At 41.7% G+C, this 134370-nt stretch overlaps 10 protein-coding genes and 4 long non-coding RNA genes across 16 annotated transcripts; 5 read left to right on the forward strand and 9 right to left on the reverse strand.

Annotated features, from left to right (window-relative positions):
* Positions 1 to 46: 46 nt before the first annotated feature.
* Positions 47 to 6313, forward strand: erp27 (endoplasmic reticulum protein 27). The gene is made up of 7 exons (XM_085161624.1): positions 47 to 450; positions 2428 to 2513; positions 3402 to 3539; positions 3624 to 3740; positions 3949 to 4074; positions 5004 to 5201; positions 6206 to 6313. The coding sequence occupies exons 1-7, from the start codon at positions 393 to 395 to the stop codon at positions 6245 to 6247; spliced, it is 765 nt and encodes a 254-aa protein (XP_085017750.1). The 5' UTR covers positions 47 to 392; the 3' UTR covers positions 6248 to 6313.
* Positions 6314 to 16602: 10289 nt separating this feature from the next.
* On the forward strand, positions 16603 to 18201 carry bglapl (bone gamma-carboxyglutamate (gla) protein, like). The gene is made up of 4 exons (XM_085163786.1): positions 16603 to 16765; positions 16879 to 17220; positions 17317 to 17413; positions 17527 to 18201. Exons 1-4 carry the CDS (start codon positions 16705 to 16707, stop codon positions 17627 to 17629), a joined length of 603 nt encoding a protein of 200 aa, XP_085019912.1. The 5' UTR covers positions 16603 to 16704; the 3' UTR covers positions 17630 to 18201.
* A 6415-nt stretch (positions 18202 to 24616) lies between these two features.
* slc34a2a (solute carrier family 34 member 2a) lies at positions 24617 to 43240 on the reverse strand. 2 transcript variants are annotated; one of them, XM_085162684.1, is made up of 14 exons: positions 42587 to 43240; positions 42413 to 42482; positions 40380 to 40443; positions 40179 to 40289; positions 38960 to 39088; positions 38563 to 38706; positions 38343 to 38454; positions 34577 to 34769; positions 34107 to 34202; positions 33898 to 34018; positions 32980 to 33147; positions 32783 to 32899; positions 32308 to 32432; positions 24617 to 30452 (listed from the first exon to the last, which is right to left on the reverse strand). In XM_085162684.1, the coding sequence occupies exons 2-14, from the start codon at positions 42434 to 42436 to the stop codon at positions 29889 to 29891; spliced, it is 1968 nt and encodes a 655-aa protein (XP_085018810.1). In that variant the 5' UTR covers positions 42437 to 42482; positions 42587 to 43240; the 3' UTR covers positions 24617 to 29888. The 2 variants fall into 2 exon arrangements, with proteins under 2 accessions (XP_085018810.1, XP_085018809.1); XM_085162683.1 differs by having other exon boundaries at positions 42413 to 43239.
* Positions 43241 to 45638: 2398 nt separating this feature from the next.
* LOC146516794 (OCIA domain-containing protein 1) lies at positions 45639 to 50031 on the forward strand. Its single transcript, XM_085162686.1, has 8 exons — positions 45639 to 45835; positions 46061 to 46145; positions 46248 to 46301; positions 47265 to 47312; positions 47457 to 47586; positions 47677 to 47843; positions 49087 to 49248; positions 49852 to 50031. The coding sequence occupies exons 1-8, from the start codon at positions 45782 to 45784 to the stop codon at positions 49887 to 49889; spliced, it is 738 nt and encodes a 245-aa protein (XP_085018812.1). The 5' UTR covers positions 45639 to 45781; the 3' UTR covers positions 49890 to 50031.
* rhbdd2 (rhomboid domain containing 2) lies at positions 47404 to 52537 on the reverse strand. Its single transcript, XM_085162685.1, has one exon. It carries the CDS (start codon positions 52235 to 52237, stop codon positions 51239 to 51241), a length of 999 nt encoding a protein of 332 aa, XP_085018811.1. The 5' UTR covers positions 52238 to 52537; the 3' UTR covers positions 47404 to 51238.
* A 1023-nt stretch (positions 52538 to 53560) lies between these two features.
* chic2 (cysteine-rich hydrophobic domain 2) lies at positions 53561 to 57456 on the forward strand. 2 transcript variants are annotated; one of them, XM_085162691.1, is made up of 6 exons: positions 53561 to 53859; positions 55091 to 55145; positions 55351 to 55506; positions 55666 to 55722; positions 55802 to 55861; positions 56272 to 57456. In XM_085162691.1, the coding sequence occupies exons 1-6, from the start codon at positions 53774 to 53776 to the stop codon at positions 56320 to 56322; spliced, it is 465 nt and encodes a 154-aa protein (XP_085018817.1). In that variant the 5' UTR covers positions 53561 to 53773; the 3' UTR covers positions 56323 to 57456. The 2 variants fall into 2 exon arrangements, with proteins under 2 accessions (XP_085018817.1, XP_085018816.1); XM_085162690.1 differs by having other exon boundaries at positions 53563 to 53907.
* Positions 56532 to 64206, reverse strand: LOC146516797 (uncharacterized). Its single transcript, XM_085162688.1, has 6 exons — positions 64047 to 64206; positions 61221 to 61366; positions 61077 to 61132; positions 60807 to 60920; positions 60018 to 60116; positions 56532 to 59845 (listed from the first exon to the last, which is right to left on the reverse strand). The coding sequence occupies exons 1-6, from the start codon at positions 64161 to 64163 to the stop codon at positions 59682 to 59684; spliced, it is 696 nt and encodes a 231-aa protein (XP_085018814.1). The 5' UTR covers positions 64164 to 64206; the 3' UTR covers positions 56532 to 59681.
* Positions 56532 to 92961, reverse strand: LOC146516798 (uncharacterized). Its single transcript, XR_014874535.1, has 2 exons — positions 92822 to 92961; positions 56532 to 59351 (listed from the first exon to the last, which is right to left on the reverse strand). It is a non-coding gene; the product is annotated as an uncharacterized LOC146516798 (long non-coding RNA).
* On the reverse strand, positions 71886 to 75627 carry LOC146516799 (uncharacterized). The gene is made up of 3 exons (XR_014874536.1): positions 74358 to 75627; positions 72394 to 72481; positions 71886 to 72134 (listed from the first exon to the last, which is right to left on the reverse strand). It is a non-coding gene; the product is annotated as an uncharacterized LOC146516799 (long non-coding RNA).
* On the reverse strand, positions 76692 to 86107 carry LOC146516800 (uncharacterized). Its single transcript, XM_085163047.1, has 4 exons — positions 86098 to 86107; positions 84993 to 85025; positions 80137 to 80231; positions 76692 to 79570 (listed from the first exon to the last, which is right to left on the reverse strand). The coding sequence occupies exons 1-4, from the start codon at positions 86105 to 86107 to the stop codon at positions 79133 to 79135; spliced, it is 576 nt and encodes a 191-aa protein (XP_085019173.1). The 3' UTR covers positions 76692 to 79132.
* Positions 81019 to 83681, forward strand: LOC146516801 (uncharacterized). Its single transcript, XR_014874533.1, has 2 exons — positions 81019 to 81796; positions 81996 to 83681. It is a non-coding gene; the product is annotated as an uncharacterized LOC146516801 (long non-coding RNA).
* LOC146516802 (uncharacterized) lies at positions 81707 to 84707 on the reverse strand. Its single transcript, XR_014874534.1, has 2 exons — positions 82892 to 84707; positions 81707 to 82750 (listed from the first exon to the last, which is right to left on the reverse strand). It is a non-coding gene; the product is annotated as an uncharacterized LOC146516802 (long non-coding RNA).
* A 10186-nt stretch (positions 92962 to 103147) lies between the features above and the next one.
* LOC146516803 (uncharacterized) lies at positions 103148 to 109001 on the reverse strand. Its single transcript, XM_085162687.1, has 6 exons — positions 108842 to 109001; positions 105659 to 105804; positions 105515 to 105570; positions 105252 to 105365; positions 104073 to 104171; positions 103148 to 103404 (listed from the first exon to the last, which is right to left on the reverse strand). The coding sequence occupies exons 1-6, from the start codon at positions 108956 to 108958 to the stop codon at positions 103235 to 103237; spliced, it is 702 nt and encodes a 233-aa protein (XP_085018813.1). The 5' UTR covers positions 108959 to 109001; the 3' UTR covers positions 103148 to 103234.
* A 10433-nt stretch (positions 109002 to 119434) lies between these two features.
* On the reverse strand, positions 119435 to 127968 carry LOC146516804 (uncharacterized). The gene is made up of 6 exons (XM_085163785.1): positions 127824 to 127968; positions 124428 to 124573; positions 124278 to 124339; positions 123999 to 124112; positions 123113 to 123211; positions 119435 to 122433 (listed from the first exon to the last, which is right to left on the reverse strand). Exons 1-6 carry the CDS (start codon positions 127938 to 127940, stop codon positions 122270 to 122272), a joined length of 702 nt encoding a protein of 233 aa, XP_085019911.1. The 5' UTR covers positions 127941 to 127968; the 3' UTR covers positions 119435 to 122269.
* Between the last annotated feature and the right edge of the window lie 6402 nt (positions 127969 to 134370).

Below are 134370 nucleotides of genomic sequence, written 5' to 3' on the forward strand. Positions count from 1 at the left end.
TCAAGACACAAGAAAGGGTGATGTGGGTGATGTAGCACAAACGTCTCTCTCTCTCTCTCTCTCTCTCACACACACACACACACACACTCACACACACACACACACACACACACACACACACACACACACACACCTTTCACTGAATGACACGTAACTCAAAAGCCACCCGCCAAACTTATCAGGAGCACCTGGCTGATTCCCATAAAGCTTCCAATCACAACCCAGAGAAGTCACAGTGGCCACACTGGGCTGCCATGTGGCGACCATCAGAGACAGAGCAGAGGTGACAAGGCTCTTTTTAAAGAGTCAAACAGCTACAGGTTCTCCTACACTTTCCTTGGTTTGCTCCTTGATCACCCACCTCACCCGTGTGAGTTGAATCACCCAAAAACATGCCGGGCACTCTGTTTCTCTGCCTCCTAGTGTCTTCTGTAATCTCTGCAGAAAAAGGTAAACTCTTTAAGAATTCTCTTGACTCTCTTTAGTTCTCATCACTGCTGTAAGTGTCAAATATTATAATTTCTTCCTCTAAGTTCATAACAGTGTTGCAGATTTACTGATATCCTGTACACGTTTGAGCTACTCTTTCACAACTGTGCTCCAGACTAGAAGACCTGTATGTTTTATGGATGGTTTACCCATTTAAAGAAAAAAAAAATTCCCGTTTGCTAAAAAAGCTTTCCAGCTCATTTTGGTGATTTCCTGACTTCCCAGTGACAGGTTCTCGCTTGTGAAAGAGAAAGGCTTCTACAGGGTGAAAGTAGTTAAAACTGGGACACTTTTTCACAAAATGTTAAGAAAGAATCATAACAATTACAGATACTCATGTATTTATCCTTGTATGCCAAGTGTATCATATTTTAACAGTTTGGGTTAGTTTTTTGAGACTTTAGCATCATCACTGTGATTTCCCCTGGAAAAAAAAGTAAAACTGGCACGATACATTTTTAAGCATTACACTGAAAAAAAAGTCAGATGCAGCAAATATGAGAAAAATTAAAACTCTTATATACAAAGTACTATTTCATTTCATTTATTTCATCAGAAGGTTCAATAACCTCTACATTTAAAAAAAAACTTGACTTTTCTTGAATTATTTGATGATTTGGGGTTTAAAGGGTTAAAAAATATGCTATGTCACTTCTCTAATTCTTTTGTGTCAGATGCCATCTTCTGGGTTAAACAGACCCTAAAAATAGCCCATCACTGAAAAGATCAGATAAAACTGTACAAAGTGTTGTTTCTTTGCATTTTATTAACACATAAAATTGCATTTCATTGTAAACAAATAGGTCACACTCTATAGCAGTTAATAAATCCACAAAGATTTATTGAATAGGTTAAACTTCAAATGCAAAAATACTTTACAAAGTCTTTAGTAAAAGTAAAAGCATTATGATGAAGACTCAATTTATAATGTTTTTTTTTTTTTTTTTAACTCTCTGAGATTACTTAAATTCCTCATGCCTCCTAAAATCTAGCACAAAGCAAAATCAGTTTCCATCGACAAGACTCCTTTTTGGTGCCTTGTCTTTTTCTTATAATCCTCATGCAGACGCAGATTTATTGTTTCTAATTTGGAATATTGGTGGACTACCAATAAGAAGGAAAGTCCAGGACTTTCATTCTATACATTTTGATATCAGCCATTTATATTATTATGTATTAGCTGTGCTAGCAGCATGCCTTCAAGACTAGCAGTCGTGGTAGTGCAGTCAGCAGGTTAAAGGTCAACCACTATGGCCTTCGACAATCCTACTAGAGATGACACAAGCCTGTAAGGCACATGTGTCGAACTACAGTCCTCGAGGGCCGGTGTCCTGCAGGTTTTAGACGTGTCCTTGATCCAACACAGCTGATTTAAATGGCTAAATGACCTCCTCAACATGTCTTGAAGTTCTGCAGAGGCCTAGTAATGAACTCATCATTTTATTCAGGTGTGTTGACCCAGGGTGAGATCTAAAACCTGCAGGACACCGGCCCTTGAGGCCTGGAGTCTGACACCCCTGCTGTAAGGACATTTTTCTTTATAGTATACACGATAAGCACTGACATCCTATATCGGCGGTCTCCAACTCCAGGCCTTAAGGGCCAGTGTCCTGCAGGTTTTAGATCTAACCGTAGGTCAACACACCTGAGTCACATGATTAGTTCATTACCAGGCCTCTGGAGAACTTCAGGACATGTTGAGGAGGTCATTTAGCTATTTGAATCAGCTGTGTTGGACCAAGGACACATCTAAAACCTGCAGGACACCGGCCCTCGAGACCTGGAATTGGAGACCCCTGTCCTATATACTGCGTGTGTGTGTGTGTCACTAAGCGAGTGCAGACTTTGTTTCCTGGTCTTATTGAGACACTGAAAAAAGGAAGTAAAATCTCTCTGCACAGTTGAGTGTTTAGTGCGTCTCCTGTCTTCCTGCCTCAGACAGCACCCTTCCCAGACTGAACAACACCAAAGATGTTGAAGCCTTCATCGACTCTGCTGAAGTGGTGGTCATCGGATTCCTGGAGGTCAGACAAGAAAATTGCATGTGAATAAAAAAAGGTCTCAATCATAGGCTCAGATAAGTTTGGGAATTTTTTTTTTTAAAAGCAAAGCCCACAGTAGCTGTTTTGCGGCTTAGTTTATTATGTTAACATGCATGTGGAAACCCAGACACGATGAGACAAATTAGCTGAGAGTGAGACTGTAAGGTCTCCAGAAATACAGCCTTTGTTTGCACCCCGGCCTCGGTGATGCTGCTGTCACGAATACGTTTTGAAAAAGGATCTGCTTCCCGTGGCCACACCTTTGGCAGTGCTGGTGCTGTGAGGACACAGGGTGGCTGGCTGTCCCACGGTGGCGAGCTCTTTGGCCAGACTTTGTGTGCGGGGGAAGATGGCAGACTTGACAGGAAATACATAGGCATCTGAAGATCTGTGGGATTGGCTCCATTGCTCCTCTCATAAACAAGTGCAGAGACGAGGGGAAGGTTCAAGAGAGGATAGTGGAGGAGAGAGACAGAGAGCACACAAGGATAGTTCATAGCCGGACCATGATGCTGAAGGCAATAAGAGACAAAAATATTGGTGCTGTGACTCACTAAGAATGAACACATATTACAGGCTGCGAAATGAGAAAACGGACTGCCAGAGCTCATGCAACAGACTCTCAGAAATAGACATGATTCACCTTCCTTTGAGTCAGCCTCATCTGTCTTTTCTTCCTGGCAGCTGCACTTTCCAAATTGTTGAGGGTTTCTAGTGTCCCCCTGGAGACACTGGTGTTCTCGCTCAAATTTTACATAAGATAGGACAAACAGTAACAAACAAATAGTGAGGGGGAGAAAAAGAAGAAAAAAAAGAATTTACATGGTAAGTTATGAGAGGAGGTTGAAACGGTCTCCCTCTTTGTTCCAGGGAGAGGAGAGTTATGGCTATAAAGAACTGGTGGAGGCTGTGAAGCAAGTCAGCTCTCTCCCCGCAGCCATTTGTTCCGTGAAGGAGGTGTGGGCTGAGTACAACCTCTCCTCGGATGCCATCGCTCTCTTCAGAAAAGTACTGCACATATTTTCAGTAATAAACGATGTACGATGTCTGTTTTCATGAATGCGATGGTGATGCTGTGTGTGATGCTTGCAGGCAGATAACCACCAGGAGAACATTGATCTTTCTGAGGCCAAGGACTTAAAAGCTGACGGTCTTGTAAACTTTATTTCTGTGAATGAGATCCGATACATCACAGAGTACAGCCAAGTGGTAGGTCCCACTCATGTCTTCTTCACAGTCCTCTCCTTCTGTCTAATATTATCTGTTAAGTTAACATTTCAAATACTTAATAAAAAGCAAAGATCCATCACACAAAATCCCCGGGAAAAGGTGGATTGTTAGAATTTTATTTCTCACATTTTGAACCCCACTCTTTTCTATGTCCTCATCACTCTCTTTTCTCTTCTGTTCCTCTCAGACAGCAGTGGGTCTGTTCAATTCAGAGGTGAAGACACATCTCCTGCTCCTTGCCAACAGGGGGAGCAAAGATTTTGTTGAGCTCAAGGAGCGACTGGGAGCCCTGGCACCCGAGTACACAGGCAAAGTGAGAATATTCCTTAGTGTAATTCAGGTGTAGAAGAGCATCTTTGAATAAATCTGAGTGTTATATGCATCGATCATCTTCACACTGGAGTGTGGAAATAGAAAGGTCTCATGAGAATACAATAAGGTTTGGCTTTTTTTTTGCTTCAGTACATCATCATAGTGGATTGAAAATCAAACAATCTTGATGTGACTGAAGTGCAGACTTTCAGCTTTAATTAAAGAGGTTTAACAAAAAAAGTATTGACTGTTTAGGAATTACTTTCATTTTTAGACAGTCCTGAATTCTCGCTGTAATTTCAAGGTAACTGGGTAAGCATGAGAGCATAACACGCTATCAAGTCAAACATGGCAATTTTATGTCATTATGGCTACTAATGGAACCGGCTTAGGTGTGCGTTGCTCATGCCAAGTCAGTCACCTGATCTGAATCCAATAGGCATTCATGTTCAGTTACTGAAGACAGTGAGGTGTCTTTAACGTTAACAACTTTAATATAAAATCGTGTTAATTTGTCCAATTACTAAATCCTAAACAGTAAATGAAATACTTTTGTTAAACCTCTTAAACTAAAGCTCAGAGTCTGCACTTCAGTCATATCAAGATTGTTTGATTTAAAATGCGCTGTGGTGGAACACACACAAAACTGTGTGGCCTGTTTCTATACTAGTTGATCATTAGACTGGAAACTACGTGCACCCTTCATACAGCACTTTATTCTACACCCTTTTATCTATCTCACATCTACACTTACAGACCCTTTTTGAATAAGCAATTAAGCTAACATGCAAGACTTTGGACCAAGTAGAACTTATTTAATCTGGCCAACGAAAGCATAGACAGGGATACAAAATTCTTTAATTACATTCTGCCAAAAATCAAATAACTTGATCTAATCTAATTATGTAAAATGAACCGCCTGTGTTCCAGTTCTTGTTCGTGCTGCTTAATGGAGCGCTGAAGTCCAACTTAAAGCCACTCGAGTACTTTGGCCTCAAGCCGAAGGACCTCCCACGAGTTGGCATCTATGATGGTAACTCTGACACGAAGTGGCTTCTACCGGAAGGAGAAATTTCTACAGAACGAGTGCGAGAGTTCTGTGAGTCTTTCTTACGAGGAGAACTGAAGGTGAGCAGCTGTTACTAAAGCTTAGACACTGCTCTTGACCGAACACATCTATGGTTGCGGTGTATACAAATCCAGTTTGAAGATTTTAATTTATTATGGCAAAATGATCATTCTCTTGAACAAACAAAGGTCAGTATCCTCCAGGAAAAATTGCAATTACATTAGGCCGCACTAGTAATGTACCATGAGCCATCATCTATATATGAGCAACACAAAAGACAGGAAACCCCCCCTCTGTGTATACCAGTTTGCTCTGTTACACCCCACAGAGCTCCAGCTGGCTGTGAGTTTCCACATCACTAAACTGTGGCATTAGAAATCTGTATTCAACTGACATCATATTCATTAAATGAATCAGCCCTAAAAAAAGCAAAAATAACAGCAAAACACAAGAAAGCATAATCTGCTTAAAGTTTTAATCATAATAATCTTTTAGAGAGCAGAATTGCTGATGAACCTATCGATGAGTTTAATGCTTCTTTCTCTACTTCAGATTATAGTTGTTATAGTCTAATCCAAAATAACGTGTCATCAAAAGATGTATTAAGACAGAAAGAAAACCTGGTACTGCTATTTGCTTGCTTTTTATTTTGCGTTCAGTTTCTGGTGGGCTTTTTTTTAAGCTCTCAGCTGCAGATATACTTTAAAAGGAGAAGCTTTGACTCTCATCTTCCTTTTATAAATGGTTCAATCACATATTTACTTGAATAAAGGAATCCATTTAGCTTATAAATTTGTTGCTTCCCCCAGACGCTGTCTTCTAAAATGCTAAAAGATGAATACATTTATAATGTTCAGGATTAAATTACTTACTTACTTACTAAAACAAACAGATGTGGCCAGCGTAAATGAAAGTGCTCATAATGCATCTGTGTAGCTGCCATGATTGTAGTTTATTCATGAATTGCAAGACTTTACTTTGAACTTTCCTCTGAATAATGCTGAATTGATAAGCTGTCTTCTGTATTTCACTTATTGCACTTTTATTTATTTATTTTTTTCAGGGGATGAAAGAGGCTGAAGAAAAGCCCAAAACAGAGCTGTAGGGCTCAAGAAGAAAATGAAAATGAGCTTCTTATTTACAAAATAAAATGAGAAAATTTGAATGAAAAAACTAGATTGATGTCTCTTTTCTCATAGGACTTATACCCTTTGAGCAGACAGGGAATTGTTTATATTTATGAGTGTCCATAAGTATATTATATGTCCTTATTTATTTTCCAGTATTTGTTATGTTTTGCCTGTTTACACGAGTGTGAGTCCGTCTGCAGTCTGGTTAGTTGACCACAAGTCACTGGCCGCAAGTCGCAGTGATCTGGCGGAGTTTGTTAGTCTTGTCCACTAATGTTATTGTCAGAGCCACAACACACCAACCTCAGAGAGACTGACAGAAAACATGCTGGGAAGATGTGGATGGAAGCACTGTAGTAAGTGGTAGTTTCTCGAATGATTCATTCTGGGGAACAGTGTTCAAATAAAGTGAAAAACACCATCTGTACAATATAAACTAACATGAAAATCACACACAGCCCTAAAGCAGGGCATCTAATTCAAGATTAATGTAAAGTTTCACTCCAAGACATATCAGGATCTAAAAAACGGAGCATATTTAGCTACAGAGGCTGTAAAAGTTCTATAAAAGAACAACAGATGGGCTGTAGACATCAAGAGTGAAAAAAGTTTGGGCTGGTCCCAAAAATATTCTCTCAAGCAAGAAGGGAATTTCAAGGCCCAGACTGGGATCAGTATAATTAGTGGTGCTGCGCTGCCAAGCGGATACATCCGGCGGAATCGGGAAAGCCTGGCAGGTGAACATTTCTCCAAGACCAGATGGAATATACAGTATGTGTCCCCCGCCATCTGAGTTTGTTTACGGCTACAAGTGAGACGGCTGACAGATGAGGCAGTGTTACATAAAGTGCTGGGGGTGGACAGACATGACAGCGTTTTCATCAAAAGGGCAAATTGTAAGTTAAAGCCTCTGTAGGGTTCACATTTCCTTACGTCTGATATTAAATACTGCTGCCCCTCTTGTGCTCCTCTTAAATAAACAACAAGATGTTGTATCACCAGAAATTAAAGTATGTATTAAAGATTTTATTTGCATTTGTCTTGTTTATTGTGTTTATGTTACTGTCATTTTAATCAATGTTCCTTCTGTCATCACATCAAAATACAAAGAACACATGATTTAATACAGAATCGCATGGCCTCTGCTAAGGCTGTCTTTAAATTGAAACTTTGGAGGATGTTAATTTTAATAATTTGGTAATTTAGTTCTGGATGCAGGTGGGACAAGCTGATGAACATTTGGAGAGTATGGGTATGGGAAGAAAAAAACACATAAAAAATAATTCCATCATTTCCTCTTAAAAACAAGCAAAAACTGTTATTTGCTTTGCTTTCCTGAGAGCTTAGAGTTTAAGTACATGTAGTTTCTGTTGCTCTTTACCTTATACGTCTTCAGTGCAGCAGACAGACTGCAGCCATGCCAACTGCAGATGTTCTGCTCAACAAAACTCACTCCCAACCAGTCGTGGCAGATGGCTGCCTGTCCATGAGCCTGGTTCTGCTTTAGGTTTCTTCCTGTTAAAAGGGAGTTTTTCCTTTCCAATTGGAAAATGTCCAAAGTGCTTGCTCCTAGGAGCTCCTATATGAGGAGCTCTTTTTTCTCGAATTATTGTAACATCTTTACAATATGAAGCACATTGAGGCTACTGTTGTTGTGATAAAACTGAATTAATTTTAATTGAATGTGTCCTTCAGTGTGCACATTAAATATGGAGAAGTGTTTTCTTTCATTTGTGCTGTGTTTATTTGTAAAATTAGAAACAGTATTACTTTATGGATGGACTATTGTTATTCATTTTTATCAGGCTGTTCTTAAAGCTTCCTGAAAATTCAGTTCAATGCAATTTTATTTAAATAACACCAAATAATAACAACAGCCTTACAATAATACAGAGAGAACCCCAACAATTATTCAACCCCCAATGAGCAAGCACTAAGGCTACGTCCACACTCATTGTTAGTCCATTTAAAAATCTCGGTGCTTTTCCTCGACATTTTGCCGCAACGTTTCAACGAACCGGAAAGTAAATAAATGGCAGATTGAAATGAGGGAGGCCAAATCTTCTTGCATTTCACGCATGCGCAGTACTGGAACGTAAGCGTTTTGGGCCTTTTCAATGTCGACGCACAGCTCTGTAAACTGAAAATGCTAGTGTGGACGCGGAGCGTTTTCAGAGGAAAACGCCGTCTTCAAATCTATCCGGGCTAGTGTGGACGTAGCCTAAGGGACTGTGGGAAGGAAAATGTCCCTTTTTGCTGGAAGCAAACTCCAACAGGAAGAAGACAGGACAAAAGACACACTGTGGCAGGGGGGCAGGTATTAATAATTACTAATGATTAAATACAGTGTGGTGTATAAGTGCATACACAAATTAAACATGATGGGGTAAAATCGATGTGACAAATAGCTACAATTTTGTACAAACTTGTAACGCTTGTGTGGTCACATTATGGCCAGAACATCTGCAGTTGGCATGGCTGCAGTCTGTCTGCTGCACTGAAGACCTGTTTACCCACATCAGGTAAAGAGCCATAGAAACAACATGTAAATAAACTCTATGCTCTGAGGGAAACAAAGCAAATTGCTTGTTTTTAAGAGAGAATGATAGAATTAATTATGTGGTTTGTGCTTCTCACATTCCAGATGTTCATCAGCTTCTCCCACCTGCATCCAGAACTAAATTAAGTTGTATTTATTTTTACCCCACTTCTGTATCCCTCTGCTCTCTTCTCTTTCCCCTCACCTTCTCACTCACTGCAGATGGCTGCCCCTCCTGAATCCAGCTCTGCTGGGGGTTGTTTCCTGTTAAAAGGGAGTTTTTCCTTCCCACTGTTGGCAAATTTTGCTTACAACTGATTATATGATTGTGGTTTTCTCTCTAATATTACTGAATTGATGCTTCATAAATATCACTGACCTGAGTTGAATCCACTGGTTATAGAAACTCTTAAAAAAAAAGAATATGACACCACCTATATTACTGTAGCTGGTGATCATGGACAAGATAAGGTCACAGCTTCAGCTGCTTGATTCTGTAGTTTGCACTATTGTAGGTATTAGATTCATGAGAAAGCTCATGAGCTTGTGGGATTGATGGTATAAGCCTCAGGGCCATCTTTCATGACATCTGACATGTGAAGCAACAATCTCTTCCTCCTGCTGCTGAACCCAAACATGATACTCTCTGTTCTCTGGCTCTCACGGTCCTGTTGGGATAAACTAAGCAGTAACTTGGCTCTTACAGCCCAAAGCAAACCTCATAAATCTGCATCTAAAACTGGCCTCTCAGTAAGACAAGTCTCTAATAAGTAAGCAATAAGTATACTGTAGGTAACCGTCTCTAGCCAAGTGTGTAACTGGTGTTCCCCAGTTTTTCAGAAAAATGGCATAAAATGTCACATGATGCTGTTTGTTTATTCTTCCGAAAAGAAGTGGTAATGTATTTGACAGAAAACCAAAATTCTTTACTGCACATCCATTTAGAGGCATTCTCATAGCACTTTCTGAAACAATTAACATCCATTCAGTTTATATTTTTATTGTCAGCATGGCTCTTTACATTTTTGCATTATTTTCTCAAGGCCCTATCCACACTGACATCTAGAAAGAACTATTTTAGGGCAATGCTAGGGAAAGAGAAATATGATGTGAACTGACAAACTCACCTGTGGCTGATCTTATTATCAGGGGTTGGATAAATGCAGAGTGATGTATATGCATACATAAGTGAGTTTTAACAAAAGTGATTTATTTTTAATGGAAAATGTTTAAGATTCTGCTCTTCTTCGTGTCAGGCTGCTCTTACTGGAGTGGCTGTAGTTCATAAGGTAGAGGAAGTCAGTTTAAGTTTGCTTAATATGTTATTAAATAGAAACAGGCAGTTTTGTGTTTTCCTGCTTATTACACAGAAACTCTCAGAGGTAATTGAGTGGTAATAACTTAGAAATGACCATATTGTTAAATTGTTGTTTCTGCCTTGTTACCCAACTATTAACACTTTTTTTACTGAGCTGTAATAGAAAGTGTTACCCAGATTTCCATAACACCTTCCAATCTGAGCCACTATTACAGGTAACATCAGGTATCATATTTTGAGTGTTTTGGTTCACAGATGTCACACTTATCTTAGACTCCCACCTTCTCCATGTACAAATCCTATTAAATAATTCTTCCTTGCATGATGCTGGAACGTCAGTAATCGCTGACCCCTTCCTACAGGCACGTAGAGACATCATGTCAGGCCTGGATGCGGTGCTGTCTCAAAATCTAACGGACCTTTAGTCTGTTTTTTCTCTCTTTGACTCACCTCAAATATTTCGTGCTCTTCTTTTGAATTCTTGGTGTCGCTTTCTATTCTTTAAAGGGCTAACAAGGCAGAAAGAAAAAGACTTTGCACACTATTTATAGTGTGCAATGCTCTGAAACCACATCGATGTACTTTACAGATTTAGATTGCTGTGTGTATGTGTGTTTACTGCATGTATAACAAAACTTTTATTACTCCCTTTGTGCGGCACACAAAAAAGCAAAAGCCACAAGTGTTTTTCATTTTTATTATCAGTATGGAGTTGTAGCTTCATATGCTTATTAAATAGATGGTATGTGTGTGATGTTGTGTAGTAGTAGTAGAGTGTGTGTGTGTGTGTGTGTGGTTGTGTGTGTAGTGGGGTGGTGGGGGGCAGCAGTTTAATATCGATGTTTTTTTTTTAGGAAATATGTTTTGCTGGCTTGATGAAAGATTTTGTGGTAAGTGTGAAGACCCATCCATCCAGTTTACAAAAATAGCCTTTATTTTGAAAGATGCAGATGGCATCTAAACATGCAGGAAAAAAATGTAGATAGCTATAATGTATTATTAGAGCTTCCTGCAGGAGAGCTCAACCTAATACATTTTTTTTGTTCTTCCTCCTGAATGCCACAAAAAACTTTCTGTTTGTCGAAACATGACGTCACACAAGTGTCTTGTGGTGGTTTGATAGAAAGAGCACCGGCTTCAGCACCATACAGACCTCGTGTGTCAAAATGTGCAGTGAGGATGTGCTAGAAGTCCATGAGATGTCCAACACCACTCCCAGGGAGGCTGATGTAGCTGACAGGCACCTTGAGATCAAACAGAGCCCTACTCTGGCAGTTGCTGAAGTTTTGTGATGCCAGGAAATAAAAGCTCCATCCTCTGCACAACTCTTACAAATTGTTAGTCAGTGAAGGGGAAAGCATCTTCCCACCCACTCTGTATGCAGAGGGGACGGACTGCTGCCAACCTAAACTGAGGATACAGTCAGGTGGTGGAAAAAATACTTTGAGGATCTCCGCAATCCCACTGGCACACCTTCCATAGAGGGAGCAGGTTATGGAGACAAGGGGTATGACTGTGGCTGGGGTCACTGAGTTTTATATAAACTCTGGTGACAGGGGCCCTAAGACCTAGAGTCCCTTTGCCCTTGGATTGATGGTGGCCCCTATTTTTAAGAAGGTGTGTTTAATAGTTCAGGGAGATCACACTTCTCACCCTCCCTTGGAAGACTCAGCCTCCCTTTGTAGACATGAGAGAGGAGAGTGTGTGTGCGTTAGTCGACCTTCAGGTTCAGTAGTAATATTGGGGTTTTCCAACAGGCTGTTTTGGGTGCTTTGGAAGTATCAGGCATGTTGTTGCAGGTTATCTGATCCCCGTACAGCTGTAGGGGGAATTTAGTTTTTATTGCTAACAATAAATTAAACTCATTCATGATGGCAGCTGGACTACTACCTAGAAAAGAATTTCTAGGTGTAACTGAGATGGATGTGGTCTCAGGATCTCATTTTGCACTGGGGCACTTTACAGCCAAGTGTGAAACAATCTAAGGCCATAGTTCTCGCACCAAACAAGGTGAAGAATCCACTTTGGGTGGGAAATAAATTGCTGCCCAAAGTGAAAGAGTGCAAGTGTCTCAGGTGGTTGTTCATGAGGGAGGAAACAAGGGATCTGGAGATTGACATTCAGATAGTTGCAGCGTCAGCAGTGATGCAAGTACTGCCATCTGTTATGGTGAAAAGAAAGCTGAGCATGAAAGGAAAGCTGATGACTTAGCAGTTGATCTATGTTCGTACCCTTAGTTATGGAAACAAGCACTGTATGCCAGAAAGAATGAGATCACAGATACAGGTAGCAGAAACAAGCTTCCCTCAAAAGGTTTCAGGTCATCTGTTAGACATAGGGTGAGGTGCTCAGTCAGTAGTGCCTCAGAATAGAGACCATTCTTCTCCACATCAAACGAAGGAAGCTGAGGCATTTTAGCATCTAAGATGCCTGCAGGATTATCTCCTGGGCAGAACTGTTTGAAGGGGCTTGAAACTGGGGGTGCTGAATATATGAGTGTTTGTGCGCGCACGCATAGTGCAACGCATGTGAGGCAGAAACACAGGTGAGCAAATTGATTATGAAAAACTTAAAAAGTATACCAGTCTTTCAACTATGAGGTTTCTTTAGACACAGCAGTCAAGATGTACATACACACACAATAACCTATGTGTGTGCAGCCAACCAAAACCTAAACCTAACCCTAAATAATGACATGAATCATTTTTGAAATTTAAAATACATTTATCTGTTTTTTGCATTTGCAGGGGTTACTGTACTGTACTTTCCACAGCATTGCTCATGTTTAAGGTTTTTCAGCCATGTCCAAGTTGGAAGAGACAGGAAGAGAAACCCAGTAAATGCAGGCGAGATATATCTCTATATCTTTACAGCTAGCTTGGGAATGCCTCACTGTTCTCCCATAAGAGTTTGAGGAGGTGGCTGGGGGGAGAAAGAAGGCCTCTGTTTAGACTGCTGCCCCCCCCCCACCCCCCCTCCAAGCCAAACTCCCATAAGTGGCAGAAAATGATGGATGGATGGATGTAATAACATAGCTGCTTCATTATGTATCCATGTCCAGTATTATAATGTAATTTTAAATTTTGTGTCTAAGCACAACTAAAATTTAACTGCTAAAAATCAAAAAACTTGTTTTGCTTTTATTTAAGCTGGATAATTTTTACTGTTAATTGTTTGTTGTTGTTTGTTTGTTTGTTTAATATACTAAAGGAACAGCTAGAACTGGCTCTTGAGGTAACACTGTTGTATAACAGCACCATGCCCGACAGTTTCTTACTCTTTTCAGATGTTACACTGTAATATTTAAATGTTGGTGAGATTTATTATGGGTATTTTAGGTACCTTACTGCAGACACAACACGAACAAAAGGAAATGTCATGCTTTTCTCCGAGCTTCCACACGCAGCCTGAGGTAATGGTTTTACAAAATGCTGAATACAGTCCTCTAACTGGTCATTTGAAAGTTGTTTGTTGCAAAGATATGAGGCATGTGCATCATGCAACAGGAATAAAGCTGGTATGGATAAGAGTTCCAGTAAGAATGGCTCTGCTTATCCATCACCCATGAGGCCATCTGTCTGATGGATATAGACGTCTTTACTAGATACTGATTCTGTGTAAACTACACAAAGCTCAAAGAGAAGCAAATGATGGTTAGCCAAGAAAAAAAATTCCAGATTTCAACCCCACTGAAGTGTTGTGGGAGTATTTACAAGAACAAAAACTGATTGTCTTGTAGTTAGAGATATTTTCCTTTGAAAGGTGAAAGAAAGTTTCAGCAAGCTGACAATAACGAGAAATTGTCCCTGCTTAAAAAAAGGGAAATGATAACTAATCAGGAATTTCTTTCTCTACATGAGAGCATAACATCTTCAAACCAAATGTGAAGAGGTCATTTTCTGATTGAGATCTTTGTGCTTTTTAAAATTTGTTTTGTTTTTAAATTTATCCCCACAGGCTGAAAATTAATTTACCTTTTTTTTTTACTTAATACTTATTGCTTATTACTATTTACATACTTAATGAATTACTTTGTAATTCAACTATTGTTTCTTTGACTTTTCTTTTAGTTGTTTGTTGATATTGTAATTCACTGCTAACTATTAGCAGTAAAATGTGTTTGCAATAAAGTCTATAAAAGTCCAGGATTGTGTCAATATGCAACAGCATATGCTCTATGTCGTTTTCTCAACACAGTTTCTTTATGAGTTTTTTTTTTTTGTATTTTTACTGGTTATGATATGACTAAATATACTGATAATCATACATGTGCAAATAGACAAAAAATAAAAATAAAATGATGTGAGACTAATGCTCACCAATGCAAAAGTACAATGGAACAGAAAAAAATCATTGGATTTATCAAAAAAGTTCCAACAACAACAACAACGTAATGGATCATTTACTAAATTAAATTTTAGTGATAAGACGATGTAATCAAAAGCCAGGGTGAGGAAGTGCTTCATAGTTCGGCCTCAGATCATTTGATAGATTGTTCCAGTAGCTCAGAGCATGAAAACTGAATGAAAAAACTTAAAATCTTTGGAATGCCGAAATCATTCCCTGAAACATTATGTATCTCAGGGGATGTGATTTAAAAATACATTTGCAGGAAGTTCTTAAATTAAAGAAAAATATGAAAAAAAAGGGAAAAATTATGACATTTGACTTGTGAGGATATTACATCATCTGCTTTAGAAAAAGATGCTCATCACTGATATGACTTGACTGCTGTGATCATACACAGTACAGTCGCTATCACATGCTTTAGTTGTATTTAAATCTGCTAGATGCACAAGAGCTGGTATAAATGAGGGACAACTGTGAAAAACTGAGAGCGTTACTTGATGTCTACATGATATTAATTAAAAGCCAGGATGCGGCAGCAACGAGGAACTGTGTCTGCTGCATTTCCTGCCTCCTCGGGGATGTTATCACAATTGTTTTCTCCAACTGTGTCCCCCGAGCACTAAATCCACAAAAATCCACAAAAATGGACACTGGACGAGACACTGAAATTACATGGCATGAAGTCCAAAACAAATCCTAGACACCAGGAATAACGCTAGACTATGAAGCACAAAGGACAACAAGGTCACTCTGCACCACTGAATCTGGCTCACTACATGACAAATGAAGCCATTCGGGGCTCTTTGAGATAAATATGTATATACACGAGTTAAGTGACATGTGTGTGTGTGTGAAAGTTTGGTTATCTACACAGTATTTAAGATGCAATATGGTTTAGGTCAAAGCTGCAAACTCCAATACCTTTTTTAAAAATATACAAGCCACCAAAGCCGCACTCGAATATATCGCACAAACAGAAAACTGCATCCAAACCCGCGTGCATAACGCTGTGCGTCCAACACATGGGGGTTGTCTAAATTTATCTCTCTATATGCTGAAATACGTTGACTGACACTGTGCATTGGGCCGCTGGTTGGTGTTGGTAAGCCATAGCCGTGCACTGGATCTCTCCAGGACCTGGGCCGAGATGGATCTGTAAATAGCTTTTGACTGCGGTTTCGAGTGGGACTCTGCAACACTCTAATTAAGCTCTGTCGCATAATGAGGCTCACTGCCGTTCCGTGTCACTCGATTAGTAGGTTGTGGTAGGCTCAGACTATAGTTTGGGGTTTGTGTGGGTGGGAGATCACATCTGGGGCAAGGAATATAGAAACATAACAGCAATGGCAGACCTGGCAACCTTGATGTTAAAGAGGCAGCCCTGCAGTGGGTCGTCTGGATTAAAATCCAATTAAATGTTGAAGATATTTTATAGAAATCTTGTAACATCACCAGTTTGGACTTTCAAGGTTTGTTGTATTATTATACTTCAGGGATGACGGGTCAGGACTTAAAGGAATTTGAAGGGGATGTACAAGACTGGTAAACAAGACAAGTATATAAAAAATGATTCGTTTGGCCTTTAAAAAATTGCATTTTTGTTGGAGAAAATATTACTAGAAATATATATATAGTGTGGAGTTTATCCAAAAGCAAGAGAAAGGAAGTATTTTGAGATCTCAATTCAGACATTTAATTCAAAATTGATCTACAGGTCGTTCAAGTTCTTCAAAAGTTATCTTTAACTATTTCTGATGAGTTTTTTCTTTGTATGTGAAAAATGCATATTTGCACACATGCACGTTGTGGAGAAAACAGCACTTCCACAAAGAGTGTAGGGAATAATTCATCCATCATTCTGTCAACATACACACGTACTCACAGGTTTACATGTGTTGCCATGTACTGTATGTAATGTCAAATGCCAGAAATGTTTGTGGCTGTGGCTGTTGGATGAGTTTTTGGACTCTGTGCCAGGAGCTGTTTGGATGTTTATGTGAGTTTTCATGACAAATGGAAGCGGAAACGGTGACATTTGATTCCCCAGCCAATCAGAGGATTATCTCATTGTGTGGGTCTGGTCTGACAAGAGAGGTGGACTACAGTATATATTGACCTCGACTTGGGAGAAAGGAACAGAACAAGCTGTCAGAGGAAAGCGAAGAAGAAGAAGAAGCTGTAAAAGAATCGAGTTGTCTACAAGGAGACACTAACTACAAGACATCATGAAGGCTCTAACTCTCCTCTCCATCTGCGCTCTTCTCTCAGTGTGCTGGTCCATGGGCGGTAAGGACAAACTCTTGTTAATGCTGTGAAGCTGAGAATCGTTCTCGACCTTTTTAGGGGCGATGTGAGCACCTACAGTATGATTAACGTATAGCATTGTTTGTTTTCATCAGCGGTGGAACCCGAGGTTGTCGTGGACCCCGATGCCGACACAGCTGCAGATGCCAACACAGCTGCTGATGTTGCACCTGCTGACCCTGCCGCTTCTGATTCCTCCTCCGCTTCCGACTCCTCTTCCTCCTCTGAGTCCGATTCCGCCTCATCTGACTCTTCCTCAGACTCTTCAGCATCCGATTCATCATCCTCAGAGTCCTCTGAATCCTCTGAGTCCTCACAGTCTTCAGAGTCCTCTGAATCTTCCGAGTCCTCTGAGTCCGACTCCTCTGCATCAGACTCTGGCTCTGACTCTTCTTCATCATCATCCTCATCTTCCTCAGAGTCAGCCAGTTCTGAGGGTAGGTAGCAGATTTTTTTGATAGAAGCTTTGCATAGTTTTAGAATTCAAACGTGAAAAAAGTAAAAGTCTAAAGTTGCAATGTTTGACTCTTCAGCTAATCCAGTGGTGATGAAGAGAGATCTGGCTGCTGTTCTTCTGAGAAGCCGAAGAGCCGCTCCAGCTGGTAACCTCTCCCCTCTGCAGCTGGAAAGGTACAGCTGTTTTCTTTCACTTTGCAGTTTCTTGCTACAAAAGCCAATATTCATAAGTAAAATGCAGTACATACATGCACCATCTAAAACCATTTCTCTCCACCACCCTTCAGCCTCAGAGAGGTGTGCGAGCTGAACGTTGCCTGCGACGAGATGGCCGACACTTCCGGCATTGTGGCCGCGTACACCGCCTACTACGGTCCCGTCCCTTTCTAAGTTAAAAAAGATCTCTGTCATTCATATGTGTACTGTTTTTCTGTCATTTTCTTATGCAACAGTGCAACAACTCCCCTAAATCAGAAGCAGAACACAAAAACCATGGTTCAGAACCGTGCTATGATGCTACACAGAGAATTTCTTTAGGCACAAATTATTGCACAAGTGGCCAGCTATAGTGGTCCTGAAAGAAACTGCCTCTTCCAGGCTTTCAGAGAGAGGCACATGGAAACACAAGCCTGTGAAGTATGTTATAGTAGCCCACACAAGTTTTAAATTATTCTTTTCATCTGTAGTGTAATGCAGTGAATGGTGCTACAAGTGCAAATGTATTGTTTCTTTTTTCTTTTTTTTCTTTTGATGTACTGATGTTTTGATATTATGGATAGTCTTACTTTAAGTGGTAGTTCAAGTGAGTAATGGATGTAGTCGTAGAGGTAGTGTAGTGTTAGCATTGCGTTGATAGTGGTAGTGTACACTATGTGTAAAATGCACATCAGTTATCTGTTATGACTGTAACCACAAATTGCCTCTGGGTTTGAAAATAATAAATTATTTTGGTTTTTGTCAAATTGTTGCATTGTCCTCATGAATTTTTAATTTTAGTTCCTGATCTAAGAAAACAGAATGTTTGGGGGGATACTCAGGGTTTGGCACTAAAGGGCACTGAACACATGCTCCACACTGATATATGTCAGATTGTTTAATATGCTAACTTGTGAGCTAACAGTAGTGGTTCTAGTCAGATAAAGCACTGTGAGATCCCAGCTGCAGCTTGAAGATGAGCAGCCACAGCCGTCAGTTGTCAGAGGTAGTTAGGAAACCTTATGAGACAGAGACATGTCACTAACAATCCTACACAGAAATGTGTTTGCACTGATTGATATTTTTTAATCTAGATAATAAAAGGAGTTTCTTTTTTAAAAAAACAAAAAACAAAACAATAATTGGGTCAAGGTTTAAAATTCAGAATGTTATTTAAACCATTTTTGTTAATTATTAATATCTCAAATAATCTCTTCTTTCAGTTTTCATTAAAAAAAAAGTTTCACAAAAAAAAACAAAAAACAAATGTAAGATGCCATCTTTGTATTGTCTTTAGGAAAGTTCAAATTAGAGAGAGTGTTAACTTACAAAGTATCATGACAACTCTTTGCAATTTGCAAAACTCTGTTGAGATGGAATCGAAACAAATGAGCCAAATATTAATTTGGACCTGAAAAAGGTGCAAACCTGAGCGATACAATGTTCTTCTTCACTGATGGTAACGCCTTCTGCATATTCCAATAAGCTTTTATGTAGGCTTATTAAAGCCACATTGGTCATTCAACATTCAAGATTCTCTATTGTCATTATGAAGTCACATAATGTAATTCTGTATGCTAGTTCTCACCTTAAAACAGACCGCATTACAACATACATACAAATACACAAATAGTACATACAGTAGACAAATAATTGGAACTGAACAAGTGAGGTGATTCAGATGGATTTGCGCTGAACTATTTTTACACATAGACATGCGCAGTGTCTTCAGTATCCTCTTCCTCTTTCCCTCAAATGCCTTGTGCTTCCTTTGATTACCATTAGATGGCAGTGTTGGTCAATCAGTCACCTTAGCCTGCAGAAGTCAGGACTTTTATACTCACCGGCCACTTGTTTAGGTCGACCTGTTCAAAAGCTCATTAGTGCAAATATCTAACCAGCCAGTGCATTTAAGCAGATAGAGTTGGTCAAGACTTGACAGTAACACCTGTAAAGGCTTGCTACAACCAAGGTGTGCAGGGTAGTCTATCTGAATACGGCTGCTGATTGTGTCCTTCCTTTGATGTTGAGATGGTTTCTTGGAAAGGATAGTGCACCATGTCACAAAGCTCAAATCATCTCAAACTTGTTTCTTCAACATGACAGTGAGTTCACTGCACAGAGTCACCAGATAACAGTGGAACACCTCTGGGATTTATTGTAAAGGCTCACATCATGGATGTGCAGCTGACACATCTGCAGCAACTGTGTGATACTATCATGTCAATATGGAATTTCTCTAATAGCTTGTTTTATTATGTACAACAAAGAATAAAGGCAGGTATGAAGGCAAAATGGGGGTCAAAAACAGTACTAGCATGGTGTACCTAATAAAGTGGCTGCTGAGTGTAATTCTGTACTAGCTTTATAAGTGATTTAAGAGTTTCCAAAGATACAAGATATGTTATTCTGAATTTGGGATTAATTATGTTCAAGACATCTAAACTATTTTTCTTTTGATGGACTAAAAATACAACAAACACACGCCATCACACAGATGTCATAATATTAGTATGTCTATCAAAATTAATCTGATCTGCTGGCACCCAATGAAATGGAGATCAAAGTCCACAGTGTGTGTGTGTGGGTGTGTGTGTGAGAGAGGGGGGGGGGAGACATTTCCATGGCATTAATGTCAGCTGACCATGTGGAAACTGTTGTGATTCCCGTGTTGTGCTTTGACACAGTTGCACACCCTCTTTATTGATATATTGATGGTGCATCTCATGTTCCCTACACATGGCTCACTGACACGTGACAGTGAAGGTTTCCCAGATACCGGGTGTGATGGTACAACTCAATTCTAGTCTAATTTTTTTATAAAGCACATTTAGGAGAAAAATTGCTGTTGACCTAAATTCTGTGCAAAACATAGAATGTAAAGAAAATAATCAAGGAAATAGATAAGAAATAACTAAACACATACAATCTTGTAGATGTAGATGATGTCTAGAAAAAAATTAACAAAACATCAATAATTAACTCCTCCGTGAATCGCAACCTTATCGTGGTGGAGGGGTTTGTGTGTCCCAGGGATCCCAGGGGCTATGTTGTCTGGGGGCTTTTGCCCCCTGGTAGGGTCTCCCATGGCAAATTGGTCCTGGGTGAGGGACCAGACAAAGAGCGATTCAGAAGACCCTTATGAAAAGAACACCGAGGGAACAGTTTACCCTGCCCGGGATAGGGTTACCGGGGCCCCGCCCTGGAGCCAGGCCCGGGGAGGGTGCCCGAGGGCGAGCGTCTGGTGGCCGGGCCTTAGTCCATGGGGCCCGGCCGGGCACAGCCCGAAGAGGAGACATGGGCCCATCCTCCCGCAGGCCCACCACCCGCAGGAGGCGCCATAGGGGTCGGGTGCATTGTGTGCCGGGTGGCGGCCAGGAGCGGAGGCCCTGGCGGACTGACCCCCGGCTGCCAAGACTGGCAATAGGGACATGGAATGTCACCTCTCTGGTGGGGAAGGAGCCTGAGTTAGTGCGTGAGGTTGAGAGGTACCGGCTAGATATAGACGGGCTCACCTCTACGCATGGCTTGGGCTCTGGAACCAGTCTCCTGGAGAGGGGCTGGACTCTGTCTCAGTCTGGAGTTGCCCCTGGTGAGAGGCGGCGGGCTGGGGTGGGTATTCTAATATCCCCTCGGCTTGCTGCCGGTACGTTGGGGTTTTTCCCGGTGGACGAGAGGGTTTGTTCCCTGCGCCTTAGGGTCGGGGAACGGGTCCTGACTGTCATCTGCGCTTATGCGCCGAGTGGCAGTTCGGAGTACCCAGCCTTCTTAGAGTCCCTGGGGGGGGGGGGGGGGGGGGGGTGCTGGAAGGTGCTCCACCTGGAGACTCTGTTGTCCTGCTGGGAGACTTCAATGCTCACGTGGGTAACGACAGCGAGACCTGGAGGGGCGTGATTGGGAGGAACGGCCTCCCTGATCGGAACCCGAGCAGTGCTTTGTTATTGGACTTCTGTGCTAATCACAGTTTGGCCATAACGAACACCTTGTTCGAACATAAGAGTGTCCATAAGTGCACGTGGCACCAGGACGCTCTAGGCCGTAGGTCGATGGTCGATTTTGTAATCATATCACCAGACCTGCGACCATATGTTCTGGACACTCGGGTAAAGAGAGGGGCTGAGCTGTCAACTGATCACCACCTGGTGGTGAGTTGGATCAGGTGGCGGGGGAGGACGCTGGACAGACCTGGTGCACCTAAACGCGTAGTGAGGGTGTGCTGGGAACGACTAGCAGAGGCCCCAGTCCGCGAGATCTTCAACGCACACCTCCGGCAGAGCTTCAACAGCATTCCGAGGGAGTTGGGGGACATTGTTCAGCATCGCCATTGCCGAAGCTGCTGCATTGAGCTGCGGCAGCAAGGTGGTTGGTGCCTGCCGTGGTGGTAATCCCCGAACCAAATGGTGGACACCAGAGGTGAAGGGAGCCACCAGGCTGAAGAAGGAGTCCTATCAGGCTTGGTTAGCCTGTGGGACTCTGGAGGCAGCCGACAGGTATCGACAGGCCAAGCAGAATGCGGCTCGGGCAGTGGCTGAAGCAAAAACTCGGGTGTGGGAGGAGTTCGGAGAGGCCATGGAAAAAGACTTTCGGACTGCCTCGAAGAGATTCTGGCAAACCGTCAGGCGTCTCAGGAGGGGAAAGCGGTGCTCTACCTGCACTGTGTATAGTGCTGGCGGAGTGCTGCTGATGTCGACTGAGAAAATTGTCAGGCGGTGGAAGGAATACTTCGAGGACCTCCTTAATCCCACTGACGCGTCTTCCGAGGAGGAAGCAGAGTCTGGGGATGAGGGGAATGACCCGCCAATTTCCGGGGGCGAGGTCACTGAGGCAGTTAAACAACTCCTTGGTGGCAGAGCCCCTGGTGTTGATGAGGTCCGCCCCGAGTTCCTGAAGGCTCTGGACGTTGTAGGGCTGTCTTGGGTGACACGCCTCTGCAATGTTGCGTGGAGATCAGGGGCAGTACCCCTGGACTGGCAGACCGGGGTGGTGGTCCCCATCTTTAAGAAGGGGGACCGGAGGGTGTATTCCAACTACAGGGGGATCACACTCCTCAACCTCCCCGGGAAAGTCTATGCCAGGGTGCTGGAAAGGAGAGTTCGTCCGCTAGTCGAACCTCGGATACAGGAGGAACAACAATCGTCCTGGTCGCGGAACACTGTACCAGCTCTTCATCCTCTCGAGGATACTTGAGGGTGCATGGGAGTTTGCCCAACCAGTCTACATGTGTTTTGTGGACTTGGAGAAGGCATTCGACCGTGTCCCTCGGGGTGTCCTGTGGGAGGTGTTGCGGGAGTATGGGGTGTCTGGCCCATTGCTACGGGCCATTCGATCCCTATACAACCGTTGCAAGAGCTTGGTTCGCATTGCCGGCAATAAGTCGGACTCGTTCCCGGTGGGTGATGGGCTCCGCCAGGGCTGCTGTCACCGGTTCTGTTCATAATTTTTATGGACAGGATTTCTAGGTGCAGCCAAGTGGCGGAGGGCTTTCGCTTTGGTGGCCTCAGAATCTCATCTCTGATTTTTGCAGATGATGTGGTTCTGTTGGCTTCATCGGGTGAGGGCCTCCAGCTCGCACTGGAGCAGTTCGCAGCCGAGTGTGAAGCAGCAGGAATGAGGATCAGCACCTCCAAATCTGAGGCCATGGTTCTCAGCCGGAAAAGGGTGGAGTGCCCACTCCGGGTCGGGGATGAGTTCCTGCCCCAAGTGGAGGAGTTCAAGTATCTCGGGGTCTTGTTCGTGAGTTATGGGAGAAGGGAGCCGGAGATCGACAGACGGATTGGGGCTGCAGCTGCAGTAATGCAGACGCTGCACCGGTCCATCGTGGTGAAGAGGGAGCTGAGTGTAAAAGCGAAGCTCTCAATTTACCGGTCGATCTACGTCCCTACCCTCACCTATGGCCACGAGCTGTGGGTAGTGACCGAAAGAACGAGATCGCGGATACAAGCGGCGGAAATGAGCTTCCTCCGAAGGGTGGCTGGCCTCTCCCTTAGAGATAGGGTGAGAAGTTCGGCCATCCGGGAGGGGCTCAGAGTAGAGCCGCTGCTGCTCCACATCGAAAGGAGCCAGCTGAGGTGGTCAGATGCCCCCTGGGCGCCTCCTGGGTGAGGTGTTCCAGGCATGTCCCACCGGGAGGAGGCCCCGGGGCAGACCCAGGACACACTGGAGAGATTATATCTCTCGGCTGGCCTGGGAACGCCTTGGTGTTCCCCCGGATAAGCTGGAGGAGGTGGCTGGGGAGAGGGAGGTCTGGGCCTCTTTGCTTAGGCTGCTGCCCCCGCGACCCGGCCTCGGATAAAGCGGAGGAAGATGGATGGATGGATGGATGGATGGGATCAATAATTAAAACTTCACAGATCTAACAATACAGTGAACGTACAATGAGAGGACCGTTGGATAGTCATTTAAAAAAAAGTATGAAAGAATAATTTAATAATACTAACAAAGTTTGTGATATTTTTAGACTCTGGGCAGGTTTATCCAGAGCCCTCACGTCAGAGTCATGTCATTTGCATTACTTCCAGTGGACCATCTTATTTTACAGCAAAGTGTATATATATATATATATATATATATATATATATATATACACACACATACATATATATATCTGTGTGTGTGTGTGTGTTTGTGTGTGTGTGTGTAGATAGATAGATGCATTTATTGACTGCTAGTTCTGGAGAAACAGTGCTCTGTCTCTCTGTATTCACTTATTATGCACTTCCTGGAACTAGCTAAAGCCTACATGAACCACGTGACGACCTTGTATTTTGGACCCCTTTTGATGCGACTCTTACCACTGCAGGGCTCTGTCTTTATCTCTTTTAACACTTTAAACACCCTCCTTATACTTTGGTTAGCTCAGAAACAAATAACACAGATAACAGGGCTATATAGAAATAATTAGCATATATATATATATTTATATATATATATATATATATATATATATATATATATATATATATTAGGGGTGCAACGATACACAAAATTCACGGTTCGGTTCGGTTCGATACTTTGGTGTCACGGTTCGATATTTTTTCGATACACAAAAAAATGTTCATGCCTTTTTATTAATTTGTCATTTATTAAATTTTCTCGGCACATTCTGCACCAAATCTCTGTGCATTCATCATTTGTTTGAAGCCAGCTCACCTCCTGCAACCACTTTTCCGAGAATACGCGCTTCTTTTGTGGTTCGGACTCCTGACATTTCTTTGGAGGTGGAGGAACATCACAGTAATTGCTTAAAGGAGCTTCTTCGACATCTTTAAGAGTTCTAAACAAATGTCTGTCCTCCTCCTGAAAATCTTATGTATGCAAACACGCGTTGCAACTTCTTATCTTGTGCGCGTTTTTTATTTTGACAGCGAACCTGCGGACCACTTATGTGCAGCCCTGGTTATTTAGCTCGTCATAATGCAGCTACAGAAATTCTTTTGTCCATGAAACCATAAAGCTGCTCTTTCTTTTTGCCTTATAGTCTGATTTGTCATAATTTTTCCGTTTTGTGGTAAGCTTTTCTTTGGCTGTCACTTCTTCACCCTGACCTGTCTTATTTGGCTCAGCAGAACTAAAATATATATCCTGCTGCTTTTACACACGCACTCACTTACCGCTCAGCGATTCTCTGCGCGATCAACCTCTCACATGTTTAAGCTTGCTGCGGGAGATTTCACTTGTCATGTTTGCATAGTAAGCTAACGATTGATAAGACGATGTCAGAGGAATTGGTGCGCAAATTATCATCACTCACCAATCAGTACTGTCGCTCTCTATACACAGTTCGCACATTGCAAAGTGAAAGCAAAAAACAAGCGCAAATTCAAACGCGATTTCAATATGTCACATATTGACAGTGGCTCACTGATGCCAATGACATAATTACCCAGCTACATTTCCGAAAGAATGCAAAAGCATTGACATATATTTTTCCTTCCTACGATAGGCCGACGAGCAGAGCAGGGCAGTCCGACTGGAAAAATCGCTAGCCCCGGGACGTCGGGCTAGCGATTTTGCGAGCCCTGTATCTGATTGAGGAATCACTCATCTTTGGAAAAGAGAGTTTATCACAGAGAAATGTCTCTTTCCAAAATAAAAGCTATACTATACGCTTCTTCTGGGCTATATTCTCAGCAGCATATTAAACATATCAGGTCCCCATAAGGAGAATCATGTGCTAACGGCTGTCTAAATGACTCGGGTAAAGTTTGTATGCGTGCTTGTTGTTTTTGTCTGCTTCCACTTGTCTTTGCACTAGGATGCTATCGGGTAAATGTGCAGTCATATTCGTTGTGTTCCCACTAGTGCTGTCAGCCTTAATCTGAAATGAGGTTAACGCCACAACACAGCAAATCTCCGTTAACGAGCTACCGCAGATCGCCCTGTGTGTGGGGCTGGACAGCGTCAACACATTAACGAGCTAACTGCGCTAACACACTAGTTCCCACTCATGTAATTGAGCATTGCGTGGCACATCTGACATACTGTTTTACTTTAGTCCATGACACGCTTACCTTCAGGGTCATACGTCACATGAAGACCAAAATAGTTCCAGACGCCAGATCTGAATGAGGGTGGGGGAGGTTCAATTTGCCATGTTGCAAGAGCTTAACTTCTGTCTAGCTAGCTTGCCCTGCGCTCAGTGAATCTGCGTTTGACTACTCCGCCTAGGCTGCATGTCGAGCGCAGATCCACTGAGCGCTCAACACAGACAGCACCGTCAGAAGGAAAGTTGATAAAATAAATTAAAAATGTTGTATTGTTCGATACATATGCGTACCGAACCGAAAGCACTGTATCGAACGGTTCAATATCGATACGAGTATCGTTGCACCCCTAATATATATATATATATATATATATATATATTTTTTTTTTTTTTTTGCCTGTCCCGTTTGGTTCTTTTGCCATCAGAATTATTGTCTAAAGGCGAGGAAAGATGCCCAACGGATTTACTTTACCAAATTGACCATCCCAGCATTGCCGTAATGGTCTATTTGATTCACCTTTTATTGTTTATTTTATTTATTTTTTATTGTCACTTGCTAGATACGGGACAGACTTGAATGAGGAAAAGAAAGGGAGAAAGGAAGAGGAGGAAAAAACAGCAGAGAAGAGGGACGGGGATAAAGGGCAAAAAAAACCAAAAACCAACTAAATAAGCAGACAAAAAAATACATATATCAATCACCTGGATCACCTGTTGAGAAAGAAAAAAGAAAACAAGCAAAAGAAAATGAGAGCAATACAATAAACAACATCACGATGATCTTTGGGAATATAACAGCAAATACTAAATATTAAACATTATTGTACAGCACGTAATATCGACAGCGCACAGTGTGCTTTGAGGTAGGAGCCAAAAAGGGTGTAGTTTGTGTGTGAGCACCCGTGTGTACACCTGTGAGCATGAGCGCGCTTGTTTTTTAAAAGGTTCCTTCATGTAATGATCTGCTAGAGGGTGTGGGGAGCCACAGCCCCGTCCTCCTGGGCATGAAGCAGGTATGGAGGAGATCAAAACTCCAGACATCCAGAGGCCCCCAGAACTCAAGAGACCAAGGAAGACCAACAGAGGGGCAGCTGCACCACTATCCCAGAAAGAGCTGAGGAGAGTCCCAGATGAGGGGTCACTCAGCAGCCGCGGAGCAGAAGCCAGGGGGGTTGTAGTGACGTGCCCGTGTGCTCCGCCGGCAGCCAGCTGTGCCAGAGTGACTGAGCCCCAGGCCGAGAGGCCACGGGCACCCCACCCCCGAAGTGGCCCGAGTGAGCCCCAGGCTCCAGGCCCCGATAAGCAGCCACCAAGGAGTGAGCCGGTGTGTACCCAGACGCCCATCCCCGGACACAAAGAACCACCAACGCACCGATGTCTGAGGGCTTCTGCCACCAGCAGGGGAAGTGGTGGGGGGAGATAGGCCTCCATACCGTAAAGGGCCTGAGATGTCCCCAGAGAGGGGATCAGCATATAAATGGGTCAGGAAACCATACCAATTGATGAATCTAGCATTATTTTATTCTTTTTGCTTTTTAACACAGTTTTTTTGGGGGGACAACTCACAATTAAACAAACAAAAACAAATTGTTAGATGTGCATTCATCTAATTCCGGACTATATATTCCTTGAATACAATTACCTCTTCAATTACAAAGTTATACTACACCTTAAAACGATGTTTTAAAGATCTGAATGTGTCTTTTATACACAGTGATTTTTTTGTCTCTGTATAAAAATACAAAAATGGGAAAATGATAAAACTAGGTAAACATGACAGGTTGGTGTGCCAATGAAACTGCAAAAAACAAACAAACAACAACAAAAAACAAGCACTACATCTCAGACTCCACAGTTAGCATGTTAAATGTTATGTTATGTTAGTTCATGACAATACAGTTACTCAGATGTCAAAAGGATAAGACTGGTATTCTGCATTTTTATATCCACACACAAATTGATTTAAAAGACCAAAGTCAACATGATTGAGTCTAGCTTTGTTTGTGTAGCTAAAATTTGTCACATCATACACCACTTTATAGCGATGCTACCAGTTCTGAGGCTGTACACATGAGCTAAATGTTCATCAGCAAACAATGAGCAGGCAGAAAATCATGATGGCATACTGACACAATGACACAACACAAAATTTAGTTGAAGCCTCTGGGTTTTTCAAGTTTTTACTCATGAACCAGGGAACTATTAAAATTTAAATTCACCAACTCAGCAGGACTCATAAATAAAATAAGCATTTTTATAGCAAAATTTCAAACAGCGAAAATCAACATGTCTGGGTGAAAGTATTTGACTGGCACTGTCACAGTTCCCTGTCTTGTTCCCTGATTTACAGCAGAAAAATAGTCAAATAAAAATTTCCCTTCATTTAAATAATGAAGGTAAAAACAATTAAAGTACCAAGCTGCTTTAAGAAATGATGATGTCCTTTATAAGGTTAATAGAATTGCACTGATGTTTGCTGCATTTATGTCTTCAGCAAGGCCAAACTGATTTGATGTTAAAATCATAAACTTACTAAATTATGAAGTATTAGTACTCCGAGATCTAAGTCATCATAGTTAATAACCCTAACCCCACTCTAATAGTATGCTGTGGAAAAAGTAAAAGAGGATTTTTCAGGAGAAAAAAACAACAACAACAACCCCAAAACAAATATTACATATTCTGTGAAAAAAAACACACATACACACATTCTGATTGGCTAGCCTTAGTGTTAGGGTTAGGTTTTGGGTCGCGATATGATGACTCCGAGAAACTAAAGTGGTTGGTTTTGATCCTTTCATAGGATTTGCTGACATTAATATAATTATAGATTTCCACTCGTATTTCAAGGTCACTTCAGTTAACGATGTAACGTTTTAGTGCATTCGTCTATGCAGTCATTTCCTATGTTACACTACAATATGTCCATTAGTATGTTTCTTTGCATCACACACAGTCACACACATACAGTTGTGGTAGGAACTTTAAATACATCGTGGAGATTTTTGGATTTTTAATGATTTCTTGGAACTGTTTTTTCCATGGTGGAATGACAGTACAGCATACATCTTTAATGACAGTAAAAAATATCAATAGGGTACACATGTTTGAATTTATTTTGGAATTTCTCTCATCCACAAAGCATCAAAATGACATATTTGATTAAATGTCCCTTATCAAGTTGCAGTCCGGCCAGATACTTTTGGCATCCATCAGTCTTGGCAGAGTTTGGTTTAAATTGGCTGGTCTCCTGGCAAAAACCTGGCTTTTAAGCATAATCCATAAATTTGTGTTCTTAGGTTTGAAAGCCTCACCTTTAACCATCCAAACATACCTCTTCTCATTGTGATCAAACAGCTCAATCTTTGTGTCACCTCACCATAAAATTTGGCATGTGGCTTGAAGCTGAAAATTGCAGATCAGTTGTTTACGGTGTTGATTTTGGAGCAAGGACTTCTGTCTTGGTCAGCGCCGTCTCAGTCCATGGCAATGTAAAACATGCTTCAATTGTTCAGTTCCTACTGCTGGTTTTCAGCAGTTTACAGTTCATGGCAGGCTTGAGCCTTTGTGGTTTCTCAACATGTTCCTGAACAATTCCCTGTCATCTAAGGGGTGAGAGTTGGGGTCTTCTTCTAGAAGTTGGCAAAGTGGTGACAAATAACTTGTACTTACAGAGAATTGTTTGAATTGAAGAATTGAAAAAAGGTTTTTTAATAACATTGTACAACTATCAGCACAACCTAAATGAGTTTATGTAGAATTTCGACCCTGTGTGGATTAGAGAAAATCCAAAATACATTCAAACTTGCACCCAGTTCTTGCTTTTTAAAGTCCTGTAAGTTGGCTTAATTCCCACCTGGAAAAACAACAGTTAAAGAAATCACTAGAACTCCAACATCACAGTTACGTTCATGGCCATGACGAGTACATGTAAACTTCTGACCACAACTGCACTTAAAATATCAAATCTCAAAGCGTGGTCATTTTCAGGATATTTAACTCTATTTTCATCCCATCTTCCGCTTCATTCTCTACACTCATTGCAGGATTGTCATATACTGCTGTGTGTGTTGTCTTGTTATTTTCCAATTGTTCTGCTCTGTCTTCTTGGTCGTCTGATGCAGCTTGGCAGCATTTGCAGCAGCAACAACATTTTGCGATTAAAACCCCAACTGCTTTGTCGCAGGGTGCCAGGGAGTGTGCCCATAGTGGGAGGAAGTCCCAGGATCGCAGAACTGCAGGCAGCCACCCAGGTTTCCGCTTTTGTAGTATGTTGATCACAATGATTATGATCAACATGATGAGTAGAGGAACACCCACGCCCACCAGCACCTTCCAGCCAGCCAGCGACAGGCCGAAAATGAGAAGCGGTAAAACGAAGAAGCAGCAGATGATGTAGACTACAGCAAACCAGCGGTACTTGCCCGTGATGCTGCCCAGACCTTTAGCCAACCGGATAGGGACGCGGGTAAATGGAATGGGATACCACAGAATGATGCCAGAGATGTTGAACAGGAAGTGCACGAGGGCAATCTGAATTGTTAACAAACAACAAGCATCAGTGTAAGTGCAAAGAGGAAGCTTGCTACAAATTCAGAGTAAAAAATGTAATCTTTTACAGGTTGATAATTTCCTGATAAGTTTCTTTTTTATTGAAAATAAATGATTTGGCACAAGATGTCAGAGCCACAAAGATACTGGTCATTTTATTAGGTGCACCTTGCTTGGACTTCAATTCTTCCTGACATGGATTCAACAAGATTCAGAGATTTTGGTCTATATTGACGAGAGCATCGTACAACCTCTGCAGATAGGTCAGCTGCACATCCATGATATGAATTTCTCATTCTGCCACATCCTAACGGTGCTCTATTTGATTGATATCGGGTAACTGCAGAGGCTGGGATGAGTACAGTGAACTCATTGTCACGTTCAAGAAACCAGTTTGACATAGTTTGAGCTTTATGACATGGTGTGTTATCCTGCTGGATGCAGCCAGCAGAAGATGCTCAGTTGGTACTAGGGGGTCAAAATGTGCCAAATATCTCCCACCCCATTTCACCACTACGACCAGCCTGAATCTTTGATGCAAAGCACAATGGAGCCATGTATGTTGTTTACAGCAAATTCTGTCCCAACCATCTGAATGTCGCAGAACCTGTGTGAACTGTAATCTCAGGACAGGAGGGGCATCTGGTGTGGTCCTCTGCTGCTGTAGCCCATCTGCTTCAAGGTTTGATGTGGTGTGCATTGAGAGTCGTTAATTAGTGGTTATTTAAATTGCACCTATCAGCATGAAGCAGTATGGCTATTCTCCTCCGACCTATTTTTTTATGTAGTTGTTGGGAAAATCCCAATAGTTTCTCAAATATTCAGACCAGCTCATCTGGCACCAATAAGTCGAGGTTGGGGCGACCGTGGCTCAGGGGGTTGGGAAGCGAATCTGTAACCGCAAGGTTGCTGGTTCGATCCCCGGGCTCTCTGTCCTGGTCGTTGTGTCCTTGGGCAAGACACTTTACCCTACCGCCTACTGGTGTTGGCCCAGAGGGGCCGATGGCGCGATATGGCAGCCTCGCTTCTGTCAGTCTGCCCCAGGGCAGCTGTGGCTACAACCGTAGCTTGCCTCCACCAGTGTGTGAATGTGAGAGTGAATGAATAATGGCATTGTAAAGCGCTTTTGGTGCCTTGAAAAGCGCTATATAAATCCAATCCATTATTATTATTATTATTGTTACTGAAATCACCCATAATTGAAATGAGCTCATTTTGTTAATCAATTATTTGATTTCTCAGTTTTAACATTTGTTATCTTATCTGTGCTTGGAGTTGTGAATTAAATACTGGCTCGTGTGATTTGAAAGTCTTTTAGTTTTCATTTTGTTCAAATTTAAAGAACGGCCCACCTTTTCTGGATAGTATTAACAAGCAGTTGATAAGGTGTACCTAATGAAGTGTCCAGTAAGTTTATATTTCCAACAGCTGATTCCACAACGATTTGTCCCACATTTTCATGGAGGCACCCAATTTCCCCCTCAAACCACAAATTTAAAGTTAAGCTAAATGTCACAGTTGAATAAAAATTAAATTAGTCGGATAAAATATTATTATTAGGGTAAAAATAGTCATTTGGATTTTTGCAGACCTTGTATGTAATATGTAGGTAACCATAGGAAATATGTTAAATAGCAAATATGACATAATTTCTCATGAGAAGATGTACCTGCAATGATATTTAAATTATTATAAATTAAGAAAATGTCTTTTTTTTTTTTAAATAAGAAGAAGTACAGTATAAAACCTTAGAAAGGCTTGTAGAGGTTCTAAATACAACTACTGACACATTTAATGTTAACCAGGACAGGAGAGTGTTTTTGTGGGAATGACTGACCTGTAGAGCGTCAGCCAGAGTTTCTCCGGGACTAGCCATGGCTGCCAGAATGGCTGTGGTGGTTGTGCCGATATTTGAACCAAGACACAGTGGGTACGCTCTCTCTATACTGATGACACCAATGCCTATTGAATTAAAAATGACATGGTTGGAATACATATTTTCACATCCTTACACCATGTGTCTGACGACCATCACTATCTGCTTCACCATGATATTACAGTCATTAGATTTAGGTCCTGGTCATTATGGATAAACAAAAATATCAAGAAAAGAACAATAATTTCACTCCTTTCAGACAGATTCTGTCCTTTACTGCCTAAAAAGTCACACAAAGAAGACAAACAAGATATAGAAATCTTTAGAAAAAATATTCAGAAGGAAACAAATATTCGCAATCGTGCATCAATGCTGTTTTTAATAATAGATACATGGAGGTGATAGAAGTAATGGATGAATGCATAATTAACCTCACCAACTAGTGGCGTAATGGCAGAAGTGAACACTGAGCTGCTCTGCACGATGAAGGTCATTCCAGCACCAACTAAAATGGCGATGTAGCCCGTGACCCAACCGAATGGAAATGGGAAATCTGTGCAGAGATACAAGAACATTCATGTATTATTCTACACATCGCATCCAGTTTTTTACAGAATTTATAGTGATGCTCACTGGTGTTGAGGACTTTTTTGATGACAACAGCCACCTGTCCCTTCAGCATAGAGTTGAGCAGCTTGACTATGAGGATCAGGCAGGAGCAGAGCACGAACAGAGAGAGAGCCAGCAGAATCAGACCCACCGCCATATCGGACAGATTCACATCTACAAAGAGGTGTGTACCTGGCAACACACAGAAACACGCACATAATTACAAGAAAGAAATACACAATATGGACAAAACTACTGGCCTACATGTCTTAACATGTCTTTGAATTCAAGTGTTTCATTCAGCCTCATTGCCACAGGAGTGTAAAAATGTTTATAGGTCTACCATTATAAACATTTGTAAAAGAATGGGCCCACTGAATTTGAGTAAGATACTCCAATGCAATGCATTTTTGTTGCAAAGTGGAAGCATTCGGGAAACACGGCAACTCAGCCTTAAAGAGGTAGACCTGATAAACTGAGTGCTGTGGAGCGTGGTGCATAAAAGTCACCGGTGCTCTACTGATGCAATAACTGAACAGCTCAATACCTCTGGCATTAACATCAGCACAAAAACTGTGTGCTGGAAGCTTCATGGCATGAGTCTCCAAGCTGAAGCAGCTCCTGTAGGCATAATGTGTAGGTGTCCCACTACTTTTGTTCATATAATGTTTGATACTTCTGTAGTAACTTTTGTATGCAATTTACTGATAGACTCGCAGTGCTATTAGTAAATTGCACTATTATTATGATGACATCTGATGTATATCTAATGTATATATATGTATATGAGATGCTTAATCTGGGCAGACTACTGTCCCACAAGGACAATGAAAAGTACACAGTTCAATCCAAATGTCTCTACAAGGAGACTGTCTATTATATTGTGATGGAAACATTATTCCTTTATTTACAGAATTAAATTAAAGTAAATAGTGGTCTTACATTTCTTTAAATTGTATGTCTGAGAAACGTTCTTTAGCGTGAAGGTATAGTTGCCATCAACCCAGCACAGAGAAGGAGAGGTACAGTTCTCTGGACCAGGAACTGTGACATTCATTAAGGTCTGAAACAGGGTGGAAAACATATATTCAGCATTTAATTCTTAGTTCGTTGGAGTATATTTGGATATATTTGACATGCTTTGGTCTTACTGTGTTGGTGAAGGTTTGGCACCATCTCTTTATGAGGCTCTTGTTTTTAGCTTCTGGATCGTCGGTGGCAATCCCACTAATCACAGATGCATCCAGCTGAGTCAGAAGGAAAAAGGGAGGAGAAAATAAACTGTAAACTATAAACCATGAGAGATAACAGCCTTATATATGAGCATCTTATCTGTCTGATAATGTTAAGAGTGTGAAAAAAAGCAATAGACAACAGACATTCATGTCAGCATTCATCTTTCAGGAAATTAATCATGCTGCTTAATACTTTGTGTTCTCAATGTCATTTTAGATAGAGGTGAAATTCTGCTGTTATATATAGATGTTATGCATGGCCACTCTTACTGTATCATCCAGGCCTGTCAAGCACGTTTTTTCACCAGATTGATGACCAAAAACTGAATAAGGCAGCTGCATGTTTGTTTGTTATTTGGAAAATTAAGATAATAATGACATCTTACCTCTATGATTGATTCAGTGAGGGGGTCAGTGATCACATTTAACAGATCTGGGGCCTCTCCACTCTGGATTTCGAATGAATCAGTGATGAGCTTGGTGACCACAAACAAGTAACCACTGGCTACCTCCAGAGGCAGCAGCACCAACACTGAGAGCCAGTTAAAGAAGTCGTGCACCGTGGCCCCTGCGAAAGCTCTAAGTGCATAATGAAACACAAAAGCAAGACAACAATGACCTTTGATCTTTCTAATGAAAGCGTGATATCACTGCTTTCCAGGTAAAGAATTCTAGGAAATGTGTACCATTTATCATTTCTCTGAACCTGAGATTCATAAAATAAAAATTAATTATTTTGTTTGTTGTTTTATTTATTTTTTATTAAATATTACATGGTTAATTTTGTATTTATTTTATTTCCCGGAGGCCTAAGAATCTTAGGTTGAAAAGAAGGCTGTCTGTCAGTTACATAGTAGCAGGTTATTGGAGTTCAAAGGGCTTCAGAGGTAAGATAATAATACAGATAATAAGACAGTAATTAAAAAGACCGATTAATATTCATTTACAGCTAAGTAAACAAGTCAAGAAAAGAACAAAACATCATAAAATGAAATAAAATTCACAGGATTAGTTATCTAAAATTGAATGCAGATAACAGTATCCATAAAAACACAATAAAGTAATTCTGACGGAAATATGTATAACTTCACAGTAAGTTCATCACACTTTTAATTTATCTATGTTCATCTTTTCAGGACAGATCATCACATGTACTGCTGCTGCAGTAAGGAAAGCTACAGTTGGGGTCAGATGCTTACAGGTATCCTCTCTTTCTGCTCCTGCCTACTCCTCATTTGAATCCATGCTGATTCAAATTAATGGACCAACCCCCACAGTATCAGTTGCTGTTTACCGTCCACCTAAAATCAACTGACTTTTTAACTGATTTTTCTAACTTTCTCGCTGAAACCCTATTCTTATCTCCAAATATACTACTGCTGGGCAATTTTAACATCCACATGGACAACACATCAGCCACAAGAGATTTTATATCTTGTCTGGACAACTTTGGCTTACACCAATATATGGACGTTCCCACACACTCCAAAGGACACATTTTGGATCTTGTTTGCTGTATTGGTGTCACCCCTAAGAAATGTGCTGTATTGTACATGGCCTTTTCAGACCATAAATTAGTTTTATTCAATGCTAGTCTCCCACTATACAAAAATAAACAAAACCGCTCAATTACTTTTAGAAATTATAGGGGCATTGATCTATCAGCTCTTTCCCATGGCATTAATAACTTACCTACCATTGATGCCTCAGCTTCCATAGACGACTTGGCATCTCACTATAACAATGAACTTATCAACCTCTTAGATACCTTGGCTCCCCAAAAAACTCAAACTGTTTCTTTCTCTCGCTCTGTTCCATGGTACTCATCTGAACTTCGCCAACTTAAAGCTACTGGACGCCGCCTGGAACATCTCTCCAGGAAAACAGGACTTACTATTCACAAGGACATGTGTCTCAGTCATATACAACACTATAAAGAAGCTATTCATCATGCTAAATCTGCTTACTACACCTCTGTTATTGAATCCGCTGAAGGAAACACTCGCACTTTGTTTTCTACATTGCATAATATTGTTAAACCCCCAGATACCTTTGCCATACATACACACTCTGCTGCAGTTTGCAACAAATTTATGGACTTTTTTTACACCAAGATTGAGAATCTTCATCAGCAATTGCCCTCCTCCTGTGATATGGTCAATTGTTCTATCTGCATTTTTTTTGTCCTTCTCAGCTGTCATCCTCTCTATCCAATTTTGAACTTCCCACAATAACTAATAATTCCGGTGTACCCCAAGGCTCTGTCCTGGGTCCTTTACTTTTTATCATCTATCTCCTACCCCGAGGTAATATTTTTAGGAAGCATACCATCCAGTTTCACTGCTATGCAGATGACACCCAGCTCTTCCTATCCTCCAAACCCACAGCTACTCTTCCACCCACATCCATTTCTGACTGTTTAAGTGAAATCAAGGTCTGGTTTACTCACAACTTTCTTAAACTTAATGGCAATAAAACAGAATTCATTTTAATAGGCACCAGATCAAATCTGACTACAGTTCCAACCAGTCTTTCGTTATCCATTAATAACTCTGTTGTCACACCCTCCCCTCAGGTTAAGAGTCTTGGTGTCATCCTCGATAGCACTCTGTCCTTCACAGCACATATAAATAATATCACTCGGTCTTCCCACTTTCATCTCCGTAATATTAACCGTCTTTGTCCCTCACTCACACCACACAGTACCGCCATACTTGTCAATGCTCTTGTCACATCTCGTCTGGATTACTGTAATTCTCTTCTCTATGGTCTACCTCATAAATCCCTCCATAAACTGCAGTTGGTTCAAAATACAGCTGCCCGTATTATTTCCAGAACTAGATCCACTGAACATATAACACCTGTTCTTAAACAGCTCCATTGGCTCCCAATTCACCTCCGTGTCAATTTCAAGATCCTGCTTCTCACTTTCAAAGCGCTTCATAACTTTGCTCCTCCATATCTATCCGATCTTCTTCATACATACTCACCCCTTCGTACACTCCGCTCTCCTTCAGCTTCCCTTCTGTCTGTTCCACCTGCTCGCCTGACTACCATGGGACTCAGAACCTTTAGTTGTTCTGCCCCGAGACTTTGGAATGCACTTCCACTTGCTCTCCGGACCACACACTGTCTCACCACTTTTAAATCACTACTCAAAACCCATCTGTTTAGAATTGCATACACCTGATCTCTCTTAGGCCATTTTTACCTTGCTCAGTTTTTATATTTGCTTTTATACTTTTATGACTGTTTATGTCTAAATTCTATCTACCATGTTTGCTCTATATACATTTTTCTTATGTTTTTTATCGTATTGTTTACGTGTTACTGTAAGGTGACCTTGAGGGTCTGAAAGGCGCCTATAAATAAAATGTATTATTATTATTATTATTACATGTATTTATCATTGGCATGAATGCCATGGTAATTTTTGGCTTTAATGACTTCATTGAACTGTTCTTCTTTCAGGGTAGAATGATTGTACAGAATACATTTTACTGACTTTAAATGATAAAAAAAAAAAAAAAGCAAGAATTTTTTGATCATGAGTGACTATGGCTGATAATTTCTCTTTGCCAGCATAGAAGAAGAACTGTAGAGTTCTGGAGGAAGACCCAAACCGTTACCCTGGGATGAGAAGAAATTGCTGAGGATATTCTGGAACAAGCCTACCATGAACTAGAAACTTCTGAAATACCACGTAACGGTCCACAGTGAAGTGAGTATTATATCGCCATGGACTGAGACCTTCAACACCACCCCCATATGGTGAAGCAAAGGAGAAGCTAAAGGTCCTACACATTCTCTAACTTCATCTCAAAGCAACAGCTAGATGGTTGAAACTTGGAAACAGTTGGACGTTCACACATCAAAACTGGTTTTGGAGTGGATAAAGTATATATTTGGGCCTGCGTGTATAGTTTTGACCACGTGTAGATTACAGAAAATTCAAATTTATGCACCCAATCCTTTTTTTAAGTCAGTAAAGATGTATTCTGTACAGTAAGTTCACTCTGAAAAAGATTTGCAAGGTATATATTTCTGTATATTACTACAATATAATGAAGAACACACACATATTTTCTCCTGGGTTACTTTTTTCTGTTTAGCAGAAGGAAAGGAAGCTTCCATGAAGCACAAAGTCATTACCTCCGAAAAGTGTTGCGTTCACCAGCCTGCGTCATGGCGACTAGAGTGTTTGTGACCGAGGTGCCGATGTTGGTGCCCATGATGATAGGAACGGCTACCTGAACTGTTAACACTGTGGAGACACAAAGACCTCCTTCAATATCATCCTCACTCATGATGAGTTTTCTGTGCATGGATGTGTCTCTGTATGTGCTGGTAGAGGGGAGAAGTTCATACTCACAACCAGAGGAGACCATGCTGACAACTATGGAGGAGGAAGTGGATGAGCTCTGGACCAGCAGGGTGACCAGAACACCAATGACTAAACCAGCCAGAGGGTTGGACAAAATTTCGTTGTCCTGAAAGATGTCACCTGCCGTTTTACCTGGACCAGGTGAACAGTAGAGAGTGAACATTTTCACATTCATACCATATTTTATTTCTGAATATAAAAATATTATGCTTGGGATTGGTGATCGGGTACATTTTAAACAGTAGTAGAACTGAGTACTGCTAAAGGTGACTTGCACAGTGTCTTAAAAACAAAACGTCTGCTGTGGTAAAAGGACTATAACTTGCAAGTTTATTGCTCAACATTACATTAACTCACAGCTTCTGATAAGTTTAAGAGTGAGTACCTCCCACAAGCTGGAAAGCTGAGCTCAGGATGTCAAGAGAACAGACGAACATATAGAGGAAACCTAAAAGCAGAATCAGCTTCCCCACTGATATCAGCACTCTGAGGACCTTCCCTTTGGTATCCAGAGCTGAAACAAAGAGAAAGAGACAAAGCAAAATATACAAGATCAACATGTCTGAAATAACTGACTGAAAAAAAGCACTATTACACAAAAATACACCCCCCCCCCTTCTTTATTGTAAGCTCTATAGTCCAGTGGCGCTGGATTCAAAGAGGAGGGTAACAACTAAGTGAATATAGTAATTTATGTATATTTTTTAGTGCTGTCAGCGTTAATCTCGTAGGGCTGCACGGCGTTAATGCGTTAACGACCTAACCACGCTAACGCGTTAACGCCGTGCAGCCCTACGCAGTAACTCGCTAATGGAGATTTGCCACGTTAATGCGGTTATGGCGTTAACGTCATTTTAACAAGACTAACGCTGACAGCACTAATAATTTTATATACTAGTAGTATTACGTTCTATAATTTTAGAGTTCATCTTAACCTCTATTGCAGTCAAAGCAAATTTACCTAATTTATCTTATCTGAACAGGACGTTTGTTCACTGCTATCACTAACACTACCATTTATTACTGGTACACTGTTCAAGTAATCAGATCAATGTTTGAACTTCTTAAAATGAGGTAATGATGATCCAGAAGCAAACTAGAGTTTGTATTAATGATTTAAAACATGAAAAGCCTTTTATGTCTTATTCTTTTAGTTTTACACAGATCAACACTTAAAGCTGTTTTTAACTAAATATTTACAAAATCATCAAACTTACAGACAAACTCGAAATATGAAACAAGTGTTTGCAAAAGCATTTACACCTTTAATAGGACACACTGAATTATGTTAATATGGTGTACATGAGGGAAAACTCCTAAACACATAAACTTATTGGGGTTTTTTTCACTTTGTTTAAAAATCAAATATAAAAGCTTCTCAGTGAATATTTTAATTATCACCGTAACAAACAGTAACTCTTTAGCTGCAGGACTTTGTGTTTTACTGCAGCTCTTTATGGTGTAATGTACAGCTAATGTTCTGAATCACTAGGCTTGATTTGTAAATGCAATAGTTATTAACAATGTGCACATCTTATCAGGACTGTCTTATCACAGTCCTTGATGAGACATTGCTTGTACTATTAGAAACAACGAGTCTACACCTGACCACGGGACACCCGCGTCCTTCAGTTCTGGCAGGTCCCATGGATCTGTCTCCTCCGGCTCATCCACGATCAGAGCCGCAGTGGAATGTGCAGGGCTCGCTTTGATTTCTATAAACATGAGAAAAAAGACCATTTTTGTCCTGCTGCACACACACATGTAATTCTGATTAAATCAATCAGTAGCTTTTCCTTACACACCTTTACTTTTATATCCATTTTTCTCATCGTTGTCTTCCTTACATTTGTTTTTTGTAGCCATTTGCTGAAAAAAAAATCAGATTCATTTTCACTCATTTAGCTTTAGTCATTCTCAAACTATTCTTAAGCATAAATAATACTTACATTATATCAACGTTATTGTAATATTTAGATAACACAAAGAAAAAACACCATATTATACATAAAATATGGTAAAGTAGCTTGCTGTTATCCCTAAATGCAGCAAGCTTTTAAAAAGAATGATGCATTGCTACACTGTTAAAAAAAACATCTTAAAAAACGGTAATATTCCAGCAGCTGGGGCGCCAAAATACTACTGTAAAATAACAGAAAATAACTTCCTCATAAAAATACGGTTATTTTCAGTAATGAAAATAGAGTTTGTTGTGCTAATTTTACATGGGATTCTGCCTTTTCCAAGTGCTTTTAGACATTAAATTAGGAACATTTTAACGTGATCAAACAATGAAATTACCTCTAAACAAGGTCAATGAATGTGGCAATATGAATCATAATACATAAATGTACAGAAATATACAGTTAACAGTTGGTTTAAATAATAATGGATTGCATGCCCTGGGACAGACTGACAGAGGCGAGGCTGCCATATTGCACCATTGGCCCCTCTGGCCATCACCAGTAGGTGAAGAGTCTTGACCACGGACACAATACCGAGGGTGTCCGTGCAATGTTTTATATGTTTTTTTTAGTTTTTATTCCTATTAATTATATTTTCACTTGTTACCTCTGAATTATTGAATCAAACCTAGATGACATTAAATTTTCAGCAAAATTATAATTCAAATACTCCTTTAATTATTGATTATTCTCATTTTCGATCATTTTATATATTTTTCCATAGTATTACATTTGAATTTAATAGATCATTCTCTCACATAACAGACAAATATTTGTGAAATTATGATACATTTCTGAATGTATTTTTACAATCTGAATATGCATATGTACAAAAAAATATTTTTAAAAAACAAGTAAATTGTATTTTACTATATTTACAGTGATGTTATGTTATTTTACCTTTGACATGTAAAATCACAGTCTACTTATGTAAATTTAATGATATTCTAGAAAGACACTACAAAACTGTAAAATATACAGTATGATACTTTGACATTACTGTTTTTTGGAACAGTGTATGTAAAATTTCCTCTATTTTTGCAGCAATTTGTTAGAGTGATGATTGTCGTTAACTAACAATGCAGCAAACTAAGCATAGATACAGAAAACCTCATTCAGCTGCATCGACTCCTCACTTATTAAAACAAACTAATTTTCTCTAGCAGGTATTGGCTTCAGGAATAACACACACACACACACACACACACACACTTATCTTTTCTCATGCCAGGGTATTGATCTTTGTGTCACATGTAATCCAGTAAAATTCCAGTCGCTGGACAGTATGACAAAAAGAAAACACTGTGGGGTATGTTCCGTCATTTTGCTATTGTTTATACTTAATAAACAATATAATTTTAAAGTTTCTAGGTGTACACTATTTGTCTAAGCTGTGCCCTGTTTTCTATCATTACTCGTTCATAAGAGTTAGAATTAATTAGAATTAATTAATTAATTAATTAGAATTAGCACAGCTAATATTGAACGTCAGTTTTAGTTTTCACATGATGGGCTTCAGTGGACCACATCCAATCATTTTCAGACTTAATTTCAGTGTTTTCTGTTCTGAATTCCAGCTCAGTAACAATAAACGTGTTTTTTTTTTCACATGAATTAAGAGCCACATGCATACTGTATGAGCAGTATGTATGTTAAAACATATTTTAAGAATTTATAAATAAATATAATTTAAAAATCTACACACATCCTCATGTTACCATACAAATGTTACAGTTCATGAACTCTTGACCCATACTGATTCTCCCAATCCATTATATAATTTTATTAATTTAAATACTCCAGTTTTGCATTCAGTTTTCAGTTAACAGCAGCAAAAATAATTAGAAGATTGACTGAGACATGTCTGTCCTCACCTGTGGCGGGTGTAGTGTGTCCATCCTTCCCGTGCACTTTTTACTTTGGCCTCAGGTTTTAAAATGCTCCCTTCGTGCAGATAAAAAAATGTGATGTGCAGTGTTCACATCACCGGGAACACTTCCGTCACGATGATAAGAAGAACACACCTTCCAAACTTTGATTATTCTTACCTGACTCGGCTTTAATCTTTCTGCCAGTGGTGTTGCAATCCAACTCACATTGTACCTGATAAGTCTCAGGCTGGTGGCGTCAGCTTTCAACTGCACCTCCACACCTGCTGCTAAACTTACCCTACCGACGTACTTTGTACATTTTGCACGCAAAACTCATAATCAGTTCTGTTTGCGTGTCCCGTTTGAAAGTATGATCATCCATTTAAAACATGAACTCTTAAAGCACAAACTCTGTGCTTAATTTAGCTGTTAAAAAAATAATTCTTCATTGCATGTCTCATGCACAGCTCTCAGAGTGAGGATATCTCCAGCTGGTGGACCCTGAGATTAACATGGGAAAGAGGTGACAGACACAATGGATGCCCTGACAAAGATTTATTTATACCACACAGGGCAGTGCGGTGTGATCATTGACTGTATTGGGGGTGGGGTGGGTCTATAATGTCATACAAGTCCAACTTGAGTGTATTTTTGGAGCATTTTTGCATAGAAATGATTGATTTTCCTAATCCAGCTACCCATTGGTCAATATTTCAAACTGCCAGTGAACTAAGTTTAGCTTCATAAAACTCTTCACAAAAAAAAAACGTCAATCTGCGCCAGAGTGATGCACTGAATCTCCATGGTAGCTGCGCCATGGGGGTGAAATGGGGGTAGTTAATATTAATCCAAAAAACAAACCAAAGTGCCACAGTTAACTCAGCAAGTAATTTGTACCTATACCGCAGCTTAGAGCTACTTGAGTGGCCCAGTTATGTAACAGCGTGGTTAGCTCAAGTAACTCTGCAGTGACCTAATGAAACTATTGCCTGTATTGATTGTCCCAGAAGCCACGCTGTGCCCCTCTGCAACCCAGTGCACTGAGGTGCCCGTCTGGTTGTCCCAAAAGCCCACAAATTACAACTCCCCAGCTACAGTTCTAATTGGCTGATTATGCCTTAGTATTCCAGTTTGGCCTTACCCCTAAACAGGAACACCTCCATCGCACACCAACACAGTTAAGGCACATATACCCTTTAGCCTTGCATCTCCTGCCATGCAGTAAAACCAAATGGACGATAACTAAGGTGACAAAGGATACAACTGACCTCGTCTTTTAGTTTTCTTTTACTTTTATTGATTGTGGTCTCTCTTCTGTTGTACTTATTTTGAACATGCTTAGGATAAAAAGATTCAAAGGCTTGATTTTCTCCTTAATAGCAGCATTAAAAGACCTTTGATGCATATATGTGCCTCTACATGTCATGTCCTTCTGAAAACCAAGGAAACAATTATGTTTTAGTTGAACTTCTTTTGTGATGTCCAGCCTATTTGGAGCTGAAAGAGGCCACCCAAACACATGAGATATCATTGGAAAAGCCAGGATGTTCTCTTTTGAACACAACAGGGCTTATTATGGTAGCTCAAATATGTCCAAAGACATAGAACAAAAACAATTGTCCATTAAAGAGGACATAAATTAATAGGCTGGTTCTCAGAAGGATGTGAGGCAAAGTCTTTTTCAGTTTACAAGTGCAACAGCATCATCTAGGCACTATACCATGATATTACAGCACTGCACAATTTGGCTCTTATCACCCATTTGTGGCCCCGTATATTATTTTTAATGAAAATCAAGTTGCCATTAATGGTTCCTAAAGTGATACATCACTAACGAATTACAGAAAAATTAGTAATAATAAAATAAGTCTAAATAATCAGCACAACATGGACAAAATTATAGTAAAATGTAATGTGTTATTCAATTGAAATATTACGTAGCATGCATAATGTATATTTTAAAAGTTGCAGTATTGTAAAATGTAATATGATGAGACATATATGATTATGTGACAAACTGCGCAAACATCTTGAGTCACCCCTCATTTTGCTTTCTAGCAGCCAGACTTTCTTGTCATGTTTTTAAAATGTTCTTGAGAAATGCTTCTTCAGTTTTATGAAGGTCTTTTAAAAGACAATGGCTGCTTTTTTGTTTATATTAAATCAAAGTACTTGCACCTGGCTATTTTCACAGGAATGCTTTTTGTTTCTTAAGTCACTTAATACTGACCTATGAATGATTTGTTCATGAAAAGGCTGTGCAATTTAAGAGAGGAAACAGTGTTGTGTCTACACATAACAGACAACGTAGCAAAGAACCCTTTTTAAATTGTATCTTCAGCTACTTTATTACTAGTAGTCTGATTACTACTTTATTACTAGTAATCAGACTACTAGTAATAAAGTAGAGTCATAGAGTCTTTAACAGTCTTTAACCGACTCTATGACAAATGTCCAAGATTACACTATTTGACAGGCAAGAAACAGAATTTTTGGACCAACAAAGGAATTCCCAAGGAAAAATTAGCCGAGAACTTGGCATATCTCGGCATGGTGTGCAGTGTGTGCATATAAATTTGAGCAAACTGGACAAGTGGAAGACAAAAAAGGCAGGCCTAAAAATATCAATTCAATTCAATTGTATTTATATAGCGCCAAATCACAACAAAGGTCGCCTCAATGCGCTTCATATCTACAGCAGATAAGCAGTATCTAAAAGTCATGTCCTTAGGAAACGAAAAAATTCACCAAAGACCTGACACAGGACCTGTGAGATGCATCTAACCCACCAGCTGACCTATCTACTGTTCACCCAATAAAAATAATTCTCATTAGTATCGGATCTCTTTGGGCGTGTGGCTCTAAAAAAATTCTTCTTACCAGTAAACCAATAGCCACACAATAAGGCAGTTATGATTATGAAAACAATTAAATAGTTTGCATAATATGAAGATGTGAACCGGAAAGTGACAGAAAATAGTTCACATCCACTAGAGGGAGCGGGTTGACAACATTGGTACCGCTTTAACAGCCTTTTTTTCCAAAATAAAAGACCCAGTTGAGAGCGCTTTCTGATGTTTTAAAGTAATACAATTGCAACGATGTTTATTTTTTATTATTTGGAATCATGCTCATGGGAGATTACAGTCCAGCAGTAAAACTGAGATTAACAGGCTTTCTTTTCTTTTCTCCTTTTTTGTTAGCTAAACAAATGCAACTTTCCTTCAACTTCCGGGTTAATATCAACGCTATCGACGCTATCTGTAGCAATGACATTGTACCAAACACTAGAGAAGTCAGTACGCCGAGTGGCTTATACTATGTTAGTTCACATGCTTTGAGGTGTCAGGAAGCTTGGACATTATCGTCAGTATGTCGTCCTCCACTACAGGTTTCCCGGGCGAGCGGCAGCACCAACCGGCGCAGGTAAAACATGGAGATAAACACGCACTAATTTAGATGCTAACACGTTAGCTTACGGTAGCTGGCAGTGACTTTGGATGAACTGCACGCGCAGTTTTATGGAGAGGGGTGTGTGCTTTGTTGCCCTCCGTTTTAATTTCAGTAATTTGAAGATGGATACGTTTGCGTGGATTTCTATGACTTCTAGCGGCTGTTAACTAACGGTAAGGTGTTTGCGTTAACCTGCAGACGCCGCTGAACATTGACTACATCCCCACAGAAGAAGAGAGGAGAGTGTTGAGAGAGTGCAACCAGGAGAGCTTTTTTTACAGGTGTAAGTGTCCCGTGCACGCCAGCTTGATGGTTTAGGATGTGAAAATGTTGTTTGTTGTGACTCCGTCGTGTTTACACTGACATCATTATGATTTCTCCACAGCGGTGCCCTTCTCTGTGATCAGCATGGCTATCACTCAAGCCCTAGTGGCCAGAGGTAATGTTGTTCATACTGTGGAGCAGGGGTGTCAAACCCAGTTTACACAGTGGGCCACATTCAGAGCAGTCCAATCTGGTCTTCAATAGGACAGATCAGCCATACGTATTATAAAGTGTTCCTCTTTCTTTCACTCTGAAGACATAAGAGAAGTCTTATGAAAACAATTTATAAAGAAAAGATGTGGGAGTGAATCAGCGTGTCACTTTGGTCTTAAATGTTTAGAAAGAAATGTTACTTTGTTTTTTATTTTACAGATAAATTTGATTGATTTTTACCACAAAACATTGATTTCTAAAGAACATAGTGGAAAAACTTGAACTTCTGCTAATTAATGGGGTATTAACAATAATTTAAAAAAAATCTATAATTATAGATAGATACTTTACTAATCCCACACTGTGGAAATTCCCTTGTTACAAGGGTCAGAAAGAAAAAGTAAATTAGACATTATATTTATACACAAGTATTTTTAGATGGTGTTTTTCCTGTGTCTACATTGTACACTCTGACTGCTGTTGGGATGAAGGACTTGCGATAGTGCTCGTTCCTACACAGTGTCTGTAACAGTTTACTGCTGAAGGACCTGCTCAGGGCATCCACAGTCTCATGCAGGGGGTAAGAGGTGTTGTCCATAATGAACATTAGCATGGTCAACTTCCTGCTCTCACCCACCTCCTCTATGGAGTCTTGGGGACTGGCAAGGACAGAGCTGTTGATGGGTTGCTGATATTTCTGTTTGTAAGATGGCTCTAAAACTGACAGAAAGCACAGTGAAATGTTGAAATTTATGCTCTCCTTTGTAATTTTCACATTCTCTAAAGCATCCAGAGGGGCGAGATCATTCTGGCACCAGGGCCATGTGTTTAACATCCCTGCTGTACTGGAATCAGCACAATATCAGTTAAATGAACATTGTCACATGTTGATACTCAAGTTAACATGAATGTGTTAAATTTGCAGGGGCTCTGTCTGCATCTCCAAGATTTGGATCTTTACCCAAAGTTGCCTGTAAGTTTATAAGTGTTAAATATGTGGGACATACACACACTTGCCCTGTATTTACTGAGTAGAATAAGAAAAACCTCTCTGTTAAGCTCAGTTTGTGTTGTTTTCTCATTTTTATTTATTTTTTGACTGTGTTTGACCCTACAGTTGCTGGTTTCTGTGGCTACCTGGCTGGAAAACTGTCATATATGAAAACATGTCAGGAAAAATTCAAGAGGCTGGAGAACTCTCCTCTTGGAGAGATTATCAGACAGAAGTCAGGCCTGCCTCCACTGAAGCGAGTATCACATACACTTAATTAAATGCTGGCCTGTTGAGATTAACTGTCAGCAGCATTGCCTTTAGCATTTTGTCCCCTTCTTTACAGATCCCAGGGTCCTCAGTCAGAGTTGGGTGACCCAGACTCTCAGTCTTTTGAACCCATATTCCAGCCTGCAGAAGCCTCGAGCCACACCTACAGCAAAGATTATGGCTATGGCTACAGTCCAGACCCACCAGCACAAATGGACAGAGGAGATGACTTTAGTGCTCCAGGTATTCCAAACGGGCAGTATGTGGGTTATTCACAATTGAGTTCTCCACAGTAGCACACCAAAAGAAAGTCCTGGGGCCAAAGCTTCCTGTTCTCTTTTTTTGCAAGGAGTTTGTGGCTCCCACTAGCCATCTTCAGTTAATTTTCCACGAGTGTGAATATTGTATTGATAAAGTGCTCTCTGAATTTTGCTTGCAGCAAGAATAGAAAAGTGCTACCAGTGAAAAGGAAAGACCTTTTCTTTCCTTTTCACTTGTTACAGTTAGGTGGTCATCAAAGTCCAGCATTTACTAGTTTTTCTTGTTCGGCATACATCTGAAATTACCTTTTTTTTAAAAACAAAACAAGAGCTGGTTGCACAAATTTGAATTTACTTTGGATGTTCTCTAATCCACACAGGCTCAAAAATATATACACATATCTCCCCTGATATTTTGTTATATGTCCTTTAGCAAGTTGCACCTTAGCCATATGCTTCTGGTAGTCATCAACAGGCTTCTGGCATAATGCTGGCTGGATTTCTTGATTAATTTAAATCGGTTGATTTTGTGGTACAGGTCTGACTTTTTAAGCATACTCCAAAGTTTTTTAATAGACTTTAAGATGTAAGCTTTCTGAAGGCAACTCCAGCTTAATGGCAACCTGCTTTATCTATTGCAAAGTCAGTTTTAAAGTACTGAGATCATTGTCCTGTTGGAACACTCAGTTGTGTCCAAGTTTCAATCGTTTGTCTGCTGATTTGAGGTGAATTTGAAGAATTAGGAGGTAGCTGCGTCCAGATGAACAAAATCAACTGTTTTGAGATTTCAGATTTCCTTACGTGGATTATTGAGCATGCATTAAGACGTGGCCCTTCTTCGTTATTCTTTCCACTTTGTATAATGTACCACTGGCACCAAAACAGCTGCAGAACATAAACTACCACCCCCATGCTTGATGATACAGTGTTCTTGGGTTTAAAAGTCTCCCCTTCACACCTCCAAACATACCTCTTTGCAAAATACTATTTTTAATTTTTAATCCTCTCATTCTAAAAAGTAATCAGTGTATAAAGCATCAAACTACTTTTTTGCAAATGTTATATTGTAACTTGTATTCTTAGTGAGATTAAGCATGTAAGTTGCAAAAGGTGTCCACTGAATTCACAGACTGAGTTATATTAATCATCCAAACATTTCAACAAAACTTTCCAGTAGAAATGAACTATTTTTTTTAAAATCCCATCTTTTGCCCTGTAAATTTCAGTCCAGTCATATGTGGAAGAGGAGGAGCCCAAGAGGAAGTCTATCCTCTATGAGGACCTGAGGCTCAAAAACAGAGAGAACTATGAGGTCACACTCACTCAGAAAGCTGACGCGTTGCTCAAAACACCACCTGCAAAAGAGCCAGAAAGACCCAAGAAAGATGGTAGGTGGTTACTGCTAAGGCATATATAGAACTTGATATATACTTTTTTTTCCTTCCTTGGCCAAACTAGATGGAAGATAACCAACATTATAGAACTGTATGTTTGTGTCTCTAAAGTGGTGTCTTACAGAGGTTCAAAGTTAGCTGTTAAAGGAGTTGCTTCATAGTCTATAATTCTGACAATGTCTGTAAGTTAGCATTAAATGACACAATAATTAAATTATATCAACAGCTGAGAGAAAAAAAATCTTATAGAATTCAAGGAAGTAAAATGTACAAAACCAAATGTCTGGAAGTCCATCAAAGAAGAAAATCTTATTTAGTCGTGGCAGCAGAATCTTATTCCTGTGATGTGCCTGCATCTATATTGTGAACAAGCAGAGGAGCAACTGGCATGGAAACAAATAGTAGGGAGGGAGAAATGTTACATCATTACTGCCTTTTATTATAATTCAAGATGCAGTGTGGATTGCACCTTACAGGAGGACTAGGATAATTTCCTTAAGAAATGGTGGTGGATAGATAGAGGTAGATTTGCAAGTACAGCCTGTCTTTTAAGTAATTTGTAAAATAATTTGCATTTCTCCTTCTGTCTCTGTACAGTGAAGAAGAACATCTATGGAGACGCTTGGGAGGAATGAGTCCTTTGGTGAAAATAAGATGCGATCAGTATTCGAGTGTCACTGATTGTACAGGACACGGGCTTTTCAGTGGTTACTTTTCATGATGTACAAGATTATGATAATTTTGTCTTTTAAGTATTAATAAAACCAAACAGTTTCAGGTCTTGGTGCTCTGTATTTTCGCACTAATGTGAATTTATCAAAAATTTTCTATTAACTAGGATAAAGGCAAAGGTTCAAAACAAAAAACCCTGGAGGTGCATTTGACTTGTTTGAACTTGCATCCAGAGTTTAAGACGCTTTCCTAACCTGCAGTTGTTACAATGATTTAAGCACTGTTGTAATTGCATCATGTTTAATACCATGGTGTAAGTACAACAGTGAGTTTAGTAGTGAAAGAGAAACTTCTGTTTTACTCATCACAGAGGCCTTTAATTTAGGCGTAAACATGACAACTTAACTTGCAGAGAAATGGACCAAAACCACAAAGGAAACCACTCTAAACCTAATCAGTGAAATTTGTTTGGACTGTTTGTCTAGATGCAACACAGGAAGTGGAGTACATCCTGCTGACACCAAATTCAGATAATCAGACAAAAAAAGAAAAATAGAAAGATACAGTGCTTAGCAATTTTACTAGACCACCAACTAGCGTAAGGATTACGCAGCAGCTCCCATAAATTAATAGCACTGGCATAAAAATCATATTTGGTGTTATTTGGTTATTCCACCAGTATGTGCAAACACTATTAATCAAAATATATTTAATGCTAAAATATAGTTATCCATGAATTTTCAAATGTACTATTTTACAAAAACTGGTAAAGCACATTACTGCTTTCTTGATGCCAAATTGCAATTATTTACATGCATTTTTTACCATGAATAGTTGGTAAGTTGAAGTTGGTGGTCTAATAAAATAAAATAAGTTTTTTAATACTACCATAAAAAGATTGGAATATTTTAAGAAATACTGGGAAAACATGACTGCTCCAACAACACTGCACGCTGGTTATTAGTCATTTTTCTTATGGGTTGACCATGCAGTTAATACAGCCCTATTAGGGTCTGTATTGTTACTTCTGTGCATCAATTCTGGTTTCCAATTTATAAGAAAGAGATTAGGTTTTTATTTAATTTTTAATTAGTAGGAATAAAAATATAGAAAATTAGAATTTTTAAAAATGACAAGTCACCAGAAATATTTGAACTTTCAAAAAAAAAACTATACTTAATTATACAAGCAGGCCGAAACACAATCAGTGCTGAGATGCTGCAGGATCTTATAGATGATAAAAACTGAGTAGCTTTTATAGGATAAGCCTTCATAAGTGGATCCTTGCCAAGGCAAACTCATCTGAAAACATCTACTGTTGTAACAGGGATCCTCCGCTCTTATGGCCATGGCTATGACTGTGACCGTGGCCATGGCTGTGACTGTGGTTGCAGCTGTGGTCGAAACTCTGTGGTGAAAAGTGTCCAGAGCTGTGTCCTGCGATATGTCCATGAAGAATGAGAGGTGGTGTGGGACTCGCCTGGTGTGGCCAGCCTTCATAAGTCATGGCAGCAGTGTTGGCAGTGGGTAATGGAGCATAAGCCTGCACTGGGTAAGACCCAGGTGTGGGATTGATCTGTGGAAGCAAGGTCTTCTTCCTGTCCTCGGAGGAAGCCGGGATGAACATATCACCGCTGACGCTCCTGAACAGCCTGAAAGGCAACAACTTCTCCAGAACTCCAGCCTTGGCCTCAGACATGTCCAGAAAAGAGACCCATCCTTTACCATACATCACCCCAACCAGGATGGCAATCACATTACAGGGCAGCACACAGTGAGGGACCAGAGCAGTGGTGATGACAAGGAACACCCAAGGAAGGGCCATAGTGGGAAAACTCACTCCACATAGAAAGGCTTTAGTCATCTTTGTGTGCATGGTAGTTATAGCCACAGAGGCAAGAGTGACGGGAACCAAACCCTCAGTGTGACTCTGGAAGCCGTCCTCCTGCAGGAGATCCATGAAGCTGTAAAACAAGCCTATGATCGAGGACAGCAGGAGGAACAGAAAGAGGAAACGGACCGTCCCCACACCTTTCTCCAAGCTCCCGCTGAGAAACACCAAAGTTGTGATGTTCAGAAGAAGCTGAGCAAAGGTTCGGTGGTAAAAGGGAAACATCAGGATGCAGTATAGGTGTCCGTTTTGAAAAACACTTGCGCCGATGCTGAAGATGCCTTGTTTTAAGCTCAAACATGTTTGGATTGCAAATAAAACACACGATATGATGCTCACTGTGACAATCCCGCTGGTGAAAGCTGGAACAATATCTTTGATAATTTTGCAGATCATCTTAATATGCTCAGTGAGAGCCATTTTATCATCCAACTCAGGATATCCACGATTAATGAGCTAAATAGAAGTTGAGCAAGACTTGCCGAACTGCTTCGTCGATGTCTTCACTTCCTAAAGAGGAAGAAGTGCCATTTCCGGGATGTTTCGAGCCGAAGGCTTCTGTAACCTTCTCAGGATGTTTCCTTTTTGATGGATAAAAATAGTGTGCAGTCTGTGCTGCAATATATCGATAAAAAGCACACCAAATTAACTTACTGTACAAACATCTAGCTAGGTATGAATCAGAGAGGCTAGCATGGGTAATAAGAAAACCTCTCGGTAAACCTTTCAAAATAAGTTTCCCTCTAATTTATTTTAGTAAAAAACATGTATGTTCTAATATTTAACCAACGACATTCAAGTCATATTTTGAAAAAGACTTTGCTCAGCTTCCGGTTTTAACTGCCCATCCTCTAGCTATCATTCACACCTCTGCGCCTTCTGCTCAAAGTGAAGAGATGTACTTTTTTCTTTACCACAAGTATTTGTACAGGTTTAAGATACTTCAATAATCTTCATATAACAACATGCAAGACTCCTAAATAGTTGGGAGATTGAGTATGCATGATTCAGTATGCATCAAGACACCATATTAGACTGTGAAACACCGACTGAAAAGCTCAATAGTTTATAAAGGTTTTTAAAATGACATAAAACTGTTAGTGATTAAATGCTACAGTCAATAATTATGAAAACTATAAATAATAATAACTCAGTTCAAAGAGCATGAAGGAAACTTAATGCAATACTTTAGTTCTCCTTTTGTTTTACTGAGCAAGTGAGACTTAAATATTTTTTGCCATTTGAACCTCTCACACGCATCAGTGCGTCAAATTGTGATAACTCTGATTTTTTTTAATAAAATGTGCTGTGGAATATCAGTATCACTAGACAGCAGTAAATGTCATTCCACAGATAGATGCCTTCAAAAACATCTATCTATGGAATGACCTGGGATTTTTACAGATATTCATCTTCCTGTGTTAGTACATTGCAGAGAGCTGTAATTGAATACTTGTTTACAAATATTTCTCGAATTAGTTTTACATATTTTATATATTGTTATTTAATATAGTGCCCTTCGTTGTTAACTGTGAATTGTGCTGTTCTTGGTATTTTTCTGTACATCTGTACATTCCTCAATTACACCTCTACGAAAAGTGCATCCAAACAAAATGGATTGCTATCATATTTTATTTTATTTTATTTTATTTAACAAAAAGTACATATAAGAATTACACGCGACACCAAAGCCTTGTTTTGTGTGCTTGTTAAAAAAAAAAGTCTGAAAAGAAGTCTGTCCCTCTTCCGGTGTCGTACGGTTACTGCGGCGGATGTTGATGTTTTGTTTCAGAGCTCTCAGAACGATGTGAAACTGTATCGTCTCCGGGACTGCTCGATATTTTTGTGGCCGTCTTCCCGATACCCTTTGTCCCATTTCTCTGTAAGGTTTCGCTGTTTGTCGGCATCGTGTCTCTCCCGGTGTCTGTCCCGGGAAGCGCGAGGCCGAGTCGTGCGATGATGGAGGACTTTGATGAGATCTACGAAGAGGAGGAGGAGGAAGAGGAGGACGAGGACAGGGCCGCGGAAGAACAGCTCCTTAAGTACGCTCCGGACCCGGTAGTGGTGCGAGGATCCGGTCACGTAACTGTGTAAGGAACTGACAGAGCTCACGGGGGGTCTACAAAACAGTTTAACGTTACTGTAAAATGCGGCGGCTAACACAGCTTTCCGTGGGTAACCGGTGGCTAGCTGCGTTAGCTGCCGCTGTCTGGCTTAGCATAGCATAGCCTAGCTAGTTAGCTTCTAACTTAGCAGCAAGCTAACTAACCGAGAAGTGAATGATCGGGTCTAGCTTCAGACAAATTTGACCTTTCTTGAGATTTTTTTTTATTGTAGCTATTGTCAAGTTGTGACAACGTGTTTCCATCACTGGTTTCATTTTTCTGAAGTTAAGTACAGACTTCCAGAGCTGTTTATACCGATCATTACAACACAAGACAGTACTGTGTCCGTAAATAGGTATTCTCACAATTAAAGCTAGTAATAATTAACCTATCCACATCTTGAGTAAAGAAATTGTATTCTTAAGTAGTTGATTGTACTGAGAGTAGAGCTTTTTTCCAAACAAGTATACGCTTAACTTGTTTTTTCCGCTTATCTTACCTTGTCTCTTCAAAAAAAAAAAAGGAAGAGTATCAAGCGTACAAATACTAAGAATAAAGACGGGAAAGGGATAAAGGTTGCAGTTTGTTAAAGTTTTGTGCCTTGAATGGATAAATATACCTCCGTATTTCAGCCAATTTACATTTGTGGATTTAAAAGTTGGGTTTTTGTTTTTTTTAAATGACCAGTTTAGTTGGGTGGAAATGAGCTTACAGTTGAGTTACCTCCAAACATAAATCTGTGTCCTAACTGATTTGGGGAGTTTAACCTACTGGTACTGTTTCTTAATTTAACAGTGCCTCACATTCATTCTCACAGTGTTTTACACTACGCTGCTCTTTGCGTTGAACATTAGATTTGTTTGTGTAATTCAAAATAAACAGTGACAGAAACTAAATAAGCAGGTCTGTGTGATAGTACACAGATGTATGGGATGTTTGAACTGTGTATTATATATTATCTTTGAATGTTTTAGATGAATTATAAAATAATTATTTTTGTTCTGATAAAGTAAATAGCTTCTCTTTGCTGTGGGTCTCAGAATGATGTTGTGATGTAATTTTTAATATCTGCACTAAAAGTATATTAAATCTCTAATAGTGGTTCATGTCTGATACAGTTTCATCTTTAATGTTGTAAGTAAAAATGTAATTTTTTACCTACTTTCAGGTTTGGACTCAGTAATAAATTCGAGTCAGAATTTCCTTCAGCACTTACAGGAAAGGTGAGTGTGTTGTTTTTATTGAAAGCAAACCATGACCGTGGGATTTAGATCAGAATCAACATGTAGTGCGTCATTTAAATTAATTTCTTTCCTCTTTTTTTTTTTTTTTGTACGAAATACAGATATTTGATGCACATTTAATGGTGCTAAAAGTGTGAATATACTTACTTTTAATAATAAAAGTAATACTGTGTGCTTCCCTTAGGTGGCACCAGAGGAATTCAAAGCCAGTATCAATCGTGTGAACAGCTGCCTAAGAAAGACACTCCCGGTGAATGTGCGGTGGCTTCTGTGTGGTTGTCTTTGCTGCTGTTGCACACTGGGCTTCAGTTTGTGGCCCGTCATCTGCCTCAGCAAAAGGGTGAGATGCCCATTCACTTCGTCCCACAGTTTGAAAATGTTACGCAGAGAATCTACCACATTTGCTGCAGCATCACAGTGAACACAACAAAAAATGTTGTGCACTAAGTTGATATGAGACCGTTTTTTCACAACAGTATCATCTAATATCTTTTTCCAGACAAGAAGATCTATAGAGAAACTTTTGGAGTGGGAAAACAGCAGACTTTACCACAAGGTAAGCAATGAAGGCATCATTTGATATGCGTGGGTTGATGAAACTTCTCTAATCTTCTATAATCACTGTTTCTGTGTAGTTGTGTTTGCATTGGAGACTAAGCAAAAGGAAGTGTGAAACCAACAACATGATGGAATATGTAAGTATTAGCTCTTTTCAGTGGTGCAATTATCCCAGTACAGTTAATGAAAGTGTACTAGGTGTTACACCCACTACCAGATTGCGTTAAAAAGCTGCTGATTTTAACTCAAAAGGTACTATTTTAGATGATAAATTGTGCCGAGGGTTGGTTTCTGGTTGTTCGTGTAGTTACAGGTTTATCGCTGCACCATGGAAAAGTATCATATCTCCAACCTTTTTGAGCGCAGCTGTTAGGCAGTTATTGTATCTGCAGTGTATGCTTGCGTGTCTTTGATCGATTAGTGTAGCGCATTGTTGCTCAGTTAGTCCAAAAAAAAGGGGTAAAAAAACAACAACTTTTGAATTAAATTCATCTTGTTGAAACATCCCTGACTCACTACTTAGAGCCTTTTGTTCTATTCCCTGCAGGTAATCCTAATAGAATTCCTACCTAAGGTCCCGATCTTCAGACCGGACTAGCCTGACTACAGCTGATCTGAAACTTCTTCTGCTGCCTGCCGCTGTCACAGAATCATGATGGCTGTAAAGTTCCCAAATTATTACAGTTCCTTAAATACTCCAGCATTTATGTTGACATTTATTCTCCCTGTTTTCTCTTGGATCCATTCCCTATAACATATCTACAGCCTTGTTTACAAATCCAGCAGCCCCATACTTTTTTTTTGGGGGGGGGGGGGGGGACATCAACATTGAACCTTGGCCAGTTGGGCAAACCTATATCAGCCTATGGGATGTGAGGGGAGAACCAGCCGTGGACAATTTTCTTGATCTTTGGAACTATACCTGGAGACTAGACTCTCAAATTGAGTTCTGGGAGCCACGACTGGAAATTTGTCATTTTTATGTTTCCTAACCGAAGCACATGGCACAGACAGACCATGATTAAAAAATATATCAATCAATAAAACACTTTCATATGTTACACCACCAACTTCACCTGCAAAAAGTACACGCCAGTGCATTTGTAACAGTTGGTTTGGTGCTTTCGATTTGTTAAAGGCAGAGGAAGCAACGCAACACTGAACTTCAAAAGAGCCTTCATCCAAATCGACGCTGTAGCGGAACGTGGGGGTCCTGCGGGAACATGTTGGGCCAGTGGCAAAAACAGCTGAACTCAATGTCACTATTCAAATACCAGGCATCCTCTGGCCTCTTTTCACGTCACTTCACTGTGCATCAACCTAACCCAGTGACAATCACACACTTTGACTGTACTGTATGAATGTGTCTTTATGCTACACAGGTTACGTGGAACAGTTTGTTTTAAACGTGTGTCCAGGTGGTGGGCTGACTCTTGAAGAGATGGCCACCGGTGTTAAAGAAAAGCTTGTTTTTTTTGTTTTCTTGTTCTTTGTTTCTATTATTTGAAGGTTTGTTTTCTGTTTTGTTGAAAGAAAAGATGGACAATGTTCGCAAAACTTTTATGTGTGTCAAACATAAGCAAAAAAAAAAACCAAAAAACAAAATTGGACAAATCAAACACAGGATACTCTTCTTTGGTAATGGAAAAAAAATACTTCAATCTTTTAGTTTAAGTAATTTATAAATGTGAGCGTGCATTGATGAAATAAGCATCTTTTGTGTAACTGCAAAGGAATGCCTTGGTTGTTTTATTTCTCTCTGGGGTCTTGTGTCGTGACTAAAGCACACAATCGCTTACATAAGAGAGGCCAAGTAAAGGTGTTGATTATCTGCTGACCTTGGCTTACTCGTATCTAAAGGATGTGTATGTGTACAAGGCAGATATTCTGTTTTAGATGTAAACTTGCTCGAGAGGAGCATAAAGAATAAGAGTTCCACCTTGTGAGGTGTTATGTGGTACAAGTGATCTGTGTCATGAAGCAGGATTTGGGCGTTCAATATAGTATGGGGAAACTCAAACAATCAACAAGGAAATGAAGCAGGTCTAATATGTGTAAAGAAGTTATCAGCCCTACTCTGTTCTATGAGGCGTTTTTGTCTTCCAGTGAGTTGTTGTGGTTTTCTGTCCTGAAGCGTTACTGCTTTGGTTCACTGTCACCGATCAGTCTGGTCTGAACCAGTTGTTTTCAGAAACAAAGCTCAGACTCTACACAGTCTGCTAATATGTAAACATGCCGCTCTTTTCCAGCAGAAGTTAGTGAACACCAGTAACAGACCTCAAAGGGAAGTAACAAAATGCACTCCGTATAGTAGTAAAGTGTGTCTAATTTGATTGCAGTTTTTCCAAAGACTTCTATAGAACCTGAACTCTTTTTTTGTTTATTTTTTTTTAATCACAACTGAGTGCAAGTATTGGCTCTTCCACATTGGCTTCATTTTTTTTCAGGTCTTGGAGCCATGTCCATTTTTTATATCATCTATAGTTGTCAGCTAGTCTGACAAGCAAGGGGCATTTATAGGCCATATTTAGCAGAAATAACTGCTAAATAATAGGCAGTTATTATTTTTCACATAAATCCATTAAAAGCACCCCAAAAAGGTTTGAGTGCCGCAAACATGGTTAAAAGGTCTTTTGGAGCCTGCCTCAGGTGGTCATAGGAGCTGCAGCCGGTGGCAGTTCAATGTTAGCAGGATTTTTCAGCCCCAGAGAAGTCCACTTTGTTATAAAATGTTGATTATGAAGCCTTGTTTCTGAGTGAGTTATTTAGCCTGTAATCCTACTTCATGATGGTTACTTCAACAAATGTTTCCATGTCACAGATCACAACATGAAGCACATCACATATCTTGCATATGTTTGACATTGACAAAGAGAGGAACAGATGGAAATCTGAAAGAAGGCCTTTTTGAGTAGATTGCATAATTGTCTTTCCCTGCTCCACACACCTTTGTGAAAGCATAAGAAGACTATGAGGTTATGTATGTCAAGAATTTGAGCTAAGCCACTTAGTTTTTGTTCACTGAGGTCTGGTGATTGCATGGATCACACTCAGGGGATTGCACTAGATTTTGAAAAGCCCCAAAATGTAGCAAAATCTCACTGTTACACCAGGGTGTCGCATATAGTACACGCGTCACACGTTACTTTGAGTAACTGCTAAACGATGCATTTGAAGATTTGGAAATATCCCTGAGAAGAAAAAAAAAAAGAATAACCTTTATAACATTTCTGTGGTCTTCCTATTTAGAAAGTGAAGGAAGCACATACACCAACAAAAAACAGATTTAGACTTTTTATGTTAAAAGACCCAAATTCACTTGCTGGTTTGCCTGTCGGTTCATCTGTCATTTTTCTATACTTTGAACTGTTCTGTGTAAAGCGAGGCATAGGGCCGTATGCATATTTGTGGTGTGTGTGCATGATGTTTGCAGAAGCAAATGTTCCGATGTAGATCTGACTGTGATGAAATCCTGCACAAAAAATGAGTCTTTTTTATATAATCTTGAGTGGTCGTATGTGTGCGTGTGTGTCTGAGAGACAGAAAATGTATATACATGACTCATGAGCAGATGTATGTAAAGGAATAAACTTAATTAAACAAAGGTATGGACATTCTTGTTTTCAACTCATTTTTTTATTATAATAAGCGCTGACAGGCATCTTTGTAAGGTACACCTGTCCACCTGCTCTTTCATTCTAATCAGCCAATCAAATGACAGCAACTCCATTTATTTAAGCATGAAGACGCAAGATAACCTGCTGAAGCTCAAATCGGAACATCAGAATGGGTAAGAAAAAAAGAGCTAAGACAGTTGATTTGAGTAACATTTAACATAGCATGGATCTAGGGTTTACAGAGAGTGGTCAGACAAAGAGATCAAGTAGGCTTTAGATTTAGAAAATGTGTTAACACCAGAGGTCAGAGAAGAATGGCTTAGTGACATTTATGACTACTTCAGTCTTCCTTGAATAGACTACTTTGGACCATGTCTAAAATGGTCTTCATTCCACTCTCAGTGAAAAACTTATCAAATAGGTTGAGATCATCGGGTGTTATGCTCCTCAAGGTCAGAGCAATAGTCTTTGTTCCTGGGCTGAGCGCTGGATCTGGGCAAAACCCTGCGAGAAGACATTTGTAAATAAAGTTAATTCATAAATTTGATTAATCTATGACCTTATCAAACATGGCGGTTACAAAAATATAAAGAGTATAAAGATAATATTAGATCGAAGAAGTAACATTCAGTTCAACTGCAGTTTCTAGGTTTTCATATTATATAAAGGTTTATACCTTTTTCTGAATCCAAGATAGCAGGTGGTTGTAGGTTCAGACACTCTGCCTGCTTTGTAAACTCTTCCAGCTCAGCAGCAGACACTTTAACTCTCCTACCTGGGAGACAGAAAAAGTAGACTGAAGGAATCATGATATTGAAGGAGAATTTGTGGCCATGAGCACATGAGCAAGGCCACCTCTGAATGGCTTTTAAAATCTATTCATGCTTGAAAATCCAATCCAGTGCAGCTGAATTGAAGGGATTCTACATAGTAGAGTGTTTGTTTGTTTTTCATTCTTCCACAGCGATGTGAAAGACTCATTGCCAATCATTGCAAACCCTTGATTTCAGTTCTTGCTAACCAGTTATTAGGTTTAGGGACAATTTCCTTTTCACACAGTGCCATGTAAATGAAATATTCCTTTAAGAACTGTGTTTTCTATTTGCTTGGGTTATCTTTGTCTAATCTAAAAATGTATTTGATGATCTGAAATATCTAAGTGTGACTAATATATAAAATAGAGAGAAACCAGGAAGGGTGCAAATACATTCTCACAGCACTGCACGTTTTTAGATGTTTTATTCTTTTTTTAAAAAAAAACATTTCTAAATATGCCTTTAACTGGCAAGTGTTATTTGTAACTGGTATTTCAAAGGGCAGTTTTCCGATTTATTAAGCCGTAGAACAGTGGAAACCACTGTTCAATGATTAGTCATTGTTTTATTTTGGAAATTAGTGGTCGGCGTCTCATAAAAAATACTTAAGTACTTTGACATTACATTATTTAGTGTGTCATTGTTCTTACTCAGGAGATGGAGAGCTTTGACTGCAGTTCTTCCAATGGTGTCATTTGAGAAGATAACAAGGCAGTCAGGACAGCCAGTATTCAGCAGGACAGCAGAAGATTGGTTATTGTGCACTGTGGACAGATGACAGATGATGGCCACGCTTCATATTCTTTTAGCATTGGTAAGGGTAATACACACCAATCGATATATACTAAAAGTGTTGTGGCAATGCTAGGTCCAAAGTCTAAATCTGGTCATCGAATGTTTGTTCCCTCACTAATACTCACCCAAACGGTTGTTAACCAAAGTCATGTTGGTTTTCAGTGTGAAACACTTGCCCATCCTTTTAAAAGATAAAATTAAAGAGATTTCTAAATTCACATTACTTGAAAACAGTATCAGTTCAGGCAAGGCTTTATCATTTTTATTACATTTTTTGAATGTAGAGATTATTGAACGTATTAGCCTCAGTGGCAGCAGTGGTGTTCATCCAGGCGGTCTCCACAAGCATCTTCGTCAGCATTTTGAATTGAGGTATGCCTGTGCTCGCTGCTATTTGTGTCCATTTTCCCACCAGCTGAAACAGATGGTGTATAATATACAGGGGGTAAAATAAGTATTGAAAACATCACCAGATTTCTCACTACATACATTTCTAAAGGTGCTATTGACATAAAATTCTCACAAGATGTCAGTAACAATCCAGCCAGTCCACACATGCAAAGAAATCAAACCATAGATGTTATGTGTAATAATGAGAAATGAAAGAAGGAAAAAGTATTGAACACGCTTACTGAAATTGTATTTAATTCAATTCAATTCAATTCAATTCAATTCAATTTTATTTATATAGCGCCAAATCACAACAAAAGTCGCCTCAAGGCGCTTCATAGATACAGAGAAAAACCCAACAATCATATGACCCCCTATGAGCAAGCACTTTGGCGACAGTGGGAAGGAAAAACTCCCTTTTAACAGGAAGAAACCTCCGGCAGAACCAGGCTCAGGGAGGGGCGGCCATCTGCTGCGACCGGTTGGGGTGAGAGAAGGAAGACAGGATAAAAGACATGCTGTGGAAGAGAGACAGAGGTTAATAACAGATATGATTCAACACAGAGAGGTCTATTAATACATAGAGAGCGAGTAAGGTGACTGGAAAGGAAAAACTCAATGCATCATGGGAATCCCCCGGCAGCCTACATCTATTGCAGCATAACTAAGGGAGGATTCAGGGTCACCTGGTCCAGCCCTAACTATATGCTTTAGCAAAAAGGAAAGTTTTAAGCCTAATCTTAAAAGTAGAGATAGTGTCTGTCTCCCGAATCCAAACTGGAAGCTGGTTCCACAGAAGAGGGGCCTGAAAACTGAAGGCTCTCCCTCCCATTCTACTTTTAAATACTCTAGGAACAACAAGTAGGCCTGCAGAGCGAGAGCGAAGTGCTCTAATAGGGTGATATGGTACCACAAGGTCATTAAGATAAGATGGGGCCTGATTATTTAAGACCTTGTATGTGAGGAGCAGGATTTTGAATTCAATTCTGGATTTAACAGGAAGCCAATGAAGGGAAGCCAAAACAGGAGAAATATGCTCTCTCTTTCTAGTCCCTGTCAGTACTCTTGCTGCAGCATTTTGGATTAGCTGAAGGCTTTTCAGTGAGTTTTTTGGACATCCTGATAATAATGAATTGCAGTAGTCCAGCCTGGAAGTAATAAATGCATGAACTAGTTTTTCAGCGTCACTCTGAGACAGGATATTTCTAATTTTAGAGATGTTGCGCAAATGGAAGAACGCAGTCTTACATATTTAATACTTCATGCAAAAGCCTTTGTTGGTAATGACAACTTCAAGACGCCTCCTAGCTGCAGGCATCGATCAGGTGTGATTTTGGTTCATTCTTCTGCACAAATGGTCTTCAAATTCTGAACGTTCTGTGAGCCCTGCTATGAACTCTAAACTTCAATTATATCTATAGATTTTCCATTAGATTCAGGACAGGTGATTGGCTGTCATTCTAGCAGCTTCTTTGGCTTTGTGTTTGGGATCATCGTCTTGCTGAAAGGTCCGTCCTCATTTCATCTTCAGCATCCTGGTAGATGCTAGCAGAACATTTTTCTATTCATCTTCCTCCATTTATATGAAACATTCCAGTGCCACATGACGAAAAACAGCCCCATACTTTGATGTTCCCAACTCCAAACTTCACTGCTGGTATAGTGTTTTTGGGGTGATATGCAGTGCCTTTTGACCTCCAGACATGGCATGTATTATAGCATCAGTTCAGTTTTGGTCTCTACTGACCAGAGTATATTCTGCCAGTATTTCTTGTCTAAATGTTGTTCAGCAAACTTTAAACGTGCTTTAGCATGCTTTTTCTTCAGCAATGGAGTCTTGTATGGTGAGCGTGCATACAGGCCACAGCAGTTGAGCTGATTCCACGTCTTTTTGTAGCTCTTCGCAAGTGCTCCTTTGCTTTTGACAACTCTTCTGATAATTCTTTTCACTCCCCTGTCTGAAAACTGGTGGGGAGCAGCTGGTCCTGGCCGGTTTATGGTGAAATTATTTTCTCTCCCGCCCCAACAGTGGTCACTGGAACCTTCAGATCCAACATAACCGTTCTGGTTATGTTGGATCTGAAAAGTACTAGGTTTAAAACACATGGGGATCAGGCTTTTCAGGCACTGGCACCAAGGCTGTGGAAGTCCCTGCTGTTGTCTTTACGCTGTCTAGACTCCACTGACTCCTTTAAAAAGCAGCTGAAGACAATTTTATACAAACAAGCTTTTAATTAAATTTTTCACTGTTTCACTATATAAATAAAATTTACTTACTTGCTACTTACTAGTTTTGTAATTCTGATGGATTGGTTTTATCCATCATGAGATGTTTCTTGTGTGACACCTTGGTAATGAGACAACTTTTTATAGGCCATCAGTTAGAATAGAACCAGCTAACATTAATTTGCACTAGGTGGCAGGGTTGCTTTGTAATTGCTGATAGATTTCAGCTGGTGTTTTGACGTTCCATGCCTTTTTGCACCTTCCTTTCTATATGTTCAATACTTTTCCTCTTATTATAACACATAGCTTAATTTATGGATATCAATGGTTTGATTTCTTTGTATGTGTGGACTGGATGGGTGGTTACCCACATCGGGTGTGAATTTCATGTAAATTTGGTGGCATGTTCAAAACTTATTTTACTCAGCGTATATGTGCAGAAAGTGATAAGTGAAAGGTGAGATAAGAGAGAGTCTGACCTGATTTCCGTGGATTTCACGAGGCTGGATTAGATTCTCACAGCTTGTTACAGGAGCTGAGTGTCCAAGAGACAGAAGACCGAGCACAGTTACAGCAACGTGAACAAACTCCATCATGGCTCATCTGCTGATAGTGTGGCTTCAGACTCTGAAGTGTGTTCTGGACATACGAGACTCAGCCCAGTTTAGGTGAAGTATTGCTCAATTGTTTACTTATGTGTTGTAATTGTACTTAGAAGAACATAACAGAAATATTTACTCTGTGGCAGTACAGTCAGGGGGGTTATTTAAATGTGTTGCGACACTGGTAGAGCAGGTCATCTACTTATCGGAAGGTTGGAGGTTCGAATCCTGGCTTCTCCCAGTCTGCATGCCAAATATCCTTGGGCAAGATACTAACCCCATATTACTCTCCGATGCATCCATCGGAGAATGAACGGGTGTGTGAATGTTAGTTAGAAAGCACCAATTTATTTTCCCTGGAACATTCTCTCACAGTCTGTTCTCTAAAACCTAAAAGAGGAATTATGGATTGGATCAACTGGTCCCTAAATGCAATTGACACCCCTTTCTCAACGAGAAGTTTGGGCTTGGGTGAGCCTGAGTGCTGAAGATATCTACCTATTCGGAACCATGGTAACAGGGTTCTTGCTGATCGGAGTTGGCTTGGCCCTGACTTATCGAAGAATTAAGAAAGCGGAAACCGGCTGTTCAAACCCCCACAAGGCTGCCCGCTGGGATTGGAACGATGGGAGAGGCGTGAGTTTCTCAAAATGGGCTCATTGAGTCAGCACGGATAAGATCTTGGAGAGGCTACGGCTGCTGTGAATACTCAGAATAAGATTTCTGACTGCAGACTGGATACATCTCAGAAGGGCTAGCCCGGAATAACATCTCTGGGCACAAATTGGATGACATCTCGGGGAGGCACACTGCCGTGAGTTCTCAGAAATTGGCTCCTTGACCACAAGAAATGACAACATCACAGAACGCAAGTATGGTGAAGCTCGCGGCTCTCCAACGGGAGATTGAGAGACCAGTGTTGGACTGTAGAACTGCTTTGAAATTCATATGAGCTGTTCGCACTAAAGTAAAAAATACCATCACTTGTGCGGATACCCCTTTGGCGCCAGCTGCAAGGCCGGAGCTGAACAACAATACCCTGATAACGACTGTGTTTAGTCTGTTCCTTCCCATTCCATGCAAGGCCACCTGGGTTGGCTGGAAGACTGTTTACTTAGCCTGGCAGGGCGAAGGACACTGTCTCAGCTGAACTATGGACACGCAAACACATACATATACTGATACTGTCAAGGCTAGTGAAGCAGACTCAGGCGCAGACCACTAGTTCCTTCAAACAAGAGTGGATTTATTTACAGTGATTCCCACAGGTGCAATATATATACAAAGGTGTTCGGGAAAAGGGTCGGGGTTCGGGGTCCAGGAGTGACAGGGGAAGGAGTCCAGGGTGGGGGCTTTCCATACACAGACAACAGCTCCTCTCTTCACCACCACTCGTCTTGCACACGCTCAGTCACAGTTGCTCAGGGTCCAGGGGAGATCTACACACATATAGAGAGACAGTGAGCTTCCAGGTTCAGAAGTACTCACGAGTTCAAATAACAGGTTTGCAGGGCGACTGACGCTGATGGCTCAACGATCCAGCGACGAGTAGAGCAGACTCGCCATCTTAAGTAGTACTCTAATTCGTAATCAGCGGCAGGTGTGCTGATCATCCCCAGGTGCGTGGGCCAGGGGCGGGAGCCCATACTGAGCTCCGCCCCGGCAGGAGAAAGAGAGAGGGAGAGGACGGGAGAGAAAGAGAGCAGAGGCAAGAGAGGAGAATAAAGAACACAAAACATAGCGCCTGACTGCTGTCAGCTGGCGAGGTGCGGGGACCATGACAGTACCCCCCCCCCCTCAACGGGAGCCTCCCGGCGACCCACCAGGCTTGTCCGGATGCAGGCGGTGGAACTCCCGGAGCATGGGCTTGTCCAGAACGGCCGCTCGCGGGACCCAGGAGCATTCCTCCACGCCATAGCCCTCCCAGTCAACCAGGTACTGACAGCCACGCCCCCGGCGCGGTGAGTCCATAATGCGAGTGATGGAGTAAGCTGGCAACCCGTCCACGAGCCGGGTGGGAGGAGGGGGCCTGGAAGGAGGGCACAGAGGACTGGACCGGACGGGTTTGATTTGTGAAACATGGAAGACATTATGGATTTTCATATTGCGAGGGAGTTTTAACTTCACAGAGACAGGGTTGACCAAGGCAGAGATTTCAAAAGGGCCGATGAAGTTGGGTGTAAGTTTTTTGGATTCGTTCCTGACAGGAACAAAGCGGGTAGAGAGCCACACCTTCTGGCCGACAGAGTATTCGGGTGCTGGGGTCCGGTGCCGGTCTGCGATGCGTTTGTTGTTCTCCTTCGTGCGTAGCAGGGCCGCCTGAGTTGCCCGCCAAACTCGTCGGCACCTGCGCAGATGAGCCTGGACGGAGGGTACAGATTGCTCACCTTCCACAGCAGGAAAAAGAGGAGGCTGATATCCCAAGGAAGCTTCGACTGGAGACCGGCCGGTGGCAGAGGCAGTCAAGCTGTTATGGGCGTACTCGATCCACGGCAACTCCTCACTCCAGATGGTTTGATTGGTGGAGGCGACGCAGCGCAGGGCGGTCTCCAGTTCCTGGTTGGCCCGCTCGGACTGGCCGTTGCTCTGAGGGTGATAGCCTGAGGATAGACTGACCTTTGCTCCCAGAGAGTTGCAGAACTCCTTCCAGACCCGAGAAGTGAATTGAGGCCCTCTGTCGGACACTATGTCTTCCGGGATCCCATGCAGGCGGAAGACGTGCGTGGCGAGTAGGCGTGCGGTCTCTAGAGCTGTGGGAAGCTTAGGCAGAGCAATGAAATGAGCCGCTTTAGAGAAACGATCGATTATGGTGAGTATGACGGTGTTACCTGCTGAAGGAGGTAGCCCAGTGATGAAGTCCAGTGCTATGTGAGACCATGGCCTGGAAGGAGTGGATAATGGATGGAGCTGACCCGCCGGGGGTTGGTTTGATGGTTTGTTTCGGGCACAGACCGTACAAGCGGTGATGTATTCCCGAGTATCTTGGGTGAGTGAGGGCCACCAGAAGTACCGCTGGAGAAACTTGATGGTGCGATGTATCCCTGGATGGCATGAGAACCGGGCTGTGTGAGCCCATTGCAGGACCTGGGATCTGACAGAGCGCGGAACATAGAGTCTGTGGGTGGGTCCCCCTCCCGGGTCCGGTTCGGCTTCCTGAGCTGCCTGGATGGCTGCCTCGATCTCCCAGGTGATTGCCCCGATAGTACAGGTTGCCGGCAGGATGGAATCCAGATCCGCCTTTTCTTTAGCCGCGGAGAACTGACGGGAGAGAGCGTCCGGTTTGACGTTCCGGGAACCGGGTCTGTAGGCGATTGAGAAGTGGAAACGGGTGAAAAACAGGGCCCATCTGGCCTGTCGAGCGTTGAGACGTTTCGCCGTTTGAAGGTAGGCCAGGTTTTTGTGATCGGTCCAGACCACGAAGGGTTGAGTGGTGCCCTCCAGCCATTTCCGCCATTCTTCCAGGGCGAGCTTAATCGCCAGCAGCTCCCAGTCGCCCACATCGTAGTTACGTTCTGCAGGGGTGAGACGACGGGAAAAAAAGGCACAGGGGTGCAGCTTACCCTCCTTCTGTTGGGAAAGGACGGCCCCCACTCCTGAGTCGGATGCGTCGACCTCTACCATGAACTGAAGAGTGGTGTCAGGCTGGATCAGGATGGGCGCTGAGGCAAACCGTTTCTTGAGCTCCTGAAAGGCTGATTGGGTGGCGTCACTCCACTGAAAAGCAAGCTTGGGAGAGGTTAACTGGGTTAACGGTAAGGCAATCCTGCTGAAGTCCCATATGAATCTCCTGTAGAAGTTAGCGAAGCCAAGAAAGCGTTGCAACTGGCGACGGTTGTTTGGCTTGGGCCAGTTCACAACAGCCTTGACTTTCACAGGGTCGGGTCGGAGATCTCCACGCTCGATTATGTACCCTAGGAAGGCAACAGTGGGCACATGAAACTCACATTTCTCGCTTTTGACGTACAGCCGGTTCTCCAGAAGGCGTTGCAGTTCCAGCCGGACCTGGGTCTCGTGTTCAGCCTGGGAAGAGGAGAAGATCAGAATGTCGTCTAGGTAGACAAACACAAATCTGTTAATAAAGTCCCTTAGAACATCGTTGACCAGAGCCTGGAATACTGCAGGTGCGTTAGTGAGGCCGAACGGCATGACCAGATACTCGAAATGTCCAAGGTGGGTATTGAACGCTGTCTTCCATTCATCGCCATCTCGAATCCGAACCAGGTGGTAAGCGTTTCTTAAGTCCAGCTTGCTGAATATGGTGGTGCCCTGGAGAAGTTCGAAAGCAGAGGTGAGCAGAGGCAGTGGATATTTATTCCTGACCGTAATGTTATTGAGTCCCCGATAGTCAATACAGGGTCGGAGGGTCTTATCCTTCTTTTCCACAAAGAAAAAACCCGCTGCGACGGGTGAGGAAGAGGCACGGATGATGCCGGCAGCGAGGGATTCAGTTATATATTTCTCCATAGCCTCCCGTTCCGGCAGCGAGAGGCTATAAAGGCGGCTGGTCGGTAAGGGAGCTCCCGGCAGCAGGTCTATGGCGCAGTCGTAGGGCCGATGGGGTGGCAGCGACTGGGCTCGGTCCTTCCGAAACACCTCAGCGAGATCGTGGTAAACAGACGGCACATTCGCTAAGTCGGAAGATCGTGGTGGCTCTGGGCCCGATGTGTTCGGAGGTAAGGCATCCTTAAGGCAGGTCATATGACACTCCTCTCCCCAGCCAGTGATGCCTCCTTTCCGCCAATTAATAGTGGGGTTGTGTTGCTGGAGCCAGGGATGCCCGAGAACTAACGGCGTCTGGGTGGAGTGAAAAACAAAAAAGCTAATCTCCTCCGAATGATTGCCAGACAGTGTGAGGGTGAGCGGTTCAGTGATGTGCGTGATGTCGGGGAGGCGCTGCCCTGACAAAGCCGTGACACGTAAGGCGTGAGGCAGTGACTCCACAGTTACACAGAGTTGTTTTGCTAGTTCAGAGTCAATGAAATTTTGTTCTGCTCCTGAATCAATGAGCACAGAAAGAGAATGACACTCTGAGTGGACCAGAAGCTTAGCCGGCAGGGCTAAACGTGGAGGAGATTTATCCTGATTCAAACCGCCCCCAGTACTCCTACCATCACTGGCGGGCGCGGCCTTTTGCTCGCGACGGGCAGGAGGCGATCATGTGTCCCTTGTTACCACAATACAGGCACTCATCGGCCGTGATGCGCCGCTGGCGTTCCGCAGCAGTAAGATGGGAGCTGCCAATTTGCAGCCCACAAACACCTCAAAAGAAATCCCAGGGTCGGAGTTTAGTACCACCTGGGCCCATTTCAAAGCACGATCCCTTAGCATCTGTACAAAGAAAGCAATCTTCGCCCCGTCATTGTTATGGAAGCGCCGCTGTTCGCGGAAAATCAATGCGCACTGGGCCAGAAAACCAGAGCACTTTTCCGACTCACCCGTAAAGGGTTCAGGCAAAGGCAGAGGACCGTCAGAGGAGGGAGTGACTGCCGATGAGGGGCTTGCTGTGGCCGCCGCGAGTGTTTCCTGCGGGGCAGGGTGAGCTGGCTGGGGATTCCCCGGCTGTACGCCCCCTGGTGTAGTCAAACGGGAAACAGCTTGGGTTAGTGCGGCGATCTCACCTCGCAGCTGGTGTAACATTTGTTCGTGGCGGGTCAGCGCTGCTTCTTGGGCAGCCAGTGCCTGTCCGACGGTATTCTGGTCTGCTGAGTCCATGTTGTGGCTGGATCGTTCTGTCAAGGCTAGTGAAGCGGACTCAGGCGCAGACCACTAGTTCCTTCAAACAAGAGTGGATTTATTTACAGTGATTCCCACAGGTGCAATATATATACAAAGGTGTTCGGGAAAAGGGTCGGGGTTCGGGGTCCAGGAGTGACAGGGGAAGGAGTCCAGGGTGGGGGCTTTCCATACACAGACAACAGCTCCTCTCTTCACCACCACTCGTCTTGCACACGCTCAGTCACAGTTGCTCAGGGTCCAGGGGAGATCTACACACATATAGAGAGACAGTCAGCTTCCAGGTTCAGAAGTAGTTCAAATAACAGGTTTGCAGGGCGACTGACGCTAATGGCTCAACGATCCAGCGACGAGTAGAGCAGACTCGCCATCTTAAGTAGTACTCTAATTCGTAATCAGCGGCAGGTGTGCTGATCATCCCCAGGTGCGTGGGCCAGGGGCGGGAGCCCATAATGAGCTCCGCCCCGGCAGGAGAAAGAGAGAGGGAGAGGACGAGAGAGAAAGAGAGCAGAGGCAAGAGAGGAGAATAAAGAACACAAAACATAGCGCCTGACTGCTGTCAGCTGGCGAGGTGCGGATACTGATAAGCACTCACCATGACATGACAGATACTGATAAGCACTCACTGACGCATCACCCTCCCTACCCCGGATCCAACGCCACCTCCAACGCTTACCTCCCCTCTGATGTGGACATCGGGTCAGTTGGAGGCGCAGTCGAAAGATTGCAGCGGTCCCAGATCAGATGTACACACTGGAACTCTTTCCCATGTTGCTGTCTGTGTTTATTGTGCTATGGTGTGTTGATATCTGTGCATTCCTGTATTATCCTTTTGTGTTACACATTTCAATGTTTTTTTCCTTGCTACCTAGCCTGACCTGTCTCCCCAATGTGATGTTTGTGTATTGTATGTACGGTCGGCAAGGTCTGTCATCTCGGTTGTCGGCAAAAGACCTGCAACTGACAAATAAAGGCTATCTCATCTCATCTCATCTCCTCACCAAGAAAATGTGCTTGTGCGAATGGGTGTGAATGCACAAGTTGTGTAAAGCGCTTTGAGTGCTCAGAAGAGTAGAAAAGCGCTAGAACCAGTCCATTTACCATTTACCAATGCCACCTAAGGGAATTTCACCCCTAGAAAATAAAAATATTGACATGTAAATGTAACAAATTAAATTAAAAGCTACCTGGGTTTGAAAACACATCCTGGCAAGAGAGATGGTTTCAATGACAAAAAACAACACTTTATTGAAAGTTATACAATAAAAAGTTAAATGGAATAAAAATAATAGAATAAGCCTAATAGTGTCCTCATATCAGTACCAATAAATGTCTTGATCCATGCCTAGTCATCCAGGTAAGTAAATCCCAAAAGGTTGATCCTGTTCATCTGGACGTACCATTTTTAATGATCAAGGAATTGACCTCACAGCCTACTGTTCATTCAGTGGGCTAGTTTCATGCAAATCTGCAGTCAGCTGAGACTGAAGAAGTCACTTGGATGAGTGACGAAACGTTTCTCCCACTGAAAGCACTAAATCCAGATGAACAGAATCAACCTTTTGGGAGTACCAATGAAGAAAAATAATAGATGTTGGGATGGACTTGGTAGCTGGAGGCTCTAACAAAAGCGAATGAAAAGAAACACAGACACTATAAGTCACTTCACACCCAGAGTGCTGGTCAATAAAAGAAGTGTAAAAAAAGCAGGGCCACAACCAGAAAGGCCACGCTGCTACTGGCTCAATCTTCTGTAGCCAAATCCAGCAACTAAAAAGGATCAAACAAGATGATTAGTAGTCACAAGAGCTGGACTTTATAGTTTTACAGTGTCCATAATGCTTTGTCCAACCATCAGCAGACTGAGCCCAACCGGAGCAACATGAACAAACTTTATCATGGTTTGTTGATTACGTCTTTAGTACATGGTGCATTAAAGTGACAAAACTAAGTAATTTACTCATGTGTTATAATCTTTCCCTCTTAAAGCAGGTTCACATTGTCATTTTTATGTCAGTTCAATGAAACAAAATCTAAATTACACTGATGACACAGAGCAGTCAGTCTTGTGTGGAGAAGCCATACTTCTTTGGATCATGTCAAAAAGGGTCTTCACTCCACTTTCACTTCTGAGAAGCTTTTCTAGAAGGCTGAGCTCATCAGAGCTTATGGTGTCTGTGGTTACATCAGTGAAATTTGTTTCTGGGGCAAGAGATGGATCTGGGCACAAACCTGTGAAGATGACATTTGTGAATGCCTTTCATTTATGAGAGGAGAAATGAACTGAATCTACAATTGTTCAAACCATGGTGGTATAAAAATAATGACAACATTAAACTGAAGGTGTAACATTTAGTTCAGCTGCAGTTTATTTGTTTAACTGAACTTATTTGACAAACCGTAATCTGCTACTGACTACTGTGTTTTGTTTATTCTTCAGGGCATGTACAGATGTGGCTTTAAGGCTTTCATATTAAGTAGAAGTTTATACCCTTTTCTGAATCCATGATAGCAGGTGGTTCACTCTGCCTGCTTTGTAAACTCTTCCAGCTCAGCAGCAGACACTTTAACTCTCCTACCTGAGAGACAGGGAAAGTGTTAGCACGGGATTGCTGCAGGCTCATGTGAAGGCACTACAATGGTACAGAAGTATTTAAGTTGTCAAAATGAAAATTACCACACAGACTGTTCCTATTTTCAAACATCAGTGCATCTGTTTGTAAGCAGCAAATTTGTTGCTTTGTTTTGTGTGGTTAAGGAAGGTATTTTATTACAATTATGTACAGTGAAAAAGATTTGGCTTCCATCTGATTTCTTAGTTTTTTGCATATTTGTCACATTTAAACGTTTCACATCATCAACCAAATCTGAATCTTAATCAAAGAAACATAATTAAATACAAAATGCTGTTTTAAAATTATGGTTGTATTTCTTAAGAGAAAAAGGCAGGCAGAGGCACATTTCTTTTGTCATATATATATTTTTTCCTTTTTTCACTTAGTTTAAAATTTTGCCTTTAACTGTTATTTGGATTAGTGATGGGATTTCCGGCTCTTTTTAGAGATCCGGCTCTTTCGGTTCGGCTCACTAAAAAGAGCCGGCTCTTTCGGCTCCGAACCGGCTCTTCAGGTTGTTTTGTTGCTTTAATTAATTTATTATTAACAACAATATAAAATTATGCACAAAAGGAATTACTAACGTTAAAAAAAGTGGTTTTATTTATATATGTTTATATATAAATATATGCGGTGGCCCCTAGAGACAAAACACGTACAAACTCCAAGACACATTTCTAGCATGAACTGAACTTCCAAAGCAGAGCTACTAGATCACTTAAATTACACAATTGAAAGCATGTGTGTATTGTTTGTGTATTTATACACAGGCACTCATATATATTCAAATAATTTAAAAAAAAAGTTCATTTACCTGTTACTACCACACACCAAATCCGTTGGTACTTGCTGGCTTGTGTAGCCACTAGGTAACAAAAGCTCAACACTGCGGCCAGCATCCTGGAGCACTTCTGTTGTCTTTTGTACGTGTTTTGAGTTTTTACGTGCTTCGGAGTTTGTACGTGTTTTTACGTGCTTTGGAGTTTGTACGTGTTTTTACGTGTTTTGGAGTTTGTATGTGCTTTGTCTTTAGGGGCCACTGTAAATATACTTTTATTTATTCACTCCACATAAAATGTAATAAATAAATCATATAATACAAAAACCAACTATTCACATTTCAAATTTTAACTATTTAAATTTTCAGCTTTTTCCTTTTACAAATTTAAAGTGAAACAACACAAAACACTGCAAACCACAACACAATTAAATATAAATTAAAATATGAAAACAAAAAGAAGATGCATATTCTCTGTCATATGGGCCTGCATGAATAAACTTTCTGAATCCTTTATCATCTGCAACTGAAAATAGTTGTGGATGATTACTATACCTTTCTAATGTGACATTGTTGTCCCTGGCTCTCTTTCTCTCTCTCTCCCTCTGGCTCTGTTCCTGTGCTACTGAGTGTAACTACCGCCCCTCCCCCCTCTGCCCAGCGTAAAGCACAAGGCTGCGTGCGGAGTGAAGCGGAAAAAAAGTGCGAGAGAGAGGCTGAGAGAAAGAAAAAAAAAAACCCCACGTGACGGCTCGCGATAAGGAGCCGGCTCGCTTCGTTCACGTCAAAGAGCCGGCTCTAAGAGCCATTTCGTTCGCGAACGACCCATCACTAATTTGGATGTCCTCATCCAGACGACAGTATTTGGAAACTACAATTATTTATTAAAAGGCCTGGAAAAGTGGAAACGACTGTTAATCATTGTTTTGATGACGTTTTAATTTGGGAATTAGTCACCAGCATTTCTTTCAGCTTTAATAAATTAAATGCATGAAGTTGGACCATAAAAACAATACTTAAGTACTTTGACATTACAGTATTTAGCTGTGTCATTGTTCTTACTCAGAAGCTGCAGAGCTTTGACTGCGATTCTTCCGATGGTGTTATTTGAGTAGATAACAAGGCAGTCAGGGCAGCCAGTATTCAGCAGGACAGCAGACAATCTGTAATTGCACACTATGGACATGTGCACATAAACACCAATTGATATATACTGAAAGTGTTGTAGCGCAAAGTCTAAATCTGGTCATCCAAATGTTTGTTCCCTCAGTAATACTCACCCATAGTGAGACTGTTGTTAACCAAAGTCATGTTTTTCCGTGTGAAGCACTTGCCCATCCTTTTACAAGATAAAATTGGAGAGATTTTTACATTAATATTATTTGAAAATGTCTTAAAGATATGAGGAGATGGATTTTAAATTTGATTCTGAATTTAACAGAAACCAAAAGAAGATAAGCCAGTATAGGGGAAATGTTCTCTCTCTTCCCAGTCCCTGCTGGTATTCTTGCTGCAGCATTCTGGATTGACCAAAGGTTTTTCTAAGGGGTTTTTAGAGCAACTTGATAATACTAATTCACAAGTTAGAAGTAATAAACACATGAACTGGCTTTTCACCATCACTCTGAGACAGCGTGTTTCTAATTTCAGTGATATCAATGTTACTGGAGTACAGTGTACATTTTAGGACATCGTCAGTTCTCAAGAAAAAAGTTGTCAGGTATCAGACAAAAAAATTGTCAGGTCTCAGTTGTCAGGAAAAAAGTTGTCAGGTATCAGACAAAAAATTGTCAGGTCTCAGTTCTCAAGAAAAAAGTTGTCAGGTATCAGACAAAAAATTGTCAGGTCTCAGTTCTCAAGAAAAAAGTTGTCAGGTATCAAACAAAAAAATGTCAGGTCTCAGTTGTCAGGAAAAAAGTTGTCAGGTATCAGAACACAAGGGCCCTTTCTCAATTCTCAAGTACGCGAGTACGTACTCGCCGAGAATGCGAGCACGGACTCACGATTTGTACAATTGGTACACCAGCGTACTTGATGATGTCACAGGTCCGGAGTTTTTACTGCCGTCCCCAATTAATTTAACTGTGAGTAATATGTTATGAAGCTTAACTTTAATCACAGCCAAACCGGTTTACTCGGGAACAAATAAAACACTGAAATAAACCAAACATTAACATTCAGAAGTGATCTAAGTGACTTATATATCATGTTTAACCTCAGTAGTGAAATCTCTATTAATAAAAATAGTCTACATGTACATACGTGTACATACCTTAATAAAAACAAGCAGGTGAGATGTTAGAACGCTTTTATTTTTATTTTAGTGGACACTCAATACTAGGGATGGGTATCGTTTAGGTTTTATCCGATACCGGTGCCAAACCGGTACTTTTGAAACGGTGCCGGTGCTTAAACGGTGCTCAAACCGGTGCTTAAAGAATGGAGAACACAAAATTGGTCCAAAAACCTCTCATGTTCAGCTGTTTTTTTGTAAAAAGATAACAATGTTAGCCTTTTCTGCAGCTATGGGGCATATATGGTATCACTCTTGGCTGGAAGCGGTGCTTTAACAATGGAAAAAACACAAACTTTGTCCAAAAACCTCTCATGTTTAACTGTTTTCCACTTTTTCTTTGGTCATTTTAGCCTTTTTGGCCAGGGTGAAGGGAGTATCTGCCATCAAACAAGAAGACAGCCGCATGTAGCTATGACGGTGTTTGCTAGTTCACCTTACATGCATTAATGTAATAACGTGGTTAGCCTACTCAACGTAAATTATACACGAACAACATTAAGCTACTCACGCAGAGAAGAACGGCTGCTGCTGCATCATCATCCGTCATCATTTCTGCTACACTGGCAGGGCTAGGGGCCAGGACTCTACTCTTTGGGTTTTTGGGGGATGTTGCTACTTCGGGTCCGATAACAGGCAACCCACCCGCAGTAGATGTGCTCGGTGTGAGGTCTCGCAGCAAGCTATCAAATACGGCGCATTTTTCGGCTTTAAAAAAAAAACCCGCTATGCGTCGCCAGGTGTTTCATCGGATTTGAGGAGTTACCTCCTTTGACAGTATCACAGTATCACCTTAAAGCACTTGTTGCAGCTGCTGAGTTTGCTTATTTTGCTGTGAAGTACAGCCAGACTTTTGACCGCTTCGCCTTGGGCATTTTTAATCTGTAGCTCTGCCCTAAAAGAACGTACGTACCTGGACCCGCCTACTATCCTCGGAAACGTAAAATGATTGGCTAGAATTCAAAGTGTGTGACAGCTCAGGAAAAAAAAAAAGCACCGAAATAAAGCACCGAAATGTGCGCTGCTTTTCGGTCTGGTTACTACCGTTTATGTCAGAACCGGTGCCATCATGGCACCGGATACCGGTACCCATCCCTACTCAATACAATAGACAGCTACTGGGGTTTGGGGTTTGTTTAACCTGAGTAGCGAAAAGACTGCGGGGGGGTTGAAAACGATGTGCCGGGAGTCCGCTGTTCTCGCCGGCTGTAATAATCCTCGACCTCGCTGTCTGCTATGGAGCTGGCAGGTCACAGACGTCTCCGAAAACGTCGGAGCTCGTTTGGAAATATATGATATCTTGATAAATCGAGCAGATATGTGAAGTTTACACAACTACATTCTCGCTTGAAAAGAACTTAAAAGTTTATTTTCTGACCCAGAAAGAGTAATATTTAAAAGTTTTTAGCCCCGCTCGTCCGCCATTGCCGCGTTTGAGTTTTGGACGAAATGCATTCTGGGATATTTAGCTGTACCAAGTCCACACAAGTCACCACCGATGCATGCTCGATAAAACGGGCGGAGCGAGAACACATCCGGGACTTTTTCGCGTTCTCGGCTTGATGCGTACTTCGAATTGGAACAGTACTTGGTCTCCGACTGATGACGTATCACGAGTACACGAGAACGCAAGTACGCACATTGAGAAAGGCCCAAGGTACCAGACAGAGAGAAAATCTTCCTGCAGGTGGCGGTGTTGTCATGTCCCACCCGAATTGATTTCCAAATACGTCATCAACGTGTGACAGTGGGAGAGCATAAGGTCATTGACCTCACCGGAGTTTTACCGTGGTTCAGGCTCCTAACGACACAAGGTAAGTTTAACTTTTTCTCCCTTTTGTTCATATTTTTGCCACAGTTGTGTTATATTAAGTTGTGGTTATGTTGTAAAAGTTACATATCAGAGAAGGAAAGCTAGTTTTGTACGAAACCAAATCAGTACTATTTTTGTCTGGCTAATTCATTCTAGCTAGCAACAGTGGTGAAACGTGATTTAAATTTAAACTGTTCAGTAATTGTTTTGTATACATTTCAGCAAATGGACAAGCTGAAAGCTTACGAGCAGTCTGCATCCTTTCTGTCGCTCTTTTTCTTTATTTCTGTTTTCTATATTGCTACTGTCAAAGAGATTTAAAAACGAAGCAAACAGTTTGGAACACCCATGACATCCGCAAGCAACGCAATGCATCAGGTCCATTTGGGAAACCCGACCTTCTGTTTACCTCACCACCTCCTGGTATGTCATTTGAAAGTCTGTGTTGTTTTTTTTTACTTTCTTTTTTTTTTTTTACTTTCATTAGTTTACTTTTACTTTATTGATATAGCACTCTTCACAGGATAAAAACCACAAAGTGGCTTCACAATAATATAAAACAGATAAACATAAAACAGCACAATTGAACATACAGCACAAATTGAGTTAAAAGCCAGTCTAAGAAAATGAGCCTTAAGCTGCTGTTTAAAAGAATAAATACAATCAAGGAAACATAATGATGGAGGCAGAGCATTCCATGACCTGGGAGCCACCGCTCTGCAAGATCTATTGCCTCTGGTCTTCTGGTGGGACTACCAACAGCCATTGATTAGATGATTTCAGGCTGGGAGAGGGAGCATGGGGTTCTATGAGATCAGATATGTAGGCAGGAGCTTCACGATTCGGAGCTTTGAAAGTCAGTACTAAAATTTTAAAATGAATTTTCTAAAAAGCCAGTGTAATGAGCGTAAAACTGTTATAATGTGCTTTCTTTTTTGTGTCTTCCCAAAAAGCCTACATCTAGTACAATAAGAGATTTCTGAATTTCTACTGTCAATACAAAAATGGCTTCATATTGGCACCTTTAACTAAAAAGTGATCTAAATGTTTCTGAGTGATATTTCCATCTTTTTAAGTTTCTGCAATAACATCCGTAAACCCTGGTGATTGCTTATTATACAGGTTCTAGAACAGCTTTATGATTATTCAAAACCTTTGAACACCTTTTCAATATTTTCTTTCATTCGCAGGATATGGCAATGTGCTGCACATAGTTGACCCAGACCTTTTGGACTACGCCAGGCAACTAATCTGTGAGAGGGAAGAGCCTTCACTGGTAGCAAACCAGGAATTCAGAGACATGTGCCAGAACCTTTTAGAAAACAGCCAGTTTCCCTGCACACCTGATGGTTGCCTCGCTGCATACCTCATGCTAGTCCAAGAGCTCACAACTGCCCTGAACAGAAATGCAGTTCCTACACCTTCTACGTTTGCAGAGGCAAATGACATATACATCTTTCTGAAGAGAGAGAGGATGGAAGGTGCACCAGTAAACATTTCTGACCAATAAAACCATACAACATTGTTAACATTTATTTATGCTTGTTTACAATCAACAGGTAATTTGAAAACTGTCTGACCAACAAAATGTTCAATAGAATGTTGAAATACAATTGACAAGGTGCCATCTTTCATAATGATTCAGTATTTCATTTACCACAACTTTTTTTTAACCCTAATGTAGAACATAATTAACATTGAAAGACTTTTGAACTGCAGACTGTAGCAACATTACCACTTGTAGCCATATCGGCTCGTAAGATCAAGGCCTGACTTGAGAAACTTAACGACATCAGATGCGGAAGGCCTTGAGTCTGGGTCATAGCTCACCAAACCACCAAGAAAACTGTGTTTGTCACTGAGATGTGATAGGGCATGTGGTGGGGTTTTGGTGGCCATTAGTGTAGCCAGTTCTCTTTGTTTTTTAACAATCCACGGAGCGGACCCCGTCAGGATCTCCAGATATGTGGCTCCAAGGGACCACATGTCTGTCTGGAACGAGGCCTCTTCAAACATCAGTATGCATTCAGGGGCCATGTAAAGATATGTTCCACCAGTTGGACCGATAGCCTGGGCAGTGAACTTACTCCCTTGACGAAGCATCACAATGTCTCTTGTGTTTGCCATGCCCCAGTCTGTCAGGACTGCCTTCTTAGATGGGTGGTGAACCTATAAGGTATACATATGAGAACTTTCCAGGTTGTCTGAAATCTCACAAATGTTATCAAAACTGTCATTCCAAAGAGCACAGCTCATAATTGAAAAAAAAACAAAACCAAAAAACCTCAAAGCTTTTAGCACCCAGATCACCCAATCACTGCAGATTTATTCTGAGATTATTTATTATACCCAACATTAAAATGAATACATTGCATAATGATCAAACACGGTTTTATAGTCCTGTGCATTTTTTATCACCATTCCACTTAAGAAAGTGGTACAGAGTAATAGAATAATAGAAACTTTCAGTTTGTAAAGCCTAAACTGATTACAACATGTTTGGGAATTTTGTAGGTGTGCAACAACCAATATATTTTGGGGACTATTAAAGAAACAATGTAAGGCTTCTTATTTTAAAAAAAAAATCCTTTATATGAATATGCCAGTACATTTGAAAAATGAGAAACTGTTGTGTTTAATAGACTGAAGAGAATAAAGTTAAATAAATAATATACTATTTTTATTTTGATCTTCAAAAACAAAGTAAAGAAAAATAAAAATAAACTATGGCTTACCATGACATTTGCTGGCTTTATATCCTGGTGAATGATTCTCTGTGCATGGATGTACTCTACTGCCAAGTCCAGTGATATGAAACTGGCATCATCCCCTTCAAGTTATCAAGACAATATATAATATTAATAAAACAATGAGGAGCCAGGTGTGACATTATAACATGTCTACCACTGGAAATGTATTACTTCAAATTTGATTAGTATTCGATTGCAATTGCAATTTCAATAAATTACAATGGGACCTAAGACCAACAAAGTCAATGTTTGGAAGTGACCATCAAAAAGCCCTGATTGCAGTCCTCTTGCGAAACTGAAAGCAGAGGTGATATGGAATCAGAACGATGCCACCTTGAAACGAAACCGAAAAAAATATTGAAACCGAAAAAAAATATTGTAACTGAAATAAATGTACTGAAAAATCTTGTATTGAAACCGAAAAAAAATTTTGATAGTGAAAAACAATTAATTGAAACTGTAATTTTTTTGTTTTCGCTTACAATTTTTTTTTTCAGTTTCAATCCATTTTTTTTCGGTTTCAAACCATTTTTCGGTTTCAATCCACTTTTCGGTTTCAATCCATTTTTCAGTTTCACTCCGCTGGCACTGTTTTGGCGTCCGGGGGCGCGCTGGGGGGGCGGGGATTCCGACCCGCATGTATTTGCATATATTATAATGCTGACCAATGACTGGAGAAAACACTGACGACGCGGCTGCGGTCACGGACAAACTTGCACGTGTCTGTTCGGGAATGGCAGATGCTGAGAGGTCCAGTGTTTACATTACCGACTATTTCAAAGTGACAGCCTGAGGTAAATTCTTCTTCAGTAAATTGGACTACCGGACAGGAGGACCTGAGACCCCACCGCACTATTTTTGGTAAGTTAAATGTGTTTGTAAACTAATCCGTAATTTAGGTCCTTAGCTAGCTAGCTAGCTAGCTACGGACCTAGCTAGCTAAGATGAGCACTTGGCTGTTGGGGAAACTTGTTTTGTAAAGTTCGTTTAGCTAACCCGTGCAGGTGAATGATTTACCCTGACTAAAGAAATCAAGAGAAACGCACCAGGCTGCTCAGTGACTAACCACGGTTACTGTACTTTTATATGAGTATTATACTGTAAGAGCAACAGGCTGGACTCTGCTTCTGCTCCTGTGCAGAGCTGATTATTAAATATGTGCAAACAGCAGCATGTTTTCTGTCGCTTTCCACATGTGGAACGACATTAACGCCAACTTTTAAAAACCTGGAACTTCAGTAACCCCTCATTAGTCAATAGCTACGAATTAAATAGCAAAGCCCTATACTTATGTACTGAAACCAGCTACTTCCGCTTGTCAGCTTAAGTTAAAATGTTACATTTTTCCTCTGATTATTTTTTTAGCATTTTTTTTTACTCAGCTTGTTACAAATATTCAGGTTAAAAAACTGTCCTAATTATTTTTAATGAATTATGTTCACAAAGTCACATGTGCAGTACTCTGTACAGCTTGCATCCTTTAGGACAAATAATTTGAAACATTAATATTTCTTGTTCAATACTGAGCTGATAACACCTCTGTATGTTGTGACCAGGATGCAGCAGCAGACTGAACCTTGACTGAAACCTGCTCCATCATCTCATCTTTGCAGATGTCCATTTATAAAGCATCAACAACTCAAAGGTAAACATGATATTAGAAAATGTGTTAGTATATAAGGCCTTTAAAACAAATAAAAAATAAACAGCTGTCGGCAGAACTGTAGGACTGGACAACTTCAGATCCCGAGTGTGTGAGGACAGAAGGATCAGCTCTATTTCAGATTTGAGAGATAATCTTTATATTTCAGTTTGTGATGATTCTGTTCTGTTTGTGATTACAGGAGCCGTCCTCAGATTCAGACCTCAGCACCACCCAGTGACAGCAGACAGATCTTATATCTTCGATCTTTGTAGTAACTCCAAAATTAACTGAAGAAAACAGTACAAAGGTTAAAGTACCACATGTGCTGTCAGTGAAAGCTGCAGCTGTTTTATTGATAAATTTAAAGACAAAGTCAAAAGGATTAATCACTCATGTAACTGTGTCACTATACATCAGCATTAACAGTACCTCAGTTTGGTGTTTCAGAAAACTGCTGATCTCAGACCTGCACAACTTCTGTTTTAAACACTGAATGTACTCAGCTACATGAAGGGCACATGATGTTTTCTCTGACACAATTAAATAAAACCTGATTAAAGTCAAAGGTTTTTACTTGTATTTGAACTAAAAACTTGATCAGGAATTCTTTCACTGTTTTTTGACAATAGTGTGTTATTTATCATAAAGTAGTTCAGAGTCATTCATACCAGAGTAACCAGAGAGCACAACATATATTTAACTTTCTACAGGACTTAAAGCTATGATATTATGTAAAAGTCCAGAGCCTCTGAGGATTATCTGAGTACTTCTAACATTACACAAAGCAAAGGTCTCCATCAGTGTTCATGAAATGCTGGGTTTATCCTTCTTGTGAGGGAGCTGCTGGTGAAGATCACGAGCCCTGCTTGATCCCGGCGATGAGTTTCAGTCTTCCTGGTGTTTCTGAAATGATGCCTCTCACTGTGGGGCAACAGAACATCTGGCACAGGACAGCTGTAATGAAAGAAATTGAATTAGTTTTGAAAAAAAAAAAATCTTGGAAATGCCCTATATGTGAGAAGCAGATTTTGTATTTACTTTTCTTTTGCCAATCAAGATAACTAGAAGTATAATTTTCACCATACAATTACTAACCTTGTCATCTCCTGCACTGTCTGTTTTGGGCTCTGGGCTTGTCCTTTCCAGCGCTCATGAGACTGCTTTTGGTGCACTGTGGTATGAGGTGCTAACCTGTTGACAGTGTTGGGAAGGTTAATTTTAAAATGTATTCCACCAAAGATTATAGAAGTAATGTATTCTGAATACTTTACAACTACATGAATGTACTATTGCTGTGTGATTTATTACACTTACTGAAGGCTACTCGCCATACCAATACCAACTAGATGTTAAAATCTTAATATAAATGAGTAACAGTAGGTGGACATTAGGTAAGGCTGCACTTTTTGCAGCGATCTCGTGTAGAAAACTATTCAGTGCATATATAAAACAGGTCAGCGGCTCCGAACCGTAGTAAAGGGACCTCTGGCTAATACATCATGTCGGGCTTGTAGGTGAAAACTAGCTTTACTTTGTTGTCTGGGTCAACTTTGCTAGCGAGAGAGAGAGGCGTTGAAAGGCTGCTTATTGTTTCGGAGGAAAACAGGAACACAGTGTACAGTCCAGTCTTAACAGCTTTCTTACAGCTGGGCTCATCGGGCACTCTTTTTGGCTGCAGTGGTTATTATTATATTTACATGCTTCCAGCTCCCGTTTCTGCTCAGTGACAGCTCATACTTTTCCTTTTTCTCCCTCCCTCGCTCACAGACACATAACGGGTATGGCAGTCCGTTCTCCCTGCAGCACAGACTACACTGCCCATGAGGCTACATTGTTTAGGGCGATGCCTGTAACACTCTGCTATTGCCTTCATATTAAATCATTTTGTTTGGGTTTCCACCGGCGTGGAATTACCAAAAATAGAGAGACCATAGCCTAACATATGAAAAAGGAAAATACCGCCATGTAATCCATTTATTTCAACAAACTAACTGTGTTCTCAATATCACCTATTGAACAGTAATGGATACATTTACTCATATTTTGTATTTTAAATACGTAACGCCGGTGCATGTATTGCGTTACTGCCCAACACTGCCTGTTGATGAGATCTTGTGCCGTTCCTAAAACACCGGCCTCCAACTCCTAAGGAGACACGGGTGTACCTAAATATAGCAAATATTAGCTTCAGGCTAGCTTGCTACGACAAATAGGCTAATACCAGCACTTTACCACAACTTCACCAGATGTAGCTAAAAAAAACTAAACTAATGTCCAGTCCAGTGGGACAGCAAGGAAAGATGACAAAAAATGATTACTTACTTGCGGTTTGGAGGGTCAAGCTGAAATTGAAGCAGCCATTGAAAGAGAGAAAGATGGCAGCTTGGTCAGCACTAGTGGCCTCTATAATGTATGCAAATATATGCGGGCCGGAATCCCCACCCCCCTCCCAGCGCGCACCCGGATGCCAAAACAGTGCCAGCAGATTGAAACTGAAAAATGGTTTGAAACCGAAAAATGGATTGAAACTGAAAAATGGTTTGAAACCGAAAAAAAATGGATTGAAACCGAAAAAAAAAAAATGTAAGCGAAAACAAAAGAATTACAGTTTCAATTAATTGTTTTTCACTATCAATTTTTTTTTTCGGTTTCAATACAAGATTTTTGAGTACATTTATTTCAATGACAATATTTTTTTTCGGTTTCAATATTTTTTTCGGTTTCGTTTCAAGGTGGCATCGTTCTGATCCCATAAGGTGAATGGTGTGTGTGAGCAAGGTGGCCAACAAATCTGACTCAGTTACACCAGTCCTGTCTGGAGGACTGGGCAAAAATTCCTGAAAAATATTGTCAGAATATTGTAGAAGAAAACCTAAAATGTTTTAACTCATCCATGTAAAAAAAAAAAGCAATTCTACCAAAACAGTAAGGAAGCTTATTGTTAAAAAGTTAAGATTATTCTTTTACTAATACTTTACTGGCATTTGGCAATTAAAGATCATTTTGGTAATTCTAAATGGTTGAAAACACGAGAGAAAAAAGTCATCAGTCTTTTTATATGTTGTACACAAAGATGGTTTCAGGTACATATTTAAACAAATGCCAGCAATGAATAGTATTTTTTTTTAATATGAGGGTATTAACATTATTCACATCTACCTAAATGTATTAAACATAAAATTATGAGTATTGGTACCTTCACCAAGCAGCTGTCTGTGTGAAGCACTTTCTGCAGGGTTGCGCCATGAATGTATTCAGCTGCCAACAAAAAGCAGGACTCAGTGCGGGCAATTGCCATGAGTCTGACGATGTTGGGGTGAGACAGTCTCCTAATAAAACAGAAACATCTCCGAATAAAAAACAAAAAAATCACGTTTCACCACTGTCGCTAGCTAGAATGAATTAGCCAAACAAAAATAGTACTGATTTGGTTTCGTACAAAACTAGATTTCCTTCTCTGATATGTAACTTTCACAACTTAACCGCAACTTAATATAACACAACTGTGGCAAAAATATAAACAAAAGTTAAACTTACCTTGTGTCGTTAGGAGCCTGAACCGCGGTAAAACTCCGGTGAGGTCAATGACCTTACGCTATCCCACTGTCACACGTTGATGACGTATTTGGAAATCAATTCGGGTGGGACATGACAACACTGCCACCTGCAGGAAGATTTTCTCTCTGTCTGGTACCTTGTGTTCTGATACCTGACAACTTTTTTTCCTGACAATTTTTTGTCTGATACCTGACAACTTTTTTCTTGAGAACTGAGACCTGACAATTTTTTTGTCTGATACCTGGCAACTTTTTTCTTGAGAACTGAGACCTGACAATTTTTTGTCTGATACCTGACAACTTTTTTCTTGAGAACTGAGACCTGACATTTTTTTGTCTGATACCTGACAACTTTTTTTCCTGACAATTTTTTTGTCTGATACCTGACAACTTTTTTCTTGAGAACTGAGACCTGACAACTTTTTGTCTGATACCTGACAACTTTTTTCTTGAGAACTGAGACCTGACATTTTTTTGTCTGATACCTGACAACTTCTTTCTTGAGACCTGACGATGTCCTAAAATGTACACCGTACAAAATCTCACTGTTACACCAGGGTGTTGCATATAGTGCACACATCACACGTTACTTTGAGTAATTGCTAAATGGTGCATTTGAAGATTTGGAAATATCCCTGAGAAAGAAAATGAATAACCTTTATAACATTTCTGTGGTCTTCCTATTTAGAAAGTGAAGGAAGCACATGCACCAAGAAAAAACAGATTTCAGGGCTCTAGACTAACTTTTTGCCATGGGCGCAAAAAAGTTAGGCGCACTCAAATTTTTCAACCGCATTGCTTAACACCGCAGTTTTACATGTGCACTCTTTTTTGGGGGCGGGGGGAGATATTAATTAATATAGATAATATATAATATAGAAATATTAATTTCTAAATTATTAACTAACAATCTTGTGCTTAAAGTGCTTTGTCAATATTGTAGAAAATGTTAAAGCGTCTGGACTTCTTTAAGTTGCTAGAAGACGTTTCACCTCTCATCCGAGAAGCTTCTTCAGTTCTAAGGTCAAATGGCGGAAAGTAGGGCTGTTCGATATAACGATATATATCGGATGACGATATAAAAACGGCTATCGTTTCATTTTACGCTATGGTTTGTTTTGTGGTGTCGCAAAATAAACTGTTTACGGCAATACTTTTTCATCGTTTTGATGGTCACTGTAGTGGCTATATTAATTTCTTAAAGTTCTCTTTTTCGCTTATATTTAATATAACCACACTACGGACAAGCCTGTTTTTATGGGTTGTCGTTAGCAACAACGACGGTAAAACCATCGCATGTCCGCCTGTTTATTTTCCACATAAACCTTTCACAATAAAGCTCAAGATCCTGTTGAGACTTTTCGAAATAAACAGAATCATGTGAAAAAGTATGCAGAGTGTTTACGGATGAGAAGAAAAAAAGAGCCGCCAAAAATGCTAAAAAATAAACCTTAGACTCAAATGTTGGAACAGGCTTTTCCCCAGAGCACGCCGTATAATAAATAATCACAAAGAAAACGGCGGCCGTTACAACTTATGTCTAAAAATGTGTAGTTTCATGCATCGGTTAAAACACTCGACTCCAGGTACACGACGCCCAGCTGGAAACACTTCACCTACCCGAGATTCACAGAATTTACAGAAAATATTAAATTTTTTGTGATTTATATCATTATCGGACGATACATGTTTTATATCGGGATATGAGATTTTGGTCCTATCGCACAGCCCTAGCGGAGAGTCCCAGATTTAAACCCAGTGGGAGTATCCCTCCCCAAAGTGGGACAAAAGGACCCCCTGATGATCCTCTAATCACATGAGCCAAGGTGTGAAAATGGGTGTGAGTCCCAATCAGCCAGGGTTTTGGGTGAGCTCATTGTGAAACCTGGCCCCACCTCATCATGCGATTTCCTGAGGTCAGATGGCCCAGGATGTGAGTGGGCGTTAAGGCGTCTGGGGAGGGAACTCAAAACTGGATTATAGATGGCAGAGAGTTGGTGTCGTAAACCACCGCCTCTGTTCAAAGATGGTCGCTCACAGTGGACATAAATGGTTTCTTTCACTCCTCTTTCAAACCATCTGTCTTCTCTGTACAAAATGTGAACATTGGCATCCTCGAAAGAGTGTCCTTTATCCTTAAGATGCAGATGGACTGCTGAGTCTTGTCCTGTGGAGGTGGCTCTTCTATGTTGTGCCATGCGCTTGTGAAGTGGCTGTTTGGTCTCTCCAATGTAGAGGTCTGGGCATTCCAGTCTTACTTGTTATCATCTATCGTCCACCTGGGCCTTACACAGAGTTTCTGTCTGATTTCTCAGACTTTATATCTAATTTAGTTCTGAGCTCAGATAAAATAATTATTGTGGGTGATTTTAACATCCATGTTGATGCTAAAAATGACAGCCTCAACATGGCATTTAATCTGTTGTTAGACTCAATTGGTTTCTCTCAAAATGTAAAAGAACCCACCCACCACTTTAATCACACTCTAGATCTTGTTTTAACATATGGCATAGAAACTGAACATTTAACAGTGTTTCCTGAAAACCCTCTCCTGTCTGATCATTTCTTGATAACATTTACATTTACAATAATTGATTACGCAGCAGTGGAGAGTGGACTTTATCAAAGTAGATGTCTTTCTGAAAGCGCTGTAACTAAGTTTAAGAATATAATCCAGCCACTGTTATCATTGTCAATGCCCTGTACCAACACAGAGCAGAGCAGCTATCTGAACGCTACCCCAACAGAGGTCGATTATCTTGTTAATAATTTCACCTCCTCACTACGTACGACTCTGGATACTGTAGCTCCAGTGAAAACTAAGGTCTCTAATCAGAAGTACCTGACCCCGTGGTATAATTCTCAAACACGTACCCTAAAGCAGATGACTCGTAATCTGGAGAGGAAATGGCGTGTCACAAATTTAGAGGATCATCATTTAGCCTGGAGAAATAGTTTGTTGCTTTATAAGAAAGCCCTCCGCAAAGCCAGAACAGCTTACTACTCATCACTGATTGAAGAAAATAAGAACAACCCCAGGTTTCTCTTCAGCACTGTAGCCAGGCTGGCAAAAAGTCAGAGCTCTTTTGAGCCAACCATCCCTTTAACGTTAACTAGTGATGACTTCATGAACTTCTTCACAAATAAAATTTTTATCATTAGAGAAAAAATTACCAATAATCATCCCACAGATGTAATATTATCTACAGCTACTCTTAGTTCCATTGATGTTAAGTTAGACTCTTTTTTTCCAATCGATCTTTCTGAGTTAACTTCAATAATTACTTCCTCCAAACCATCAACGTGTCTTTTAGACCCCATTCCTACAAAACTGCTCAAAGAAGTCCTGCCATTGATTAATTCTTCGATCTTATATATGATCAACCTATCTCTAATAATCGGCTATGTACCACAGGCCTTCAAGGTAGCTGCAGTTAAACCTTTACTCAAAAAGCCATCTCTAGACCCAGCAGTCTTAGCTAATTATAGGCCAATCTCCAACCTTCCTTTCATATCAAAAATCCTTGAAAGAGTAGTTGTCAAACAGCTAACAGATCATCTGCAGAGGAATGGTTTATTTGAAGAGTTTCAGTCAGGTTTCAGAGTTCATCACAGCACAGAAACAGCTTTAGTGAAGGTTACAAATGATCTTCTTATGGCCTCTGACAGTGGACTCATCTCTGTGCTTGTCCTTCTTGACCTTAGTGCAGCATTCGATACTGTTGACCATAATATCCTATTAGAGCGATTAGAACATGCTGTAGGTATTACAGTATTGCACTGCAGTGGTTTGTATCATATCTATCTAATAGACTCCAATTTGTGCATGTAAATGGAGAGTCCTCTTCACACACTGAGGTTAATTATGGAGTTCCACAGGGTTCAGTGCTAGGACCAATTCTGTTTACATTATACATGCTTCCCCTAGGCAGCATCATTAGAAGACATAGCATACATTTTCACTGCTATGCAGATGACACCCAGCTCTATCTGTCCATGAAGCCAGATAACACACACCAATTAGTTAAACTGCAGGAATGTCTTAAAGACATAAAGACTTGGATGGCCACTAACTTTCTGCTTCTTAACTCAGATAAAACTGAGGTCATTGTACTCGGCGCTGAAAAGCTTAGAAATATGGTATCTAACCAGATTCTTACTCTGGATGGCATTACCTTGGCCTCCAGTAACACTGTGAGGAACCTTGGAGTCATTTTTGACCAGGATATGTCCTTCAACGCACATATTAAACAAATATGTAAGACTGCGTTCTTCCATTTGCGCAACATCTCTAAAATTAGAAATATCCTGTCTCAGAGTGACGCTGAAAAACTAGTTCATGCATTTATTACTTCCAGGCTGGACTACTGCAATTCATTATTATCAGGATGTCCAAAAAACTCACTGAAAAGCCTTCAGTTAATCCAAAATGCTGCAGCAAGAGTACTGACAGGGACTAGAAAGAGAGAGCATATTTCTCCTGTTTTGGCTTCCCTTCATTGGCTTCCTGTTAAATCCAGAATTGAATTCAAAATCCTGCTCCTCACATACAAGGTCTTAAATAATCAGGCCCCATCTTATCTTAATGACCTTGTAGTACCATATCACCCTATTAGAGCACTTCGCTCCCGCTCTGCAGGCCTACTTGTTGTTCCTAGAGTATTTAAAAGTAGAATGGGAGGGAGAGCCTTCAGTTTTCAGGCCCCTCTTCTGTGGAACCAGCTTCCAGTTTGGATTCGGGAGACAGACACTATCTCTACTTTTAAGATTAGGCTTAAAACTTTCCTTTTTGCTAAAGCATATAGTTAGGGCTGGACCAGGTGACCCTGAATCCTCCCTTAGTTATGCTGCAATAGATGTAGGCTGCCGGGGGATTCCCATGATGCATTGAGTTTTTCCTTTCCAGTCACCTTTCTCACTCACTATGTGTTAACAGACCTCTCTGTATTGAATCGTATCTGTTATTAATCTCTGTCTCTCTTCCACAGCATGTCTTTTATCCTGTCTTCCTTCTCTCACCCCAACCGGTCGCAGCAGATGGCCGCCCCTCCCTGAGCCTGGTTCTGCCGGAGGTTTCTTCCTGTTAAAAGGGAGTTTTTCCTTCCCACTGTCGCCAAAGTGCTTGCTCATAGGGGGTCATATGATTGTTGGGCTTTTCTCTGTATCTATGAAGCGCCTTGAGGCGACATTTGTTGTGATTTGGCGCTATATAAATAAAATTGAATTGAATTGAATTGAATTGAATTCCTCGCTGCACTGTACAGCATACACCACATTGTTAAGACTGTGTTTTGGAGTTTTGTCTTTCAGGTGAACCAGTTTTTGTCTGAGTGTGTTGCTGGGTCTGAAATGCACCGGGATGTCATGCTTGGAGAAAACTCTCCTGAGTTTTTTCTGATACACCGGCTACATAGGGGATGACAATGTTGTTGTGTCTGTCTTTCTTTTCCTCCCTCGCTGGTGTCTGATCTTCTTTTCTGTGCCTCTTTGCTGACTTTAAGAACGCCCAATTAGGATAACCGCGTGTTTTGAGTGCTTCCTTTACATGTGTGTGTTCCTTCTTTTTTCCTTCAGGCTTAGAGGGAACATGTTCTGCCCGGTGGTGTAGGGTCCTGATTACTCCAAGTTTGTGTTCCAGAGGGTGATGGGAGTCGAAGAGGAGGTACTGGTCTGTGTGTGTGGGCTTCCGGTAAACTTCGATGTTAGGTTGCCATTCTCTTCAATGTGCACAGCGCAGTCCAGGAAAGGCAAACAGTCGTCCTTTGTGTCTCTCTGGTGAACTTGATGTTTTTATCCACAGCATTAATGTGCACAGTGAAAGATTCCACTTCTTGTGTCTTGATTTTGACCCAGGTGTCGTCTACATATCTGTACCAGTGGCTGGGTACTCTTTCTTTGAAAGAGCCAAGAGCCTTCCTTTCCACTTCCTCCATGTAAAGGTTAGCTACAATAGGTGACACGGGGGAGCCCATAGCACAGCCATGTTTTTGTCTGTAGAAGCCTTTGTTGTATTTGAAATATGTTGTGGTAAGGCAGAGGTCTAACAGTGTGCAGATCTGATTGGGTGTGAAGTTGGTCCTGTCTTCTAAGGAGGTGTCTTCTTGTAGTCGTTTTCTGACAGTCTCCACTGCCTCCGTGGTGGGTATGCAAGTCAAGAGAGAGACTACATCAAAGGACACCATGGTTTCATCTGGATCCAGGGTAAGTTTCTGGACCTTGTCGGTGAAGTCGGTGGAGTTCTTGATGTGGTGTGGGGTGTTCCCCACGAGAGGTGCAAGAATGGTAGCAAGGTGTTTTGCAATGTTGTAAGTGGCTGAGTTTATGCTACTGACTATGGGTCTGAGTGGGACCCCTTCCTTGTGGATTTTAGGAAGTCCGTAAATGCAGGGTATGGCATCCCCTGGATAAAGGCGGTGATATGTGAGGCGGTCAATGATTTTGTCCTTTTCAAAGTCTTGAAGGCAAGCTATAACTTTCTTTTTGTAGCTGCTTGTGGGGTCTCGCTTTAAGGCTTTGTAGGTATTGTTGTCACTGAGGAGCGTAGTGATCTTTGTGTGGTAATCTGTAGTGTTTAAGACCACGGTGCACCTTCACTTATCAGCTGGTAAAACAGTGATGTTGTGGTCTCTGCTCAGGGAAGCGACGGCCTTCTTTTCTTGTATTGTGAGGTTGGACGGAGGGACTTTGGCACTGGAGAGGGTGGCTGAGACTTTCATCCTGATTTGCTCTGCTTCTGTCTGTGATAATTTGTTAATCCGTATGGCAGTTTCTGTGGCTGTGATGAGGTCCACTATGGGCAACTGTTGTGGGGAAATGGCAAAATTGAGTCCTTTGGCTAATACTCTCTTTTCACGTTCAGTGAGATTCCGGTCTGAAAAGTTCTTTACCCATTTCTCCTGACTGTCTTCAGGTGTGTTTTCTTCTCTGAGTTGTGTAGGTTCAGAATGAGGAGTGTGTATTTTTGAAAGCAAAGTGTGAAATTTCCTGCGTTGTCTTTCTTTTCCCTTAGAGTGTTGGGCCCGCTGAGCCTTGTCCACAAACTTGTAAACCTCTTCTAAGATTGGAGAGGGTAGAAGGGTTTCCAGTTCCTGCAGAGTCTTGCTGATCTTGATCTGGAGGGCATCTATAGTGAAATGGGCCTGTCTTATCCTTTCACTTAAAAGGTGATTTTGCGCTCTCTGTAGAATCAAGTCTGCTCTGTATCCCCTGACAGTGGATCCAAGGCGCAAGCTCTTAGGAACAACTATGCTTTGTCTGCATCTTAGGTTGAAACGGAGATGGTTCCTATAATCCGCTAGTTTCCTTGATTCCCTTTCATTCTCCAGCACCAGTTAAAGGGTGTTCCTCCCAAAATGTATGGCAATATGTCTGTGAAGGTTCTCAGTCATCCAGGTCATCGTAGTCAAAGGATCTTGCAAAGAAAAGCATCTGGACTTCTTTAAGTTGCTAGAAGACACCTTAGAACTACTACTATTAACTATTAACTGCTTCCTTGGCTGCTATTATTTGCTAGATAATGATGAGCACTGACAGGTATCTTTGTAAGGTCCACCTGTCCACCTGCTCTTTCATTCTAATCAGCCAATCAAATGACAGCAACTCTGTTTATTCAAGTGAGCTTTAGTTTTAGAAAATGTGTTGTTAACACCAGTGGTCAGAGAAGAATGGTACACTACTGGAAGCTGATAGGAAGCCGACGGTAAATCAAATAACCCCTCATTGCAATCAATGTATGCAGAACAGCATCTTTACAGAAACAGAAGACCACACCAGGTGCCAAACCTGTCAGTTAAGAACAGGAAACTGAGACTACTGTTCAAATGGGCTCACCAAAACTGGACAATAGAAGACTGGAAAATGTTGCCTGGCCTCATGAGTCACAACTTCTGCTGCTGTATTCACTTGGCAGAGTCGAAATCTGGTGTAACAACATGAATGCATTGATTACTCCTGCCTCGATGAAGACTGGGAGAGGATCATTCTCACCTACCTCCGACCCCTGCAGTTTGCTTACCATCCTGATTTTGGGGTGGATGATGCAGTCATCTGCCTCCTGCACAGATCACTTTCACACCTGAAGAGTACTGGAAGCAGTGTGAGAGTCATGTTTTTTCTAATTTTCCACTGCGTTCAATACAATCAAACCAGCGCTGAGGGAGAAGCTGGGAGGAGCAGGAGTCGAACATTACCCAATTTCAGGGACAGTCGACCATGTAAGGTTTCAGTGCTGTATGTCTGAGGTGGTGGTTTATAGCACATGGGCCTCTCATAAATAAAACTGAGTTAAATTGAAAATGAGGCTTTGTGTGGAGGATTTGCTTATTCAAGCAAGAAAAAAAAACTTTGTACAAATGGGGGAAAAAACATCACTGTTTCAAAGCTAAACTGAGCTTCCTGCAGTCCAGACCTTTAATCTGTTGTTGAAGTATAATAAATGATGAAATCCACAAAGGAGGCCCAACACTGCTGAAATCCTATATCGAGCAAGGGAAACATTTGGACTTTAAAACTGCAACAACTGGTGCCTTCAGTTACTAGACACTTTAAAGGAAAGGCTGTATAACACTGAGGTAAACATGGCTCCTATTTCAATTTGTTGGTGACTTTCAACACTGAGCATATAGCAATTGTTTTTAAACATAACAATACAAACTTGTATGTTGTCTGTATGCTATTTCAATTTTTTTTATTGCATTCTGGTTTTGTGTATATTCTACTCAGCGTCCCAATTGTTTCTGTAAACCATAAACATTTTTCTATACATAAAAGATTTGCTGGTTTAGTCTTTGCCCCACCTGAGTGTGAGCCCAGTTGACACCAGCTCAGCCTTCAATGAGAAGCATACTGTACCAAACAAATTCATAGCCCAGCACAAGAGGTCAAAGTACCAGAGAAATAAAAAAAACCTCTCAAGCTCAGTTTGTTAGAAAAACATAGTCAAGCCATCCTTAAATACAGCTGCTTTATTTTCCCCACATGCAAGTTGTGGTTTTAATCATTCTCACCTATAATAATTCTTGAGTATTTTTCTCTGTTGCATCAGTCTCTGTTAAAGGTCTGTGACAAAGTGGGTGAGAAGACCATTTGTCCATATTCTTAGTTAACATTCTTGTTTTGATTTAACCATATTTCACATGTAATCTGCAATAGGCAAACATCTACTATCCCGGGTTTGTTTATGTTTTGCACTTTTACAGATTATATAATATAACATCTTGGTTTAAAACAATCCCTACAAGTTTGTTAAGTTAACATGTTATTTATTTCAACTGTTAATTTGCATTGTTTAGAACTTACCTTACCTACCTGTCTTCCAGAAACAAAAGGAGGAAATGTAGTTTTACTTCCTGCTTTATAGCTTCTGGGTTCATCTGAGGTCACAGGAAGAGACCAAGTGCAGAATGGGAAGAAATCTTATAATTTAATAAAGTTGACTTTAGAGGGTTTATGAAGAAGTAGATTTATTGTTATAATATGTATTGATTACACCAGAGTTCATGTTGCCAGTAAAGAGGAGTAGTAGAGACTTGAATATAATCATGTTCATCGTATCTACCTACTGATTGGAATAGTCCAGAGGAGAAATTGTTTGATTAAGTGGACTATTTAAGCAGAAGAACTGAGGTGTTTCAAAAAAGGTTTCGGGTCAGTGTAGCTGTGTGCAGTTTGACCTTAATTTCTGTTGATTTAAGTTCAGTTATGTTTATTTGAACTGAGTTAATTATAGAGTTGAGTTTCTTATTTGTTTCTTTGTAAATATTGTTTCGGTCACAAAATGGTGAATAAATCACTTGCTACACTGGACAGCATCAGTCTCCTGCACTTCTTTGACCGCATAAGTCGAGTCTTACCACATTTGGTGGCAGCAGCAGTGGGATTCCAGGCCAATTAAGGAGTGGAGAAGATGTCTACCCGAGCAAAGAGGGGACTTGTTCCAGAATGTGAAGCAGATGATTTACAAGATGGCAGTGACCAACAAGGGGCAATAAGTGGCCATATTGCTGGACAAGAGAATGTGGCTGAATTGTCCAAACTTTTGCAAAATCTGATGCAACAGCAGGCTGAACGCGACTCTAAACTGGAGCAAGAGCACAAGCGCCAGGAGGATAGATGGAGGCAAATCCGGCATCAGTTTGCCCAGCTTCAACAGCAGGTGCAGCATGGCAATCTAGAGCATCAGTTACTTGAAGTACAAGCATCAACATCGGCTTCTTCGAGGGCACCTACTCCAGAACCACCTGTCAGCACACAAGAATCAAATAGGCTTGACTTGGAACCGGTACATCAACGCAGTGAGGCACAGCTTTCAACATTGGTGAGACATTCAGGCTGGAAGGGGCCAAAAATGCAACCTTACAATGAAGGTGAGGACATTGAACATTATTTAATCACCTTTGAAAGAATTGCTCATGCTTGCCAGTGGCCGCGAGATGAGTGGGCTCTTCACCTAGCACCACTGCTAGCTGGTAAAGCACGTTCCGCCTATGTAGCCATGGATATTGATGACACTATGGATTATGCAAAAGTAAAGTATGCTGTCTTGCAGAAGTATGAAATAAGTGTTGACACCTATCGAATGAGGTTTCGTTCTAGTACCTTTGGAGCAGAGGAAACACCAAGGGAGCTGCAGGTCCGCCTAAAGGAGTTGTACATCAAGTGGATGAATCCTGAAACAAAGACAAAGGATCAAATCGGAGACGCCATCATCATGGAACAGTTTCTCAAGGTTCTGAATCCTGATCTTCGGACGTGGGTTAAGGAACGTAACCCAAAGGCTTCCAAGGAAGCAGCAGAACTGGTTGAAGCTTTCTTAGCAGCTCGTCGACCATCAAAAGTTTTCACACCAGTTAAGTCAAATTCCAACATGCCATTGAACATGTTAGGTGGTGGCCCTGACTTGAAAGTTAAGCACACAAGACAGAACTGGTATAACTCAGATCCTGCCAGATCTGAGACAAAAAATAGAACCAATAAAGCATGTCATTTGTGTGGTCAAATAGGTCATCTTAAAGCTCAGTGTACAAAGATGTCTGTTAGTAAAAATTACATGTGTTCTGCTAGACAAACTAAAGTCAGTGAGAATCACAAAAATGAAATTGAATGTCAGCAACGTGAGCCATCAATTGGGGTATTTGTTGAAGACAAACCCTGTGTAGCTCTGTTAGATTCAGGAAGTAATCGCTCTCTGGTTAGACAAGACAGTCTTCCTAGGGATGTGATCTTTTCAGGAGCAACAGTGGATGTGTGCTGTATTCATGGTGATAAGGTATCATACCCAGTTGCTGAAGTTGCAATTGAAGTAGAAGGCCAGTGTTACACTCTTTCAGTGGGAGTGCTGCAAACTTTGCCTTATCAAGTGGTGTTGGGCCGTGATCTCCCAATACTCACAGAGCTAATAGCCAAGTATTCCTGTCAGACTGAAACCATTGAAAGTTTGTTAGCAGTCACAAGGTCAAAAGCTAAGGAGCAACAGGTTAATGCTTCGGGTTGGGATGACTTGCCTTTCGCAAATGAGGATGCACCATTGGACGAGTCTAGCACTCGTTCTAAACCAAAAAAGAGCAAGAGACAGAGAAGACATGAAAAGGTGAAGGGAACAAGAGTAGCTGAACACATTTTAGATCCTTTAAAGACTGAGTCTCTCCCCAGCGCTAGTCAGGTTGCTAGGCTTCAGAAAGAGGATCTAACACTTAAACCATTGTTCTCTAAATGTGTTCCAGAGGCAACTACAGTTGAGGGAAGGCAGGAAGTGTTTGTGGTTAAGGGAGATTTGTTGCATCGCCGTAGCAAGATTGGTGACCAGTTGGTGATCCCCCAGAGTTTGAGATCTACCATTTTGAAAATGAGTCATTCCATTCCCTGGGCAGGACATTTGGGACAATCTAAAACATTTTCTAGAATGATTCCCAGATTTTACTGGCCCCAACAGTTCAGTGATACGGTACAATACTGTAAAGCTTGCCCACAGTGCCAGTTAACAGCTCCAGGCAGGAAAGCAGATAGAGCTCCACTTATCAGTATGCCCATCATTGATACACCCTTTTCACGCATTGCCATGGACATTGTTGGCCCACTAGAACAGAGTAAAGCAGGTCATAAGTACATACTTGTAGTTTGTGACTATGCCACAAAATATCCTGAAGCCTTCCCCCTGAAGAAAATAAAGGCTCGTCAGATTGTTAACTGCCTGATTCAGTTGTTTTCCAGAGTAGGTATCCCAAAAGAAATCATCACAGATCAGGGGACCAATTTCACTTCTAAGATGCTCAAAGAAGTATACAGTTTGTTAGGGATCCAGGGTGTCAAGACCAGTCCCTATCACCCACAGACCGATGGCCTTGTGGAGCGATTTAACAAGACCTTAAAATCAATGCTCAGGAAATTTGTGAATGAAACAGGGTCAGATTGGGACCAATGGCTCCCATTTTTGTTATTTGCCTACCGAGAGGTTCCACAAAGTTCTACTGGGTTTTCACCATTCCAGCTACTTTATGGGCATCCTGTCAGAGGTCCAATGGATGTTCTGAAAGAAGCTTGGGAGGGTTCGATGTCAGAGCAGAGGTTTAGTGAACTCTCATATGTCCTCAAAATGAGGGACAAGCTCGAACATTTCCAAGAGCTTGCTAATAACAATCTGGCCCATGTGCAACAGCAGCTGAAACAAAGATATGATAAAGTGTCAAGAAGAAGAGTCTTCCGTGAGGGACAGAAAGTTCTTCTACTGTTGCCAACTTCTGAGAGCAGTCTTCTTGCAAAGTGGCAGGGGCCATATGAAATCACAAAGAAGACAGGCCCAGTCACATATGAGCTTCATTTACCAGACCGTCGAAAGAATCATCAAGTGTTCCACGTCAATCTTTTGAAAGAGTGGACTGACCAGCCACGGGACTCAACATCCATGTGGGCATGTACAGTTGTGGATGAGGAAGAACCTCAGGAGCAGTACTTCCCTTCTTCAGCTGTCAAAATTGTGTTTCCAGACTTAGACCATTTGCCTTTGGAAAGACGTCAGGAGGTGCAATCACTTATGACTAAAGAACTCTTCAGTCTAAAGCCAGGTCGTACACACCTCAGTGAACACAAAATCACTTTGCATTCTCCAGACCAACGGCCAATTAGAGATACCACTTGCCGTATCCCAGCTAAGCTATTGCCTGAGTTGAAAAGTGAGCTGGAGGAGATGCTGGCTGCAGGAATCATTGAGCCATCACACAGTGAGTGGTGTAGCCCTGTTGTGCTTGTACCAAAGAAAGATGATCCTAAGCTTAGATTCTGTGTAAACTTTTCTAAGTTAAATTCTGTGTCTGCTTTTGATCCTTATCCAATGCCGAGGGTTGATGAACTAATTGATCGTTTGGGAAATGCTAAATTTCTGACTACCCTTGACCTCTGTAAAGGTTACTGGCAGGTTCCCTTGACAGACTCATCTAAGGACTTAACAACATTCAGAGTGCCAAGTGGACTGTTTAGATTCACAGTGATGCCCTTTGGTTTGCATGGAGCACCAGCTACATTCCAAAGGTTGGTGGATCGAGTGTTGAAGGGTGCAGAACAATATGCAGCTGCATACATTGATGACATTGTTGTTTATAGTGGTACATGGGAAGATCATCTGAAACATCTTGTTGATGTGTTTCGACGTATCACAAATGCTGGACTTGTCATAAATGCCAAGAAATGTCACATTGCCAAGCCCGAGGTGCAGTACCTGGGTTATGTAATAGGGGGTGGAGGCATTCGCCCTCAGGTTGGAAAAGTGGATGCAGTTGCTGCAGCACTCTTGCCAAACACAAAGAAAAGGTTGAGATCATTTTTGGGATTAGTGGGTTGGTACCGTCGACTAATTCCAAATTTTTCATCAAGAGCAGCTTTATTGACTGACATGACAAGAAAATCTAGTCCTACAAAGGTCAGGTGGACGAAAGATGCTGAGAATGCATTTAATGATTTGAAAGACTGTTTGTGTCAGAAACCTGTTTTGCAGTGTCCAGATTTTAACCTTCCCTTCACAGTACAAACAGATGCCTCTGAGGTGGGTCTGGGAGCTGTTTTACTGCAAGGAGAGGAAGGGCAGCAGTTGCCTGTTCAGTACATCAGTCGAAAACTTTTTCCAAGGGAAGTGAGGTATTCGACCATTGAAAAGGAGGCATTGGCAATTAAATGGGCTCTAGACACCTTACGATATTATCTCGTTGGGAAAGAGTTTGTTCTTGAGACTGATCATCGTGCTTTGCAATGGATTCATAATATGAAAGACACTAATGCCAGGATAACAAGATGGTATTTATCTCTCCAGCCTTTTCGTTTCCAGGTCCAGTATAGACCCGGACATAAGAATGTCATTGCTGATTTCCTGTCCCGTGACTCAGAGGAGTAACGGTCTTAAGGGGGGGGGAGTGTGACAAAGTGGGTGAGAAGACCATTTGTCCATATTCTTAGTTAACATTCTTGTTTTGATTTAACCATATTTCACATGTAATCTGCAATAGGCAAACATCTAGTGATGTGACGTTCTGTATCGAGGCTTCGAAGCTTGTGTCGAGTAATGGAGGGGGCGTTTCCGCGATGCGCGTATCGAGGCTTGCTTCATTTATGGGAGGAGCTGAAAATGATGACGTCCGAAGCCTCGCTGCCCGGCTGTACCACGTGACTGGTTCATGAAGTGGTTCGAACTTTGCCGCGAGCTATGACAGCGATACAAACCCCTCAGACTTCCTTCAAAAATGTAGGTGTTTGATGGAGAGTTGCAGTTAGTGAGAGTTTGGAGACAGTTTGGAGGTTTAGGAGAGTGAGGAGAGAATATCAGGAGAGAATGGAGCCAGCTAAGAAGAGGAGGATGTCCTCCCCTGTGTGGGAACATTTTGATTTTATTCCTCCCAACAAGGTATGTAAATTTCTACAGAAGATGTATTTTCATAATAGTGATGGTGCAATATAATTTATGTTAAGCTGTCTTTACTTTTGTACAAGGTGAAGTGTTTGCTATGTGCCAGGGAGCTGGGATATAACAACAACACCTCATCCATGCTTAGGCACTACACAGCTTTGCATGAGAATAGGGGAACACCGATTGTGGAGCAAGACCAGGTGAACCATCAAATGCCATGATAATATAGCATGCAGTAATGTAACTAAATGATATAACAATATTATACAGCTGTAATAAGTTACGTGTGTGATCTTTATATTTGTGCTTTGTTTTTATTGTCTTTCCTCAGGAGAACAATCTCAAATAGATGAAGACCTGGTTAGCATGGTGATCGAGGACTCCCAGCCATTTAGCATTGTGAAGGACAAAGGATTTAAAAGATTTGTTAAATCATTCAATCCTAGCTATGTTCTCCCCACTAAAAGGTCATAAAAGCAGTGAAAATTTAGTTTTTACAAAATAAAATGTGAACAGGCAGGACTGAGGCCTCAGTGTGTAGCTGTCCATACCTCAACGTTACAAAAGCACAACCACTGTCCACACCCCAACCTCACCTCACAGTAAATGATCATTTCCATTTTAAGCATTTCCAAATGATCATTTTCCATACTACAATATATACACAAAGTATATATACAAAGTATACTGCCATCAGTACAATATAGATGTTTTACACACTCCTTTTGTTGTTGACATTTACAGGCTGTGTGCAAAAGGCCACACCCTTCAAATTCATGCCATCTAATATTTTTACGTCCAGTAGGTGTCCTACTAGAGCAAATGAAGCTTCAAGAAGCTTTGCGCTGGGGTGAACCAATTGGATGAAAAGCTTCAGTGCTTCATGAAGCTTCATCTGCCCATCACTACAAACATCTACTATCCCGGGTTTGTTTATGTTTTGCACTTTTACAGATTATATAATATAACATCTTGGTTTAAATCAATCCCTACAAGTTTGTTAAGTTAACATGTTATTTATTTCAACTGTTAATTTGCATTGTTTAGAACTTACCTTACCTACCTGTCTTCCAGAAACAAAAGGAGGAAATGTAGTTTTACTTCCTGCTTTATAGCTTCTGGGTTCATCTGAGGTCACAGGAAGAGACCAAGTGCAGAATGGGAAGAACTCTTATAATTTAATAAAGTTGACTTTAGAGGGTTTATGAAGAAGTAGATTTATTGTTATAATATGTATTGATTACACCAGAGTTCATGTTGCCAGTAAAGAGGAGTAGTAGAGACTTGAATATAATCATGTTCATCGTATCTACCTACTGATTGGAATAGTCCAGAGGAGAAATTGTTTGATTAAGTAGACTATTTAAGCAGAAGAACTGAGGTGTTTCAAAAAAGGTTTCGGGTCAGTGTAGCTGTGTGCAGTTTGACCTTAATTTCTGTTGATTTAAGTTCAGTTATGTTTATTTGAACTGAGTTAATTATAGAGTTGAGTTTCTTATTTGTTTCTTTGTAAATATTGTTTCGGTCACAAAATGGTGAATAAATCACTTGCTACACTGGACAGCATCAGTCTCCTGCACTTCTTTGACCGCATAAGTCGAGTCTTACCACAAGGTCCATAAAAATTCAACAAATATGCTGCGAACTTACAGTACACCTGTTCTACCTTGTTCCTTGAAGCAATCGCACATCTACACCACCAATTACATTAAAATAATATAAGCATATACATGAAAATAACTTTAATTTTTATTTAGTTTTGCATTCTGTCTGGTATTGATATGCTCAATGCAATTTTTACCAAGAAGTTTCACATTTTAAGTTTTCATTATAAGTAGTAATAATTTGGCATTTAGCTAAGGTCAGTGTTTTTACTCGTTATATGAGGCAATACCTGGATCCTACAGAGATTGCACAGATAATCCAGCTGCTCCAAGATGGCACATCGATATGTGCCACTGCAAGAAGGTTTGCATGGAGCCAATTACATGGAAAATCTTGGAATAATCATCTGGTAACACTCTGGGGCCACATTTCAACCACAATGAACATTGAAGAAGGACTCCTCCGCAGCTGCCTTGCTTCCTGCATCCACTAAATGGATGCAGGAAGCAAGGAAACAGGTGTGGGAGGAGAAGGGCATAAAGCAGAGCGACGGAGCTAACTGGGAGACTATTCCGAACAACCTGTAACCTATTTTTCACCGTTCCCGCCAACTGCTCAGACTAACTAACAAAACTGACGGGTTAAACGTTTTTTACAAAGGAGATTATCAGGTGATTCTGATGCTGAGCGAGAACATTCACATTTCAATTTATTATTATTACTGGTATTGTTATTGGTTTTGCATTTGGCTAAGGTCAGTGTTTCCACTGGTTATATGAGGCAATACCTGGACCCTTCAGAGGTTGCACAGCTAGTCCAGCTCCTCTAGGATGGCACATCAATACGAGCCATCGCAAGAAGGTATGCTCTGTCTCCTAGCACAGACTCAGGAGGATGGAGCAGACACTAGGGGACACACAGTTACTCTAGGTGAGCTGGACAGGGCCATAGAAGGTCCTTAACCGATCAGTAGGATCGATATCTCCTCCCTTATGCAAGGAGGAAGAAAATGAGAGCTGCCAGCAGGCCACTGGTGTGAATGTGTCTGACCAATCAATCAGAAACAGACTTCATGAGGGTGGCCTGAGGGCCCAATCTCCTCTAGCAGGCCGTGCTCGCTGCCTGGCACTATGGAGCCTGATCGGCATTTACTCATGCACTATAATGTCCTTAAAATAGAGAAAGTAGAAATGTTTTGGGGCCATTTATTCAGAAAGCAAATGAATATTTTCATTTTTATGTCAGTTCAGTGAAGCTAAATCTAAATTGCTTTGAAGAGAGATGACAGATGACGGCCACTCATATTTTTTTTAGCATGTTTAATTTTAGTGGTAATGCCCTTGACAGACATGGCTTCTTCATCAACACTTAGTGACATTTATGACCACGTCAGTCTTCCTTTAATAGATCCACACTAGTTTGGACCATGTCCAAAATGGTCTTCCTTCCACTGTCAGTGAAAAGTTTCTCCGATAGGTTGAGATCATCAGGCATTATGTTGCTCAAGGACAGATCAATAGTCTTTGTTCCTGGGGCGAGTGCTGGATCTGGGCAAAACCCTGCAAGAAGACATTTGTAAATAAAGTTCATTCATGTGAGAATCTTAATCTATGAACTTATCTAACATGGCGGTTACAAAAATATAAAGAGTACAGTGGCTTGCAAAAGTATTTGGCCCCCTTGAACTTTCCCACATTTTGTCACATTACAGCCACAAACATGAATCAGTTTTACTGGAATTCCACATGAAAGACAAAGTGTTGTACATGTGAGGAGTGGAACGAAAATCATACATGATTCCAAACATTTTTTACAAATAAATAACTGAAAAGTGGATTTCAGTCTCTAGATGTGCAAAGCTGGTAGAGACATACCCTAAAAGACTGGCAGCTGTAATTGGAGCAAAAGGTGGTTCCACAAAGTATTGACTCAGGGGGCTGAATAATTACGCACACCCCACTTTGCAGTTATTTATTTGTAAAAAATGTTTGGAATCATGTATGATTTTCGTTCCACTTCTCACGTGTACACAACTTTGTGTTGGTCTTTCACGTGGAATTCCAATAAAATTGATTCATGTTTGTGGCTGTAATGTGACAAAATGTGGAAAAGTTCAAGGGGGCCAAATACTTTTGCAAGCCACTGTATAAAGATAATATTAGACTGAAGAAGTAATATTCAGTTCAACTGCAGTTTCTAAGCTTTCATATTATGTAAAGGTTCATACCCTTTTCTGAATCCAAGATAGCAGGGGATTCTAGGTTCAGACACTCTGCCTGCTTTGTAAACTCTTCCAGCTCAGCAGCAGACACTTTAACTCTCCTACCTGAGAGACAGAAACAGTGTTAGCACGGGGCCTACACAGTGACACCAAGTAAATAAAAAAATTAAAACACAAAGAAACAACTGCTGTTGCTATTTCAGGACCACTTGCTGTAATTGAAGCAACCATGATATTGAAGGAGAATTTGTGGGGGCGACCGTGGCTCAGGGGGTTGGGAAGCGTATCTGTAACCGGAAGGTTGCCGGTTCGATCCCCAGGCTCTCTGTCCTGGTCGTTGTGTCCTTAGGCAAGACTTTACCCTACCACCTACTGGTGTTGGCCAGAGGGGCTGATGGCGTGATATGGCAGCCTCGCTTCTGTCAGTCTGCCCCAGGGCAGCTGTGGCTACAATTTTACAACCGTAGCTTGTGTGTGAATGCGAGAGTGAATGAATAATGGCATTGTAAAGCGCTTTGGGTGCCTTGAAAAGTGCTATATAAATCCAATCCATCATGAGCACATGAGCAAGGCCACGTCTGAATGGCTTTTAAAATCCGTTCATGCTTGAAAATCCAATCCAGTGCGGCTGAATTGAAGGGATTCTACATAATAGAGTGGGAAGAAAAGACTCACTGCCAATCACTGCAAATGCTTGATTTCAGTTCTTGCTAACCAGTTGTTAGATTTAGAGACAATTACAGTTTCACACAGTAAATGAAATATTTCTTTAAGAACTGTGTTTTGTATTTGTTTGGGTTATCTTTGTCAAATATACAAATTTATTTGACGATCTGAAACATGTAAGTGTGACTAGTACACAAAATAGAGAGAAATCAGGAAGAGGGCAAATACATTCACATCACTGCACTTTATTCTTGATGCTTTATTCTTTTTAAATTTGTTTTCTGAAAAAATGCCTTTAATGGGCAACTATTATTTGTAACTGGTATTTCAAAGGGCAGTGTTTGGATTTGATTCATTAATGCAGGGGAAACCACTGTTCAATGATTAATCACTGTTTTAACTTGGAAATTAGTCACCAGCATTTCTTTCAGCTATGATAAATTAAATGCATGAAGCTGGACCATGAAAAATACTTAAGTACTTTGACATTACATTATTTAGGTGTGTCATTGTTCTTACTCAGGAGATGGAGAGCTTTGACTGCGGTTCTTCCAATGGTGTTATTTGAGTAGATAACAAGGCAGTCAGGGCAGCCAGTATTCAGCAGGACAGCAGAATATTGGTAATTGTGCACTGTGGACAGATGACAGATGATGGCCATACTTCATATTCTTTTAGCATTGGTAAGGGTGCAGTGTGCAAATACACACCAATCGATATATACTAAAAGTGTTGTGGCAATGCTAGGCACAAAGTCTATTAGTTCCCTCACTAATACTCACCCAAACTGTTGTTAACCAAAGTCATGTTGGTTTTCAGTGTGAAGCACATGCCCATCCTTTTAAAAGATAAAATTAAAGAGATTTCTAAATTCACATTACTCGAAAACAGTATCAGTTCAGGCAAGGCTTTATCATTTTTATTACATTTTATGAATGTAGAGATTATTGAACGTATTAGCCTCATTGGCAGCAGTGATGTTCATCCAGGCGGTCTCCACAAGCTTCTTCGTCAGCATTTTGGATCCAGGTATGCCTGTGCTCTCTGCTATTTGTGTCCATTTTCCCACCAGCTGAAACAGATGGTGTATAATATACAGGGGTAAAATAAGTATTGAAAACATCACCAAATTTCTCAGTACATACATTTCTAAAGGTGCTATTGACGTAAAATTCTATCCAGATGTTGGTAACAATCCAGCCAGTCCACACATGCAAAGAAAACAACCATAGATGGGGCGATCGTGGCTCAAGAGTTGGGAGTTCGCCTTATAATCGGAAGGTTGCTGGTTTGAGCCCCGGCTTGGACAGTCTCGGTCGTTGTGTCCTTGGACAAGACACTTCACCTGTTGCCTACTGGTGGTGGTCAGAGGGCCTGGTGGCACCAGTGTCCGGCAGCCTCGCCTCTGTCAGTGCACCCCAGGGTGGCTGTGGCTACAATGTAGCTTGCCATCACCAGTGTGTGAATGGGTGGATGACTGGATATGTAAAGTGCTTTGGGGTCCTTACGGACTAGTAAAGCGCTATATAAACACAGGCCATTTACCATAATGAGAAATGAAAGAAGGAAAAAGTATTGAACACGTTTACTGAAATTGTATTTAATACTTCATGTAAAAGCTTTTGTTGGTAATGACAACTTCAAGACGCCTCCTAGCCGCAGGCATCGATCAGGTGTGATTTTGGTTCATTCTTCTACACAAACAGTCTTCAAATTCTGTGTTTGGATCATCGTCTTGCTGAAAGGTCCGTCAGCGTTTCATCTTCAACATCCTGGTAGATGGCAGCAGAACATTTTTCCATTCATCTTCCTCCATTTATATGAAACATTCCAGTGCCACATGACGAAAAACAGCCCCATACAACTCCAAACTTCACTTTTGGTATAATGTTTTTGGGGTGAGGCCTTTTGACCTCCAGACATGGCGTGTATTAAGGCATCAATTCAGTTTTGGTCTCAACTAACCAGAGTATATTTTTCCCAGTATTTCACAGGCTTGTCTAAATGTTGTTCAGCAAACCTTAAACGTGCTTTAGCAGGTTTTTTTCTTCAGCAATGGAGTCTTGCATGGTGAGCGTGCATACAGGCCATGGCAGTTGAAAGGATTTCAAGTCTTTTTGTAGCTCTTTGCAAGTGCTCCTTGGCTCTTGGACAACTCTTCTGATAATTCTTTTCACTCCCCTGTCTGAAAACTGGCGGGGAGCAGCTGGTTCTGGACGCTTTATGGTGAAATTATGTTCTCTCCTGCCCCAACAGTGCTCACTGGAACCTTCAGTAATTTAGAAATTCTTCTGTAACCAATGCCATCAATTTGTTTTGCAACAATAAGATTATGAAGGTCATGATATGTTTCTTGTGTGACACCTTCTTCTTCTTCTTCTTCTTCTTGTAAGTATTATTGGCAGTTGGCAAACAACTGCATGGTGCATTTCTGCCACCACTGGTATGGAGTGTGGACAGGATTAAAATAAATAAATAAAATAAAATTTAAAAAATATTTTTTTTAAAACAACCTACTTCATATCCTTCCAAACAATCTTCCTTCTCTCAAAAACTGAAACAAAGTCTGATAACTTTTATTCCCCGACTCCTTTTGTAATAACTTAATAAGATCCAATTTCATGTTAATGTTACTGAGACTTCAAACCAGTTGTGTCCTCTCAACCTTGTACTTCCGACACTGCAAAATAACATGCTCCAAAGTTTCCTCCTCTCCACAACAATCACATTTCCCTTCCCTATCAAGAATAGTATAGAATTCAATCCTGTATGTCCAAATCTCAGTCTTGATACCACCACCTCCTCTCGCCTACTCCTTCCGGTGGCTCTCCTTACTCCCACCCACCTTTGAATTTTATATAACCACCTTCCCCACCTTTCTTCTTCCCACTGTTTCTGCCATCTACCCCTCATTTCTAGCTTAATAATACTCTTAACTTCCACCTGACCAAAACTCACTGCCAGATCAACTATCCTATGATTAGTGGCTTCTTTTGCTAACTTATCCTCTGCTTCATTCCCCCTTACCCTATAGTGAGCTGGGACCCATACAAACACTACTGACAGACCCATCATATGTATTCTGAAAAGAGTTTGCTGAATCTCTATTAAAATATCTGATCTACCTTCCGAATGACCTTTCTGTAGACTGACCAAGGCTGCTCTTGTCTCTGAACAAATAATTGCTTTCAACGGCCTCAACTCTTCCACCCATTGAACCACTAATAGAATTGCTATCATTTCTCCTGTAAACACAGACAATCCATCATTAATCCTCTTCCTAATTTCTACCATAAAGTCCGGAATTACTACTGCTACCCCCACATGACTTAGCTGGATTCTTTGAAGCATCTGTATATACTTGCACATACCCACAATACTGTTCAGTGTAACCCTGAACTGAATTTGAGTGTAGACCCCTGCCCTATCCTGACTCTTCTGGTGCAATAAAGCAAAATCTACAGTTGCTTCAGGAAGTATCCGTGGAGGGATTGCAGGCCACGGCACTCGCTGGCATATGTCTAACTGATCTAATTTAAGTTCTCTAGCTCTTCCCCCACCACCCATCCAAAGCTCTTTAACTTCCTCCTGCCTTTCTCCCAGCAAGGTTTAAGTACTTCTAGTGTAGGGTGATCCTTCCCCTGACCCTGTAAGTTTGCCCAATAAGTCAATCTAAGCTGTTCCCTCCTCAGCCCTAGTGTCATTTTCTCCATCTCCACCTGCAAGGTTACAGTAGGAGTTTGTGTGACACCTTGGTAATGAGACATCTTTTTATAGGCCATCAGTTAGAATAGAACCAACTGATATTAATTTGCACCAGGGTTCAGGATTGTTTTGTAATTGCTGATAGATTTCAGCTGGTGTCATGACGTTCCATGCCTTTTTGCAACTTCCTTTCTTCATGTGTTCAATAGTTTTCCTTGTGTCATCTTATTATTACACATAGCTTAATTTATGGACATTGCTGGTTTTACTTCTTTGTATGTGTGGACTGGATGGGTGGTTACCCACATGTGGTGTAAATTTCATGTAAATTTGGTGACATGTTCAAAACTTATTTTACTCAGCGTAAAGTGATAAGTGAACGGTGAGATAAGAGAGAGTCTGACCTGATTTCCGTGGATTTCACGAGGCTGGATTAGATTCTCACAGCTTGTCACAGGAGCTGAGTGTCCAAGAGACAGAAGACCGAGCACAGTTACAGCAACGTGAACAAACTCCATCATGGCTCATCTGCTGATAGTGTGGCTTCAGACTTTGAAGTGTGTTCTAGACATACGAGACTCAGCCCAGTTTAGGTGACGTACTGCTCAATTGTTTACTTATGTGTTGTAATTGTACTTAAAAGAACATAACAGAAATATTTACTCTGTGGCAGTACAGTCAGGGGGTTATTTAAATGTGTTGCGGCAATTTCACCCCTAGGAAATAAAAAGATTGAAAATGTAACAAATTAAATTAAAAGCTACCTGGGTTTGAAAACACATCCAAGAGAGATGGATTCAATGATAAAAAGAACACTTTATTGAAAGTAATACAATAAAAAGTTAAATGGAATGGAAAGTCTGTCTTTCAGCCTAATGGTGTCCTCAAATCAGTGCCAAGAAATGTCTTGATGAATGCTCAATCATCCAGGTAAGTAAATCCCAAAACGTTGATTCTGTTCATCTGGACATGTTTTTATGTTTTTATAAATAAAGGAACTGACCTCACAGCCCATTGCTCATTCAGTGGGCTAGTTTCATGCAAATGTATTTATAAGCAGGGGTGCACATAAGTGGTCCACAGGTGCGGATTCGCTGTCAAAATAAAAGACGCGCACCAGATAAGAAGTTGCAACGTGCGTTTGCGTACATAAGATGTTCTGGAGGAGGACAGTCATTTGTTCAGAACTCTTAAAGATGTCGAAGAAGCAAGCTCCGTAAGCAATTACTTTGGTGTTCCTCCACCAAAGTAATTGCAAAGTAATTGTGGTTCGGACTCCTTCTTTGGAGGTGGAGGAACACCAAGGAATAAGTCTGAATTAGTGGGCCTGCTGAAGCGCAGACCCAACATTATTTGGTCATTCGAGCCGGAGTCCAACAAATGGCTTTCCACCGAGGAGGGGGAGACGACACACCGAAGTTTGCTAGAAGCCAGGACGCCTGAGGAAAGCCCTGAATGAGCACGAGTGAGTACGGACCAGACGTGGTCTGTGGCGCTGATTGTTGTCTTGTAATGGGGAATAAACTGTGTAAGACTGCCTTGAAAGGCGATTAAATATATTGCAAAGTATTCAACGGGCAGCACGTAGTATGCAGATCATTGAAGGAAGAAAAGAAGTGAAATGTGCACAAAGCAGATGAAAAAGTGAGTGTGAATGTGCCTGACGTCACTGTGTGTGTGTGCGCTCCAGAGGAGTGTGAAAGTGTGTGAAGCGGTCTCCAGTTGGGAAGAGGGTGACTCTGCAGGTCACCAGCTACCCTAGTGGACGCAAAAGAAATAAAATTTGTGTTGTTGATGAAAATAAGCAACAATAATATGAAGAGTGTTTGGTGTCTCTCAGCCTTAAAAAACTTCCATCTCACTTTCAGTTCACTTTAAAACCAGAGAGAGGAGATGTGTGTTGTTTAAGCAGTGATGAGAATGTCCCTCAGACAGGTGAAGAGCAGACCTGGATCAATTTTCCACATGCAGCAGTTGGAAGAAAATTATAGGTTAAAAATCATTAGAAACACTCAGGCTGAGTTTTGGCCAAATTGTGTTAACAGCTTAACTCCCATGTGTTTCTCACCTGAGAAAGCAAGCTCCAAGACAAGAAATGCAGTTGCAAAGAGCAACAACATGGCAGTCCAAGACACAACAGCAGAGTCCTGAGCAGAGAGACCCAGCAAGCAGCAGTATGTGCAAACGGCATCAGAGAGAGAAAAACCATCACTTTGACTGGATGGAGTGCGTTTCCAGCAAGCTGCAACTTCACTGTGTGTGAAGAGGACCTGTGAAAAGACTGTCTGAGTTGACATTTGCCACGTTTGTAATTCAATGGTAATGAAAGAGACAGTGGGAGAATACACAGGACGAAGCTGAAAAGAAGAACTACCATTGGACTGTTGAAGTGGGAGGGGAGAGCAGGTGAGGACACAGAGGAATGCTGTTGTTTAGAGTGGGAAATCAAATTTGGGTTAGCAAACCTGGGAAAAGGGAAACTGACTGCTTTAAGTGGGTAAACTGAGAAGGAGTCTGGACCACAAAATGAGAGAGGTATATAAAATCACACAAACAGAAAATGCATTAACCCTACTAACACATATATACACATAGAATGAAACTCATGAAGACCAGACAGCATCTTAAGCATGTGTTTCTGTTTATCATCTTGTCCAGTTCACTTAGTAAGATGAAAAGTGATACATAGACTAGTGGATGTGTATTGTTTTGGGGAAAGAGGATTGCATTATAGCTGGGGGGAAAACAGAATTCTGATGAGGGGTCTTGAATGAGTGATCCAGGTGACCTGAGGGATCTGGAAGGTTCATACTGGGTCAGGAGGTCACTGATGTATTTTGGTCCAATACCATTCAGAGCTTTATAGACCAGCATCAGAACTTTAAAGTCTATCCTCTCACGGACAGGCAGCCTGTGTAAAGACCTCAGAGCTGGACTGATGTGGTCCACTTTTTTGGTCCTAGTGAGGCCTCGAGCAGCATAGTTCTGAATTAGCTGTAGTTGTCTGATTGAATTTTTAGGTAGACCTGTAAATATGCCTGCATCCATCACTACACCCAAATTTCTCGCCTGGTTTGTGGTTTTTAGGTGTTTAGATTGAAGTTCTCTGGTGACCTGTAATCATTTTTCTTTGGCTCCAAAGACTATTACTTCAGTTTTACTTTTGTTTAGCTGGAGAAAATTGTGGCACAACCAGTCATTAATTTTCTCAATGCATTTACCAAGAGCATGTACAGGGCCTCGGTTTCCTGGTGACATTGTAATGTATATATGTGTGTCATCTGCATAGCTATGATAGTTTATTTTGTTGTTCTTTATAATCTGTGCCAGTGGAAGCATGTAAGTGTTAAACAGAAGGGGTCCCAAGATGGAATCTTGGGAAACTCCACATGTGATACTTGTCTGCTCAGATGTGAAGTTACCTATTGATTCAAAGTATTTCCTGTTTTCTAAGTATGTTTCGAACCAGTTTAGTACAGTTCCTGAGAGACCTGCCCAGTTTTCTAGTCATTTGAGTAATATGTTTTGGTCAACTGTATCAAATGCTGCACTGAGATCCAGTAAAACTAAGACTGACATTTTTCCACTGTCTGTATTCAGACATATGTCATTAAACACTTTGGTCAGAGCGGTTTCAGTGCTGTGGTTCTGTCTAAAACCTGACTGGAAGGCATCATAACAGTTATTCTGTGTTAAGAAGTAATTGAGCTTTTGAGAAACTGCTTTTTCAATGATCTTACTTAAAAATGGGAGATTTGAGACCGGCCTGTAGTTGTTCATTTGTGTCTTGTCAAGATTGTCCTTTTTCAGTATAGGTTTAATTACAGCAGTTTTTAGTGGTTCTGGAAACACACCTGACATTAAGGAAAAGGTGACGATCTTTAACAGGTCTGACTCCAAAGTTTTTGAGACCTTTTTGAAAAAACTTGTTGGCAGGACATCTAAACAGCAAGAGGAGGAGTTCAGTTGACCTAAGATGTCCTCCAGGTCTTTGCTGTTAATAGGGTGAAACTGTTTGATGGTGTTTAAACAGTTTTTCGGTGGACACAGTACATATCTTGAATATGCTGTTGATGTACCAATTGCTTGTCTAATCTTTTGGATTTTGTCTGTGAAGAATTTGGTAAAGTCATTGCAGGCCATGGTTGAATGAAGTTCAGCTGCGACTGGCACAGGAGGGTTTGTTAGCCTGTCAACTGTAGCAAATAAGACCCGAGCATTATGACTGTTTCTGGTGATGATGTCAGAGAAGTAGGACCTCCTCAGTTGTAAATTATACTTGTGAAAAGTTTCTCTTTATTGATGTCATAATGAACCTGGAGGTTTGTTTTTCTCCATCTGCGCTCAGCTTTCCAACACTCTCTTTTTTCTTTTTTCATCAGTGTGGAGTTTCTCCATGGAGACTTCTTCCTTCCAGAGAACCTTAATGGGAGCAATAGTGTCCATAACATTTAACATTTTAGCATTGAAGCTGTTGACGAGCTCATTGACTGAACATCTGGACAGGCCAGGTGTTAATGGGAAGACCTGGTTAAAGATCTCACCACTGTTTTCAGTCATTACGTGGCCCGCGACTCGACTGGTAAACGTTGACAAAAGTTGACTGACTTGACTGACTTGACATCAACATGTAAGGTTGCACCTCCACCTTAGTTTGGACAAAGGGGTGGATGGATGCATGAATGTATGTCTTTTGTTGCAGGAACAGGAGGATGACAGAGGCCAGAGGGAGAGACTTTACACATGAGTGTGTGGGCCCTGCAAATTTAACCTTTTAGCTGTAATTTTTCTGGGTTTATGCGTGCAGGAAACTGTGTTTACAGGCTATATGTTGATTAGGCTATTACGCTGTGTTATTGGGAAAATGGTGAATATTACAGTGGGAAAATGAGCATACAGTGTGAGACACATACTGTGTTAAAACCAGTATTGCTTCTTTTACAGCAGAGTGTTAACTTTATGACCTTTTACAGCACCTCTGGAGTCTGTTGACCTAGGCCTGACCTCCAAGATGCTACTGCTGACATTTGTTTTCTCTCTAAGAGTGCTTGTAAAGGATTCAGCACAGACAGACAAGTGACAGAAGAAAAGCAAGAGATGCAGTGATTACAGAATGGTTTAAAGTTGGGCTCATTATTTGACCACTATTGAGCTCACAGACATAAAATAAGTGGAGTGACAAAGTTAAGGAAAGTCACTGATTACAATGTGGAATGAACACATGGGATGATCCATGATTTGAGGCGAATTATGGTGATAGTAGTGGTTTAATGATTTGGAGAAAACTGCATTTGTCTCTGTGGTGCTGAATACTTTATTACTCTTATGATACAGTTGTTTGCAAATGTGAAGTTTGTTTCAACTTACAGGATTTGTCTTCTAGGATACAGGCTCCAGGTGGAGCTGGGAGTTAAACAAGCTTAACATTTAACCGCTGGCTAATGTTTTTTCTTTAACGCAGGGTTACAGGTTTGGAGTAGAGCTACTCTAAGGGACAAGCCCTGGGGAATGTTTAAGAGAGAATGTGCAACTTTCTCGTGCATGTCTCTCTCGTGCATGTCTCATTGAGTTGAGTTGACATATGGCAAGGACCATGTGCCAAAAGAGGGTTTTCTGGAGAGCTGTCATGTTTGAAATTGCAAGTGTCGTGAGGTAAAGTGACTGAGGAGATCGTCCACAAGATGGAAGCTGAGGCCAGGAGAGAGGCTTCAAGAGGACCAGTGAGGAGCAGAGATCACCTCCAGCACAGCTGACAACCCACAGAGGGCTGTGCCACTTGATCAAGACTGGATTGTGGACAACAGTGAAATCCAAAAGAAAGACATTGGACGTTGAGGAAGACAAGTAGGGTGTAAGACTTGCTCTGCCCTCAATCTTCAGCAGCGTTGGAACAAGAAACTGAAGGATGAAGGGAGCGTGCTAAGCTCCAATCGACAGCGCATAGAGGGATTTCAGCGATGGAATATTGGTTCTGTGAACAGCACAGACACCAGGAGACTGGGAATGACTGACAGTAGTTTCCGAAGGATGAATGACCACCTATTGTTGCATCACTGTGACATGCGTACTTTGGCACTCTGAAGAGGGTCTTTCCTGTGTTTCATTTGCATCATGAATACTTCTTCAAGCTGGCTGAAATTTTGAGTCATGGTCCGTCGTCTGTGTTCATTTGTGTATCTGCTCCGCGTCTCTCTGCCCCTCGCTCCATGTCCTCCTTTTGTATTAGCTTTTCCAGTTTAGGTTTATGTTCAGTTCTGCCCACACCTTGGTTATTTGTGCACTGTAAATAAAACCCACTTGCACCTCCGCCACTGTCTGCTTTTGGATCCTCCTTCCTCACCTCCACACGACTGCTGCCCCAGCCGTGACAGTACGACGCGACCACAAGATGGATCCAGCAGCTTTGTCCGGGGAGAGCGACCTCACACGCGCCCTACGCCTGGTGGACTGGGTAACCCACACCTCCAATGCACGAGCGAAGGTTGTGGGGATAAATGCCATTGAGGCTATCCTGGCCGGAAATCCCTATCTCCACCAGGTCCGGGGATTTACTGACTTAATCGCTGATCTGCATAAAGCCCGGGAAGCGGTGCAAGCTTCGGAAGATTCTGCCCCGCAACAACGGACAACGACCGCCACAAAGCAGCCGTCTCAGATTCACCCACCGGAGGTTTCACGGCCCGACCCCCCAGGGGTTTTTCCCTGCCTGTCGGAGCCGTCAGCGGTGGGAAGGAAACATTCGTGCCACCGGCGCTTCACCCCACAGCCGGATTCAGGGACCCCTGTGCGACCAGCTGTGGTGAGTTTTAAGGACGCTGGTGCTTCTGGGACTGTGTTTTCTGGGGCTGTTCATGGGGAGAGTAGAGACAGTTCACGGCGCCTACCTACCTTCGTGGTAACTGACCTCTCACAAGTTGGCATTTTCAAAACATCCAAAACAGTAACTGACTGGGTTTCATCCACTCCACTACCAACTCCAGTCTCACCTCAAACAGTACATCAGCCTTTAGCCAGTTCATTAGCCCAGCCTGCATCTATTCCATTAGCCCGGTCACCCGCTCCCTCCATACTGGAGGCTGTGTCTGTGCCACCCATTTTGAATCCCGTTCCTAGCACCCATTTTAAGCGGAGAGACAAACCCAATAAAACCACTCTAGTTTCTCAGAAACTGGCTAATCTAGAGACTGTTATTCGCCCCAGGGCCTCCCCAGAGGCTGGGTTTCGGCCCCCAGCAGACTCTGGACCCCTGGAGGCTAAGAACCCAGCTGAGGACTGCACCCGGCTGTCGCTGCCTGAGCAGGGTCGGTGCTCCGCGCAGCTGCAGTCTGTTCTGTGCCCGCCAGAGGTCCCCGCACCTACTGGTTCTGTTCTGTGCCCGCCAGAGGCATGTGTGCCTGCTGGTTCTGTTCTGTCTCTGCCAGAGGTCCCCGCACCTGCTGGTTCTGTTCTGCGCCCGCCAGAGGTCCCCGCACCTGCTGGTTCTGTTCTGTCTCTGCCAGAGGTCCCCGCACCTGCTGGTTCTGTTCTGCGCCCGCCAGAGGTCCCCGCACCTGCTGGTTCTGTTCTGTCCCTGCCAGAGGCCTGTGTGCCTGCTGGTTCTGTTCTGTGCCCGCCAGAGGTCTCCGCACCTGCTGGTTCTGTTCTGTGCCCGCCAGAGGTCCCCGCACCTGCTGGTTCTGTTCTGTCTCTGCCAGAGGTCTCTGCACCTGCTGGTTCTGTTCTGTCCCTGCCAGGGGTCCCCGCACCTGCTGGTTCTGTTCTGTCCCTGCCAGGGGTCCCCGCACCTGCTGGTTCTGTTCTGTCTCTGCCAGGGGTCCCCGCACCTGCTGGTTCTGTTCTGTCTCTGCCAGAGGTCCCCGCACCTGCTGGTTCTGTCCTGTGTGTGCCAGGGGCTCCAGTGCCCACTGGTTCTGAGACTGTTTTCACTGGGGGGCCCGAGGAGCCCGTCCAGCCCCAAGACTCGTCAGCTGGAGGGCCCGAGGAGCCCGTCCAGTCCCAAGACTCGTCAGCTGGAGGTTCAGGAGAACCTAGCCAGCTTCCTGCTTCGCCAGCTGGAGGGCCCGAGGAGCCCGTCCGGCCTCCTGCTTCGCCAGCTGGAGGGCCCGAGGAGCCCGTCCGGCCTCCTGCTTCGCCAGCTGGGGGGCCCGAGGAGCCCGTCCGGCCTCCTGCTTCGCCAGCTGGGGGGCCCGAGGAGCCCGTCCAGCCACCAGCTGCTCCACCAGCGGCCGCATCCACGCCTGCAGCAGCAGCCACATCCACTGTTTCGTCCACGCCGCCGCCTGCTGCAGCGCCTCCGTCTCCGGCTTCCACGCTGCCGCCAGCTGCAGCCTCGGAGTCTCCACCCACGCCAGCTGCAGCCTCGGAGTCTCCACCCACGCCAGCTGCAGCCTCGGAGTCTCCACCACCATTATCCACGCCGTCGCCTGGTCCGGCTTCACCACCATCAACTTCGCCGTCGCCTGGTCCGGCTTCACCACCATCAACTTCGACATCGCCTGGTCCGGCTTCACCACCATCAACTTCGCCGTCGCCTGGTCCGGCTTCACCACCATCAACTTCGCCGTCGCCTGGTCCGGCTTCACCACCATCAACTTCGCCGTCGCCTGGTCCGGCCTCTGCCTCATCTGCTTCGTCTGGTCCTGGTCCAGCTCCACCTTCGTCTGGTCCAGCTCCGTCTTCGTCTTCGTCTGGTCCTGGTCCAGCTCCGCCTTCGTCTGGTCCAGCTCCGCCTTCGTTTGGTCCAGCTCCAGCTCCGCCTTCGTCTGGTCCAGGTCCTGGTCCTGCTCCGCCTTCGTCTGGTCCTGGTCCGCCTTCGCCTTTGTCTGGTCCTGCCTCAGCTCCGCCTTCGCCTTTGTCTGGTCCGGTCTCAGCTCCACCCACGCCATCGCCTGGTCCAGCTTCAGGGTCTCCACCCACGCCGTCGCCTGGTCCAGCGTCAGGGTCTCCACCCACGCCGTCGCCTGGTCCAGCCTCTGCCTCAGCTTCCGTCTCGTCTGGTCCAGCCTCTGCCTCAGCTTCCGTCTCGTCTGGTCCAGCCTCTGCCTCAGCTTCCGTCTCGTCTGGTGCTGCGAAGGCCACGCAGCCTTCAGGTCCCCAACTGCCGCCTCAACACCGTCGGTCATCTGCCAGGCCGCATGTTGGGCATCTTCGTCACCGTGGCCGGCCTCCGGACTTGCTTTCACGCCGCCGTCACCGTCCGCACGGTCGGCATCTTTGTCACCGTGGCCGGCCTCCGGACATGCTTTCACGCCGCCGTCACCGTCCGCACGGTCGGCAGCTTTGTCACCGTGGCCGGCCCCCGGACTTGCTTTCCCGCCGCCGTCACCGTCCGCACGGTCGGCAGCTTTGTCACTGTGGCCGGCCCCCGGACGTGCATTCCCGCCGCCGTCGCCGTCCGCACGGTCGGCCCCCAGAACTGCTTCCTCGCCGCCATCGCCGTCCGCACGGTCGGCCCCCAGAACTGCTTCCTCGCCGCCGTCGCCGTCTGCGTGGCCGGCCTCCGGACCTGCCCCACTGCCACTGCCATTCGCATGGTCGGCCTCCGGAACTGAACTGTTTTGGCCTCCTGCGCTGTCGGCCCCCTACACTTGGCCATCTGGGCCTTTTGGTCTCTGTCCCTCCGTCCTGGACCCCCTCCGCCCGCCCTGGTCGGGTTGTTTTCTGTTTTGTTTTGGTCGGTTTTTGTGTTTCTGCTGGGCTGTCTGGAGCCAGCCCTTGAGGGGGGGGTACTGTCATGGTCCTGGGTCGGTGACCCAGCGCTTTCAGTTTATTATCATTTTCTAGTTTATTATGATGTTGTTGATTATTACTGTTTGAGTTCTATGTGTTATATTCGGTCTGCCTTTGAGTCTGCGTCTGTGTCTCTGTCTGTCTATCGTGTCACCCCGCCTGTTTGTGAAGCTGTCTGTTTAGTTCTGTGTCTTGTTTGGTTCCTCGTGTCTGAGTTTCCTGTTTTATTGTGAAGGTCTCTGTCTGATGTGAGTATGTTCAGTTTACATTTCCCCTGTCCCTTCAGCCCTGATTCCTCCCAGCTGTGTTGCCCTCCTGTGTGCCATTTCCTGATTACCTGGTGTGTGTATTTATAGTTGGTGTCTGCCTGTGTTTCTCGTCGCGTCGTCTGTGTTCATTTGTGTATCTGCTCCGCGTCTCTCTGCCCCTCGCTCCATGTCCTCCTTTTGTATTAGCTTTTCCGGTTTAGGTTTATGTTCAGTTCTGCCCACACCTTGGTTATTTGTGCACTGTAAATAAAACCCACTTGCACCTCCGCCACTGTCTGCTTTTGGATCTTCCTTCCTCACCTCCACACGACTGCCGCCCCAGCCGTGACACATTTAGACAAGGAAACATCTGGAAGAGGCACATGGAGCACTGCAGAACTCAATCACTCTGCATGGATATGTGTGATTTACACACCGGGAGGAGATGCACCACAAGGCTGAATAGCTTGGTTGATGTCTGGGCCTTGGTGACATATGATTTTGAAAAATGCTAATTCCTGTTTTTGACTGTTGACATTCATTGTGTACTTACAGGGTGTGAGATTCATGAGACGTAAGATAATTGCTAGCACATTTAGTACATTTATCAACTGTGAACTTGATAGGAGGTGAATAACCAGCGTTGGGGCTAACGCGTTATTAAGTAACGCGTTACAGTAATTATGTTATTATTGTGGTAACGAGAACAGTAACTAGTTATTATGCCGAAATCAGGAACGCGTTAATCGTTACTGGGATTTAGTTAGGCTCGTTATTTGTTACTTCGTGTGGTGGCTATCGCGGAGCTTCCACAGATTCAGTAACATTAGCAAGCGGTGGGGGCCAGCAGGTGGATGAGAGAAAGGGGAGGCAAGAGGAGAGACCCGAAGTGGCCGCCAGTCTGAGTGTCAGGTGAACTGAACTTCAGGTAAGAAGTTATGACCTGCAGTCTATCTGGGTCAGATATAAACCAAGTTTAGGTGGAGTTTATTTCCGTTATGCTGACTTTTCCGTACTGCGTACTAGCTGGCATGACGGAGTTTCTATACAGCTGGGTGGGTGCTATGATGTTACTGATGTTGAACTTTATTTTGTTCATAAGGTTAATTATTAGAGTTGCCAACCATCCCGTAAAAAACGGAATAATTCCGTATTCAGAGAAAATTACGCGTTTTGTATTGAGGTGAAAAGGAATGCAGTTTGTCCCGGACTTCAGCTAGAATGAAAAACTGGAGTTATTCTGCGTCTTTACGCTGTCAGCTGCCTCTTCTTCTCTCATTCTCTCCCCCTCCCTCTCCCGTTTCTACTTCAATCATGAAACTGATCAATGATCAGCTGATCGGCTTTTCTATTGTTTGTTTATCACCCACTTTGCGCCAGAAAGAAGAAACCAGTGGATGTAGCGCTAAACAACAGCAGTACGTTTAAGCTTGATCAGCTGTTGTTAGAATTTATTTAATATTACTTTCTAGTATCAGCTGATGTTTGCTGGAGCCACAGCTGTAAAAGCTGCTGGTCATGATATCGGTTTGGTTATCTGGTGAGAGGGAAACATGAAGATGAAACCAGGAGATGTCCTTACTGAATCATCAGAGCTGAACAGGTGATGGAGAAACAGGTTTACCTTTTAGGTGACATGAATGAGTTAAAGGGAAGTTATGAACTGTTTCTGAGAGACAAATAACACCAGGATGCTTTTCTAAGTAGCAGACAGCTGGTAACTGTGCAGGGGCGGGTCTAACAAAGTGTTGCCAGTGGGCCATGTAGGGCATTAACAGGGAAAGGGGGGCACAAAGAAGTACTTTTCTTTCTTATTCTCATTTAATAAATGATGGAATCCACAAAGGAGGCCCAACACTGCTGAAATCCTATATCGAGCAAGGGAAACATTTGGACTTTAAAACTGCAACAACTGGTGCCTTCAGTTACTAGACACTTTAAAGGAAAGGCCGTGTAACACTGAGGTAAACATGGCTCCTATTTCAATTTGTTGGTGACTTTCAACACTGAGCATATAGCAATTTTTTTAAACATAACAGTACAAACTTGTATGTTGTCTGTATGCTATTTCAATTTTTTTTTATTGCATTCTGGTTTTGTTTATATTCTACTCAGCGTCCCAATTGTTTCTGTAAACCATAAACATTTTTCTGTACATAAAGGTTTTGCTGGTTTAGTCTTTGCCCCACCTGAGTGTGAGCCCAGTTGACACCGGCTCAGCCTTCAATGAGAAGCATACTGTACCAAACAAATTCATAGCCCAGCACAAGAGGTCAAAGTACCAGAGAAATAAAAAAACCTCTCAAGCTCAGTTTGTTAGAAAAACAGAGTCAAGCCATCCTTAAATACAGCTGCTTTATTTTCCCCTCATACAAGTTGTGGTTTTAATCATTCTCACCTATAATAATTCTTGAGTATTTTTCTCTGTTGCATCAGTCTCTGTTAAAGGTCCATAAAAATTCAACAAATATGCTGCGAACTTACAGTACATCTGTTCTACCTTGTTCCTTGAAGCAATCGCACGTCTACACCACCAATTACATTAAAATAATATAAACATATACATGAAAATAACTTTAATTTTTATTTAGTTTTGCATTCTGTCTGGTATTGATATGCTCAATGCAATTTTTACCAAGAAGTTTCACATTTTAAGTTTTCATTATAAGTAGTAATAATTTGGCATTTAGCTAAGGTCAGTGTTTTTACTCGTTATATGAGGCAATACCTGGATCCTACAGAGATTGCACAGATAATCCAGCTGCTCCAGGATGGCACATCAATATGTGCCACTGCAAGAAGGTTTGCATGGAGCCAATTACATGGAAAATCTTGGAATCAGCATCTGGTAACACTCTGGGGCCACATTTCAACCACAATGAACATCGAAGAAGGACTCCTCCGCAGCTGCCTTGCTTCCTGCATCCACTAAATGGATGCAGGAAGCAAGGAAACAGGTGTGGTAGGAGAAGGGCATAAAGCAGAGCGACGGAGCTAACTGGGAGACTATTCCGAACAACCTGTAACCTATTTTTCACCGTTCCCGCCAACTGCTCAGACTAACAAAACTGACGGGTTAAACTTTTTTTTACAAAGGAGATTATCAGGTGATTCTGATGCTGAGTCTAATTTTTAGCAGAGCGAGAACATTCACATTTCAATTTATTATTATTATTACTGGTATTGTTATTGGTTTTGCATTTGGCTAAGGTCAGTGTTTCCACTGGTTATATGAGGCAATACCTGGACCCTTCAGAGGTTGCACAGCTAGTCTAGCTCCTCTAGGATGGCACATCAATACGAGCCATCGCAAGAAGGTATGCTCTGTCTCCTAGCACAGACTCAGGAGGATGGAGCAGACACTAGGGGACACACAGTTACTCTAGGTGAGCTGGACAGGGCCATAGAAGGTCCTTAACCGATCAGTAGGATCGATATCTCCTCCCTTATGCAAGGAGGAAGAAAATGAGAGCTGCCAGCAGGCCACTGGTGTGAATGTGTCTGACCAATCAATCAGAAACAGACTTCATGAGGGTGGCCTGAGGGCCCAATCTCCTCTAGCAGGCCGTGCTCGCTGCCTGGCACTATGGAGCCTGATCGGCATTTACTCATGCACTATAATGTCCTTAAAATAGAGAAAGTAGAAATGTTTTGGGGCCATTTATTCAGAAATCAAATGAATATTTTCATTTTTATGTCAGTTCAGTGAAGCTAAATCTAAATTGCTTGGAAGAAAGATGACAGATGACGGCCACTCATATTTTTTTAGCATGTTTAATTTTAGTGGTAATGCTCTTGACAGACATGGCTTCTTCATCAACACTTAGTGACATTTATGACCACGTCAGTCTTCCTTTAATAGTTTGGGTTTGTAATAGTTTGGACCATGTCCAAAATGGTCTTCATTCCACTTTCAGTGAAAAGCTTCTCCGATAGGTTGAGATCATCAGGCATTATGTTGCTCAAGGACAGATCAATAGTCTTTGTTCCTGGGGCGAGCGCTGGATCTGGGCAAAACCCTGCAAGAAGACATTTGTAAATAAAGATCATTCATGTGAGAAAGAATAAATTTGTTTAATCTATGAACTTATCAAACATGGCGGTTACAAAAATATAAAGAGTACAGTGGCTTGCAAAAGTATTTGGCCCCCTTGAACTTTCCCACATTTTGTCACATTACAGCCACAAGCATGAATCAGTTTTACTGGAATTCCACATGAAAGACAAAGTGTTGTACATGTGAGGAGTGGAACGAAAATCATACATGATTCCAAACATTTTTTACAAATAAATAACTGAAAAGTGGATTTCAGTCTCTAGATGTGCAAAGCTGGTAGAGACATACCCTAAAAGACTGGCAGCTGTAATTGGAGCAAAAGGTGGTTCCACAAAATATTGACTCAGGGGGCTGAATAATTACGCACACCCCACTTTGCAGTTATTTATTTGTAAAAAATGTTTGGAATCATGTATGATTTTTGTTCCACTTCTCACGTGTACACGACTTTGTGTTGGTCTTTCACGTGGAATTCCAATAAAATTGATTCATGTTTGTGGCTGTAATGTGACAAAATGTGGAAAAGTTCAAGGGGGCCAAATACTTTTGCAAGCCACTGTATAAAGATAATATTAGACTGAAGAAGTAATATTCAGTTCAACTGCAGTTTCTAAGCTTTCATATTATGTAAAGGTTCATACCCTTTTCTGAATCCAAGATAGCAGGGGATTCTAGGTTCAGACACTCTGCCTGCTTTGTAAACTCTTCCAGCTCAGCAGAAGACACTTTAACTCTCCTACCTGAGAGACAGAAACAGTGTTAGCACGGGGCCTACACAGTGACACCAAGTAAATAAAAAAATTAAAACACAAAGAAACAACTGCTATTGCTACTTCAGGACCTGGACCACTTGCTGTAATTGAAGCAACCATGATATTGAAGGAGAATTTGTGGCCATGAGCACATGAGCAAGGCCACGTCTGAATGGCTTTTAAAATCTGTTCATGCTTGAAAATCCAATCCAGTGCAGCTGAATTGAAGGGATTCTACATAATAGAGTGGGAAGAAAAGACTCATTGCCAATCACTGCAAATGCTTGATATCAGTTCTTGCTAACCAGTTGTTAGATTTAGAGACAATTACAGTTTCACACAGTAAATGAAATATTTCTTTAAGAACTGTGTTTTGTATTTGCTTGGGTTATCTTTGTCACATATACAAATTTATTTGACAATCTGAAACATGTAAGTGTGACTAGTACACAAAATAGAGAGAAACCAGGAAGAGGGCAAATACATTCACATCACTGCACTTTATTCTTGATGCTTTATTCTTTTTAAATTTGTTTTCTGAAAAAATGCCTTTAATGGGCAACTATTATTTGTAACTGGTATTTCAAAGGGCAGTGTTTGGATTTGATTCATTAATGCAGGGGAAACCACTGTTCAATGATTAATCACTGTTTTAACTTGGAAATTAGTCACCAGCATTTCTTTCAGCTATGATAAATTAAATGCATGAAGCTGGACCATGAAAAATACTTAAGTACTTTGACATTACATTATTTAGGTGTGTCATTGTTCTTACTCAGGAGCTGGAGAGCTTTGACTGCGGTTCTTCCAATGGTGTTATTTGAGTAGATAACAAGGCAGTCAGGGCAGCCAGTATTCAGCAGGACAGCAGAATATTGGTAATTGTGCACTGTGGACAGATGACAGATGATGGCCACACTTCATGTCCTTTTAGCATTAGTAAGGGTGCAGTGTGCAAATACACACCAATCGATAATATGAAAGTGTTGTGGCAATGCTAGGCACAAAGTCTAAATCTGGTCATACAAATGTTTGTTCCCTCAGTAATACTCACCCATATTGAGAGTGTTGTTAACCAAAGTCATGTTGGTTTTCAATGTGAAGCACATGCCCATCCTTTTAGAAGATAAAATTAAAGAGATTTCTAAATTCGGATTATTTGAAAACAGTATCAGTTCAGGCAAGGCTTTATCATTTTTATTACATTTTTTGAATTTGAAAATTATTGAACGTATTAGCCTCATTGGCAGCAGTGATGTTCATCCAGGCGGTCTCCACAAGCTTCTTCGTCAGCATTTTGGATCCAGGTATGCCTGTGCTCTCTGCTATTTGTGTCCATTTTCCCACCAGCTGAAACAGATGGTGTATAATATACAGGGGTAAAATAAGTATTGAAAACATCACCAAATTTCTCAGTACATACATTTCTAAAGGTGCTATTGACGTAAAATTCTCTCCAGATGTTGATAACAATCCAGCCAGTCCACACATGCAAAGAAATCAAACCATAGATGGGGCGATCGTGGCTCAAGAGTTGGGAGTTTGCCTTATAATCGGAAAGTTGCTGGTTTGAGCCCCGGCTTGGACAGTCTCGGTCGTTGTGTCCTTGGACAAGACACTTCACCTGTTGCCTCCTGGTGGTGGTCAGAGGGCCTGGTGGCACCAGTGTCCGGCAGCCTCGCCTCTGTCAGTGCGCCCCAGGGTGGCTGTGGCTACAATGTAGCTTGCCATCACCAGTGTGTGAATGGGTGGATGACTGGATATGTAAAGTGCTTTGGGGTCCTTACGGACTAGTAAAGCGCTATATAAACACAGGCCATTTACCATAATGAGAAATGAAAGAAGGAAAAAGTATTGAACATGTTTACTGAAATTGTATTTAATACTTCATGTAAAAGCTTTTGTTGGTAATGACAACTTCAAGACGCCTCCTAGCCGCAGGCATCGATCAGGTGTGATTTTGGTTAATTCTTCTACACAAACAGTCTTCAAATTCTGTGTTTGGATCATCGTCTTGCTGAAAGGTCCGTCAGCGTTTCATCTTCAACATCCTGGTAGATGGCAGCAGAACATTTTTCCATTCATCTTCCTCCATTTATATGAAACATTCCAGTGCCACATGACGAAAAACAGCCCCATACAACTCCAAACTTCACTTTTGGTGTAATGTTTTTGGGGTGAGGCCTTTTGACCTCCAGACATGGCGTGTATTAAGGCATCAGTTCAGTTTCGGTCTCAACTAACCAGAGTATATTTTTCCCAGTATTTCACAGGCTTGTCTAAATGTTGTTCAGCAAACCTTAAACGTGCTTTAGCAGGTTTTTTTCTTCAGCAATGGAGTCTTGCATGGTGAGCGTGCGTACAGGCCATGGCAGTTGAAAGGATTTCAAGTCTTTTTGTAGCTCTTTGCAAGTGCTCCTTGGCTCTTGGACAACTCTTCTGATAATTCTTGTCACTCCCCTGTCTGAAAACTGGCGGGGAGCAGCTGGTTCTGGACGCTTTATGGTGAAATTATGTTCTCTCCTGCCCCAACAGTGCTCACTGGAACCTTCAGTAATTTAGAAATTCTTCTGTAACCAATGCCATCAATTTGTTTTGCAACAATAAGATTATGAAGGTCATGATATGTTTCTTGTGTGACGCCTTCTTCTTCTTCTTCTTCTTGTAAGTATTATTGGCAGTTGGCAAACAACTGCATGGTGCATTTCTGCCACCACTGGTATGGAGTGTGGACAGGATTAAAATAAATAAATAAAATAAAATTTAAAAAATATTTTTTTTAAAAACAACCTACTTTATATCCTTCCAAACAATCTTCCTTCACTCAAAAACTGAAACAAAGTCTGATAACTTTTATTCCCCGACTCCTTTTGTAATAACTTAATAAGATCCAATTTCATGTTAATGTTACTGAGACTTCGAACCAGTTGTGTCCTCTCAACCTTGTACTTCCGACACTGCAAAATAACATGCTCCAAAGTTTCCTCCTCTCCACAACAATCACATTTCCCTGAATTATGTTTCCCTATCAAGAATAGTATAGAATTCAATCCTGTATGTCCAAATCTCAGACTTGACACCACCACCTCCTCTCGCCTACTCCTTCCTGTGGCTCTCCTTACTCCCACCCACCTTTGAATTTTATATAACCACCTTCCCCACCTTTCTTCTTCCCACTTTTTCTGCCATCTACCCCTCATTTCTAGCTTAATAATACTCTTAACTTCCACCTGACCAAAACTCACTATCAGATCAACTATCCTATGATTAGTGGCTTCTTTACTGTACAGTACTCTCTGTTTATAGTAACCATTGTCCTTAATGTAAATATGTAAGAAAAATTGTGTATGTTTCTGTTCCATGTCCTGTGTACTGTTTGTAGTATATTTGTCTTTTTGGCTGCTATTACAACCAAATTTCCCCTTGTGGGACAATTAAAGGATTATTCTATTCTATTCTATTCTATTCTATTCTATTCTTTTGCTAACCTATCCTCTGCTTCATTCCCCCTTACCCCATAGTGAGCTGGGACCCATACAAACACTACTGACAGACCCATCATATGTATTCTGAAAAGAGTTTGCTGAATCTCTATTAAAATATCTGATCTACCTTCCGAATGACCTTTCTGTAGACTGACCAAGGCTGCTCTTGAATCTGAACAAATAATTGCTTTCAACGGCCTCAACTCTTCCACCCATTGAACCGCTAATAGAATTGCTATCATTTCTCCTGTAAACACAGACAATCCATCATTAATCCTCTTCCTAATTTCTACCATAAAGTCCGGAATTACTACTGCTACCCCCACATGACTTAGCTGGATTCTTTGAAGCATCTGTATATACTTGCACATACCCACAATACTTTTCAGTGTAACCCTGAACTGAATTTGAGTGTAGACCGCCTGCCCTATCCTGACTCTTCTGGTGCAATAAAGCAAAATCTACAGTTGCTTCAGAAAGTATCCGTGGAGCGATTGCAGGGCACGGCACTCGCTGGCATATGTCTAACTGATCTAATTTAAGTTCTCTAGCTCTTCCCCCACCACCCATCCAAAGCTCTTTAACTTCCTCCTGCCTTTCTCTCAGCAAGGTTTAAGTACTTCTAGTGTAGGGTGATCCTTCCCCTGACCCTGTAAGTTTGCCCAATAAGTCAATCTAAGCTGTTCCCTCCTCAGCCCTAGTGTCATTTTCTCCATCTCCACCTGCAGTACAGTTACAGTAGGAGTTTGTGTGACACTTTGGTAATGAGACATCTTTTTATAGGCCATCAGTTAGAATAGAACCAACTGATATTAATTTGCACCAGGGTTCAGGATTGTTTTGTAATTGCTGATAGATTTTAGCTGGTGTCATGACGTTCCATGCCTTTTTGCAACTTCCTTTCTTCATGTGTTCAATAGTTTTCCTTGTGTCATCTTATTATTACACATACCTTAATTTATGGACATTGCTGGTTTTACTTCTTTGTATGTGTGGACTGGATGGGTGGTTACCCACATCTGGTGTAAATTTCATGTAAATTTGGTGACGTGTTCAAAACTTATTTTACTCAGCGTAAAGTGATAAGTGAAAGGTGAGATAAGAGAGAGTCTGACCTGATTTCCGTGGATTTCACGAGGCTGGATTAGATTCTCACATCTTGTCACAGGAGCTGAGTGTCCAAGAGACAGAAGACCGAGCACAGTTACAGCAACGTGAACAAACTCCATCATGGCTCATCTGCTGATAGTGTGGCTTCAGACTTTGAAGTGTGTTCTAGACATACGAGACTCAGCCCAGTTTAGGTGACGTATTGCTCAATTGTTTACTTATGTGTTGTAATTGTACTTAAAAGAACATAACAGAAATATTTACCCTGTGGCAGTACAGTCAGGGAGGTTATGTAAATGTGTTGCGGCAATGCCACCTAAGGGAATTTCACCCCTAGGAAATAAAAAGATTGAAAATGTAACAAATTAACTTAAAAGCTACCTGGGTTTGAAAACACATCCTGGCAAGAGAGATGGATTCAATGATAAAAAGAACACTTTATTGAAAGTAATACAATAAAAAGTTAAATGGAATGGAAAGTCTGTCTTTCAGCCTAATAGTGTCCTCAAATCAGTGCCAAGAAATGTTTTGATGAATGCTCAATCATTCAGGTAAGTAAATCCCAAAACGTTGATTCTGTTCATCTGGACATGTTTTTATCCATCCATTCATCCATCCATTCGCTTCCGCTTATCCTTTTCAGGGTCGCGTGGGGCGCTGGAGCCTATCCCAGCTGTCATAGGGCGAGAGGCAGGGTACACCCTGGACAGGTCGCCAGTCTGTCGCAGGGCCAACACACAGGGACAGACAACCATTCGCACTCACATTCACTCGCACATTCACACCTAATGGCGATTTGGATTTTCCAATTAACCTATCCCCACAAGCTGCATGTTTTTATGTTTTTATAAATAAAGGAACTGACCTCACAGCCCATTGCTCATTCAGTGGGCTAGTTTCATGCAAATGTGTTTATAAGCAGGGGTGCACGTAAGTGGTCCGCAGGTGCGCATTTGTAGCCGCTAAACTGGTGGACCTAAATCTTAACCACCACGTCCGTATATATACAAGCAGAAAGGGAGTGAGTGGGTCAGCGCTCGGAGAACAGAAGCTAAGCCAGCTTTAAACACACCATTTATTTTTAGGGTAAAACACAGTCAGAACCCCCAAATACAAGCTAAAATCCCCGCTACACAATAAAAATAATGTTCGCAACCCGCTAAAAGCCCTGCCGGCAGGAATAACTATACACTAAAAACCAAAACTAAATGAATGGGGGTTTTTTTGTATGATAAAACTTCCCCCCCAGAGTCCTATATTCCCTCTTGTCCAGCCACACACATGCGGCAAATGTTCCTTAGCAGGAGAAGAGACAGGAGAGGAACTCCTCTTCCGGGATGGTAAAACTCGCCAGCAGCAGACCAGGGAGGAGGCTCCTATCTCCGCCTGACGGTACGCGGCCGCGCAGTCCAGCCACTCTCCGCACCTGCACACGGCCTCCCTCGCAGCCCCGCCCTGAAACAACAGACACGGGCCAGCAACGTTGTCGGAGCAGCCGCTGTTATCCTCCCCCGGCAAAGCTACGCCTAGCGCCCAACAGTGGGAAAGCGATACTCACAAATGCAGGCAGAGGCGTCCCCCTGCCCTACTGTGGATTTCACGCGTTGCCTCCCACTGTTGCTATTTTGTCCGTCTGGACTGGATCGCCGGGTTATGTTGGCCGATCGTCGAATATCTCGTGACGTCCCACAGGCAGGCCGGTCTTTCTTTACAGGTGCTGGGCTGCACACGTTTTGTTTCCTGCTCCTCGCTTCTCGTGTGTCTCTCCTCTGCGTCTTTGTGCTCACCATCTCCCTTAAGTCCGTTTGGCGGCTGATAGGCCACCTCGGGAAACGCCCCCACCTCACAGGTGCCTACAATTGTCCGCTTAATACACAGTGGAATAAAAATACTACACAAAAACACCAAACACACACTATAAATATGGGGATAAAATCATGCCATAGAAATATCAATAAAAACATGCAATATCACTATTACAATAAAAACATGCAAATAAAATCGACACTAAACAAAATATAAAGACAATTTTCCACTGTGTGACACATTCGCTGTCAAAATAAAAGACGCGCACCAGATAAGAAGTTGCAACGTGCGTTTGCGTACATAAGATGTTCTGGAGGAGGACAGTCATTTGTTCAGAACTCTTAAAGATGTCGAAGAAGCAAGCTCCGTAAGCAATTACTTTGGTGTTACTCCACCAAAGTAATTGCAAAGTAATTGTGGTTCGGACTCCTTCTTACATTTCTTTGGAGGTGGAGGAACACCAAGGAATAAGTCTGAATTAGTGGGCCTGCTGAAGCGCAGACCCAACATTATTTGGTCATTCGAGCCGGAGTCCAACAAATGGCTTTCCACCGAGGAGGGGGAGACGACACACCGAAGTTTGCTAGAAGCCAGGACGCCTGAGGAAAGCCCTGAATGAGCACGAGTGAGTACGGACCAGACGTGGTCTGTGGCGCTGATTGTTGTCTTGTAATGGGGAATAAACTGTGTAAGACTGCCTTGAAAGGCGATTAAATATATTGCAAAGTATTCAACGGGCAGCACGTAGTATGCAGATCATTGAAGGAAGAAAAGAAGTGAAATGTGCACAAAGCAGATGAAAAAGTGAGTGTGAATGTGTCTGACGTCACTGTGTGTGTGCGCGCTCCAGAGGAGTGTGAAAGTGTGTGAAGCGGTCTCCAGTTGGGAAGAGGGTGACTCTGCAGGTCACCAGCTACCCTAGTGGATGCAAAAGAAATAAAATTTGTGTTGTTGATGAAAATAAGCTGAGAATAATACCTGAGAAAGCAAGCTCCCTGAAGACAAGAAATGCAGTTGCAAAGAGCAACAACATGGCAGTCCAAGACACAACAGCAGAGTCCTGAGCAGAGAGACCCAGCAAGCAGCAGTATGTGCAAACGGCATCAGAGAGAGAAAAAGCATCACTTTGACTGGATGGAGTGCGTTTCCAGCAAGCTGCAACTTCACTGTGTGTAAAGAGGACCTGTGAAAAGACTGTCTGAGTTGACATTTGCCACGTTTGTAATTCAATGGTAATGAAAGAGACAGTGGGAGAATACACAGGACAAAGCTGAAAAGAAGAACTACCATTGGACTGTTGAAGTGGGAGGGGAGAGCAGGTGAGGACACAGAGGAATGCTGTTGTTTAGAGTGGGAAATCAAATTTGGGTTAGCAAACCCGGGAAAAGGGAAACTGACTGCTTTAAGTGGGTAAACTGAGAAGGAGTCTGGACCACAAAATGAGAGAGGTACATGAAATCACACGAACAGAAAATGCATTAACCCTACTAACACATATATACACATAGAATGAAACTCATGAAGACCAGACAGCATCTTAAGCATGTGTTTCTGTTTATCATCTTGTCCAGTTCACTTAGTAAGATGAAAAGTGATACATAGACTAGTGGATGAGTATTGTTTTGGGGAAAGAGGATTGCATTATAGCTGGGGGGAAAACAGAATTCTGATGAGGGGTCTTGAATGAGTGATCCAGGTGACCTGAGGGATCTGGAAGGTTCATACTGGGTCAGGAGGTCACTGATGTATTTTGGTCCAATACCATTCAGAGCTTTATAGACCAGCATCAGAACTTTAAAGTCTATCCTCTCACGGACAGGCAGCCTGTGTAAAGACCTCAGAGCTGGACTGATGTGGTCCACTTTTTTGGTCCTAGTGAGGCCTCGAGCAGCATAGTTCTGAATGAGCTGTAGTTGTCTGATTGAATTTTTAGGTAGACCTGTAAATATGCTGTTACAGTAATCAAGCCTACTAAAGATGAATGCATGGACTAGTTTTTCCAGGTCCTGTTGAGACATCAGATCTTTTATCCTTGAAATATTCTTGAGGTTATAGTAAGCTGACTTTGTTATTGTCTTAATGTGTTTTTCTAAGTTTAGGTCTGCATCCATCACTACACCCAAATTTCTCGCCTGGTTTGTGGTTTTTAGGTGTTTAGATTGAAGTTCTCTGGTGACCTGTAATCATTTTTCTTTGGCTCCAAAGACTATTACTTCAGTTTTATTTTTGTTTAGCTGGAGAAAATTGTGGCACAACCAGTCATTAATTTTCTCAATGCATTTACCAAGAGTATGTACAGGGCCTTGGTCTCCTGGTGACATTGTAATGTATATACGTGTGTCATCTGCATAGCTATGATAGTTTATTTTGTTGTTCTTTATAATCTGTGCCAGTGGAAGCATGTAAGTGTTAAACAGAAGGGGTCCCAAGATGGAATCTTGGGAAACTCCACATGTGATACTTGTCTGCTCAGATGTGAAGTTACCTATTGATTCAAAGTATTTCCTGTTTTCTAAGTATGTTTCGAACCAGTTTAGTACAGTTCCTGAGAGACCTGCCCAGTTTTCTAGTCGTTTGAGTAATATGTTTTGGTCAACTTTATCAAATGCTGCACTGAGATCCAGTAAAACTAAGACTGACATTTTTCCACTGTCTGTGTTCAGACATATGTCATTAAACACTTTGGTCAGAGCAGTTTCAGCGCTGTGGTTCTGTCTAAAACCTGACTGGAAGGCATCATAACAGTTATTCTGTGTTAAGAAGTAATTGAGCTGTTGAGAAACTGCTTTTCCAATGATCTTACTTAAAAATGGGAGATTTGAGATCGGCCTGTAGTTGTTCATTTGTGTCTTGTCAAGATTGTCCTTTTTCAGTATAGGTTTAATTACAGCAGTTTTTAGAGGTTCTGGAAACACACCTGACATTAAAGAAAAGTTGACGATCTGTAACAGGTCTGACTCCAAGGTTTTTGAGACCTTTTTGAAAAGACTTGTTGGCAGGACATCTAAACAGCAAGAGGAGGAGTTCAGTTGACCTAAGATGTCCTCCAGGTCTTTGCTGTTAATCGGGTGAAACTGTTTCATGGTGTTTAAACAGTTTTTCGGTGGACACAGTACATATCCTGGATCTGTTGTTGATGTACCAATTGCTTGTCTAATCTTTTGGATTTTGTCTGTGAAGAATTTGGTAAAGTCATTGCAGGCCATGGTTGAATGAAGTTCAGCTGCGACTGGCACAGGAGGGTTTGTTAGCCTGTCAACTGTAGCAAATAAGACCCGAGCATTATGACTGTTTCTGGTGATGATGTCAGAGAAGTAGGACCTCCTCAGTTGTAAATTATACTTGTGAAAAGTTTCTCTTTATTGATGTCATAATGAACCTGGAGGTTTGTTTTTCTCCATCTGCGCTCAGCTTTCCAACACTCTCTTTTTTCTTTTTTCATCAGTGTGGAGTTTCTCCATGGAGACTTCTTCCTTCCAGAGAACCTTAATGGGAGCAATAGTGTCCATAACATTTAACATTTTAGCATTGAAGCTGTTGACGAGCTCATTGACTGAACATCTGGACAGGCCAGGTGTTAATGGGAAGACCTGGTTAAAGATCTCACCACTGTTTTCAGTCATTACGTGGCCCGCGACTCGACTGGTAAACGTTGACAAAAGTTGACTGACTTGACTGACTTGACATCAACATGTAAGGTTGCACCTCCACCTTAGTTTGGACAAAGGGGTGGATGGATGCATGAATGTATGTCTTTTGTTGCAGGAACAGGAGGATGACAGAGGCCAGAGAGAGAGACTTTACACATGAGTGTGTGGGCCCTGCAAATTTAACCTTTTAGCTGTAATTTTTCTGGGTTTATGCGTGCAGGAAACTGTGTTTACAGGCTATATGTTGATTAGGCTATTACGCTGTGTTATTGGGAAAATGGTGAATATTACAGTGGGAAAATGAGCATACAGTGTGAGACACATACTGTGTTAAAACCAGTATTGCTTCTTTTACAGCAGAGTGTTAACTTTATGACCTTTTACAGCACCTCTGGAGTCTGTTGACCTAGGCCTGACCTCCAAGATGCTACTGCTGACATTTGTTTTCTCTCTAAGAGTGCTTTTAAAGGATTCAGCACAGACAGACAAGTGACAGAAGAAAAAGCAAGAGATGCAGTGATTACAGAATGGTTTAAAGTTGGGCTCATTATTTGACCACTATTGAGCTCATAGACATAAAATAAGTGGAGTGACAAAGTTAAGGAAAGTCACTGATTACAATGTGGAATGAACACATGGGATGATCCATGATTTGAGGCGAATTATGGTGATAGTAGTGGTTTAATGATTTGGAGAAAACTGCATTTGTCTCTGTGGTGCTGAATACTTTATTACTCTTATGATACAGTTGTTTGCAAATGTGAAGTTTGTTTCAACTTACAGGATTTGTCTTCTAGGATACAGGCTCCAGGTGGAGCTGGGAGTTAAACAAGCTTAACATTTAACCGCTGGCTAATGTTTTTTCTTTAACGCAGGGTTACAGGTTTGGAGTAGAGCCAAGTAGGGACAAGCCCTGGGGAATGTTTAAGAGAGAATGTGCAACTTTCTCGTGCATGTCTCTCTCGTGCATGTCTCATTGAGTTGAGTTGACATATGGCAAGGACCATGTGCCAAAAGAGGGTTTTCTGGAGAGCTGTCATGTTTGAAATTGCAAGTGTCGTGAGGTGAAGTGACTGAGGAGATCGTCCACAAGATG

Source organism: Neolamprologus multifasciatus, chromosome 6, assembly GCF_963576455.1.
Source record: "Neolamprologus multifasciatus chromosome 6, fNeoMul1.2, whole genome shotgun sequence".
Lineage (NCBI taxonomy): Eukaryota > Metazoa > Chordata > Actinopteri > Cichliformes > Cichlidae > Neolamprologus > Neolamprologus multifasciatus.

What these genes read in the sequence shown, in the direction of transcription:
- erp27 (XM_085161624.1), top strand. Translation starts at nt 393, where the DNA reads ATGCCGGGCACTCTGTTTCTCTGCCTCCTAGTGTCTTCTGTAATCTCT. An exon ending in CCATCGCTCTCTTCAGAAAA is followed by an intron (nt 3,540 to 3,623) that starts GTACTGCACATA and finishes TGATGCTTGCAG; the next exon opens with GCAGATAACCACCAGGAGAA. An exon ending in CACCCGAGTACACAGGCAAA is followed by an intron (nt 4,075 to 5,003) that starts GTGAGAATATTC and finishes CCTGTGTTCCAG; the next exon opens with TTCTTGTTCGTGCTGCTTAA.
- bglapl (XM_085163786.1), top strand. Translation starts at nt 16,705, where the DNA reads ATGAAGGCTCTAACTCTCCTCTCCATCTGCGCTCTTCTCTCAGTGTGC. An exon ending in AGAGTCAGCCAGTTCTGAGG is followed by an intron (nt 17,221 to 17,316) that starts GTAGGTAGCAGA and finishes TTGACTCTTCAG; the next exon opens with CTAATCCAGTGGTGATGAAG. An exon ending in TCCCCTCTGCAGCTGGAAAG is followed by an intron (nt 17,414 to 17,526) that starts GTACAGCTGTTT and finishes ACCACCCTTCAG; the next exon opens with CCTCAGAGAGGTGTGCGAGC.
- slc34a2a (XM_085162684.1), bottom strand. Translation starts at nt 42,436, where the DNA reads ATGGACACACTACACCCGCCACAG. An exon ending in GACATACAATTTAAAGAAAT is followed by an intron (nt 33,148 to 33,897) that starts GTAAGACCACTA and finishes GTGTGTTGCCAG; the next exon opens with GTACACACCTCTTTGTAGAT. An exon ending in CTCTGGCTGACGCTCTACAG is followed by an intron (nt 30,453 to 32,307) that starts GTCAGTCATTCC and finishes TTAACAATTCAG; the next exon opens with ATTGCCCTCGTGCACTTCCT.
- LOC146516794 (XM_085162686.1), top strand. Translation starts at nt 45,782, where the DNA reads ATGTCGTCCTCCACTACAGGTTTCCCGGGCGAGCGGCAGCACCAACCG. An exon ending in GGCAGCACCAACCGGCGCAG is followed by an intron (nt 45,836 to 46,060) that starts GTAAAACATGGA and finishes GTTAACCTGCAG; the next exon opens with ACGCCGCTGAACATTGACTA. An exon ending in ATCTTTACCCAAAGTTGCCT is followed by an intron (nt 47,313 to 47,456) that starts GTAAGTTTATAA and finishes TTGACCCTACAG; the next exon opens with TTGCTGGTTTCTGTGGCTAC.
- rhbdd2 (XM_085162685.1), bottom strand. Translation starts at nt 52,237, where the DNA reads ATGGCTCTCACTGAGCATATTAAGATGATCTGCAAAATTATCAAAGAT.
- chic2 (XM_085162690.1), top strand. Translation starts at nt 53,774, where the DNA reads ATGATGGAGGACTTTGATGAGATCTACGAAGAGGAGGAGGAGGAAGAG. An exon ending in ACAGCAGACTTTACCACAAG is followed by an intron (nt 55,723 to 55,801) that starts GTAAGCAATGAA and finishes GTTTCTGTGTAG; the next exon opens with TTGTGTTTGCATTGGAGACT. An exon ending in CCAACAACATGATGGAATAT is followed by an intron (nt 55,862 to 56,271) that starts GTAAGTATTAGC and finishes TATTCCCTGCAG; the next exon opens with GTAATCCTAATAGAATTCCT.
- LOC146516797 (XM_085162688.1), bottom strand. Translation starts at nt 64,163, where the DNA reads ATGATGGAGTTTGTTCACGTTGCTGTAACTGTGCTCGGTCTTCTGTCT. An exon ending in GTGAAATCCACGGAAATCAG is followed by an intron (nt 61,367 to 64,046) that starts GTCAGACTCTCT and finishes CATCTGTTTCAG; the next exon opens with CTGGTGGGAAAATGGACACA. An exon ending in AATCTCTACATTCAAAAAAT is followed by an intron (nt 61,133 to 61,220) that starts GTAATAAAAATG and finishes ATCTTTTAAAAG; the next exon opens with GATGGGCAAGTGTTTCACAC.
- LOC146516800 (XM_085163047.1), bottom strand. An exon ending in CAGACAGCTGCTTGGTGAAG is followed by an intron (nt 80,232 to 84,992) that starts GTACCAATACTC and finishes GATAACTTGAAG; the next exon opens with GGGATGATGCCAGTTTCATA. An exon ending in TAAAGCCAGCAAATGTCATG is followed by an intron (nt 79,571 to 80,136) that starts GTAAGCCATAGT and finishes TATACCTTATAG; the next exon opens with GTTCACCACCCATCTAAGAA.
- LOC146516803 (XM_085162687.1), bottom strand. Translation starts at nt 108,958, where the DNA reads ATGATGGAGTTTGTTCACGTTGCTGTAACTGTGCTCGGTCTTCTGTCT. An exon ending in GTGAAATCCACGGAAATCAG is followed by an intron (nt 105,805 to 108,841) that starts GTCAGACTCTCT and finishes CATCTGTTTCAG; the next exon opens with CTGGTGGGAAAATGGACACA. An exon ending in TTTGGTTAACAACAGTTTGG is followed by an intron (nt 105,366 to 105,514) that starts GTGAGTATTAGT and finishes ATCTGTCCACAG; the next exon opens with TGCACAATTACCAATATTCT.
- LOC146516804 (XM_085163785.1), bottom strand. Translation starts at nt 127,940, where the DNA reads ATGATGGAGTTTGTTCACGTTGCTGTAACTGTGCTCGGTCTTCTGTCT. An exon ending in GTGAAATCCACGGAAATCAG is followed by an intron (nt 124,574 to 127,823) that starts GTCAGACTCTCT and finishes CATCTGTTTCAG; the next exon opens with CTGGTGGGAAAATGGACACA. An exon ending in TATCTTGGATTCAGAAAAGG is followed by an intron (nt 122,434 to 123,112) that starts GTATGAACCTTT and finishes GTCTTCTTGCAG; the next exon opens with GGTTTTGCCCAGATCCAGCG.